Below are 109,404 nucleotides of genomic sequence, written 5' to 3' on the forward strand. Positions count from 1 at the left end.
CCGAGGCCGGCCGGGCACCGGGCTGGGTGCACCCCTGCCCTGGGACTGTGGGGTGGGGTACTCCCAGGCAGAGCCTTCGCTGGACCCCCGTGTATCCCCGTCCTATAAGGAGGAGCGGGTGTTTCTCGCTGTTGGAGAATGGCAGAGGGGTCGCCGAGGCTGAGATGCCCACCCAGTGGTGGGGGTGGAGAGACACGGGTTGCTGGGCACCAGCCTTGCTGTGGGCCTGCGTCCATGACTGGGCAGGCGCCTTCGGGGTGTGGAGCAGAGGTGGGTGCTGCTGCCCTCTGTGGGGCATAGGGGGTGGGCAGCTGCAGTTCCAGCCCCAGGCCTGGGGCCGGACTAGCCTGTTTCTCCCCTTCCCTGCAGCCAGCGCCTGGGGGGTGGAGGGACTGGGGAAGAGCCCGCGCTCCCCACTGACCTTTAGGGCGCAGCACTCCTTCGGGACAAACCTGGAGAACAGGCTCCTCCAGCTGGCAGTGGTGGCTGGCTGGGAGGTCTGGGAACACACCTCACCCCAGCAGGCAGCCGTGGAGCTGGCCCTGAGGTGCGTGGGGCGGGGGTGCAGTGGGCACAGGGTGGGCTCGGGCTGCCTGGGGTGGGAGGGGTCGTGGGCATAGGTGGGCGGCCCCCCAGAACTGAGCTGGGACTCCCACCAGCCCCTTGGGCAGAGGCCTCCCCCAGTGCAGGTGTGGGAAGGCCCTGCTGCGGGACCCAGAGCAGTGCCCTGCCAGGGGCTTGTTAGGTGGGGCAGGACAGGGGCTGCCTGGGGCTTGGGCTGGTCTTGGAAGTAATGTCAAGCAATTTCAGGACACAGGGGCTGGCCAGGGACTCTGCCGGTGGCCAGGGCCTGTTGTCCCTGTGCTGGCCTGGGACAGGCAGGCACGATTCCTGGCCCAGCGGTGTGCTGGGACTCCGGGGCGGTGGGCCACTGTCGGCGCTTCAAGGGGGCGGGACAGGAATCTGGAGCCTGAGGGGCCAAGGAGGGAAGGGCCACCATCCGTGTGGCAGAGCTAAGAGTCAGAGCTCGGAGAGGCCCTGCCTGGTCCACAGCAGGTGCAGGGTGAATCCTAGGTCTGTCTGGTCCCACGTCTGGATCCCAGCGTCTTTGCCTGATGCCAGGGTGGGTGGGGGTGGCGTGAGTGCAATCATCATCTGGGGCTGAGCTGGTTGGTAACTAAGGCCTGGACACTAAGGGCCCAAGGAAGAGGTGATCTGGGAGGACTTCCTGGAGGAGGAGGCTTTGCACTGACAGGAGAGGGAGGGCTCCGTCCAGACCAGAGGCCATCCTCCCCGCCTCCCCTGGGGCTGGAGGGAGGGGGGCGAAGCCAGGACCCTGTGGGGTGGGGCACCCAGAAGAGTGAGGATTTGTGGGCACCAGGCAAAGCCAGGGCGGCCTGAGAGAGGCCGCTGGCTGGGCAGGGGTGTTGAGAGTGGCTGGCGCAGGTCACCCACACGCTCGCCTCACTCCAGCCCAAGGAAGGGCATCCATTCGGGGCTCCGCATGTGGACGAGCACAGGGAGGTCAGGCCTGCTTGGGGGCTCTTCGTGGAGGGGGCTGTGCTGGACGCTCCCTGGAGACGCCCTCCCCCATGTCACTGTCCCCATGCCGGCATCCTCCTAATGGGGGTGGCCACGGGGGCTGCCACCTCTGTGCTGGTCCTCACCTGCCAAATGGAGGATAGAGAGTCTTACATCCTGGGCCGGGGAGCCCCCGGGACCCACGCGTGTGTGGCGTGGACGGCGTGGGCCAGCCCGAGGCTCGCTGTGGCTCGTCTCACGGGTGGGCCCCGGGGGCTGAGCTGCTCGGGGTTTGCTGGGAGGTGGCGTGGGGGCCATGGGTGGTAGGACCTCAGAGGTTTGCAAGCATCTCAGCAGCAGCAGTGCTTGGTCTGTGGACTTGGGTGACGGTGACGAGAGTCCCCGAGGGCGTCTCCTGTCTGGCTCCCTTGTCTGTTCCCAGCGGGCGCCTGGCGTGCGGCAGCGCTCAGGGTGTCTGTGTGGACCGAGCTCCGAGGCCAGAGCGAGTGGATAGGCCCCAGTGCTCGCCGGGAACCCGAGGCCACAGCCTGCCTTGCCAGCGCCCCGCTGGCCAGGGCTGGAAGGAACCACCGTGCGCTGGCTTCCACCTCTGCGTCCACGTGGTTCTGACTTTGGTTTTGGGGGGTTTGTCCTGATTTACAGCGACCGGTAGCTGCCAACGGCCAGTGGCTCTCACAGCCCCTCTGCCACCTCGGGGTGTTTACTTTCAAAGTAGAAGAGCCGATGCTATTGAAGGCCCACAGCCTCCTCACTTCAGACGTGAGAGTCGGGAAGCAACCAGGGCCTGGGGACTGCAAGCATGCGGCACGGGGGCTCCCCGAGGCAGAAGCGCAGGACCCTGGCTCGGTGTGGCCCAGCGTGGCTTGGCGTGGCCCAGCGTGTGGCGCGGCGTGGCCCGGCGTGGCCTGGGGCTTCTCCCGCGAGGCGCTGTGTGCAGACAGTGGCTCCCGGTCTGTTGGAGGCCAGGGGTCGGGGTCCCCAGCAGGAGGCTCCAGATCCCCCGCCCGCCCCCTGCCCCGTCCCCAGAGGCCAGAGCTGAGTGGGGGCCCCAGGGCGCATCTTTAGTTTTCTCCCCCTGCGTGTGGCAGCTCTGGCCGGTACCCTCACCGGGTGCCAAGTATGACCTCAGCATCCCCTGTGCTCCTCCTTCATCCAAACACCAGTCCCCCTCCCCGCCCCCCGCCACCGCTGCCCGTCCAGACACAAAACTTCTCAGAGGGGATGCTCCCTCCGGGTCCCCCTCCACTCTCCCCACCATGGGATCCGCTCCCGTTGGGGGTCCCAGCAGCCCCCGCGCCAGGCCCCCCAGGGTGGTCCTCGCCTTCCTCCGAGAAGGCATCTGCGGCGGCCACCCCAGCTCGGGGCTGTTCCGGGGGTCTGTCCTCTCTGCCCGGCCTTGAGTTTCCCGCTGAATTTCAAGAGACAACAGACATCCAGGGGAAAACGGAGGGGCGAGCAGGTACCGGCCTCTGGATGAGAGCGGTGGACACGGCTGGAGGCCGGCAGAGGGAGGGGCTGATGCCCACCCGGCAGTGGGGCGTGGGGGTCACAGCTGGCCTCCCCTGGGGGCGTGAGGACGGTGGGGGAGGAACGGGGTCGGGAGCCTGGCCGTGGAGATGGCAGAGCCGGGAGGAGCCCAGAAATGCTTCCCTCAGCTCCCTTGGGGGAGGGAGGGGGCTTCTGTCTGAGGAAGCTGGACTGGGACTGGGGACTCCAAGCCAGCCCTGGGCCCCAGGGGCCAGACGGGCCCTTCCAGCTGCAGGGCCTTTGCACTTGCTGCCCCTTCTGCCTGAGGCGCCCCTCCCGCAGATGGCTCCCTTCTGAGCCCCTTCGGACCCTCCCCGACACTGGACCTCTGTGGTGAGCGAGACGTTCCTCCCTGCCAGTCTGGGTACTACTGTGGGGTGAGGGTGGGTGCAGGGCCCCCCCAGCCGCCCCTGGGGCTCTGGTCAGGAGCTCTGTGTCCTTGGGTTAAGGACGCAGGGACGCAGGGACATGCCCTGTGCCTCCCTCCTCCTGGCCGCCTACCCCAAGCCTTGACTTACCTCTTGCACTCAACAGACACCACCCCGCCCAAAGACTCAGGATTCCATTCGGGGCCGCGGGGAGCTGGCTTCTGATGGAGGTGGTCCAGGCAGGACCTCTGCTGTCCCTTTTGGGGCCCTTCCTCTGGCCCCGGGGGGCAGTTTGACCCATTTAGCACCCTCCCACACTGTGACGTGGAGACTGACCTCGCCACACTTTGCAGATTCTCGCGGAGCACGGAGGTTGGCAGTGATGCTGTCATGGAGAGGGTGGGGCTGAGGCAGGACAGAGGGGCTGGAGCTGCCGGGAGGATCGGGGAGGGGCTCCCAGGGCCCATCTCTGTTCATGGGGTGGACCCCAGTGATTGCAGCCCGGCTCCTGTGGGGTGTGCTCCTGGCGCAGGGGTGGGGAAAGCACCCCCAAGGGCAGGGGTCCCAGAGCGTGAAGACACGGAAGGGTCTGTGCCCACCTGCCAGGCTGGCTCCTGCCGTCTCCTGTTGGGGAAGGGCTCTCTGCACCTGCTCTACGGGCCAGGAAACCAGAGCTCAGGGAGAATTTCTTGGCTACGAAGAGGCAGGCTTCAAACCGAGCTCTGACCTGGAGACGCCCACTTCCACAGCAATCTCTTCTGCAGGCCTCGGGCACAGAGGGCTCTGGGGACCCTCCTCTTCTCATCCCGGCCCTGCTCGTGACCGACTGTGCGTGGTTGACTGATCGTGTTCACCCCATCCCGCCCCTTCTTGGGATGCGCTCTGATGGGTGCTCAGTGCGCACCTTTTGTATTAGTTACTTTTCAGAATGCATACTGTGTTTTGTTGCACTTACCTTAAAAGTTTTTTTAATACAATTTTAAAGGTTGTACTCCATTTACAGTCATTACAAGATACTGACTCTACTCCCCGTGTTGTGCACTATATCCTTGTAGTCAATCTTACCCCCAATAGTTTGTACCTCCCAATCCCCCATCCCCACATTACCTCTCCCCCCACTGGTAACCGCCAGTTTGTTCTCTATATCCGTGTGTCTGCTTCTTTTTTCTTATATTCACCAGTTTGTTGTGTTTTGTTAGATTCCACATACAAGTGATATCATAGAGTATTTGTCTTTCTCTCTCTGACTTACTTCACTTAGTATGACAATCTCTAGGTCCGTCCATGTTGCTGCAAATGGCATTACTTCATTCTTTGTTATGGCTGGGTAATTTTTATCTGTTCATCTGTTATGGACATGATGGACACTCAGGTTGCTTCCACATTTTGTGTTGCAATTATTTTTGATCTATATCAATGTTAGCGGTGCAAAGGTTTTGGTCTCTGGACCCCTTTCCACTCTGAACAATTGTTGGGGACCCTGAAGAGCTTTGTGTCCAGTGGAGAGAGAGCTGGCGAGAGCTGGCTGTGAGATCTCCAGTAATTCTGGGAGCTGGTTGTTAAACATAGCCATTATTAAAATCAAATTTTATGTAAACCATATAAGTTATATAAAAGCACAGGCAATCAACACTCAGAACTTAGCACTTCCTAATTATTCACATCTTACTATATTATCCATGTTCTTGTCTAGATAGGGTTTGCGTCTGTTCCATCTGAGGACTGGAAATCCCAGGGGATGGAATGTCGCCCATTTCTTCCCAACTCCACGCTCAGTAATCTCACGGGCATAGCTTGCAGTTGGCTGCGGTGGGTGTGCTTCCACCACGGGCATCAGCAAACACCATCCTCAGGGCTTTCCTCCCCCGAGAGGTGGTTGGTCAGTCTCGCCCAGCACACCCCTGGTTATGATCACCTGACAGGTACCACAGTAGAACGTAAAAGTGATCATTAAAAAAAAGTTACGGATGAGGCCTTACTAAAAATAACAATCAACTAACAATCAACTAATTACACATTAAGAGAAATAACAGTTTATAACTGGTTTTTTCCAAACAAAAAATTCAGTGAGAAGAGAGACATTTTTTTACATTGTTGCAAATCTCTGTCGTGTTTGGGTAGAGAACACGGCATTCCATCTGTCCCAGCGCGTTGTGGTGAAGACTACGGGGAAATGTGCCGACTCAGGTAACGGTGCTCCGCCAAAGCTGAACCAACGAGGGCTTCTTGAAGGGAGCTGAGATGTGAGAGTTGCATCCCTAGCAACGCCATCAGGGGCTCTGTTACACTAACACCCACTGGTCTGGTTTTCGCTTGGACAGGATCTTCACCTGTGAGTGATTTTGGATTATCCTGTCTGGGTCATCTGGGAAATACTGGTGTGCTGAGTTCGGTGGATTTTCCAAATGTTGACACGTTTCCTTAGAGCACATGAACACCACCGCTCTCATGAGAAAAAGCCTTCACTGCTCGGAAGCTGTCAGACTCACAGTGGTGGATTCAAGTTCTTCCAAATGCCGACGTTCCCTTAAGCTGTGGCTTTGACCGTTGGAGACAGATCCGGTCATTTTATTTATTTTCTTTTGAAGTGGCGTGCTTACTTCACTTGTTTTTGAGGAAACTTCTGCCGGATGTCTGCACACCCATACGGCATAGCCAGTTTGCCAGCTGTTCTTTCGGGTAAAAAATGGTGTCTGTGGGCTGTGTCCGCGACCAGTTCGGGGGCGGCAGCTCTGTGTGTACTCGGGAGCCCTTCCCCGCGGTCTCGAACACGATACTAGAAAGATTCGAACCCAGAGGTGGGGTTTAATCAAATTTGTCACTCTTACTGCTCTGTCGAGGGCGGGCTCGGGGACACGGCGTTTTCTTTGTTCGATCTTGAGCACGCAGTGATGCAGGAGGTGATGCGGCTGTGATCCCTCCGCCTTGATCTGTGCAGAGTGTTACCCACTGTTGTGCAAACGTCAGCACGGGGAAGGAGAGTGGAATCATGAAAATAGTTCAGAACTCGTGGGCCCCCAAAGCTTTTGGGGACCCCTGGGGTTCCGTGGGCCACACCTCGGGAAGCAGTGCTCTGTGGTGTGGTCTTGGTCGTCTGCCCCCTTCTGATCTCTGCTTTCTTTGCTCGGCACTGTGCTCTCAAGACGCGTCTCTCTCCCGCGAGACACTCTTTCTTCCTCCTTCTAGTGCTGTGTTGTTCCAAGTGTGTGTCCCCAACCCTGGGGCCTCCAGCTCCCCGACCTGACAGGGCCGCCCTGGATATCCGCCCCCCCCAATCCCTTGGGGCCTGGAGCAGAGCGGCTGGGTCCCAGGCTGCACACATGTGCCCTGGCTGAGTGATCCCTGCTCTCACCCAGGACTTGCCCTCAACCAAAGCCCTTCCCTCCTGTCCCCGGGCAAGGGTCCTGCTCCACGAAGCCCCCGGACCCAGACGTGTGGCTGCGTCACCCAGTCACTCCCGCCCGGCCTCGCGGTCAGGGCTGCTGCCATGTGCGGCCTGGCGGGCCCTGGGTGACAGCCTCTGTGCTGAGCTCTGGCTGGCTTGACCCACTCGAGGGGGGAGGCCGGGCTTGTCGGGGTCCAGCCTCCATCCTCTGCGTCCTCATCTGCTAGGTCCAGGGTGTGGCACCTGGACCTCCTAGGGGAGGCTCTGGCAGCAGGTGGCTCCTGGTAGAGGGTCCAGCTCCAGACTCGCAGGCCACGGGGGAGCCCTGACCTGTTGCCCCGTCATCAGGGCTCCTCCACCTTGGACCCCACTCTCAGCCTGGAGGCTGTGCTGGGGTGGCAGGGATGCGGGAATAAGCAGGCTCTGTGTGGTAGGGGGCTTCGGGGGAGGCTTTGGGCAGTGAGGGTCCCACCTGGGGAGGAGACTCCGCAGGCAGCTTTGGGGGAGCGAGGAGGGGGATGGGCAAGGCTGGGGTGGGGGCCCTGGGCAGCAGACGGGCCAGCCTTTTGATTCCGTGCTGTGTCAGCCCTCGGGGGCCTCGGGCCAGGTGTCCAGCCCGGGGTGGACACCAGGGGGCACCTGGGCAGAGGGTCTAGAGAGGCTGGATGTTAGAGGCCAGGCCCGGTGCAGCCACACCCGCTGGGCTGGGGTTGGGGGGCTGGGATTCTTCTCATGCCAGCGCTGCCAGTGGAGGGTGTGGCAGCCCCACGTCCAGGGCGCTGACACAGAAGGCGGGAGGCAACAGGGAGAGGGTGGCCGGAGGGGGGCTCGCGGTGGCCCCGTGGCACTCTCACTGCGAGCCCGCTGCTCTGTGGAACATGGTGAGGGGGCACCGCAGGGTTGGGCTGGAAGCTGTAGCCAGTGTCCCGGCCGGGAGGCCGGGCCTGAGGGACACCTAGGCCCCCGCAGCGGGCGACGGCAGGGCGGGTGGGCGCTGTGGACTCACCAGGAACTGCTCGATGGCAGCCACTCCATCCCGGGGCCTCGAGGCTGGGCACTGGCCATTCTATGGAGGCGGGCCTGCCCGTCTGGCTGTGGGCGGCGCCCCCTGGGCGCTGGGCTCGGCTGGGCCACCCGCCGGCCTATCCGGGCCTGTGCCGAGGGCCCTGATTAAACGGTCGGCCTCTGAGGGGCAGGAGTCCCGTGAACCTTTCGGCCCTGTCCCCCGCCGACCCGGCCTGGCTCTGAGTGATGTCACCGTGACTGCTCACCCGTGGGCAGTAGCCAGTTCCCGGGCCTGACACTGGCATCTGGGCCAGGGTCTGAGCAGAGGCTGGAGGCCTGAGAGGGGCGGTGCCCCTCCTTAGCCCGGGGGTCAGCCTGTGAGAGGAGGAGGGGCCGAGCTGGGGACGGCCGGGCAGCCCCTCTGACCCTCAGGCCCTCCCCACGGGGGCCAGCGTGGCTGGAAGTGAGGAGTGCCGTCAGGGGCCCTGGCGTGGCTGGGGGTGGGGGGCGGGCGGCGCGGGGCTCACGGGCGCCGGTGCTGCTGGGGCCTCAGCTCGCCAACTGCTGCCCTCACGGCCCTCCGTGGCCTCGCCTCTGCTCCTGGTGGGCGCTGTGGCCTACTTAGGCCCGACTGTGCCAGCCCAGCCCGAGCCCCGCGCCCGGCCCCGCTCTGGCAGACATGTCCGGGCACAGCTCCTGGGCTCCCGCTGCCGCAGGAAGCGTGCGGCCTGCTTGGAAGCCTGGCAGTAGCTGGCTCAGCGGCCAGAGCTGGCGCCGGCCTCTTGGGCTGTGTAGCCAAGGGGCCGTGGAGGTCCAGCCACCTCGGGGGAGCCACCGCAGGTGAGCCCGGGAACCGGGCGGCGGCCAGGGGGCGCCCAGGAGGGGAGTGGGCCTGTGGAGGGCTATGCGGGCCCAGCCGGGCTTGGGTGGGCAAGCGGGGGATGCGTGGCATTGCCTCTGTGCCCGTGGGACGTGCAGGACCCCAGGGAACTCCTGGGGGAGCAGGGAGGGGGATGGGCAAGGCTGGGACGGGGCCCCGGCTGTCGGGCCCTGGTGGGTAGCCGGTTCCGGGTCTGCTGCTGGTCTTGGGGGGCTGGGCCAGGTGGAGGGCTTGGGGGCTGAAGCCTGCCAGGGTGGAGGAAGGGCAGACCGCCACGGCGCCCTCCTTCCCGGGTGGCTGGAGAAGGGCCACGAGGTAGGGCGGCTCTGAGGGGCCCTTGGGGAGGGGTGTTGCCCCCACCCCCGCGGTTTTTCCCACCTGGGCAGAGTGTGGCTCCGGGTGTCCCGACGTGCACCCGAGGGCTGGGCCGCAGAAGCTCCGTCCTGGGCACGTCAGACGTGCTCCAGAGCCCAGCGGCCAAGGCCCCCCATGCTGGGCCCAGGGAGGAGGCCCAGAGGAGGGAGTGGGCACAGAGGAAGTCTCTGGAAGGAGCTGGCCTGGGGGAGCGAGGAGGGCGTTGGTGGGGGAGGAGCTGGAAAGGTGCAGCAGGGGGTCCTGCGCAGAGGCCAGGGTGGGACTGAGCCTCTGTGGAGGCCACGTGGAGGCCGGATGGGGCCTGGGCCCACTGGGGGGTGGTGGGAGCCCAGCCAGGCAGCCCCGGGGCCGATGGCTGCCTGGGAGGCCAGCGTGGCCTCCACCCACTGCCCAGACCGAGTGGTGGCTGGAAGGGCCTGAGACTGCAGACCTGGGGGTGACAGTGCACTGGGACCTGAGGGCTGGAGAAAGGGCTGAGGGACCCACCTGAGCCTTGGGCTCCTCCTGTGGTCCGTGGGGCCCCAGGGTGGCCCAGGGCTGGCCAGTGCATCCAGCACCGTCACAGCAGAGGGGGGCTGCCGTTCTCTGCAAAGTGACTCCTGTGTTGCCTTTGAAATTTATCAAGCTATGGAACCAGTCCCGGCACAGAGAAACAGTCAACACTTCGGTGATGCAGCCATTGATAAGCTCCCCCGCCCTCTGGCTGCACCGGCTCCTCCCCCCAAGCCTCAGGGTCCCGGGTGGGGTCGCCCTCCTGCCAGACTCCCTGCCAGGCTGCCCGGCACCCCACCTTGAAGGGCTGCTTGTCGGGGGACGGGGTGGATAGTGGAGCTGGGCTGCAGTACAGCCTCCTCTTGCACTCCGGCCCAGCACTAACCTGGATGCTGGACAGGCCTCACTCACCAGCCTCGCTGCCCCTGCCTCTCTAGGAGTGATGAGCGGAGACCCAGCCTCCATCCCGGCAGGGGACGCTGGGGCCCTCGGGGCAGAGGGACCTCAGAGCAGCCTCTCCCTGCCTCCCTCGGATGGCCGGCCCCAGCTGGTAATGCAGGCCAGTCCCACCTCTCACCTGCCGCCCCAGTGCCGAGAGCCCTCGGTCCCTCCACGATGGTGCCCTCGCCCGAGGACCCAGGCCCCGATCTGGAGTGCAGACGGCCTTTCCTGAGAACGAATATTCTGCCTGTGGGTGAGTGAGGCCGCCGGGTAGGCGGCAATGCCCTTCTGGGCTCAGTTCCCCAGCGGGCGTGACGTCCTGGTCCCACCTGGGGTACAGGGGGCCCCGCCTGCTCCTCCAGGATGGGGGGCCGCCACGGCCTGCCAGGAGTGGGAGTCTCCCGGCACAAGGGGAGAGGCACAAGCAGACTTATTGGGAAGGCAGCTTGGAGGCTGCCAGCTCCCCCTGCGGCTCCGCCCGGCCTGGTCAGACCCGTGCGAGCCCTGTGCTGGCTCGGGGCCTCAGACGGTCTCCAGGCCTCGGTGTCCTGTGGCCTGTTGGCGGGGACACTTGTGGCCTCTGGAAACGGGCTGTGTGGGTTGGGGAGCCCGCTCTCTCTCTCTCTCTCTGTCAACTTTAAAAACCATGGGACTATAGTATCCAGACTGGAAGCGCACAGACCTCAGGGGTGCAGCTGGGTGAGGCCACGCGCTCCACTCTCCAGACTGGGGAGGGGGACGTCCCGCCTGCCCTGGGGCTGCGCCCCCGCCCCCAGCAACCCCTGGCTCACCGTGCTTCTCACGTCCAACACCCAACATTTGTTTGCTGCATCTCGACTCCCAACTTTTGGAATCACACAGGTGCACAGGTGGACCTGGCCAGGTGCGAGAGGCCCTGCCTGAGGGGAGGGTAGGTGCCTGGCGGTGCCCTGGTCCTCCCCGGGCAGCCCAGGCTCCACGTCCAGCCAGAGACACCATGCCCACACCGCGTGGCAGACTTCCATACCAGGCTGGGCCTGGGCCTGCGGGAGGTGGGGGGCTTATCCCCTCCCCGCCCAGGGCACCTGGCTACTCTCTGCCACGAGAGTCTAGCGTGTTGGGCTGAGTTGGAGTTGAGGCCGCCGCAGCGTGTGCCTACCCCGTACCAGCCCTGGGCCTGCCAGCCCTGACTCAGAAGCTGCAGGACGAGGGGGGAGCTCAGTGCACCTGGGAGAGGGGATGGGTTGAGCCGGGGGGCAGCCCAGCACATTGGTGGGCACAGACCTGTCTCTGGCATCTCGGCAGTGTTTCCTTCTCAGGTGTGTGGTTGGGCCGGGTGCCTGGGGATGGTCAGAAGGGGTCTGGGATCTCGCCCACCTGGAGTGGGAGACCCCGGGGGGTGCGAATTTCTGGCTGGTTTGCTGGGCCCTCTGCTGAGCGGCAGGTCCACCTCTGGCTGGGGGGCGGGGCAGGGCGGGCAGGGGGTTCCTTGTGGCACCTCCTTGGCGGACACAGCCGCTCGTGGGACCCTGACTCAGCTCTTCTGGGACGGTCCCGGGTGAGGGTCTGCATGGTGGCCAGCCAGCACCAGGCTCGTGGGCATGATGACAGGTCTGCACCTCGGTGGGGTGTGTGTGTGTGTGCGCGCGCGCACGTGCTCACGCACAGGAGGCCTGCTCTTCCTGGGCGGCCGAGTCCCCAGGAATGCGCGGTGATGGCGAGAGCGTGTGCGCCTGTGGGCGTTCGTGCTCCCGCCCCCCGAGCCGCAGGGACTTGCTCCGCCTACATTCCCCAAACGCACCGGGACAGGGCAGGTCTCTTCTGCCTGGGTGGGGGGGGCGGTGTCTGTTCAGAGGCGCTTAGTCCCCTGCCTGGGTTTGGGACCCTGCTTTTCAGCTCAGTCTGGAATGGACGCCAGAGGAAGGGGTAGTTGGAACAGGGGAGCGTTGGGGTGGGGAGGCTACTGGGCCGCTCCTCTGGGGAGCGGGACGGACGGAGCCTGTAGTTCTGGGCGTGCGGAGGGGCTATGATGTCGAGGAAAGGAGGCTCCACCCTCAAACTACCGACCCCTTCCCCTGCTGCCCCCCCTCCCCGAGCTCCCTGTCCCCCCCATGCCTGGCTTGCTGATGCTGACGTCAGGCTAGGTCCTCTGCTGGGTGCGGGGCTGAGGGCAGGGCTGGGGCTGCCTGATCTGGCTCTGGAGTCCTTCCAGAAGGCTCCTGAGGCAGCCCCTGTGAGCAAGGGCGGTGTCCCAGCCACGAGGGCAGGGGAGGCCCTTGGGCCGGTGTGTGCTGGAGGCCGCCTGGGGACAGTTGGTCTCCTTGTGGCCAGGAGGCTGCTCCTTGCGTTGGACTGAAGCATGTCCGGGCTCCTCTGCGCCGCAGTGCCTGCCCTCGCTGAAGCCAGCTCTGTCCCCAAGCGGCAGACCGGGCGGGGAGTGGGGGGGCCGCGGGTCAGAGCGGTGCCCAAGAGGCGTGGGCCCGGGGGCCGCTCTGGAGCCCTGGCTACAGGGGCTCTGGGGCCGGGTGCAGGTGGCACCAGTGACGTTACTTGGGGCCACTTGCGTCCACGGCGCCCACGATGGGGGCAAGCCCTGCTCCAGCCTAGGCAGTGAGTGTGGCTGGTGTTCCCGTGGCGCTGTGGCTCTCATCTCGGCCTTGGGCCCTTGGCCCAGAGCAGAGCGTGTGCACTCTGGAGAGAAGCCAGCTCCCGCTGGGCCTGGGTGGGTGGACAGTGTGGGGGCCGGGTGGACAGTGTGGGGTCCAGGTGCACGGCTGGGGCAGCAGGACGGCCACACCCCCACTGTGCCGTCTTCTCACCCCGTTCTCCTGCGTCCCTGGTAACCGGGTTCATTTAGAGCTACTTAATCCCATTCAACAGGCCGAAGGATGGGAGAATGCAAATAAGCTGCCCTGAGGCTATGGATTTGGGGGTGACGTGGGAGGTGCCCGGGGCCTGGGTCTGGCCCCTCACCACACTGGGTCTTACAGCGCTGGGGCGCTGGACCGTGTGTCTGAGTCTGACTGAGTCCTTATTGGCCTGGGGCTGGAGCGGCTGGGCGGCTGTAGCCTCTGGGCCGTGAGGCTAGGGGAGGGGACTCGTGTAAGTCCACACGGCAGGAGTGCCAGCTCTGGGGCCTTCACAGTGTGTTCAGATCCGCTGCTTTCCCTGGGACTTCAGTCGGCTCTATGTTGACCTGCCTGTATTTCTTTCTTCCTGGCTGTGGAAGCAGGACTTGCTCCGAGGAGATGTTTTGAAAGTACAGAACACAGCACCTTCCTCGAGCCCTTGTGTGCGTGGGTTTCTAACTGCTCCAGGTTACCAGCTGCGTCTCTCTGTCCCCGCCCCCACTCCCTCCACAAGCCCACAAGCCTGGCCCTGGGGGCTTAGACCTGCTCGGCCCCCCTCTAACCTTGGCGTCTTCTTCTGGAGCCTGTATTTTAATGGCCTCCTCACTGGTGGCCGCGGCCCTCGGGCACTGCCGAGCAGCCAGGAGCATCAGCAGCGCCGGCTGCCGTGAACCACGTGGCGGGGAAGACGTGTGCTCGCGCCATGCTCTGTGCCTCTGGCTGTGTCCTGGGAAGCGTGGCGGCCTTGGCATTTGATGTTCACCGAAGCTCTCTGAAGCTCCCGCCTTCATCTTCCTGGGCAGCCTTGGTGTCTGGGGCACTCGAGCCGGCCGCCCCCGCTGCTCTTCCAGAATCAGCCCCACCTGCTGAGAGGTCAGAGGCCTTTCCGGAGGAGGCAGGACACGTGGACTCAGCTTCAGGGCAATCTGCGCCTGGGAAAAAGCGATCACGGCTTCCTGGACGACAGCAGCTTTGGGCTCCTTCATTCTCTGGACGCCCCTGGGGGCCTCTGGGCAGGGACGCGCTCCCCTTGCGCAGAGGGTCCTAATCCTCACGAATACAGAATGCCGTCTGGTTTGGAAAAGCAAAACCAAACGCTGCCTCTGAGTAGATAAAGTACAAGTTACTAAGTCCAAGTACTGTGAGCTCATCTGCTTCCCTCGGGTGCTCTCTCATGGCCTATTAACTCTCAGTTTATGCACAGTTCTAACAGGCAGCCCAAAGGGTCAGCTGGCCAATTTGACTCTCCAGTCTTGGAGAGTGTGGTGAGGGTCTTTCTTCCAGGAAACACCCCATCCAAGCAAGCAGAGAAGCGCTTGACTGCGGGGTTTCCTAGCCAAGGGGATGGGGGACAGACCTTTCTGGTCCCGTCCCCTCTCTGGGATCCAGCGGGCCCCTCTCCCTGGCGCCACATGCACTGATGTTCCTTGTCATCATGAATCCTGGGCAGGTTGTGTGGATGAAGCCGCGAGTTGTTTTTGTCCTCGGGCACCTACCCTGGGCCTGGGCGCACAGGGATGCCCGAGCCTCCGCACACGGGGTGGCGTGCGGGGTTCCCGCGTGCCCAGGGCCTGCTGCACAGGGGAGATTTCTTCTGAGAAGTGCGGGGCTTGCAGCTCCTAGCTATCCGGCGTGCGTTAGAGCTGGGCCGGGCCCTGGGACAGAGACCTGGCTTCGATGGCAGACGGGCAGGAGGCCCCAGACCATCCTGCCCAGTCTGCAGGGGAGCAGGCAGCCCAGGGCAGCCTGGGGAGGGGTGACGGACCGCTGGGCTCCACACCAGGGTGCAGGGAAGGGGCTGCTGCAGCTAGAAGCAGGGGATGGAGCTGGGAGCTGGTCCTCAGGGTGGGTGGGGCCCGTGGACAGCGAAGCTGCAGCTGGGGGCCTGCGTGCTGCTTCCCGCAGGAGGAAACCTGGGCCTGGGCCAGGGGAGCAGGGGGCCCAATGCACTGGACCTGGGACTCCTCTGAGCTGACCAGTGCTGGGGGCTGGCCCTCCAACCGCCCTACCCAGCCAGCCTGGCCAGAGGAAGCCAGCTGGGCCAGCAGCGAGCTTAGCAGAAGCTGCTTTGGGTTTGTAAGGTGGGGGATGTTAGGGGTGGCGGGGCGGGGGGGCGCTCTGCAGGGGCTGGGGAAGGGGCCCAGGCCCCGACAGGGGTCCCTGGGTGTCAGAACCTCCTGGTGCATGGAGCCTGGGCAGGGCAGCGCTGGGAACAGCCGCTCACCGATGGGGCTTGTGTGGGAGGTGACCCTGCACTGGCGCTGCTGTGATTTGACAGGGGAGCCTGGGTTTCTGGAGTCTTTGGGGGTCAGGCCCGCTGCTACAGGAGGCCTAGCCCAGGCCTGGTGGGGCCCAACCTTGGGGGCTCCTGCCGTGCCCGGCGTGGGGCACTGGGAGTCTCCTTCTTTGGCCTGGAGAAAGCGAGGGCCCCTCTCTGCCATCTCGCCTGGGGGCAGCAGCTCCCTGAGCTGAGCCACCAGGTCGCCTGCAGGCCCTGTCGCTGGGGAGAGCTGGGGGTGGGGTGGCCGTGCAGGGCTGGCTGGCTATTCCCAGTGCCCTGCTGCTCCACCCCCTATGGACTGGGGCCCGGGGAACGCAGGGCTGCCCAGGGCACGGTCTCTCCTGAGTCTTGCTGGATGAGGAAGGCTTGGGGCCAGGAAGGACACCCCTTGGGTGGGGAGTGGGCGAGGGGGGCACGAAGTCCTGCTCGGCCCCTCCCAGGGCTCTGCGCCAGGACTCACGCCGGAGCCCAGAGCCTCTGCCCTCCCTCTGGGCTGGGCAGCCCCGTGGACTGGGGCCAGGCAGCCCTCAGCGTGTGCCGGCACAGGGTGCTGGACCGAGCAGGCCCTGCATGAGGGGCTTCGGGTTCTGCTTTCTTTCAAGCCAGACACGAGGGGTGCACTTGGGCAGCAGCCGGGCATCCCTTGGCCCAGCTCGGGCCCCCTCCTCTCTGAGCATGGTCGCCCGCCCCAGAGACTCGAGGTCCACCAGGGCCCACCCCGCTCGCGGTGCCCGGGCCCCGCTCCTGGCCGGGTGCACCTGGGACCTCCCGAGGCCAGCTGGACGGTTCTGCCTGAATCTCAAGCTCAGCAGCGTGAGGAGTGGCCGTCAGAGCTCCGCAGCTCTCCAGCCTGAGCGAGCACCTGCCCCCGGAGCCCAGGCCCGCTGCTCGGTGTCAGGTCCCCGCACTTCCCTCCACCTCCGCGGCCCTGCCCGTCTGAGCCACCGGGGTGTCCCGGCCCCGCTGAGGAAGGCCTGCAGCCAGACCGCCTGCTTCCCACAGCCGCCCATCTCCCCCTCTCCTCGCCCCGCCCCCCCAGCCATCTGTCCTAATGACCTTCTGGACCGACCCAAGAACCTCGTCACTTTCGTCTCTAAGACCCTCTGTGATCCGGCCCCTGAATCCCTTTCCTGCCTCGCCACCGCCCAGCCCTCTGCTCAGTCCCTCCCATCCGAGGACCCCTCCTGCTGTGCCAGGAAGCCGCCTAGTGTCAGCTGTGACAGTTTTCTTAAACTGGCGAGTTGGTCGAGGCCTCCAGGGTAGGGCTCTTGGGATGGGGGCCCACTGAATTCCTAGCCACCCGCCGGGCACCCTGGGGACTCACAGAGAGTGTTTGTCAGTGGTTGCAGGAATGAAAGAACAAAAAGGTGAATGAATGAATGAATGAATGAACGAACGAACGGAGCCGTCACCCAGCAGATGGGCTGGCTGCTGCGTGAGAGCCATCGTTGGTTTATAACAGTGGCGGGTGCAGTAGGCCAGGGGTTTGGGCGTGGGGTGAGAAGAGGGGGCAGAGCCCAGCATCCCCTGGGCCACCCCCTCCCTCTTGCTCCCTCCCACTCTCCAAGGCACGCTCCCCTCCCCCCGTGCACATCCCTCCCCATCACCCAGGTCCTTCCCTGCTCCCCCCAGGCCAGTGGCCCCCAGCTAGGGGAGAAGGTAGTGGTGGGCACTGAGTGTTGGGGTGGCCGCAGGGAGGATGGGCAGGCAGCTGTGCTTCTCCATCCTGTCCCGCCCCCGCCCAGGGCCAGGAGCCACCTCCAGCCACCCCCGGTCTGGGCAGGTCAAGGACTCTGCCCGCCTCCCCGCCCCCCCACCACAGCCCCAGGCGCCCCCTCCCTCGCCTGCTGGCCTCCACGTCCACGTTGGCCGTGAGCTGCCGACTCTCTTCTCCCCAGCTGGCCTTGGCTCTCGCGCTGGGAACAGCCCTCCACACTCCCACCTGCCTGCCCTCCAGCCTCCCACCCTCCCCGTCCACAGGCACCTCCCCTGCAGGTCCCAGGAGTGAGGGCCCCCGGGGGGTTGCTCACATGGTCTACCTCTTGCACTCAGATGTGGCTGCACTGCCTGACCCAGGGGTCCAGGCTGGCCTGGGAGAGCCGAGGATCTGGCCCTGTGGATGGCCGTGTTAGACATGGCCTTGACCAGGCCCCCTCAGTCCTGACCCAGCTCAGGGGCCCCATCCTTGTCCTGCCAGACCCAGATGGAAACGCCCACCCCTGCCAAAGAAAGAGGTCCTTTGGGGGCAGGATATCTGGTCTCAGGGGGCCTGGGGCAGGTACCTTCCTCTCTCTGCACCTCAGCTTCCCCCTCAGAGGAAAAGTGGGGTCAGGAATGAATGATTCCTAAGGGCTGGCAGTGCCCACAAAGACCTCTGGCCCATCATACATGCCCCCAGTCGGCACCACCTTGGTGCAGCAAAGTGCCCTGGGGGCTTGGGGCAGGTGGGCCAGCCCTCCTCCTGTGCCATGGAGATGCCTGGCGGCCACCAGGCTGACACTAGCCTGGCCAGGGCTGCCCCGGGCTCCGTGTGTAGAGGCAGCAGGAGGCGGGAGAGCTGGATCTGGTCCTGCAGGTTGTCCTGAGTTCTGGTTGAGGACTAGACGGCTTAAGGCCAGCTGCTGGTGAGAACTGAAACCCACTTCCTGAAGTCAGCGGGTGAGAATTGCACATTCACCCGAGTAAGCTTATGGACCTGGCGAGCGTGCCCTCGTTCTGCCCACGGCACTCGCTGTGCCTCTTGCTGCCTCTCTGTGTGTGTCTCTGGGCCCTGTGTGCTCGCTGGTGACCTCCAGCTGCAGAAAGGTTTCTGAGCCGGGCTCTCGCTGGGGCCACCTGTTACACCCAGAGCCGGGCAACGCTGCCCACGGGGATGGTCTCTGGGTACACAGGGCAGCAGGTCAATCTGGCAAGCAGACATGCCTGAGGCTAGCTGCCAGGTTAGCTGGTGTGTTTGGGGATCATCTTGCTGGAGACAGACTCGAAACAAGGGCAAGGCCCCTGTGACATCTCAAGGGAAGTTCTGTGATGCAATCTCAGAGGGGGCGTGGCGTGTGGAATGAGGGAACCAGGGAAGGCTTCCTGGAGAAGGGGGCCTCACTCCAGGCCTTGGGAGCCAAGTGGGAGGGGCGGAGGCCAGTGGGTGGGGCCCCCTGGGTACCAGGCCGAGGGATCTGTGTCGAGTGACAGGAGAGCAGAGTCCCTGAGGGTTTCGAACCGGAGTAGCACTCTCAGGCCTGTGTAGGAGCAGCACGGGTAGGGTGCCTCAGAGGGAGGTCCAGAGGCCAGAGGGGGTGAAGGGGAGGCCTGGATAGCAGCCCGTCTGGGAGACACAGGTAAGGAAGGGTGGCCGGGGTGGCTCTCAGCGGGGGCGATGCTGGGCGGGGCGGGGGGCAGGCTCTCTGTCCTGGCTGCTGAAGCTGCTGGGAGGACCTGGTGGGCGCGGTAGGCACGTCCACACACCACACGCCGCGCGCAGCCTCCTGTCTGGAGGCCCCGAGCCCCGCCTGCCCAGAGGTCCTGTGGCCTCCTTCCAAGCATTCTTGGAGTCTCTGGCGCAGAACGGAGATTTCTTTCGAGGTTTCTGATTTGCATTTCAGTTTTGGTTTCGTGCAGGAGCAAGCCCGGGGTCACTGTCTGGTCGATGCCCTTGGTTTCCGCGTCTCTGTCTCTGGGTGCGAGTGTCTGTGTGTCTCTCTGTCCCTGGCTCTCGGGCTCTCAGCCGTGTCCCCTGGGCACAGAGGGCACATCCCTGTGGGCTGCTGGAATCTCCCTGTGCCCAGGACCGGCAACTCTGTCCCCGTGAGATGAGCCGCCCCTCCCCACAACAGGGCCCCATGCTGCCTGAGAAAGGTGTGCAGGTGTGCAGGTAGGAGGTGCTGCCCACTCGGGTGCCCGGGAATTTTCCACACCTGCCCGCACCCAGCCCAGCTGTCACTCAGGAAAGCCTTGGAAGGCTGGGGATGGGCAGAGGGCAGAAGGAAGCCCCCAGCCCTGCTCGCCAGGCCCCTGCTGTGAGCACCCACTGGTGTGGATGTCGTGGGGCCTCCCGGCAGGAGTCCCGTCCTGGCCGGGCTTGGCTGCCGAGGACCTGCGGGGGCTCCTTCGCTCTTACCCTGCCTTCGCTCTTGCCCCACTGAGCCCCCTGCACGTTTCTGGGTGTCTCCATACTCCACCTTCTCAGCCATCTCGGGTCCTGGGCCCTGTCCAGGTGGAGCTGGGGAGGAGGGAGAGGAGTGGACGGCCCTGGCCCGGCCCGGGCATCAGGCCCTGCCCTGGGGGGTGGGCAGAGAAGCCGCTGGAGTTGGTATTCCAGGACAGGAAGCAGCCCGGAGCTGCTGTGTTGGTCCTGAAGGTGGAGGGATGCCCTAATTGCTGCCTCTGCAGCTCTGGGTGCATTGCTCTGACAGCCCCTCACGGAAATGTTGATGGGGTCTTTGCCTCCAGTTCACAGCCCGGTGGGAGCGCCTGATGCCTCCCTGAGCGGGGGCTGCCAGAGCCAGGTCAGCCTCAGCCCAGCGAAGCACCCCCAAACACACAGCTGGGCACAGTTTCCAGTGCAGGTGTGCAGGGCTGCGCCGGGAGCTGGAGCCCAGCCGTTGTCCAGCGTAGCTGGAAAGCAGGAAGCCTCGGGAGTTCAGCTGGTCCTGGCAGATGCCAAGATGCTGTCTCCCGTGCGTCAGCTTTGGCCCTGAGAGGGATCTCTGCCCACCCTGGGGTCTGTGGCACAGGCAAGGAATCTGCCGTGTGGCTTGGGGAAAGTCAGGAACCTCTCTGGGCTGCAGCAATCTGGAAAGAACCTTGGAAACCAGCAGGTCTTATACCTGGGGAAACTGAGGCCCAGAGAGGGGAGGGGTTTAGCTGAGGCTACTCATGGGTCCGCGGGGAGCTGGGACACGAGCTTGCATCTTGTCTCCTGTTGTCAGGCCCAGCGGGTGGGATCTCGGCCTCTCTGGACACGGGTGCTTGGCCGGACCTGTTCTCCTGACCTGCCCCTCCTGCCCCTCCCCCACTGAAGCAGAAGGGGAAGAAAGGCAGGCTGTACGGGGCTCCCAGAAGCCTGGTCTGGCCGGGAGGTCCCACGAACGAGGGTCCCCAGGGTCCAGACCTCGGCTCTGTCGCTGCTTGGAGGACCCTCCAGGACCTGGAGCAGTGAGAGGGCGAGTGTGCTGGGGCTGGCGCTGCCGTCGGGCAGGGGGCCCGTGTGGGGAGACAAGGGGGTGGGCAGCTCTCACTACTGCTTCTGGTCTCCACGCTCTCTCCAGACTCGGGGGTCACATGTTTCCGAGCCAGCAGCGCAAAGCGTCCCTCCCCCAACCCAGGGTCGTCTGCCCCCTGGTGTGAGCTGGGCGGTGCCTGGTTCCCGAAGAGGAGCCGCTCCGGGGCTGGGCTGCCACCCCTCCCCCACCAGCTCCAGACACTGGTGCAGGTTTCTGCACGTGCCACCTTACATTTTGGGGGAGGGGTGGCCCAGGCCCCTCGCTTCAAGCACCAGGGTGGCGGTGGGTTGGGAGCGTGGGGGGCAGTGCCTGGCAAACACTCGTCTCAAGGAGCTGAGCCGCCCGCTGTGCAAGTGCCCAGCCTCTGGAGGGCGAAGCGGTTCTCGGCCCCGCCCCCTTCCCAGTCCAGCGGCCTGGCCAACCGGAGAGGGGACTGGAGGGGGAGGTGGGGGATGCAGGAAGGCTACGGGCGCATCTCTGCGGGGCAAGTACTTTGGCCGCGGGCGCGGGAGGGGGGGGGCGGCTGGCACCAGTGTGCGCCCGGGCTCCCGCACTCTGCGCCTGGGCTCCGCGTCCCACGCCCGCGGCTCTGCGCCGGCCGCGAGCCCGCGCCCCCGTCCCCCTCCCCGCGCGGGGCGGGCAGGGGGTGTGGTGCGGGCGGCACGAGTGACAGCGCTCTCCGCGCGCGGCGCCTCCACGGGGCGCAGTGTCAGCGCGCCGAGCCCGCTGCGCGCACAGCCCGCCGCGGGCTTCCGATCCGGCGGGGCGATGCCGCCCGAGCCCGAGCCCCGGCCCCAGCCCGGGCCCTGGGCCGGCCGCTGACGGCGCCCCTACCCCGGCCGACCCCGCTCCCGCCCCCGCCGCCGCCGCCGCCGCCGCCGCCACCGCCGCGGAGACAATGGACGCGGGAGCCGCCCCGCGGAAGCACAGTAGGTGCCGCGCCGCTCCTGTTGCTGCGCCTGGGGCTCGGTGGACGCGCGGGGGCGCCGCTGCCCTGGGCGGCGGGCCCGGCCGGCGCGGGGAGGGGGCGCGCGCTGCTCCCCTCGTGCCGGCCGCCACGGCCGCCTGGTCGGCCGAGATGCTTCTGAGGTCCAGACCCCGGAGGGGGGGCCCCCCGATGTTGGAGGGGTCTGGCCGGGGTGTGGGTGTCGGATGGCGCGGGGCAGGTGAGGGGTCCGGGCTCTTTCGGAGGCCTCCCGGGCGGGCTGAGGGATCTGGGGGACGCCCCCTGCGAACTTTCCTGCCCTGGTTGAGGATGGATGTCTCACCGGGGCCCCTGAGGAGACTGAGCCCTGCTGAGCCCAGGCCAGGGCACCCCGCCCCCTCACTGGTTGTAGGTGGAGCACTGCCATTTGGGTCTGCGGCGAGGGGCTGGGGGGACACTGCGCAGAGAGAGGCCTGGCACATCTCCCTGGGCGGCAGGTGCCGCTCCTGGCCTTGGGCCAGCCTCTCCCAGCACTGGCAGGCAGGCGTGCGTGCGGGTGCGCGGGCACTGCCGGTTCAGGCGGGACCCAGCCAGGCTCCGGGGCAGCTCTGCCCAGGTTGTCAGCAGGTGCTGGTGGGGTGGGGGAAGCAGGCCCTCCTGGGGCTCTGTGCCTGCGAGCGGAGCTGTGGGGCAGGCGTCCTTTAGGGGACGTGGACACTTCCGGAACTGGCAGAGGGAAGATGCCAGGGAAGCAGGAGACCTCCCCAGCCCCCATCCTGCCCGGCCACCGTTGAGGTGGACAGAGTGAGCACGGATGCCCTGCTGAGGCTGGCCTTTCCCCCTGGCCTTCTCCACCCCTCACCCATGCAAATGTGCCAGGCTGTGTCTTCTCTGTCCCTCTGTGCCTGACCTCTGAGAGGGGACACTCGGCTCCCCGGCACCTGGTGCCCAAATGCTTCTGTCATGGGGACCCCGTCTGTGCTCTGCCAGGGTCCTCTGAGCCCACAGCTCAGTCAAAGAGCGGCAGCCCCAGAGGGCAGTGCTGGCAGGTCAGAGGTCGTCATCTCCTCTCCTGGGTGGTGGGGGCAGGAGCCAGCCTGCCTGTCTCCCCCAGGACCCTGGGATAATGGGAGAAATTGGCTCTAAAGACCCCCAGCAGCCCCCCGACCCTGTCATGTTTCCTCTGTACTTAACCCATAGCCACATCCTCTGTGTGACCCTGTGGGGAGGGTCTGGGGGTTCCAGAAAGGGTGGGGAGGCAGGAGGAGCACGTGCCGTTGGCCGTGTCTGAAGGGTCCCCACGGCCCCCTTTCCAGAGGCCCGACTGCTCGGTGGCCCCGCCTGGCCTGCACCTGACCAGAGGCTGCGCCCTGTGCCCGGGGTGTGAGAGGGCTGACCCTTTGTCAGGCCAGGCAGTGTGTGCCGCGCCTGGGGCTTCCCAGAATGGGCGGGGGGGGGGGGGGTTCCGGTGGCCTTGATGTCTTGGACGTGGTACACCCAGGGTGCGCAGTGAGCCCGAGGCTGGGCCGGGGTGTCCAGGGGTCACGCCTGACACCCAGCCATGAATGCTGCTTTTGAGGGGCATCTGGGGGCACTGGATGTCCAGCAGGCTGGCAGCGACCCCTCCTGTGGGTGACCAGCCAGGGACCCCCTCAGCCGGTGCTTGGACCAGGTCTGTGGGGTCCCATAGGTGCCAGAGGGAATTGTGGGTGGAGAGACCCCTGCAGACCCTCTTGGGGGTTCCCCGAGGCCCTCACCCTGTGTAGCTGAGAGCTCAGCTTACATAATCCCCCCGCCTGGCACACGGGCTGCCGTAAGCAGCGGCAGCCAGGTTTGACGATACGAGTCGTAATTGGATTTTAATGTTTAATGTCTGCAGTAGATGGAGAGATATGGGCCAATTTGTATAGACTCTGTTACCCTGCGCCTAATAGGCCTACTTCGTTAAGCTGCTAACTATCGTGCCCGCCCCGCTCCCCGCTCCCCGCTCCCCGGAAGGGAGTCTGCTTTGGAGACCCACGGGTTGCCTGCCACCTGCTCCACTGCTGTCACTGCTGGGCCAGCCATCCCCTCCCCTGTCCCGCACCCATGTCCACTGTAGCCCCCAGGCCCTGTGTGCTGGGGTCACTGGGAAGGGACAGCCGTCAGGGGCCACTGAAAATGCAGCTTCCTTGTGGACTAGCTGGGGGCTTTTGACCCCAAGGGCCACACGGCACAGATGGGTCTTCTGGGGTTCTGCCTGCCACTCCCAACAGCCAGGCCGGTCCCTGGGAGCCAGGGGTGGGGGCAGGAGTCAGGACTCTGCAGTCTGGTCTCCCGGGTGCTAGGGGTGGAAGTGCCCCGAGGTGCCCCCGGGACCTCCAGACAGAGCCAGGCCCCAGGCCCCAGGCAGAAGCAGGACCTACCTGCCCGGCCCCACGGCCCAGCATAGCCTGAGGGGTCCCAGGAGGCTGGACGGCCTTCTCCCCTGCACTGCCCGCCCCCCGGATTATTCTTAGGTCTGTTGTGTAACAGGCCCGCATCCACGGCTTGGGTAGGAAGGGCTCCTGGGAGACGTCTCCAGCGCAGCCGCCCGCCCGCCGAGCAGAGCTTTTGTCCCTTCTCCTGTGGGGCACAAAGGGACAGGAGGCTGCCTGGCCGCCCAGCCCAGCCCAGGTGTGGAGAGGGGCCCAGGGCTGGTGGGCGCTCGCTCCCTGGGGCTGATCTAGCTTGGGTCTCCTCCAGCCTCCGGCCCCTGCAGCCGTCTGTGTGTCTGTGTGTGTGTGTCCCTCTGGGGCAGAGTGGCCTGGGGGGGCCCCACCCTGCTCCTGTTCTGCCCCCCCACCCCGGCTCTTCTTCCTGCCTCCTTCCCCACTCTCTGCTCCCAGCAGCCTCTGGGGCGTTGATCTCAGGGTCTCCACCCCCATGGATTGGAGCAGACGCTTCCCACCTGTTTTCACAGCTGCTGCTCCACTCAGACGGGGTGGGCTGGGGGCTCCAGGAGGCTCAGGTTCAATGGCAAGCAAGCTGGGCCCGGGGAGGCCCAGGGTCGGGCCGTCCACTCACAGCCCAGAACGCGTGTGTGGGAAGGCTCCGAAATGTTCCCCTCGCCTGCATCCCGTGGGGTCAGCAGCCACGTCATCGCCTCCTTCCCCGTGGGGCCCTCGGAGACGCGCAGACCCCGCTCTCGTGCACACACACTCACTCCCAGGACCCCCGGGGACGAGGGTGAGTGGCCGGCGCGTTGGGGCTCCCACTTTCCACCTGTATGCAGAGGGGGCCCCGTCCCACTGGCTAATGGGACCCAGCAGCTGGGTTGGTGTGGGGAGCAGGGAGAGACATGGGCCGGCACTGCAGGTGTGATGCAGCGATCCGGGGGCGGGGGCTTTACCTGGGGCTTCACTTATGACTGAACCCCCGACCCCAGGAGCCGGGAGGGCAGGGAGGTGGGGGGCAGGGTGCAGTCTCTGAAATGTCCCTGCCCCGTCCCGCAGGGAGCCTTTGACCTGAGCGAGGAGCCCGGTTCCCCGCCTCGCCTCCCCTGGTCCCCTCACTGCTGCGGGACCCTGGGTCTGTCACCGAGGTGCCTGCCCTCCTCCAGGGTGTTATGAGCGAGTGCTTCTTTAATGGAGCTCCCTGCCAGCACGGGGCGGCTCCTGGGCCTGAGGCCTCTGTGGTCCTCGTCCCGGTGGCCTCCTGGGCAGCCAGACGCGAGCAGAGACGCCCACCTCAGCAGGAAGGCATCCTGCTTCCTGAGCCCACATGCCCTGCGGCCAACTCGAGAGGGCGGCATGAGTGTCCTGGGGCTTCCGGAACAAATGACCACAAACTAGAGGGCTTAACACTACAGACATTTATTCTCTCACGTCTGGAGGCTGGAAGTCTGAGCTCAGGGTGTCGGCAGGGCCGCACTCTCTCTGAAACCCGCAGGGGAGGGTCCTTCCTGCCTCGTCCAGCTCCTGGCGGCCCCAGGCTTCCTCGGCTGCAGCCTCTGTCTCCGTCTTCACATGGGCTGGTCCCCGTGTGTCCTGTCCCCCCTCTTCTTGTGAGGACACTCGTCCAGGATGGCCTCATCTCAAGGTCCTTAGCTTGATGACATCTACAAAGACCTTTTTCCACATAAGTTCTGGGATGTGGCCGCATCTTTGGGGGCCACCGTTCAGCCCACGACAATGGTTGTGTTGTCTGCCCGCCACGCCCACCGGTGGACGCCTGTGAGCCAGAGGCAGGGCCCGTATCTCACCCCTCCGGGCCCCATGGGCTGAGGATGGGCTGGCATGGAATCCCCTGACAGCGCGAGCAGAGCTGCCCAGGGTGGAGCCCTGCCCGCTGCTTCCTGGGTTCCCACCACCGCAGTCTCTCCTTGGGCTGGACACTGGCTCCAGAGGCTCCTGGGGGGAGGAGGGAAGGGGGCCCTGGAGGTCCTGGCCTCCTGGGGGACGTGGCGGCCAGGTGGGTCCCGGGCAGGGGCCTCACCCTCTCCCAGTGAATGGTTGCTCCCAGATCCCGCAGGCCCCGCCATCTCTGGGTGGGGGCTGGGAGGCGGCCCTGCCCCGGCTCCTAACTGCGGGTCTGGAGCCTAGAGCTGTGTGTGCTCGGAGGTGCTGCCTCACCCCACAGTTATTGGGGGAGCGTCGCCAAGGGTTGCAACCTGCAGCGACAGGCCGGGAGCTGCCACCCAGAGAGTGGCTGATGAAGATGGATTCAGGGGCGATGCCGGCGGCTGGGAAGCCCAGTGAACTCCTGCCTCCCCGGAGGCCCCTCCCCCTGCCCGGTAGCCTCTCTCCAGCCGCGGGAACTGGCTCCTCGGGCCACAGCTCACCCCCAGAGCTGCTACCCCTACACCCCCTCGTGAGAAGGGCCGTGGGCAGCCCTGCAGGTCTGTGGTATGGACGGCCACAGCCCCTCACCCCGTGCAGGGGCTGCCCAGAGAGGGTCCCCTGCACTTGGGAGCAGAGTGCCCCTGTGACCGTGGATCGGACCCCTCCCCAAGGGGCTGGGCCAGCATCGCGGGGCGCAGGCGGGTGGCCCCACGGGGTGGGCCTCTGCCTCCTGCATCCATGGGCTCTGGGCCCCAGCCCCGCCCCACCGCTGTGCACCAGGGCTGCTGGGAGGTGTCGATTCAGGCCTGAGCTGTGGGGAGGCTCTGGCATCCGGGGCACCATGCACAAGCCTCTGTTCAGACAGAACACGGGTTCGGAGCCCCGGGACCTTCGTCACCCTCCACGGATGCCAAACCCGTGCTGTGGGGCTTGTGTTCCCAGCGGCCTATGGAGGGTGGGCTGAGCAGAGCTCCCCCCCCCCCGCCCCCCAGCAGCACAGGTACAGCACAGCTCCCCTGCCGGGAGGGGGCGCCCCCAGGGACTGGTGGGGGCCTGTGTCACTGTCTCCTCACGGGCACCGTGTCCGCCCTGGTTTACAAAAGGAGAGGTGAGCCCAGGGGATGGCTGGGCCTGGGTGCTGGACCGGACCCTTCAGGGAGCAAACCGGGGCTTCCCGGAGCAGTGCCTGGGCCGGGATCCCCAGCTGCCCATGCGGCCCACCCTGCGCACGGGAGATCAGCCTGGGGGGAGGATTTCATCTCAGCTCAGAGGCAGCAGCGCCGACCTACAGTGAGCCCCGGGGACAGGGCTGGCCAAGGCGGGCCATGGTACTGCCCCCGCCCTCCCCTCCTGCCCCTGCCCTCCCCTCGCTGCCCAGGAGACAGCAGGTGGGGCTGGGGAGGTGCCTAGATAATTGCCAGTGGGGGAGGCTTGGCCCGGCCTCCCCAACCAGAAGCAGGAACAGGCCTCCCTTCCTGGGGGCCTCGCCCATCGGCCTGGGTCTTGGGAGACCCCCTCGTGCATCTTATTCCCAGGCCTAGAAGCCTTGGTCCTGCTGCCGCCCCGCTTACGTGGAGGCTGGGTGGGGTGACCTGCCGTGGGCCTGGGGCGGCAGGCGAGGGGTGGGCGAGACCCGCGGCGTCTGGTCAGCTAGGGCTGTGTGTGCATACAGCAGGCGCTCACTGGGTGCTGGTTCCGCCTCCCTTCATGGACGGGGTCGTGGGGCCCGGCATGCTGGCTGCGGTGCGGGGGTCAGGGCCACTCCTCCTGGCACGGACAGGACCCTCCACCCTCTGCACCACCCTTCCGTCCACTCCCCAAGCTCTGTCTTCCCCTCTGAGGAAAGCCGTGCCCAAGGGTCCAGGTCCCACTGCCCTTCTGGGGTCCTCGTGCCTGTGCACACTGCCCCCGGGATGCTATCGCCCCACTCTCGCCAACCCCAGCAGTGGGCACCCCCCCGGGTGTGGCCCCCCCGAGCTGGCGTGGGCTGCTGCAGCTCCCAGTGTCCCCAGGACTGTGGCCCACAATGAGGCAGGGGTTGCTGGGAAAGCCCTTCCTGCATTTCTCAAGTGGGGAGGGGTAGCGAGGGGAGCTCCCATCCCTGGGTGGGCAGGAGTTCTGGGGCTGCCCGGGCCTGCTCCCCCAGGGACGCAGGGAGGGGACCGTTGGGGAGCCCCTCCCCAGGTCCAGGCGGGTGGGCGCACCCTGGGGAAGGGGCTCCGGGCCCGGGCACCTCTGCTGCGTGCAGCTCCCTGCAGGCCACCTGCCGCAGAGGCAGATCCCGTGACCATGGAGCGTTTCCGAGCAACCGCTTTCCAGGCCAGGCCGTGGCCCACTTCTCAGGCTGCGGCGGGGTTGGCAAAGCGGAATTCCACAGCAGCAGGTGGCTGTCCGCTCCAGCCAGCGGGCGGCGAGGGCCAGGGCTCCAGCGGAGCTCCGTTTGTCTTGGTGACCTTGGGGGTGGAGGGGTGGGCAGGGGGTCTGCGTCCCCAGAACAAAGCCAGCCTGTGCCCCTCTGGGTGGAGCTGCGTCCCGAGGGACTGAGCAAATGGATGTCACTGTGGCCTGTCCTCGTTGCCCTCACCTGTCCAGCCTGGTGTGGCCTGTGTTGCTGTCCCCGGGGGTGGCTGCAATGAGGGGTTATTCTGCGCAGGCTGTGGGTGTCCAAGTCCTGGCCCCGTCATTCTGTAGGGGCTGGACCATCAGTGCCCTGTGTGGGCTGGACCCCTTTACTGGCAGGGCGCGGCCTGATGGCCGGCCCCAGCCTTCCTGGGGGATCCTGGGGTCGGGATCCTGGGGTGTGGGGCTCAGTAGGGCCCTTGGAGCTCCCCTCTCAGAAAAAGCCCCGAGGTGGGGAGGGTAGGATTTGGGCGCTGGTGGGCTTCTCCAGCCATTCATGGAGTCCGATTGGCCTCTGCAGCGTCTGGGCCCTGCAGGATTCTCAGTGGCTGAACAAGAGCCTCTGGACCTGATGTCTCAGGTACAGCCCCTGGTGCCGTGGGCTGCAGGGAGCCAGCCCGTCCCAGGACCCTCTGGCGAGGGAGCCAAGGCCAGTGGGCACCTGGAACTGGGTGCCAGCCGCTCTGGGTCTGGAACTGCCAGAGGCGCCTCCTGCACCTGCCCTGGACAGATGTGAACCTGGCCCGCAAGAGGCCCCCCACCCCCTCAGCGGAGCCGGAGGACGGCCGCCTGACAGGCCCACCTGTGCCTCCCTCGGGTGTGGCGGGCACTGGCTGCTCCTCGGGTTGGTGGGGGGAGCACAGGAGAGCAGAGAGGGGCGGAGGGCCCAAGAGGGGGCCGGGGCAGGTGGGGGTGGGTGGCCTGGGTAGCCCCACCTTCTGGAAGAGGAGAGCTCGTCCAGCACCACCCCCCATGCTGGGGGAGCATGTCGCAGGAGGTGTTGGGGGCAGGGTTGGGGAGGGCTGGGGGTGGGAGAGCACTTTCGGGGCGCCCCGTCTGCCCCTCCGCCTGCACCGCTGCCTGGGGCCTTCTGTCTGCCGCTGGGGTGGGGGGACAGGGTCCTCTCCCGCCTATGCCCTCACCTTCACCGCCTACCTGCAGTGGGCGGGACAGGCATCCGCGGAGCGGGTGTGTGCGTGTGTTTGCGAGTGCGTGTACATGTTTAGGGTATTTTTGAAGCAGCTCTGCAGCTGCGCTCAGCCCAGCCTCACTCTCCGGTGGGAGCTCGGCACGTGGCTCGTTGCGGGGTTATTTTGGGCTTGGCGTTATTGGGAGTTACATTCTGTGTCTGTAAGGAAGCGGCGTCGTTGCAGGCTGAGTCGGGGGGTACTTGCTGCACCTTGGGAAGCGGGGCCCAGAGTGAGGTGGGGCCCTTGGGGGTTGTCGGAGTGGCAAGGTGGCCATCTCCCAGGGGCTGCCCCCTTCCGCCCGCCCACGGGTTCTGGTGGCCTTGCCTGGGGAGTCCTTCCCCGGCCCCGCTCGCAGGGGCTGCTCTGCAGAGAGCTGCCACCTTGAGCTGGACGGCCGAGGGGCGGTGTCTGATCCCGGGGGGCCTTTCTCAGGACAGCAGACTGTCGGGCAGATGGACAGGGACAGACGAAGGCCCAGGGAGAGTCAGCACGGCCACGTGGGGACGTGGGGCACAGGGAGCCCACGCCCCTCGGGTCTGTAGTTGCAGTTGGGGTCACCAAGCCGCCAGGACCAGATGGCCCATCAGACCACAGCTCCAGACCCCTACTGGCCTTTGATCTCCTCCGCCAGCTGCCCGGGACAGGAGGACGGGAGTGGGATGGGGGCTGCCAGGCCATCCCTCCTAGGAAGACCTTCAAAGGGCCACAGCCCGTCTCTAGGACACGACACCCGCAGTCGTGCAGCGAGGCCCCCCGGCCCTGCCGGGCCAGCGAAAGCATCGCGCACCCTGCCTCCGGGACGCCTGCTCCTGTCCCGCGGAGGCCCCAGCTGTAGCTGCGGCCCCCGTGCCTGCAGGATCTGGGAGGCATCCCGTGGGGGGCACGTGGCTGTGTGCTCAGTCCTGACCTCGTGTTCTCTGCCATGTGCTCTCACGTCTCCTAAAAAAGACCTAAATTGCCCCCTGCACTCAGCTGTGCCTTAAAAAGCCCCGGCGGTGACTCAGGCGCCACCATCGGGCCCTGCTCCTGGGGACACGTGAGGCCGCCGGAGCCGCTCGGCCTCACCGAAACCCCCAGGCAGCTCCCCGGCAGCTGGCCTCCTGTGGAGCCCACACTGTTCGCGACCGTCCCCTGGCCCCAGAGGGCGGGAGGGAAAATGGCAGGACAGGACGCTGGCCCGCGTGGGGGACCCAGGCTGGACACTGCCACCACCTCAGGTGCCTCCCCTCCTGGGACTCGGGAGCTGGGCCTTCCTCTGACCTTGGCTTGTCCAGGGGTCTTGGTGGGAGGAGTGCCTCGGGCTTGTAGCCCACCCCGTCCTCAGAGGACCAGCCCTCAGCTGGGGTAGGACCCCTCCCACCCATTCCAGGGCCACGCAGGCTCCCAGAAGGGAAGGGACCTCGGGGTTTTCTCCCACTATTGGGACACCACGGGGGTGGTTGACACCTTCCCTGGGCCTCTGCTTCGGGTCCTCTGGCTAGCCTGGGTCCCGGGCCGCCGTCCTTTCCTAAGGAGTGGGGAGCCGTCCCCCAAACCCCCGGGCTGGCCTCTCCTGGCCTCAGGCACCCACGTGTGGCTGCAGGGGCTTTCGGTCCTGCCCTGACGGTCATTACACTGGCGAGTCCTTACCCAGGGTGGCCTGGGGTTGGGGCACTCATGGCTCTCTTGTGGTGGGCTGCATGGGGACGGCCACTCTTGGAGGAAAGCCTGGACTGACCGGCTGGTGGCTCCATCCATCGGGGACCGGAATGCGGTCTGGCCCTGGGGGCCTGTTCTGGGTCAGCCTGCCCCCGATTTGCTGGGACTCCTGCCTGCCTGCCCACTCCGGGGTTGGGGGCACGTCCGGCGGCGGGGTGGGGGCTGTGAGGGACCAAGGGTTTGGGAGGCCTGTGCACCTCTGCAGCCCCGTGGGCTGTGATACAGTGTCCCTGTCCCCTCTGCTTCCATTTCCAGCTGCCAACGGCTTCTCTCCAGGTCGCCCGAATGAATGAGGCTCCCAGGGGAACCGAGGTCTGCTGAGATGGGTGGGGGGTGAGCCTGCAGGATGGGCTTCTGCTCCTGAGAGGCACGGAGGAACTGCAGGTGGTCAGTGAGGACTCCCTGGAGGAGGCGGCTTTCCTTGAAGTGACTGCCCAGAGGCTGACCAGCGCTCACCCCATGTCAAGGCGGCACCGGCACCCGCAGGGGTGGGTGTGGTGGGGCAGTTTCCGTCCTGCCCACAGGGTGCTGGGCGCTGCTCCCCGCCCTTTGCTGGACACCCCAGTGACTCACCCGCCCCATAGGCCGACCCTCGTGCTTCTTTTCTTCCCTTGCCCGAAAGAGAAAATAAACATTGGCGTAGGTAGCGCTTGATGGCTCCTGGGTCCTCTCATCTGCGGGGGAGCTGGGGGTGCAGAGGGTACAGGGGAGGGCAGGTGGCCAAGGGCGTGGTGCCCGGGCTCCCAGTGCCGTGTCCTCCAGGGCTTGACTCCCCCCAGGCTGCGGGTGAAAGTGCGTGTCGAGGGGACCCGTGTGGCAGTCACCATGGGGCAGAGGATGTGACCGGTCACCACCCAAGGCCTGTCATCTTCGGGAGCCTGAGAGTGAAGGAAAGGCGACCGGCTGGGGTTGGGGCCTCGGGGAAGCTGGGCAGGAGGCTTATGGACACGGGTGCCCGGACCGGCCGCTTGTGGCTGGAGCCTCTGCCTGGGGCCGCCGGAGGGACCCCTCCACATCCCACCAGGCACTGAACCCACGGCTGTCTGGTGGGTGGGCCCCCTGGTCGAGTAGGATCTTGGGGTCTCTGTCTTGTCTTGAGGGAAAATGTTTTCCAGGTGCCCTGGCCCCGAGCTCTGTATTCACCCCCCCGACCCTGAGTTGTGTATTCACACCCTCCCCTCCCTGAGCTCTGTGTTCACACCCCCCAGCTGTGCGTTCACACCCCCCACCTCCCCCAGTTGTGTGTTCACACACCCCCCAGCTGTGCGTTCACACCCCCCCACCTCCCTGAGTTGTACATTCACACCCCCCACCTCCCGGAGCTCTGTGTTCACACCCCCCCCAACACACGGCGTCCCTGTTGCTAAGTGCTCAGGGCACTGCCCGAGTCTCCAAAGGAGCAAGGTCAGGATTAGAGCCCCAGTGACTCCAGTGCGGGGGGAGGGGTGGAGGGATAGTGGCTCTGAACTGGGCGCCGGCGAGGCCTCCTGGCAGACCTGCGCTCTCAGAAGCTGGTACGGGGTTACCCCCCGACCCCCCACAGACCGTCTCCACAGGACGGTCTCGAGGCCGAGCTTCACTCCCCTCGTCCACCTCTTGTGTCTCCAGTCTCACTGGCTTTGAACATCTGTGGGGATGCAACCATCCCACTGGTGTAAAGGAGATTAAAGCTGGGGTGTCGCGGTGTGGGCAGCCGGCTCCGTGCACTGGGGCTCCCTCTCCCAGTGACCGGGGCAGCCCGTGGCCACTGGTCAGGATGACATGACCCTCCAGAGAGTTCTCGCCCCTGTGCTGACCATGGCCTTGTAGGGACCCGGCCCCTCTGTAAAGAGCCAGCCCTGAAGCCCCTCCCGGTCCACGTCTGGGGCTGGAGCTCAGGATGCGCTGAGGGACCGGTTGGGAATCCGGCAGGTGCCGCGGGTTGGCAAGGCTCTCTCCACGCGCCAGGAGCCCCGGGGCTGAACCATGAGCCGTTCCCTCCGTGGCCTCGTCCCAGGCGGCCTCGCCTGCCCCGTGTAAGTCATCATGACAAATTCAACCCTCACCGTGAGCCCGCTCCAACTTGTTGATTGGGTTTTGTGGTTGGAGACGCGTGCGCCAACACCCGGGATGTTTGAATGTTTCCATTCTCCCAATGAACGCCAAGTAAGCCGTTGTCTGGATGTAGTGATGCAGTAAAGTTGGAAATAATTTGTACATGAAATTGCACTGCCGGGAAGACCCGGGGCAGGCAGGCTCTGGAGGATGCTTCAGGCAAGCACCCTGTCACAGGGCCGTACATCCTCGGCACGGTGAGGGGCTGGGAGCTGATGGCCGAGGAGGGGTCTAGTACCGCCCCCCCGACTCCCTCTGCTCGTCCCCTTTGTGCCCTGAGCTGGGTCCCGGGCCGAGAGCTCTCCTCGCTGTGGTGAGCCTGGCCCGGCCGACACCTCTGCCCCTGACCTGGCGCTCCCTGACGGTGGAGGCTGCTTCTGCTTTGCTCGTTACTCCCCGGCCCCAAGCGCAGTGCCTGGCACACAGCAGGTGCTTAATAAACGTTGGCTGTCGGCTGGGGGGTGGGCAGTGGAATAGGTGTAGGGGGAAGGGCAAGGGAAGATGGCCCAGGGGCACACAGGTGGCCGAACCTGGCCTGGGATGGTGGGTGCACGCCGCCTGCGCCCCCTCTGGCCTGGGAACACGTGCAAGGCCTGCGAGCCTGGTAGCCAGAAGCAGGGCTTTGCATGCACGTGCTTCTAATTTCAAGGATGTTTGTATTTTTAATCGATGCAAGTTGCCAAGTGGCTTCCCGTCCCCATGCCTGCGTGGCACACAGGCGCCAAGATGGTGCAGCACAGGCTGGCGAGGCTGAAGGGGACGCCCAGGTGCTGGGGGCCTGGCCTGGCCTGCCACGGGGCAAGTGGTGGGCAGCTCCGCACAGACCCTGCTGGGGGTGTTGGGGGTTGCCCTGGGTGGGCTGGGCCAGCGACTGTGTGGCCACATTTGGCCTGGCATCCGGCCCCTGTCTTGGTGCCAGGCTGGCCGTGGCTCTGCCCGGCATGCATGCGGGCGCGGAATCTAGGTCAAGCTGGTGCAGGGGGGCCGGGAGGCGAGGGCAGTGCCGGCTCCCACGGGCTCTGTCCAGTGACTGGGCTGCGGCAGCCTGGGGCCGGGCGCTGACCCAGTGACCTGGCCAGGCCCCCGGTTGATCAGGGCTTGAGGTTATCCTGAGGGGCCGCAGAGGGAGGCGCGTGGATGTGCTGTGGCTTCAGGTACCATTGTCCGAGTGCAGACCGGGCCCCTGGGCAGCTGGGGGCCTGGGCACGGGGGTGTGGCCTCGGCCATTCAGGCAGAGCCTTCTGGAAGCTCTCCTCCCTCCCTGCCAGCCCATCGTTGCCCTGGATCGCCCCATTCTTCTTGCGTCCTCCCACGGGTTCGTCTGCTGCCCCAGGGCTCTGGCCAGGTGAGGGCCTAGGCTCCCCTCCTGCCCCAGCAGCCCTTGAGGAGGCTGTGGGGGTGGGGACCTCCCTGGCCAGCAGAACTCCACCGCCCCGGTGCACCCTGAACCCAACCATTCCGGGCTGCCATTTCCACTTTGGCTCGTTCTCCTGCCTGGGAGTGTGGCGAAGACGGTCCTTTCGAAGTGTCTGCTGGCTCCAGCAGGCTTGGGGGACCAGGAGACAGGTTCATGCCCGTGTTGGAGGCTGGCACGGGGGTGCCGGGGGCAGTGGGGGTGCCAGGCCCAGAGCAGCACCCTTCCCACCCGGTGCCCCTGAGTCGGGGGTTTCCTGGGCTGTTCACCCTGCACCCCAGGTTTCTGGGCTCCTCGGGTCCCACTGTCTCAGGGCATCTTCTCAGATGCCGCTCCCCTGGTTTGCACAGGCTGCACACCTCACTGCTGCTTTACACTCCAGCCGGCCCCCCCATCTCCCCCAGTGGCCTGTGGTCGCTCGATCTGGGCAGCTGTGGGCAGGCTGGCTCCCCTGGGTCTGTGACCACAGCCTCAGGCCCGAGCACTGGACTCAGCTCATCACAGAGGTGACCCCATGGGCACACCCTAACCTTAACCCTAACCCTAACCCTAACCCCTAACCCTAACCCTAACCCTAACCCTAACCCCTAACCCTAACCCTAACCCTAACCCTAACCCTCTAACCCTCACCCTCACCCTAACCCTAACCCTAACCTTAACCCGTACCCTAATCCTAACCCTAACCCTAACCCTAACCCGTACCCTAACCCTAACCCGTACCCTAACCCTAACCCTAACCCTAACCCCTAACCCTAACCCTAACCCTAACCCTAACCCTAATTCTCTAACCCTAACCCTAACCCTAACCATAACCCTAACCCTAACCTTAACCCGTACCCTAATCCTAACCCGTACCCTAATCCGGGCCTGGGGGGGCAGGGACTCTTCATAGGGGGGACGTCGCGGGGCCCAGACAGAGGGGCCGTCCCCTGCCTGGTCCCCGTGTGCCACTTGCTCCTCCCTCCCCAGCTGCTTCCCGAGGCAGGTCGTTGCTCAGCCCGTACTGGTGTGTTGAGCGTGTGTCTCAGGTGGGGGGGTGGGTCCGGCCACCCACGAGGGCCTCCCGAGCGGCTCAGCCCCTTAACAGAAGCCTTACCGTTTACAGAGCTCTTAAATCAACCAAGAAAGTGACACTAAATTGGCTTCAGTGTTGAATAATTAATAAAACTTGCCCTGCGTGGCTGCCGGGCCCTGTGTCTCTCCCAACAACGGGGCCGTCAGTACTGTGTCGTCACCCAAGCGGCCGCCTTTCCATCTTTCAACAAGCGCTCGACCCTTTGGAGAGGTGGCTGAGATGTGCCGGGTGCTGGCTGGGGTGGGCCGCGGTGCCCACACCTGAGGTGGCAGGAGGGGCCGGTGTGACCTTTGGGATGACCCAACTGGAAGGGGAGCTGCCTGGGGTCAGGGCCTGGGTCCTGGTCTCGGCTCTGCCTCTGCCTGGCTGTGAACCCCGGGCAAGACCCCTCTGTTCAGTTTTCCTTTCGGAAGAGCAGAGAGGTTGGACCCGGTGGCCTCTGGGGCCCCTTCTAACTGGGACATTCTGAAGAGCAGCCTTGGAGAAGCAGAATCAGGGACCCGCCGGGGCCCCTCTGCTGTGCACGGGGTCCCTGCTGCTGGTGGGCCCTTGGCAGAGCCCTGCCTGCACCTAGGCTGCAGCCTCAAACCGGTTTCTCGAGCGGGTCGTGCGGAAGTGTTTCCTTGGAGGTTTATGTAGGACGGAAGTCGGAAGCCGACATCGAGGTGCCCCGTGGAGGTTTCTGAGGGTGTACGTCTGCTTTTTCTCCACCGGTGGGAAGGCGATCGCTCACAGCCTCTTGCTCCCGGGATCTGTCAGGCTCAGTGGCTGCTGCCGCCCAGGCACAGGTCAGGGCCGCGCTCTTCGCGTAGCGGCACCCCCCCCCCAAAGCGGGCATTGCCTTTGGACCTTCGGCGCAAGATGGCCTGGCCCCGCCGGTACCCCACCGGGTGCCCACTGCTCCGCACTGCCCTCCAGACCTTCTTCCGTGGCCTCGGGCGGGGCTCCAGGCTGGCCACCCCCTCAGAGCTGCCGGACCTTCCTCGGTGACAGACACGGACGCTGAGGGCAGAGGTCGGTGAATTCCACGTGTCACGTGGAGGCTGACCCAGGCTGTGCACGGAGGCGCCCCTGCGAGCCTCTGGGCACACACACGTGCACACACACAGGCCCTTGCGGCCCCCCCAGGACAGGAGAGGCCCTGGCCTGGTCATGGCCCACGTCTCCAGCCTCGCCCTGGGACAGGGGCTGCCTAATGGTTTTTTTGGGAGATCAGAGGTGTAGGAGTGTTTCCTGCAGGACCACAGAGAGGGGCTGCGTTATACCCTTCAAGTAAACGTGAAACTCTAAGTGGAAAGTGGGTTTCAGGCTGTGGCGGGGCACTGGTGGGCCATGGAAGTCGGGGACCCAGATTCTGCCCCCTGAGACCCTGGGCTGCCCCTGCCCTTCTTGGGCACGTGTGGGGAGCATCAGGGCCACGTCTGGGTGGGGCAGCCCAGGGCCGGGAGTGGGGGAGGGCTCGGCAGGGTCCCTATGCGGCCCTGGTTGTTGGGCGCAGACAGCGAGGGGCTGCCCCCCTTTGCAGGGCCTGGCCCCGGGAGCACGTGTGCAGTGGTCCCATCGTTCAGGCAGGGAAACCGAGGTGACACGTGAGGTTTGTCCACTTACAGGCCTGGCCGGGAAGCCAGGGCTCTGGGTCCAAGGTCCAGGCTGGCCTCCACGGCTTAGGGCACAGTCTCCTCCCGGCAATGCTTGGGTGGACCCAGCTGGAGCTCAGACTGGCCCCTGTCCGGACACAGCGCTTCAGACCTGGAACGCAGGAACCCCAGCCCAGAGAGGCAGTAGAGGGCCGACTGCTCTAGGCTCAATCCTCCTCCGCTGTTTCGACCTGGGAGGCCACACCCACTGCCCCTGCCCTGGGTGTCCGGGCCCGGGCTCTGTCCCCAGGGCTGGGGAAGGCCCTCTGCCCCCCGAGTCAGGCAGGTTTATGCAGCTGGGCCTGACCCCGAAGCAGGGGTGCTGCGCACAGGAGCAGGGTGGTGGGCGGGAGGCAGCTCAGGCCATAGAAGGACAGTGCACCCGGCCGGGGACAGAAGTGGGGCCCAAGGGCACAAGGTGCGCACCCCAGCGAGAGGGGCTCAGGCAGGGGCCCCGCGCCCACTTCCCATCACCTGGCTGTGTATTCCAGTCCCCTGCCTCAGACAAGAAGGAAATTAAACTCCTGGGGGCCGGCAGGCCCTTCCTCCCACCCACTGCTAGCCAGGCCAAAGGCTGTCAAAGGCGGAATTTTGCTTAAATGCCCAGAAAGGAGATTTAGGAGATCAGAACCTTAAGCAAATTAACACGTGCAGCAGGCGGCTTTTAATCACCGCCCTTGTGACTCGCAGGCCCAGGTAACGGAGCGCGGTGGGCAGGGCTGGCGACACCGATCGATTATTCATTAGAACCTGAACCTGAGTTTCATCCGACTTCTTCGCAGGGTGGGGCTCAGGGACCTTCGGTCCACTCCAGGGAGACGAGGCTGGGCCGGCCAGAGCCCCCTCCCCCGGGGACCCTGTGGTCCGCACGCCCTCCCCTCCCGCACGTTCTCACTCTCTCGGGTCTGGCTTTGGTTTTGCCTCTCATCTCCTCTCCCTTGGTTCCCTCTCTCCCTGCCTCGGTTTCTCCTCTTCTGAGAGTTTGGGGCTGCTGGGCCTTTCCCAGAGGCGACCGGACTTACCAAGCCCAGGTGTGGGCTGCTGGGCCGCCCCTCCCCGCTGCGCTCCCCGCCCCTGGTCGGCTCTTGCACGTTTGCACTCAGTGCCGCTGCTTGGACTGACTGGACCCCTGTCCTTGGCTTCAGCTCTAGGACCCCCTCCTGCTGCCACCAGCGGGAACTTCGGTCAGACTTGGTGCCGGAGGGAGGGTGCTGCCCCTCCCTTCCGTGGTCTCTGCCAGCCCTGCGGACCCTGGCTGTGCTGAGCAAACCCATGACCAGCGTGGACACGGGAGGGTCACGGTGTCAGGTCACGAGGGCAGGTCCCCAGAGCCCAGGCGCTGGCCAGTCTGGCCCAAGGGCCAGGTCTCCGGGAGGGGCAGCCAAGGGGGGACGGCTGCCCCTCTAAGGGAGCTGGGCAGTGGGCCTGGGCCTGCCCTGGGTGGGATCCAGGCGGTGGTGGTGACGGCTGATGTGCTGCCCTCCCATCGGCACCTGGGCGCCTTGCCTGGCAAGAGGCAGTCACCCCTTGGAAGGCGGCAGCTCAGCAAGCCCTGAGGAGCCCCAGGCCCTCCCGCTCAGGCCTGACGCCCGCCGGGCTCCGCGTTCCCGTAACCCTCCCCAGGCCGCCCCCTGGGCTGTGGGTCAGCCCTGACGGACGGGGCGTCGGGCAGAAGCGGCAGCTTTCCAAACAGCCCCCGAGGGACAGAAATCTCTTCTGTTGACGTGGGAAATGTAATTTCCCTCAGATGCGGGCTGCCGCAGGTCAAACCAGAGCACGGCAGGGGAGGCAGGCTTTGCTGGGGGTCGGGCCAGGTAGGGACTGCTTGGCGCTTGCCCTCCTGAGACTCTGCCCCCCGCTTCGCTCCCAGCAGGACCCCTCCAGGTGGCGTGCAGAGGCGGGCGTGGGGGGCTATTCTCCGGTACCCCCAGCAGCCCCGCCACCTCCCAGCCCCCACAGGCCTCTGCAGGACCCTCACTGGGGGATGCGTGCAAGGCAGGGAGGGAGCACAGGAGGGGTTTGGATGCAGGGGGGGCTGGGCTGTCACCAGGGGCTCTGGGACCCCCACTGTCGTCATCCTGCACACCCCCCACCAGGACAGCCAGTGAAATGTCACCCTAGCCACCTCTGAAGCGCCGAGCCTTCGTGGGGGCCCCTTGTGGGGTGGGGTGACTTGTCCTGGGAGGAGGCCCTGTGCAGTGACGTGGGGGGATGCCAGCTGGGGGACATTTGGCTCCTGGGGGGATGCAAGCGTCTACCCGCTCTGGTAGGGGGGCCAACCTGGAGGGTGGGAGGGAGGCCAGGAACAGCCAGGGGTGGTGGGCAGAGCCCCGGCTGGAGGAGCGCGCAGCACCACCCCCATCCCATGCTCCTGCCTCTGCCCGTGCCCCCTGCCCCCGACTCCCACCCCTACACGTGCCCCGCGTGCACCATTCCTCCCTCTGTGGTTCCCAGCCTGTCAGTGGCAGTGGCAGCGAAGGGTTAAGGCAGGCGGGGAGCCCGCGGGAGGGGCGGTCCCGGCAGCAGCGGCAGCCGGGCGCGGGCAGCGCGTTGATCGGGCATGGGCACGTGAGGGGTGCCCGGCTTGGACACGGGGACACACGGGGCCAGCTCGCTGCCTGGGGACCCCTCAGGCTGTGCCGGTGGCAGGCGGGGTGGAGCTTGCGGGCCATGGCAGTGCCCGGGGACCCTGGCGGGCTCAGCCGGGACCAAGGTAAGGGGGACAGGAGGGGCTCAAGGAAGAAGGCTGTGATCGGCCCTGTGGGGAGCCCAGGACCAGGTGCTGAGCTGCCCATCGGTGACCCACCGACCCCACGTGGGCAGTGCCTGACGCCCCCGACCAGGGGCCTCTCCGACGACCCCATTCGCACCAACACCCGCTCACGTCTCCCCACCCCCGGCCTCCGGCCCCCACATCATCCCTACCTGTGCCGGCGTCCACTCTGAAGGGTGGTGACAATCCCGGTGGGCAGCAGGAGGCGGTGCCCTGTCAGAGCCGACACAGTCCCCTGACCGCCACCCCGCCCCCAACGGACTTCAGCCTTGTTGGGGGTCAGATCTGGGTGTCCTGACCTGTGGGACCCAGGGGCCAAGCCTGTTCACACCTCCCCGTCCAGGGCCGTGCAGGCAGCCCCGAGCCTCTGTCAGCACCATGGACAGGGCAGCGGCAGCCTCCACCTGAGGGACCTGCCCTTGTTTGCTGAGCCCTGGCCCCTGTGCGGGCAAATTCTTGCTCAGATCTGTCGTGCTGTCTTGATCTGGGGGCCAGGGCGCTGCTCCAGGCAGACAGCACAGATCCGCTGGGCTGGCAGGAGCTCTCTGAGGCTGCCCGGAGCTGCCTGGCGCCGAGGAGCTTGGATGGAGAGGGGCCGGGTGCTTGGCGTCGGGGCCCGTCCTGCAGGGACAGGATGGGGCAGAGCTTCTCCAAAGAGGGTCTCTGTCTGTCCCCAGTGCAGCACTTGCTCCGGACCAGGGGTGGGAGTGGCAGGGAGGGAAGGGGGACCAGCGCCACGGCTGCAGCAGGAGTGACTTGGGCCAGACAGCAAAAGAACTTTCTGATTAAGGGCTGGGATTCCAAGGAGAGTAGGAGCTGCCTTCTGGCGACTCGTCTGGATCCTGGTTGTTCTGGGCCCGATTTGTTCTGCCCTCTGATTGGCATGGACACGGGGGAGGGCCTGGGGAACCTTGGAAAGCATGTGTAGCAGGCAGGGGCATTACCGCTAGGCGGACTGAGGATGGGTCCCCGCCGGCGCCTTTGATGAGCTGTGTGACCTCAAGCAAGGCACTGACCCTCTCTGAGCCTCTCATGGAGGAGAGGAACAGCGTGGGGCTGCCTTCATAGTGTGGCCTTAAGAAGTGTGCGCCTGGCCCGTGTGGGTGCTCCAGGAATGCCTGTCCCCTCCTGCCTCCCAAGATGAGTTGCCCTTTATGAAGGAGGACAGTGTGGTGTGTGTAGACGGGGCTGGTGGTGCAGACGTTCCCAGCTTGGCCGGGTGCTCAGGCCACCCCTGGTGCACCCACTCCCTGACCGCAGCCCCCAGCGCAGGGCAGGGTTCCCATGGTGGGTGGTCCCTGGGGAGGGCCTGGCCCAGCACATTCCTGCCAATCTGGCCTGCAGAGAGCTCTGTGGAATCAACAGTCCTGGGCCGGCCCGGCCTCGTTCAGAACCGCTGGGTGCAGGATGCCTGCTTGAAGACGGTGCAGGAACGGCTGCTGCCATGTGGCCCCAGGGCCCCAAGGTCCAGGTCGCCCCGACATAGCCAGTGTCTTCAGCCAGTGAGGGAGCAGCCTGGGCTTGGGAGCGGGGTGGCAGCCGCGCCGCTGTGAGCCCACCTCGTGCCCTGACCTCTGGGCTGAGGGCTCGGCCAGCCTCGAGGGTGGGGATGTGTGGCGTGGCCCTTATCTTCTGGGTCGATCGTGCTGGGCCCCCCTCCCAGGGAGGGAGCCGTCTCAAACGTGCAGCTGAGGATGGAGCAGATGGCTGGAGTCCTGGGTCCGACCTCCAGCTGCACAGCTGATGAGCTGACGGCCGAGGTTTAGGCTCTCCTCTCACCTGTCTCCTGAACAGCCAGTGGTCCGGCCCCCACCGGGAAGCAGGGGCAGGGTGCGGGTGAGGGGCACGCGGGGCCCCGTCCTGTGCCGGGCCGGGCCGGCTCCACGTTCTCTGAGAGCTGTCGGTGGGAGGGGGGTTGAGGTGGGGCATGAGTAATCGGAAATGTCTGTTTCTTCCTGGGACTTTGCTTCCAGCTCGTGGGCTCCCACGGACTGGACGGACGTCCCGTGTGGGAAAGGCCGGTGGGCGTGGGCCTCCAGGTGGGGCAGCGGATGCCCGCCCCAGGACAGGACGTTTCCGTGGCTCCTGCGAGCTGTGGGGAGAGGAAGTCCCCCACCCGGGCAGCCCTCGACCAGGGTTTCCACACCCGCCGGGGCAGCGTGTGTGGAAGGTCCCAGGCTGGGGCCTCGTGTGCCAGCCGGTCAGCTGAGGGGACCGAGCTGCTAGGAGTCTGCCTGCTCGAGCAGCGCCAGAGCCCGTGGACCCCCAAGCTCAGTGTCCCGAGGGTGGGGAATGCAGGCGTGGCGGCCCGGGAAGGCTCCGTCCGCAGGCGGGTCCTCGGGAGCCGTGATGAAGCCACTGCTCAGGGACAGAGGGCCACCCTGTCCTGGGGGTCCCCTCAGCCTGCCCAGGTCTGGGGACCTAAGACAAGCCTCCGGGTGGCTCAGGGCGGTCCCGATTTCACGCTGAACGGGACCTGGCCTGGCCCGTGCCCTGGGCCCTGCCTCAGCGGAGCTGCTGCTTCCTTTGGAAGCTCTCCCTGGCGGTCAGGCCCCCGCAGTGGAGCTGACCGTGGGCCGGGTGCAGGCGGCTCTTCCTGGGCATGCTTCCCGGTCAGCAGTGTGCGTCTGGGGGCTTCATGGAGCGGGGTCAGGGTGAGGCCCAGGCAGGTCCACCGGGCCCCTCGGGGCAGGAGCAGGGGCCGGCAGCTGGCCCAGCCCCCAAGTGGGGTGGGAGGGGCGTCCTGCACGAGATGTGGGACACTAGTCAGACTTGGAGGACCTGCCCGGTTCTGGAACGTCCCCTCTGTGCTGAGGCCCCAGGGCTCTCTCCGCAGCTGCCTTGGAGGTGGCCGGCCACCCTGGCTGGGAGGCGTGGCCGGGCTGGGGGAAGGGCTCAGCCTTCTTCTGTTTCTTGTCTCCCCCTGCGGCTCTGCCTGGCGGCCGTCCAGCTCCACCGGCTGCTGCCCCCGGACTCCCCGCACGGGCCTGGGCGGATGAGGGCTGGGGCGGGGCCGGCTGGCCAGTACCGCGAGGACACCTCCCCTGGAGCTGTCCCCCAGCCCTGCAGGAGTTTCCTCTCCTCCCCACAGGCGGACCAGGTTCCATCTGGTGACTTTTCAGGGAAGTACCCCCCCATCCCCGGTGCCGCTGTGAGCCTCTCTCTCCCTCTGCAGCCAGTCCCTGGGGCTCCCTGGGCCCCTCCCGATGTGGGCCGGCACCAGCCTCGGCCCCCCACCGCCTGCCCGCCCTCGCAGCCTCACCCAAGTGATGCCAGGGCAGGAGCCCCCAGAACACAGGCACCAGGGCAGCTTTGAGGGCAGGAGGCCGTGGACGGCTGCTAGCGGAGTCCTCTCCCGAAGGTCTGTCGGATGTGATTAATGCCGCCGCTGTAGCTCAGCGGGGGACCGCCAGGGCTGGGCCTGTCCCTGGCCAGTGCGAGGAGGCCCCGGCTCTGCTGGGTGGGCAGAGGAAGGCCAAACGTTGGGACCCCGCTGTGCTGGAGACCCCCCGGCCCCCCGTGGTGCTCAGACGGCGCCATGTCAGCGTGGGGGCCCACTGCGGGGGAAGGGGCTTGTCCAGGGGGCAGGTGTCCACCAGTGCCCACTGCCACAGGAGGCCGGAAGAGCTGAGGACAGCTGTGACCATCACGAACGCTTCTGCTCCGTCACTCTCTGTTGGGTGGTAGACAGAGGGCTCCCGCTGGCCACCCAGGGCTGATCCTGGAAGGAGCTCAGGCCGTGGCCGGAGGGGCAGGGGGCAGGCCGCTGCCATCCCCACCCAGAACAGGAGCAGCAGGGGCCTCTGTGGGCAGGTGGAGGGTGCAGGCCCAGCCCCGCTGGTCAGTCGGCCTGCTGGATGGAGCGTGGCTGGCCACCAGTCTGTCCCCACCCTCTGGGACACGCTCTGTGCCCGACTCCCTGAGGAGTACAGGCCCAGAGAGGGCAGCCCAAGGGGGCAGAGCAGAGCCTGGCCCGCTCGCACCCCGTCCCCCTCTGGCCCTCCTCACGGCCCAGCTGGACGATACAGGGGGACCAGGCCCCCGCCCACCGAACGCTCATCTCCCCCGCTGCCTGCCCCGTGGGGTGGGGGGGGGCCCTACAGGAGGAAAAGGGCACATCCTGGTGACAGGGTGTCTCCCTCCCTGGCTGCTGCCCTGCCCCCCGGACCCTCAGCTCTCCCCTAGGCTTGTCTGGGGCCAGGCCCAGGCCTTGCTGACCCGGCCAAAGGACCCTCCGGCTCCACTGCCGTGGTACGGACCCCTCAGGCCAGCCAGGGCTCCTGTGTCCCCCAGCCCGGAGCACAGCCACCTTGAGGTTTTGCCTGGGAGGGTGGGCTCGAAGGAGGCAGCTCACACTGCCTGATAAAATAAAAATAGTTGGGGGAGAGACACCCAGACGTGCGGGGGCGTGCCGCTTCTCAGACTAAACGTTTAAATCATCTCCAGCATACGTGAGTGGGCCCGTCTCTCCCTCCTGGAGGCCCCGGCCTCCTTCCCCTTCTCCACCTGAGCACTGTCTGAGCGCCTACTGCACGCTTAGCTGGGCCCCCCGTGCAGTGTGGGGGAGGCTGGTGGGGGGCTGAGGACCCTGTGTGTCCTGCTGTTACTGACCATTCTGAGTAAAGTGGACACGGGGAGAGTCCACTGGAAGGTCCTTCAAGAAGGCAAAGAAGCTTCGGAGGAGGAAAGGGCTGGAAGCAGACAAGCAGGGAGGGCAGATGCTGGTTTGCCCCACGAAGGGCAAGTGAACATGGTGTGTGTCCCTTCTGGGGCGGGCCTGCGGCTCCGCAGGAGTCCATGCGGGCACACGTGCGTGTGTGTGTGCGCGCGCGTGCGTGCGTGTGCGTGCGTGTGCGCTCGTGCTGGGAAGCCTGTGGGTGTAATTTGTGGGGTTTATTGGAAGATTAAATTGATTTCCCAGCCTTCCCTGGGGGAGAGGTGGAGATGCCGCTGTCACTGCTCCCTCGTTGCTGCCGCGTTAGGACAAGATCAATCTCGGCCATAAAAACAAAATGAAGCCAGAGCTGCCCGGCTTCTGACCGTAAGGGCGCTCCTTCCTTGGAGCCATGGCCGCCAGTGTCCCGCGGCCGGCCGCCATCCTCCGTGGGGCTTGGGGCAGGAAGGAGTCAGGGGCTGGGGGCCGCCTTCCGACAGCTGGGGGCCCTGAGGCAGGGGGCCGGGCGAGGCCCATCTGAGGCCTCCGTTTCCTGGCGCTGCTGGGCCAGGCGTCCTGGGCGGCGGTTCCGCCGCGGCCGAGGCGAGGACGGCCCCGGGCGCCTCTCCCCTGGGGGTCGTGTGGGGTCGAGGGTGCTGTGCACTGTCCTCGCCTCAGGAGCTGGCCCTGCCCGTCCCGTCTGCTGGGCGCGTCTGCACGCCAGGCTCTGCGGCTGGAGGTGTCAGTGCTGCCTGGTGAGGCTGAGCCCTGGAAGGCTGGACGGCCAGGCCAGACGCCGGCTCCGTGTCGCCTCCTGGAGCCGGCTTGGTGGCCCGGGCCCTGTGCCCACCCCCACTCGAGCGCCTGGTCCCAGCTGGTGCAGGGGCAGAGCTGGACAGGCCTGGACGTCCCCTCCCTGGAGCACACGGTGTGCAGGCAAATACGCGTGGTCCTGTCAGCAGCCACGAGGCAGCGTGAGGAGCCTTGAAGGAATCCCCCAGGGTCACGGGACAGGACCTGGAGAGGGAGCACAGGGGAGGGCCCCTCTGGGTGCAGGGTGGGCGTGAGGATGGAGGGGCCTGGGGACCCCCTCCACGACGGAGCCCTCCTGCCCCTTCCTGACCTGGGTAGCTGGCCCCCAGCTGTCCTGGCCTGGGGGTGCAGGGGGTCCCAGTGCAGGGCAGGCCTCCCGGGTGGGCCTGTCATTCAGGGTGGGACAGGTATGAGGGCCTGGAGGCCAGGTGTGCTGCTTCCTCCCACCTGAGCCCCACAGGGCTGGGCCAGGGCGGCGGACTGGGCACCTGCAGCAGGTGTCCAGGCTCGAGCAGGGAGGCCCCTGACCGAGGGCATCGACCACAGTTGGGGTCTGGGGCCTTGTGAGGAATGGCAGCCCCCACCCCGGGGAGGGGTGTGTGGGTCCCAGGCAATGGGGGGAGCACACCAGGTTACCTGCCTTTGTGGGGGTGGGGTGAACCTGGCCCAGGTGTGAAGGGCGCTCCAGGGCCCCATCTGTGCCCCCCGTTAGGGGGCCAGGTGGGGCGCTAGGCCCTGCTCCCTCCAGGGGTCACCCAAGTCTGCTCTCAGGCAGCCCCCTGGGGGGCTGTTTCTCAGGCCTTGGGACCTGGGCCCCGAGTGTGACTCTGCGGGAGTGGGGGTCCCAGCTGGTGTTGCTGGCCTGGCACCTTTGGGGGGCTGCTGGGGGTGCGAGGCAGGGGTCCCACACCTCCTGGTTTGGGGGCTGAGCCATGTGGGCTTGGGGCCCGTAGGGGGGTCGCCTCCGGCTTGGCAGTTATCGGGGGCGTGACTTCGCACCCAGTGTGCTCGGCGGCACCGTGCGGGTGACACAGCCCCCCCTGGGAGGGGTGCTCCCCGCCGGCGGCCTGCAGCCCTGGGGCATCCCCGTCTCGCACAGCAGCTGTGGTTCTGCGCCCCCCTGACTCCTGGAGCATCAGAGGAGGAGTGGGGGTCCCCTGGGCAGCGGCCTCGCCAGCAGAGCCCTGCTGAGGCAGATTAGCCGGACCTCATCTGCCCGGTCAGTGGAGGATTATGGCCTGGGGCAGCCGTGGAGACTCAGGGAGCCTGGGATGCAGGGGCCGGGCCCCCTCCCAGAGCCCCTGCCCAGGAAGATGGGGGCACCGAAGCCCCCTGGGGTGGTGGCAGGAGACCCTTGATCAACCAGTGGCTGAGAGCCCAAGGGCGTGGCCTGGGGGGAGAGCTTGGGATGGGGGAGCTTTGCGGGGGGGAGGCGAGGGCACCTCCAGACTGGAGCCAGCTCTGGGGAGGGGAGAGGAGGAGGGACAGGTGTGAGCTGGGTTCGAGGAGACGCAGGCTCTGGGGCGGGAGTGTGTGGTCCAGGGCCACGGAGGGGATGAGGGCGGTGACCACAAGCAGGGTCAGCAGGAAGGAGGGGTGGGTATCACACGGGGCCCAGGGCACCGAGAGTGTGGGCCACTGGGCCTCTGCCGGGGCTACCCCGGCCTTGCTCTGGCCTGATGCTCCCGGGGCTTTCTGGTTCCCCTTCCCCCTACCCCGCCCATCACAGGGGCTCCAGCAGCCTGTGTCTTCCTGAGGACGCCCAGGACGAGTCCCCTTTCCAGTTCCGCGCAGAGCCACCTCCTGCAGGGACGGAGCCGGTGCCTCCTGGGCAAAGTTCCTAACTGGGTTTGGGTACTTGATTCTGAGTCGATGACGGGACCCTGGTTCTTGTGCTCAACCCAGGTGACCTGTCCTGTCTCCTCAGAGCCTGCGCCACCTACCCTCCCTGACCCTGGACCCAAGGGAGTGTCCCGGGCTGCCCGGTCTCTGGTGCCCTCTGGCCCTGGCTCTGTGGCCTGGCCCGGGCTCCGCCCCTCTGGCTGGGGAGGGGAGGCGGACGGGCCCCGGCACAGCCCAGGAGCAGTGGGGTTTAGGGCAGTGAGGACTGAGGGGTGCAGGCCTAGCACTGCCACAGGCGGCCTGGGACACGGGTTCATGCTGTCCCTGCGGTGCCTGGGCAGGGGGCACAGGGTGGGCTGGGGGCTCGCGGGCCCAGCGGCAGGAGGAACACGAGGTCTTCGGGGCAAGACCCCAGTCCTCCCTGCTGCCGTGACTGGGGTGGGGTTCTGCCCCCTGGCCTGTGTCCCCTTGTCTACCAGGCTGGCCTGCCCTGGGAGCCTCCGACGCCCGGCAGCCCCTGGCCCAGAAGAGGAGGGAGTGCCGCCCACTCTGCCTCTGCTGGTTGCCCCTCGTCTGGGCCTTAGCTGGGTGGCCTTGACTGGGCCTTGTGTCCGGTCAGCAGGCAGCAGGCGGGCCTTCCCTAGGCCCGGCCCTCCTCCCCCAGGACAGGTCGGTCATGAGCAGGGCAGCTGGCCCAGGCCAGCCCAGCCTCTGGGGGCAGAATGCTGTGAGGAATGTGCCCCCTCCGCTGGGAAAGGTCAGTCTTGAGGGCTGGTCCTCGGGGACTGCAGCTGCACGCCAGGGGCCTGGAGCTGGGTGACGGAGGCAAGGAGGGCTAGACCCAGGCTTGGGGACCTGCATCCTTCAGCCAGTGCTGGGAGTCGCAGCACAAAGGGGCCCAGTAGGCCCCGGGTCGCCCGTGGGCCAAACAGGCCCGGCCAGGCAGTCCCGCCCGGCTTGGCTGTAGGGCGCCAGCCCACAGGGAGCTGGGTGCTGGGGGGCAGGGTACTACTGCTTCCATCCCACCTCCAGGCCCACTGGGACCTCAGGAATCCACTCGGAGTTCCCCTGGAGTACGAGAGCTGTGGGGTGAGATCAGGGCCTTCTCCTGGGGCACAGGCTGGGATGGAGCAGAGCATCCAGCCTGCGGAGGGGTGTAGGGAGACCTCCTGGTGGGGCCTGAGAGCGCGCCCCGGTGGGGGTCCCAGGAGGACCACCCCAGGCCTTACAGCTGTGGTCTTCAGGTCCCCAGGGAGACCACCTGTCTCTCCTGCCTGTCGTTACTCAGCTGGGGCGTGGGGGGTGGCCTGGGGCCTTGGCCGACACTGCCACCTGCCTGGTCCCCTCCTGGTCCCTGGCCGGGAGTTCCCTTGGCCTAAATCCTCTGCCAGCTGGGCTGGATCCAGGCTTGGATTAGCGCAGGGATTGGGCAGAGGGTGGGTGGGGCGGGCAGAGGCCCTGCAGCTTCCCCACCTCAGGCCCTGGGGCGTTGCTTCTCCTGGGACCCCTTTGTGGCCCTGGTGGCGGGTGGGCTGGCTCGGGGGCCATCGGGGACAGCAGGTGAGAGGCCAATGCCAGAGGCGCCTGGGAGCAGCCCTGCGGGGGGCCTCAGTGGGCAGTGAGGGGGAGGAAGAAGCCGAGGAGAGAAGGGGGCCCCGTGGAACCCCCGGGCTGCCTGCACCGCCTGACCTGCCGCTGAGGTGGGGCTGGGGGCTGGCCCTCTCTGGCCTCCGTGAGCCCACCCCTGGCCATCATCGGGGCATGTCTGTCCCCTGGCCATTTAACCCCAGCCGGACCGAGGGAATGGTGGCCTGCCGGGCGGAGGCTCTCCTCTGGGTGGGCGGCAGCGTGGCTGTGTCCTCGCAGTGGCAGCTTGGCCCACTAGGTAAGGGAGCAGCCCTGTCTGGTCATCGGGGGCGGGGCCGGCCTGCTCCTCCCTGGCTAGAGCCCCGCCCAGCCCCCCGGGTCACTGGGCTCAGGAGACTGGGGGGGGCTGCTCCTGGGGTTGTGAAAGGCCTGGTGGCTCCCACCCCACCTCCATGCAAACCTGTAGCCTCCTGACCCCTTGGGTCTCCCTCTGGGGGTCATGGGGCTCCGGCAGCGTCCCCCGGTGCGCCTCTCTGACCCCCCGCTCAGGGCCTGGAGGCTGAACCCCAGGCGGGCAGTGGGGAAGGAAGGGGTGGGGGAGTCAGGGGTAAAGGAGGGGCCGGGGCCACGGTCCTGGTGGACGTGCGGCTGGACACTTCCTGAGGGGGTCCCTGTTACTTTGGGGGCAGTGGCACCTTCCGCCCAGGTGTGGTGAGGCCAGCATGCTGGTGCCAGACGTGTCGGCCCTTAGAGGCCGGCAGAGTGCCCGACACTGCGGTGAGACTCTGGAGGGTACAGTGTCTGTCTTGGCGGGGCCCCTCCGGCTCTCTGTTCCAACTGGCAGATGGGGCCTGGCCCAGGTACCGCCTTCCAGAACCTGGTCTAGGCCTCGGGGGCCCGCTCCTGTCCCCATCCCCAGCCTCCCCCCTCCCACCTGCTACCTGCGTCCTGGCAGCCATACCGCATCTTTACCTCCCGATGTCTCCCCTGGAGCCCAGCCTCCCTGTGCACGGCTCCCCTCTGTGCCCCCCACCCAATGCCTGCAGTTCAAGGTCAGAGGTTGGCTTCCTCTGAGAAGTCCTCACTGCCTGTTCCCTCGGGCTGACACTGCCCACGGGCCTCCACGCCACCACCTGAGGCTCCTCATCGGGGGGACCTCGTGGGCTAATTACTTGGTGCTTTACCAGGGGGAGGAGAGGGGGAGGAAGAGGAGGAGGGAGGAGAAGGGGAGGGGGGAGGGGAAGGGGAGGAGGAGAGGGGAGGGGAGGGGGAGGAGGAGGGAGGGGGAGGAGGAGGGAGGGGAAGGGGAGGGAGGAGAGGGGAGGGGAGGGGAGGGGGAGGAGGGGGAGGGGAGGGGGAGGAGGGGGAGGGGAGGGGGAGGAGGGGAGGGGAGGGAGGAGAGGGGAGGGGGAGGAGAGGAGGGGATGGGGAGGAGGAGGGAGGGGAAGGGGGAGAGGGGAGGGGAGGAGAGGGGAGGGGAGGGGAGGGGGAGGAGGGGAGGGGAGGGGGAGGAGGGGGGAAGGGAGGGGGAGGAGGGGAGGGGAGGGAGGAGAGGGGAGGGGGAGGAGAGGAGGGGATGGGGAGGAGGAGGGAGGGGAAGGGGGAGAGGGGAGGGGAGGAGAGGGGGGGAGGGGAGGGGAGGAGGGGAGGAGGGGAGGGGATGGGAGGAGGAGGGAGGGGAAGGGGGAGAGGGGAGGTTAGGGGAGGGGGAGGAGGGGAGGGGAGGGGAGGGGAGGGGGGAGGGGAGGGGAGGGGAGGAGGGGGAGGGGAGGAAGGGGAGGGGGAGGGGAGGGGAGGGGAGGGGAGGGGAGAGGCAGTGGGGCCCCCTGGGGGAAGGTGTCGGCTCTGCACCTTCCCAGACCTGTGTGGGGCCTTGGCCTCGGGGAGCCTCCTCTGTGGCCTCGGGGTGGATGTGTGTGCGTGTGAGGAGGGCAGCTTTCCTGAAGATGCCACGGGAAGGGGATGCAGGCTCTCAGGAGCGCCTGCGGCCGGGCCAGTGAGCCAGGCTGGGCATCGTGGGGGGCTGCCTGCATGCCGCCCACCTGGGTCCACCCTGTGCCTGGCCCGGGACCTCGTTGCCTAGCAGCTCCTGAGAGCGGGCTCGGCCACCCATCCCTGTGTCCTCTCGTGTGTCATAGCCTTTGGGGCAGGTCATGGTGGTGGAAGGGGGTGGGTGGGAGGCCGCTGAAGCAGGGCAGAGCTGGGGGGTGGGAAGGGTCCCGTCTGGGACCTCGCCTGGCCCTTGGGCCGCAGGACCATTGGGGAGGCCAACAGGAGCCCGGCTGGGCAGAATCGGTCCAATTCTCTGTGTGGACTCTGGCCTCTCATCAGGGTCCCAGATTGGATCTGTGACCTGGGCCAGCACCTGGGGCCTCAGGCAGGCCTGGGGTCTGAGTTCGGTGCCCTGGTGGGTGGGTGGTCTCTGCACCCCCTTGAGCACGTGGGGCGTGGGGCTGAGGCTGCAGTGAGCACAGAGGGGCCGCTGCAGCGCTCACCGGCACCCGTCTGTGTCCGTCTGTGTCTGTGTCTGTCTGCGTCGGTCCGTCTGTGTGCCGGGTCGGTGGCCGCCAGTGGAGCGATGCATGCGTGCCATGCAGGCGGGGACGCAGATGGTGAAGCTCCGTGGCGGCTCCAAGGGCCTGGCCCGCTTCTACTTCCTGGACGAACATCGCTCCTGCATCCGCTGGCGGCCCTCACGCAAGAACGAGAAGGCCAAGAGTGAGTGGGGTGGCCCTGCGTGGGGGAGCGGTGGGCAGGGCAGAGCCCCCAGACCAGCACCCAGGGGGCCAGAGGACCCTCCCAGAGCAGCCACTGGGCAGCTGAAGGGGCAGCAAGACCTGAGCCCTGGAAGTCCCCAGGCCCGGCCCATGGGCTCAGCTGGCCTTGGAGATCCTCGGTGACATCTGGACGCGGTGGGGTGAGGGCCCTGGCCCTGCTGCCCACCTAGCAGAGCCCTTGGGACTCAGTGGAGACTGAGTAGCCCCAGCGCCCAGCCCTGCACCGGATGCTGAGATGCGCTGAGAGGCAAAAGTCCTTCAGTCTAGCCGGGGAGATAAGACGCTCGTGAGCAGAGAGAGACCCTGCTGGGCACCCTGAGGGTGCGACCCCGGTGCCTGCCGAATGCTGGCCCAGGCAGCCTGGGGTGTGAGCAGCTGACAGGCGTGTGGAGGCTGCAGAGCCGTCTGGATGGGTGGTGGCGGGTAATGAGCTGTGAGGATTTGGGCAGGGACCAGGCTGGGGGTCCTGGGGGTCAGGAAGAGACACGTGAGTCCTTACAGGCGAGAGAGGGGACTTTATGGCCCCTCCTCTGGCTTTGGCGACTGGAGAGACGCAGGTGTGCCGGGGCAGGGCCTCAGCCCCATGGTTGCTAAGGGCACTGCTGCCACCATGGGGCCCAGGAGAGAGCCACGCTGTGGAGCCCCCTGGGAGGGTGTCTTGGAGGAGGGGGCTGGGACTGCCCTGTGGGCCCCGGGGAGGTGGAACCGCCACTGGCTGCTCAGGCAGGAGCCCCTGTGCTCCATTCGGAGCGCCTGCTCTGTGCCATGCACAGTTCCCGGCACTGGGCATCCTTTGGGAACTGAGCCGCCATGAAGCTGGTCTTTTGAGTGCGAGGTGGGTGACACCACCTAACGGTAGGATAACTTCACATCATGCTGAGTGATGAGAACACAGGATGGCAAATAGAGGGGAGCAGGTGGGTGGGGGTCGTGGAGGCCCCTCTGGGGAAGGGGTGACAGGGCAGAGACCAGCAGGCTAGGACGGGGGGAGACCAGCTGACTCTGGCCATGGAGGGGTCCCCAGGAGGGAGGAACAGTGTGGGGGCAGCTGTCTCCTGACTGCCAGTGCCCCCTAATCTGGGGGCCCAGAACCCCCACCCCCACCATGAACATGCGTGTGCACAGGGAGCTGGGGAGGCGGGAGCTCCCGGGGAGGGGGTAGTGGGGGCAGAAGACAGAAGGACTCGCGCACCCTTCACTGTGCGAGTGGGGAAGACCCATCGTTACTGCACGGGACACGATGACGTCCAGGGTGGTGCCGAGCCTGCCGCCGGGGGCAGGGGCCGGGCAGGGGGTGCAGTGCTGGAGTCCCTGGCTGTGCCGAGCCCAGGGTGCTTGCTCCCAGCGGGGATGCTGCCCACCTGTGCCCCGACTGCCTGGGAAGGGGCCCTGCCTCAGGCACGGGAACAGGCCCTACAAACGCCTGTCTCAGCTCATCTCCTCGCGGTGACTCAGCTTCTGAACGGAGGCCCCGCGGAGCTGCAGGCGCTGCAGCCAGTGCTGAAATTCCCGATGACGCCTGAGCTGGTGCGCCAAGCCGGGCCCCGCTGCCCCCCGGCCCCACCTGGTGCCAGCCTTTATTACCGAGGCGGCCCCAGGCTCAGACGGGGCGGGAGACCCCAACGGGCCCCAGCTGTTGCTGAGAGCGCCTTGGGGCCTGCGGGTGGAGGACGCCCGGCCCCGGGGAGGGCCGTGACCGTGCCCCCCGCCCCCTGCAGTCTCCATCGACTCCATCCAGGAGGTGAGCGAGGGGCGGCAGTCAGAGGTCTTCCAGCGCTTCCCCGACAGCAGCTTCGACCCCAGCTGCTGCTTCAGCATCTACCACGGCAGCCACCGAGAGTCGCTGGACCTGGTCTCGCCCAGCGGCGACGAGGCGCGCACCTGGGTCACCGGCCTGCGCTACCTCATGGCTGGCATCCGTGACGAGGACAGCCTGGCCCGCCGCCAGCGCACCCGGGACCAATATCCTCACGGACGGCGGGAGGGCCCCGGGGACCACCCCTCGCTGTCCACCGTGGGGGGCAGGTGAGCCCCAGCTGGCTCACATATTTCGGGAAGGGGAACTTGGGCGGGGTCCTCCACGCCTTCCTGCCCCGGGAGGGGAGGGGAGGGGAGGGGAGGGAGGCGCAGCTGGCCTTGCTGCACCTCCGTTGGCCCCTAACTTGGCCCCAAAGTGGCTGAAGCAGACGTTTGACGAGGCCGACAAGAACGGCGACGGCAGCCTGAGCATCGGGGAGGTCCTGCAGCTGCTGCACAAGCTGAACGTGAACCTGCCGCGGCAGAGGGTGAAGCAGATGTTCAAGGTGAGGCCGCGGGGCCGCCAGGGTCCTGGGGACAGGCGTGTGTCCGGCAGCAGGCCGGCCCTGTCCAAGCTGCAGGAGGTCCCGGCAAGTGCCATCCAGGCTGCAGGAAATGGCAGGGAAGCAGCCGTCCTGCACCTGTGCGGGGCGGTCAGTCAGACGCCCCAAGCTGCCCCCTGTTCGCAGCTGTGCCGGCACCACTGCAGCAGCTCCCGGGGCCTCCCCAGGCCGGCGGACCGGACATGTGGGCAGGCGCCGGGTCAGCGAGGGGAAGCACCCGCAGGACCTGCACCCCACGTCCCACACTGCCCCGCGATTCCCCAGACTTAGTGGGGTGCACGGGCCCTGCCTTTTGGGCAGCAGCTCTGGTTACCCACCGCGCAGCCTGTGGTCCCCAGCCACCCCGGTGTTAGCAGTTATGAAAATGCATCCTCAGCTGAGCGGCGGCCTTTATTGTCTGTAATTAGTTTCTCTCTTTGTGGAACCGCTGCTGGGCCGGGGGAGGAAGGCGGTGTCAGCAGGTCCTGGATCCGGGTGGGGACGGGCGAGCAAACTCCACCTCACTCAGGCCTCACTGTCTTGCTGCCACCTGGGAAGAGGGTTCCATGAGCTTGAACCAGGCCCTGTGCCCCAACAAACACACACACACACACACACACACACACACACACAGACACACACACACACACACACACACACACACACACACACACAGACACAGACACAGACACACACAGACATACACACACACACACACACACAGAGCCAACTGCTCCAGAGGCTCGGCGCCCGGCTGCCCCCTTCTGGGCTCTCGTGAGGGACGGGAGGTTGTGCTTGGCTGGAGCTAGGGGAGCTGGCCGGCCCGGAGCGCGTGGATCCGTGTGTGAATGGCGGGGGCAGGGTGGTGTGAGCAGAGTGCTCTCGGACTGCTGGGTGAGTACTGGGGGGCTCACAGGGCCCCTCCTGAAGGCCCCAGCGGGGACAGAGCCGGCCTGGGCAGTGAGGGGCTGGCAGATAGCTCAGGCCCGCAGAGCAGCCCCACCGTTCCCTGCCTGCCCTGCTTCCAGGGGCAGCTCGGGGGTCAGCGGTGCCTTCCAGAACGGTGAGGCTGTCAGGGGCTCAGATTGGCCTCGGAGGCAGGACGAGAGACGAGTGCCCCCCACGGAATGGGTGCGAGTGGGTACAGGCTTCTGGGGCCTGAAGGTCCGCCACCAAGACCTTCCTTGAAAATGCCCCCCGCTGGAGCTCCGGAGAGCCCACGCCCCCTGCCCCTCCTGTAAGGAGGCTGGGCCTCTCCCGCACCCCCTGGGCACAAAAGGGGCTCCCCACAAAGCCCTCTGACCAGCCCCAGGACTAGTGGTGTCCTGGGCGCTGTCCAGGCCGCTTCAAGGAGGACCTGCCAGGGGGGCCCTGGAGAAAGGCCAGCGGGGGGCTGTGGGCCAGACCTGCTGACCCCAGACCCTGGGCAGCTCAGTCCCAAGTGGGCGCTGTCCACGGTGGTCCCTGAGCACCTGGGCCTCCCTGCCCATCTGCACGGGGCCCTCTGTGGGCACTCGGGAGCCCAGGGAAGGAGGGCTGACCTCCAGCCGGGCAGAGCGGCTCTGATAATTAGTAACAATTTTATGATCGAGAAATCTCAATATTGTTTCCACTGCCTGGAACTGCCCTAATCAAAGGAGAGATCTGTATGGTGGGTAACGAGTGGCTTGAGCGTAATTTCATTAAGCCTAAAATAACCGTGGAACACAGGCCAGGCCGCACCCTGGGCGGCTCTGAGGCCTGGCCCAGCAGCACAGCTCCGGCCGGCGTGTGCTTTTAGCCACCGCGGTTTCCCTTTGTGGAGAGGAGAGCGGCTGCGTGACCACATAGAGAGGCGTTTCTGGGGCCGAGGGCTCAGAGCCGCCTTTTGGGCCCCTGAGGGCCTCGTCGTCACAGAGCATTTTCAGCCACCACCTCGGCATGCGGCCCAGCCCGGAGCCCGCGGAGAGGCCAGATCACCCTGCATCTCTGCCCAGCTGCAGCCACGGCCCCTGGGAGGGCTACCAGCCCGACTCCGTCCCAGAGGGGCCCTTTGACCTGCAGCGAGTGCCCTGCCCGGGTCCGTCCCACCAGCTCTAGACACAGGGCTGCCCCCAAACCTGGCACAGACACAGGGTGGCATCTGCTGGCCCCGTGCAAGTGGCCCTGGGATGGGCCCCTCATACCAAGCTGGCCCTGTCCTGGCCTTGGTGTGAGCACCCGGCATGGGCACCCGGGTCCTGGAGGGAGATGCTCGGGCTGTGCTGGGCGCCCACCTAGGGGCCAAGCCGGGGCAGGCAGGGCAGCCTTCCCAGGAGCCCTACTCTCTCCGGGGCCGGGGACATGGGGGTGGCTGTAGCCTGCACCTGGCTCGCTAGTGATGCTTCTGGTTCAGAGGGGGGCCTCATTCCCATCTCCAGCCACCCCAGATTGTGTGGCCATAGGAGAAAAGAATGCAGACGCCCCGAGAGGCTGGCGTGCACTGCTCTCCATGGTGCTGAACCTGGGGTCTCTTTTTGCCAGGCAGTCGCACCCACCCCCACCCCCCACCCTGCTCACCAGGCTAAGGACCTAACCTCGGCACTCAGGGTCTTGAGTACCTTCCACATGGTCCTTCTGGCCCAGCTCCAGGGACCCCCATGACTTCCTAAGGGCAGCCTGGCCTCCAGCACTGGGTGCCCTTGACCTCTGGGTCTGTCCCTGGCTTGGGCTCTTGGTGTCCCCAGGGTCTGACACCTCAGCAGGTGCTCCCTGAGTGAGTGGATTCATGAAGGAGTCTGTGGTCTCATTAGCAGCCTGGTGGGTTTGCCTGGGGGGTTCCTGTGGGTATTGTGTGAGCTGCTCTCTGGTCTCAGCCACGGTCCTCGCATCTCTGCTGTGGCAGCTGGAGTCTGGGATTCCTGCATGCCCGGGGGCCCTGTGCTTCTCCGGTCAATGGACGGCCAACCCTAGTTACAGATCACAGCCCAGCGTAGGCATTAGCTCCTGGGTGGGGTGTCGTTGGCTGCAGGGTGGGGTGTTTCTCCAGGGTGGGGTGACTTTGCTGGGTTCAGTTGCAGGTTGACCTGGGAAGGCTCGGAAAGGGGGAGGTGGGATGAAAGCTGTGTTAATGGGTCACTCGGTGGCTTCTTGGCGGGAGAGGCGAGGGGGAGCCCAGTGAGGACGCCACTGCCGGGTTTGGGGAGCAGTCGTGAGCCCGTGGCGTGGCCAGTGGTGCAGGAAGCGGGAGGGGTGATTCGACTCAGGCTTGACTGAGGGATGGGGAGCTTGGAGGTACCCTCGCGGCTGAGGCCCGGGGTGGGATGTGAGGGGACCTGGAGGCCTTGCGTTACAGGAAGCAGACACAGACGACCACCAGGGGACACTGGGCTTCGAGGAGTTCTGTGCCTTCTACAAGATGATGTCCACCCGCCGGGACCTCTACCTGCTCATGCTGGCCTACAGCGAGCACAAAGACCACCTGGACGCCGCCGACCTGCAGCGCTTCCTGGAGGTGGAGCAGAAGGTGAGCGTCCCCGGCAGGAGCCGGGCTCCTGGCAGCTGCGGCCTCACCGCGGCCTCCCGGGGCATTTGAGCCCGTCCACAGTGTGGCTGAGAGCTTGGGGAAGTGTGGGCACCAGTCTGGCATTTGAGGCCCCCTTACTGCACCTGCCTCGGTTCCTGGCTCGGGCCACAGCCTCCAAGCCAGTGGGGAAGGAGAGGGGCTCAGCCCTGACCGTGGCCCCCCCGGAGCTCCCAGAGGGGAGCCCGTGCTTGACCCCGGCCCCGGCACTGGCGTCGAGCATCTTCTGGCCTAGGTCCCTTGGCCCAGCCTTCGGGCCTGGTCCAGCCACGTGGGTCTGGCCGGCTCCCACCCCCAGGGCTCTGGGCCCACTGCCAACTCACTCCAACATTTGTCCAGCAGACGTGCGGGTGCTTCTGGGTGCCAGCAGGGTGCGCCTGCCTCTACTGTCCCCGGCCCCAGGCGCCCTATCCGTCCTGAGAGGCCGAGTGCTCCCCGCCTGGCTCAGGGGTCTGGACCCCTCCTCCCAGGCCCGGGTTGGGGGGGGGAAGGCCACCCCCTGAGGGGACAGCGCTGCCTCAGGGGGGCTCGGACCGCAGACGGCGTGGGTGCGGCTACCGTGGGCAGCGCCCGAGTGAGGCTGAGGGGCCGCTGTTCCGACAGGGGTGGAGGGAGGGAACGCGACCCGGGCTGGGATGGGTAGAACTGACCCGTTGCTCCCTGACCTTTGCCCTAAGCTCTCCAGAGCTCTTCTTACCGTCTGCGGCCCGAACTATCCACCGGCTGGGTGGTTTGAGCCCTGGCCCCTGACTCTGGGCCTCCTGGGTCCACAGCTGCTCCAAGCTCTGACCCCATTTGCCCCCTCCCCCCACTACATACCCATCCCCACATTCCTGGGGACGTCCAGGTAGCCCTGCTGGTGGACCTGCCTCTGGGAGTGGGAGGCTCCCGGGGGCTGCACTGTGGGGCCCTGGGAAATCACTCAGCCTCTGACACACGGGTCCACCAATGGGCAAGGCCACCTTGGGCTCGGCTGCCACGCACAGCTTTCTTGCGAGGGACTTGGGGAGGCGACAGGAGGGGCAGGTGAGCCCCCTGGGCTCCTCCAAGGTGGGACGTGGTCCTTCTCACAGCAGGCCTCGTTCCCTGCCAGCCCGCCCTGGTCCACAGCCCTCGAGGCCCCTAACACAGCAGCGGTGGCGGGTGGCCCGGCTGATGATGCCAAGGGTCCTCGGTCAGCACCAGCTCCTCCAAACCCAGGGGACCCTCTGGAGTCTGCTGGGCCCTGAGTCCCAAGTCTCATGCCACTGGGGGTGGCCAGTGAGCCCCCAATCGGGGGAGCAGCCGCAGGGACAAGGGCCTCAGCCTCGCGTGGTCAGCGCCCGTGCGGGAGGCGGCCCGCGGTGGGGCCGGAGATGGGCCAGCCTGGCCTCAAGCCCCTGCTCTGGCCTAGATGACGGGCGTGACCCTCGAGAGCTGCCGTGACATCATCGAGCAGTTTGAGCCCTGCCCGGAGAACAAGAGTAAGGGGACCATGGGCATTGACGGTGAGTGGGCGCCACGCTGGCCCAGCTGCGCTGCCGGATCAGCGGGGTGCGGAGGGGTCCACGCGGCACGGGGGCGGGCGGTCCCGAGATGAGCCCACGGCGGGGCTGGGACACGGGGCTGAGCCCCTTGCCCCCACCACGCCCCCCCAGCAGGTTTCACCAACTACACTCGGAGCCCCGCTGGCGACATCTTCAACCCGGAGCACCACCGCGTACACCAGGACATGACGTGGCCGCTGAGCCACTATTTCATCACCTCGTCTCACAACACCTACCTCGTGGGCGACCAGCTCATGTCCCAGTCGAGGGTGGACATGTACGCCTGGGTCCTGCAGTCCGGCTGCCGCTGCGTGGAGGGTGAGTGCTGGGGCTCTGGGACCCAGCACGCCCCTCGGCCCCAGGGGCCGGGCCTAGGCCGTGGGCTGATGTCTCCTGTGGGAGGGCGGGGTGGCCCCGAGGAGCCCTCTGGAGTCTCTGGGCACGGTTTGTGCCCTCTGCCTGGCCGGGGCCGGGATACGTCTCTCCTGGTGTTAACTGCGGCGCAAGAGGACCGCCTCCGGTTAGCGTCCACGGGCCGTGGGTCTCTGGGCAGTGGTGGTCCGGGCCCTGGCACCCACTGAGGCCTGTGTGCCCGCAGTGGACTGCTGGGATGGGCCTGACGGGGAGCCCATTGTGCACCATGGCTACACTCTGACCTCCAAGATCCTCTTCAAAGACGTCATTGAAACCATCAACAAATACGCCTTTGTCAAGAGCGAGTGAGTGGCTGGGACTGGGGGGCTGGCCCGGGTGGGGGGAGGGGCTCAAGGGCCTCATCCTGCCCCTCCGGTACATCCTTTCTGCGGAGCAGTGCAGCCTTTTGGCGGCTGGTTTCTTGTTGAGGGTGGGGGCAGGGCAGGGGCAGAGGAGAGGGAAGGCGGTGGACGCAGGAGCAGCAGCTGGGCCAGGCAGGACGTGTGTGTCAGCGGCTCCGGGCCACAGACACCTGGTGTCAGAGGCCTTCCACAGTGGCGGCACTAATTGCTCTTAAGAAGTTACTCTGTGTCCAGACTCAACTTGCGTCACTCAGAACGGCTAGAGACACTGCTGAACAAAGTCCAGTTTAGTTTCTGGGAATAGAAGACGGCCTCCCCACACTGCTACCCTCGAGTCTCAGCTCAGTGAGGCTCGCGGGTGAGGGTGAAGGAGGGGGGAGGGGAAGCGAGACTGATTTAAGAAGTAGAAACAGGGGTGCCCCTCCGGGAAGACCTGGCACAGGCTGTGTCTTGGAAGGGAGTGGGAGGGAGGGATCTCTGCAGGGCCTTCTGGCCTCTGGAATTGCAGGTGAGGGGGCGTCTCAGGGCAGGGGGGCTGGGACACACAGGTCTCCTGCTGGGGTCTCAGGACAGGGCTTGCACCTCCCATGCCAGCATAATCTCTGTGGGCACAAGGTCCTCCCCCAGGCCTCAGCGCCCTGACTGGGAGATGGGGCGGGGCGGACCTTTGCCCCAGGCCGTGCCTCTCACGTCGCAGGACTCGCCCCCCTCCTGCTCTAGTTTCTGACCTCTAGGTCGGGGTCATTTACATTTTCCAAAGGGATTCTGTTGCCTTTTGGCAAAAATCCAAGTAAATGTGCCCATGACTAAGGAAATTAACAACTGAAGAACTTACCATGAAAGTCCGCGCGCTGCACTCCCCACTCTGCACTCCCCACTCTGCACCACGTAGGTAATAATGACGTTCCCCCGATGGTGTGTACCAGGCTATGTCTCCCTCCTTATTGGGCCCCAGGGCCACGCACAGGACAGCGTCTGCAGTATCTCGGTGAATGGGATTATCTCTCTCACAGTCTATCCATTGCACCTCGGTGTAGTCCACGCCATTCTTTTTTGGCCGTGCTCTGTGGCTTGTGGGATCTTAGTTCCCCCACCAGAGGGGGACTAACCCTAACCCTGGGCTCCCTGCAGTGCAAGGGCAGAGCCCTAACCCTGGACCACCAGGGAGGTCCCCCACGTCATTTTCAAACCATGACTTGCTTGAACGTTTCCTTTTGTTTTTCCTGGAGTTTCTGTTCGCCTTTGTTATTTTCTTATTGGGAGAAGTACACGCCTCCGTTACCCATCCCTAAGGTCTCCCAGCTCCTTTCCCCCACACTCTCTTGCTTTTGAAAGCCATTGGTGGGCCCCTTCCCAGAGTGGCTGGCAGCCCCGTCTATCCTGGGCTCCTGTGGAGATTCCTCCTCATCCAGTGGTGCAGGTGACCTGCAGTCCTACATAGGTGAGACCTAGCCTTCCCCTGGCCTTATTCTGCTCCTTCCCTCTCGGGGCCACAGGTATCCAGTGATTCTGTCCATCGAGAACCACTGCAGTGTCGTCCAGCAGAAGAAGATGGCCCAGTATCTGACCGACATCCTTGGGGACAAGCTGGACTTGTCATCAGTTAGCAGCGAGGATGCCACCACGCTACCCTCTCCACAGATGCTCAAGGGCAAGATCCTGGTGAAGGTGAGCCCTGCCTACCCCCCTGGGGCCAGCGTCCTGCTGAGCCTCCGACCTCCGACCTCTAACCTGCAGTCAGGTCAAGGGCAAGGCCCTGCTGGGGTTCCGCGCCATCTGCGATAGATTTGAGGGGCCACAGGGCAAGCCTGCCCCTGACCTGGCCTCCTTCTCCCCGTGGCTGTCAATCAACTTGGGGCCTTTGGCATCACACCCGGGCATGTCCCTCCCACGCCGCTGCCGCAAGGATGGGTGGGCTGGCCCTGCCCCCGGCCTGAGAGCCACAAGCAAGCTTGGGAAAGGCTCCTACGCTTTGCTGCTGCTCCTGTGGGTGCCGGCCCCCCAGCACTTCCCACAGGGCCCCTGCCGAGGTCCACCTCCTCCCCCAGGGCAAGAAGCTCCCAGCCAACATCAGCGAGGACGCTGAGGAGGGCGAGGTGTCTGATGAGGACAGTGCAGACGAGATCGATGAGGACTGCAAGCTCCTCAACGGGGATGTGAGTGGGGGTGGCGGGCTTTGGGGGCCGGTGGAGCTGCAGACCTGAACAGCCAGCTCAAGCCTCGTAGAAGGGAGGTGGCAGGGACAGAGGGGCAGGGGGCAGATTCTGAGGGTGATTTGCAAAGCTGCCAGGCTGCTGGGCACACCCCTGCCCAGCCCTCCACACAGGGCACGAACCCCGAGTTCCCAGCTAGCGGCTGTCACCTCTTCTCAGAGAGTCGCTGGGACCAGGGGCAATGCTGGGAGGCTGAGGCTGAGGAGTCCACAAGGGCTTTGAGCAGCCGAGCGGCAGGCGGGGGTGGGGGTGGGGACGCTCTAATTAGCCTCTTCCCTCTTCTGGGTACCGCCAAGGTATTATTTCTCCCTGAGGGGCCATCGGATGGGAGAATAATTGTGCGGCTGGCTAATTGTTTTAGAAAGCCCTGAGACAGTGGATTCCTGCCGCTCTGGGTGGGTTTGCAGGTTTCCCTGGAGCAGGTTTCCCTGCCTGGCCAGGGGTGATAGTAAGCCCTCGGTCTGTGGTGGCCACCTTGCACCCACTCCAGCCTGGCTGGGCATGCGGGTGCCCAGATGCCCAAGGCCCAGGCCCTGCCTGGAGGGTTCCAGTTGGTCAGGGCCACGCTGGGGTCTGTCCCCACCCCATCCATCTCCTTGAGGTGCACGGTGGCTGGTGGTGGGTTCCCAGATCCTGAGCTGCTGAGCGGCTCTCAGAGCCCAGAGCGGCCGCCGGGTGCCCGGTGAGCGGTCCACTTGGTCCGGCGGGCAGCATCGTGCACCTGAAGGAGACAGGTGTTAGAATCAGATGGGCCTGGGCTCAGGGCCTGCTCGGCACTGTCTGAGGCCCCGGGACAAATCACATGCCGGGGCGCACAGCAAGGTGATGTGGGAGCGAGCCTGGAGCCAGCTCCAGGCGTGAGCTGGAGCTCACGTGGGGTGAGCGTGAAGTGGTGCTGGCCCTGCCCGAGACCGGACGCTGTCCCCGCTGCTGCCCGCAAGCTGGGGACCGAGGCCAAGGGGCTGGCCGTCCGCCTCTTGCAGGCCTCCACCAATCTGAAGCGTGTGGAAAACATTGCCAAGAGGAAACTGGATTCCCTAATGAAGGAGGCAAAGATTCGGGACTGCGAAGACCCCAGTGACTTCACCGCGTCCACACTGCCCCCGCCTGGCAAACTCGGGCACACGGCAGAGGCCAAAAAGGTGGGAGCCCCGAGGCAGGCGGGGTCGGCCTGCAGCTGGGAGAGGGGCCGGAGCGTGAGGTTTCTGCGTAGCTGTGCACACACACATACCTGCACACGCACACACCTGCCCCCCCCACCTGGCCACACACACATACCTGCACACACCTGCACACACACACCTGCACACACCTGCACACACACACACACACACCTGCACGCATACACACACACTGCCCCTGGTGCACATCTCCACCCCGGGTCCTCCAGGAGCTCACACTTGGCTGTTCCAGTTCTCACCACGAGGGACCCCCAGCTGTCACCCTGTCACAGGCAGATGGCCAGGGAGGGGCTGCCCTGTGTGTGGCTGACAGCCTGTCCCCTGGAGGCCTGCGGACAGCTCCTCTAGCCCACACCCTCCCTGCCTGTGGGCAGGAGTGGGCTGGCAGCCCCCGGGCACCTGCAGCTCCTTGCCGAAGAGGACCTGGGTGTGGCCTGGGGGGTCTGGTGGTGACAGGGAGGGGCTCCAGGCTCTCAGAGCCGAGTGATCCTGGGCAGCTGTGCAGCCCCCCACCCGGAGGCCCTCCAGCCGCACAGGGAAGGGCCGCGGAGCTCTGGGAGGTTCCTCTGTGGGAGAACAGTGTGGGGGCCGTCAGGGCGGACGTGAAGCATATGGGGGCCGGGCCAGTGCGGCTGAGCAGTTGTGGGGCGTCGGGAGGGGCCGGCAAACGCTGAATATGTGGCGCCATGAGCTGAGTGGCCCGAAAGCCGGCGCCCTGAGCGGGCTGTGATGGGCGGGGCAGCTGGCCTCGGGGCCAGGAGGGTGCCCGTGGGCCCCGCAGACCCCATTTTGCGAGCACGAGGCCCGTCAGGCGCTGTGTCCTGGTGGGAGGGGCTTCCCACACCCCCCGAGGACGGCACGCGGGTGCCGCCTCCCCTGCTGAGCTTGGGGTGCGCGCGGTGGGAGTGGGTGACAGCAGATCCTGGCTGTGGCCGCAGCACTTCTCCAGGATCTGGGCCAGCAGGCGCCTCTCCGCGCTTGTGGCCAGGTTCAGGGGTGCTCGTGTGCTGGGTGACCACGGGGTGTAAAGAGCCAAGGGGTGGGTCAACCCCGCCGGCTCCTGACACACCGTGAACGCCGCTTCCCGACCTCTGCCAGCTCGCGGGTTTTCTGAGCGCCTCCGTTGCTGCGCCTTGGGCTCTGGACCAGCGCCCCTCCGGGCAGCCAGCCGGCGGGTGGGAGACAGCACTCCCCAGGGGGCGGAGGAGGGGGTGGGGGGTGGCCCCGTGGCTGTCCCTACCCCTCTGCCCTCCTTGGCCGGGCCTGGGGGGGCCTCGCAGCTCGCCCTTGAGCTCCAGGCTCCCTGCTCGGTGGTTCTGCTCATTTCCTGGGTGAGGCCAGCGAGCCAGGCAGGGGCACGGCCGAGGGAGGCGTGTGTGCGCAGGGGCGCCCACAGGGGGTGCGCACAAGCTCGCGTGGGTGCACGCCGGGTGCGTGTGCAGATACGTGCAGATGTGTGTGCCCCTGGCTGAAGCCCCTCCTTGACAGGGAACCTCGGCTGCGAAGCCGGCTCCCGCCCTGGTGGGCACGTCCTGAGCAAAGTTGGGAGAGTTCGGGGGCGGGGGCGGGGCATCTGTGGAAGGGGCTGGGGGGCGGCTGGTGACGGCTGTGACGAGGGACCTCGGGGACACTGGCACAGACTCCCAGCCGCTCCAGAGGTGTGACTGAGCTTCAGGATGGATGACAGCTTTGTGCCTCGGCCCCAGAGGGGGGAGGGACAGGCGCGGGGGCCCCTCGGGTGGGGGCAGGAGGGGAGCCGCCAACGCGCATGTTCTGTAAACAGCAGCGAAGAAGCTGGTCCTGCAGCCTCAGGAGGCTCACCGTAGCCCCGAGTGCAAACGGTAACGGTAATGGCCACAGCCCAGGGGATTGTCTAAGTAGGTAGTAGCTTTGCCGCTGCAAGAAGCAGGCGGGGACTCCTGAGCTGTGGGACCCCCGTATGAGGATTACCTAAGCGGGCACGCCGAGGAATGTTCCGGACACACAAGCGGCATTTATTAGGCCGTCACCATCCATGGGAAGAAATCAAGACTAGGCACTGGAGGAGTGTCGAACGGCACATCGTGGGGAGCTGATACGGGCGCGCGAGCAAGCGCTGTTCTCAGGCCTCTGCTCCCCGCACACTTCCTCCACGCCCCTCCCATCTCCCTCCCTTCCAGGAAGGCGGCCTGGGGCCTCTGGGGGGAGCTGCCCATCCCAACCCAGCCCCCCTGCCTGTCTCTCCTCCCAGGCCGAGGAGGCCGGAACCAGCAGACAGAACAGCCGGCTCCTCGCGCGCAGCTTCTCGAAGCGCAAGGTCTGCCGGGCTCCCCACGTGCGCCAGCCAGAGCTGGGGGGTCTCCTCCAGGACCGAGGGCCTCTGGGATTCCTGAGGCCCTGGTCGGGGCTGGATGGAGCAGGTGCCTCGATGGCCCTCCCCCGGTCCATGGTCGACGCCCGGAGTGCAGGTCACCCAGGGCCCGGGCCAAGCAGGGCACTGCAGAGGGGGCAGGCCCGGCTGCAGGGTGGGCGCCGGGACCCCAGGGCTGCAGGCCCTTCCCTCGCAGTGTCCTGGTCTCTGCAGACAGCCCGGCTGGGCCTGGCGCTCCAGCAGTCCTGACTCTGCCCTGGTTCTGCACAGAAAAAGAGCAGCAAGCTGAAGAAGGCGGCCAGCGTGGAGGAGGGGGACGAGGGTCCGGACGCCCAGGGCAGCCAGAGCCGAGGGTCAGTGCCTGCCTCCATGCCGGGCCCCCGAAGAGGCAGCGGCGGCACGCGCTGGGACCCTTGTCCTGGCGACGGTCAGCGTCACATGCGCAGGCTCAGGGACCCGCACGGTGGGGAGCGGCCGTGGGGGCCCAGGGCAGGGACCCCGGGGTGCAGGACCAGACTGGCCAGCGCGGGTCCCCGTGCTCGTTTCTGTAGCAGCTGTCGCGGTCGGCCACCTGCCCCCTCCCCCAGTGTCACCCCTCAGCACGTCCGCCGCATGTCCTGACGCCTGGAACACGGGGGCATAGTGGACACCTGAGGGACGCTCCCCGGAGCCTGAACAGGGAGGCGTGCGACCCAGGTCCTGACCCCACCCCTCCCGCAGGGCCACCCGGCAGAAGAAGACCGTGAAGCTGTCCCGGGCCCTCTCAGACCTGGTCAAATACACCAAGTCCGTGGGCATCCACGACGTGGAGATGGAGGGTGAGGGGCCCCTGGGGGGCGGGGGAATCGGGGCCCTGGGGGGGTGGCTGACCCGGTGCCCTGACGCCGCCCGTCTCACCCGGCAGTGGCGTCCAGCTGGCAGGTGTCTTCCTTCAGCGAGACCAAGGCCCAGCAGATCCTGCAGCAGAAGCCGGCTCAGTACCTGCGCTTCAACCAGCACCAGCTCTCTCGCATCTACCCCTCCTCCTACCGAGTGGATTCCAGCAACTACAACCCGCAGCCCTTCTGGAACACCGGCTGCCAGATGGGTGGGCGCTGGGGCCTGGGGCGGCCGGGCTGGCGAGGGGGTGCAGCTGGGTTCTCCGCGGCCTCTCCGCTTGCCCTTGGCTCTGGAGAACCTTCGCGGCATCCAGCCAACTTCACCAGGATGGCGCCGGGGTGGGGGCTGCTGGGGCGGGGGCCTTAGGACCCCCGGGCAAGGCGGGAAAGACACAGGTGCGCGTCCAGGCTCCCCAGGTGCGCGGGGCCGCTGTGCCGGCTCTGCGGGAAGTCCTGCCGGAACGCACGGCCGTGGTCGTGCCCGACGTGAGCCCCAGGGCCCCTGCTCACGTAGTGGACGCGGGCTCACAGCAAGCGGCGGGGCGGGACACACGGGCTGGGCGCTGAGCCAGCCACCTCACATCCTTCCCCGCAGTCGCCCTGAACTACCAGTCGGAGGGGCGGATGCTCCAGCTGAACCGGGCCAAGTTCAGCGCCAACGGCAGCTGTGGCTACGTGCTCAAGCCCCAGTGCATGTGCCAGGGTGAGGCTGTGGCCCCAGGACGGGGACACGGGGGTGGCAGGGGCGGCCACGGCGAGGCCAGCTGGCGGGTCAGGCTGGGGCACAGGGAAGCGCCGCCACCCTGTCGGGCATCTGCGGCCCTCCCCGTGCTGCCCCGCGAGGCCCCGGGCGAGGCGCCCTGGGTGAGGTCCACCCGGCGCTTCCCCCCTTCTCGGTCGCCTCAGTTTTCTCCCCGATGTGCCGAAAACGACCTGTGGGTTTCTTCCCGTCGTAACCCCGACCCGTCCTCCCACGGGCCTCTCGGCTTGCGCTGTGCAGCGTTTATCTGCAGTGGCCTCTTCGAGTTATCGACATGCGCAGCCCCAGGGCCCCCCACCCTGGACCCTGTCCCCGGGCACCCGGCCCCCCCACCCAGAGGCGGTGTGGCCTCGCACTGAGCCCCCGTGGTCCACCTGTGGGAGGAGCGAGCTGGGCCCACATCATGGGGAGGCCGCAGAGGCGACCGGCCTACGGCCCCCCGTGCCCACCCTTGCCCTGGAAGGCTGCCTCCCCTCCCCCTCCCGCACCCGGGGCTCCCATCCAGTGGATGGGGTGGAGGAGGGAGTGGACACACTGGGGCTGCCCCGGGAGCCGGTGGTGGGTTTGCCCTGCCTGCTCAGCCTCACCCTGGCCCCCCTCAGGCGTCTTCAACCCCAACTCCGAGGACCCTTTGCCCGGTCAGCTCAAGAAGCAGCTGGTGCTTCGGATCATCAGTGGACAGCAGCTCCCCAAGCCGCGGGACTCCATGCTGGGGGACCGAGGGGAGGTAGGAGGGAGGGCCTGGGGGGCCGGGGAGGGCCGGGCCGTTGGCCTGGGCCCCGGTGCCACCCTGCACTCTGCGCCAGATCATCGACCCCTTCGTGGAGGTGGAGGTCATTGGGCTCCCCGTGGATTGCAGCAAGGAGCAGACGCGCGTGGTGGACGACAACGGTGAGGACGCGGGAGGGCCGGGGGCGCCCGGAGGCCCCGTCACAGCTCCTGTGCTGCTGACACCTGACACCAGTCTGACCGGGAAGGGAAGGGTGAGGGCCACCGCCTGTGACCCACGTAACTGTCCAGGATGCCCCCTCGGCTGGACGCCCAGTGACAGCCGCCTGGCCTTCCGGTGTTGCTTCTTTCAGCCGGTGGCCAGCCTAGGAGGAGGTGCTGGGAAAGGGCGTGTGGCCTCCAGGCTGGAGCTGTGGTGCGGATGGGACTGGCCTGTCTGAGAGGTGGGGGTGGGGCAAAGGTGACAGACACCTCCTCCTGGTGGCCTCCAGGATTCAACCCCATGTGGGAGGAGACCCTGGTGTTCACGGTGCACATGCCTGAGATAGCGCTGGTGCGCTTCCTCGTCTGGGACCATGACCCCATTGGGCGTGACTTCATAGGCCAAAGGACGCTGGCCTTCAGCAGCATGATGCCAGGTGGGCAGGGGGCCAGTGGGGGTGGGGGAGGGCAGAGCCCTGGGCCAGTGCCCCCCGTAGCGCGTCCCCCACAGGCCAGCAGAGGACGCCAGGACAGGGTGGGGCTCAGCTTCCTCCTGCGAGTTGCCTTCTGCCACGGGTGGGCCTGGGGATACCGAGGGAGCTGAGGAGGAGGGTTCAAGGCCACAGCACTTTGTGGTCAGGGTTGGGGATGGTAGCACCAGCTGCGGAGCCCCTTAGCCCCCAGAAGGTGGTTGCTCTGCAGGCGAGAGCAATCCTGGTAGGCTTTCTGGAGGAGGTAGCGGCCCCAGGACCAGGCTCACAGGTTGTATTCAGGGCCTTGGGACCTTTAAGTAGAGTGTGGGGGACGTGGGTGGGTAGGAGCCATGGTGAGCATGACCCCGGCTGTTTCAGGCTATCGGCATGTGTACCTGGAGGGGATGGAAGAGGCCTCCATCTTTGTCCACGTGGCCGTCAGTGACATCAGTGGTAAGGTGAGTGTCACCTGCAAGGTCACTTGCTGTTGGGAAGGGGTGCCCCAGCCCCAGCCCCAGCCCCAGCCCATCCGTGTCCCTGGGGCCATGAGGCCTAGTGCTTACCTTGACGGGCCCGTGTCTCCATCCACGAAATGAGTGGCGGGGCCCCCGGGCGCGCCTCTGTGTCCCGGGGCCAGTGTGGCCACCAGCACATGGAAGCCCTGGCCCTTCCTGGGCAGCCCCGGCCCCTCGCGTCTCTCCTGAGCCTCCCCTTCTACTGCTCGGGGTGCCCTGGTTCTCTGTCCCTCCTCAAAGGCGTCTGCCTGGCTTTGCCCCGTCCCCCACCTGCTCCCAGTACATTTGCCCCAGGACGGGGTCTCCCTCCGACTTCCGCAGTCTGCAGAGCCCAGGGGTCCCTGGTTCTAAGCTTGGGGCCTAGCAAGGCTGCACGTGGTGGTCGTCCACGTGGCTTCCGGCACTAACCGTCTCTCTCCTGCCGTGCTCCTGGGCCCTGGGTGCTGCCGACGGAGGCCCCGCAGGCCTCCCAGCTCCGTCATGCGTCCGTGGTCACCCTGTCGGTCCTGTGTCTCCGTCTCCGTGCTCCACGCCCGCTGTTCGTGTCTCACGGCCTCACTCTGTCTCTTTGGTCTTGCAGTGGGCTTCTGTATGTCCAAAGTCTACTTTTAGAAGCACGGCCCTGTTAGGAGCTCGAAGGTACCCCAGCGCGGGGGCGGCGTGGCCTGCCCGCCCCCCACCTGCATGCTCAGGCCACCCCGTTAGCATCCGTGAATTCCTGGTAGCATTTTGGAGACTGTCAGCTCATGGGACATGGGTCGGGACGTGGTTCCGGGTCCCCTGGGCCATCCTCAGGCACAGAGCAGCATTTACGAGGCAGGTCCAGGACCTCAGCCAGGCCTCCTGTGTGTCCGCCCCGAGGTCTGGCCCATCTCCTCCTACCCTTGGCCTTTCCGACTCCTGCACCTCCCCCACCCCCCGCCCTGCCCTGCGCCTCCCTGTGTCCAGTCCTCTAGCTGCCGGCCCTCCCAGTACCCGTGCCCTCTCCCTCTCCCCCACCTCCCTCTGCGCTCTGCCTGCCTGTGTGCCCCTCTGATCTGTCCGTGCTTCCACGCCCAGTGCTGGAGGGGGAGGGCGGGTGGGTGGGAGCGGGGTAGACCCCAGGGACCAGGAGCTCCGAGCTTGAATTCTGGACCTTCTTCTAAATGACCTTCTAGCCAACTTTGACCAAATTGCTCTGGATTTGGGATCTTGAATCAGAGAACTGATTCAAGTGCTCGCCGCTAACCCTCTGCCCAGATGTGCCCCGTGTCGCGGGGACCGTGGCTGTCTCCAGGGTCTCTGCATGTGAGGACCCTGCCGGCCTCTCCGGTGTTGACCCAGGCACGTGCCAGCCGGTCCTGGGGACCCTGGCTGCCGTCCTCAGGCCGGGAGGCTGGGGGGAGAGGCCTTGTAGGGGCCTCCCGGGCCCGGCCGTCTGGGAAGGACTGCCTGGCAGGCAACTGGAAAGGCTTCCCGGAAGAGGCAGCACTCCAGGGGAGAGGGCCGGGCAGGAGCACGGGTGAGCCGACCGTGGGGCTGCACCTGGCTGTGCCTGCTTCCTTGGCCGCGGTGCCTGGGGGCGGGCGGGACCGGTGCTCTGTCTGGTTCACACCCCGTCTTGCTCTCCACACCAGGCCCACCCTGGGGGCCCCGTGCCAGCCTGCCCTGCCAGCCTGCCCTGCTGGAGCTGGGGCCCCAGGGGCTGGAGGGGTGAAGAGTGCGGTGGGCACAGGGCTGGGGGCCAGGTCTCTGCTCGGGAGACCCTGGGGGGGCCTCCCCGCTCCAGCACTCCCTGGCCACCTGCCCTGAGAGCCACAGACCCTCCGCCAGCGCCCACTCCCTCCACCCTGGTGCAGGCAGGCGCTGTCCACGCTGTGCTGAGGCCACAGCCTTCGCCGCCCCTGGTAGAGCCTCCCTGGAGACCGTCCTCCTTACACACAGCCCTGAGTGGTGCCCCAAGCGCGCAGGCCCGTGGGACCGCAGCAGGCGCTCCCGGGCCACGGCCTCCGGAGCACAGCTGGACGGGGCTGGGCAGCCTCCGGCCCCTGGTGCCCAGCTGCCGGCTATGTGTCTCCTTCTCTTGCAGGTCAAGCAGGCTCTGGGCCTAAAAGGCCTGTTCCTCCGAGGCCCAAAGCCCGGCTCCCTGGACAGTCATGCTGCTGGGCGGCCCCCGCCCCGGCCCTCTGTTAGCCAGCGGCTCCTGCGGCGCACGGCCAGTGCCCCAACCAAGAGTCAGAAGCCAGGCCGCAAGGCCTTCCCAGAGCTGGTCCTGGGCCCGCAGGACCTGGGCTCTGAGGGGGAGGCCAGCGACGCGGCACCTTCCAGCCCCGGCCCCGCTCCCGAGGCCCCAGCCCTGGAGGAGCTGGGCAGCCGCAGCCCTCGAGGTAAGGCACCGGTGGAGAGGAGCCCGGTGCAGGTGCGGCCCCCGCGGGCCCCCGAGGGCCCTGGGCCTGCCAGGATGGCCACCACCTGCATGAAGTGTGTGGTGGGCTCCTGCACCGGTGAGGACGCCGAGGGCCTGCGGAGGGGGCAGCTGCCCAGCCCGGGGCCCGAGAGCAGGCACGCGGCCATCAGCCAGCAGCCCCGCGCCTGGGCGGGCTCGCGGGGGGCGCCCCACACTGCCTCCGGGAGAAGCAGAGGGGCCCCCAAGGGCCCTGGGTCCCAGCAGCCGGGGCCGGGCGGCCGCGGCTTCGTGTCCTTGGACTCCAGCAGCCCGGGCAGCCCCGAGGGGACCCCCCGCTGTCCCGAGGGCACCCACAGGCAGGCGGGGGCCCTGCAGAGGGAGATGAACGCCCTGTTCATTCAAAAGCTGGAGGCGATTAGGAGTAAGTCCCCCGTGCTCTCCACCGGTAAGCCCAGACGCTCCTCTGCAGTGTCCCCATGGTGGCTCCCACGCTGCCCCCGCATGGCCTGGCTGGCGTCCCGCTGTGCTTCCGTGTCCAGAACTGTGGCCTCTGTGTGTTCACTGGCCTTCGTTTCCTTGTTCCACCGGCTGGTCCCATGGGCCCCTCAGCCCCCAGACCCCCGTCTGACCATGATTTGCCCCGCAGGCCCCCAATGCTCCCCAGGGGCTGGGAAAGTGATTGCAGCTCTGGCCGCAGCCGTCCTCACCCCGGGCTGGGGACTGGGGAGTCTGAGCCGGGTCCACTTGCCGAGGCCTGCAGCCCAAAGGGTGGCCTCTGGAGCCCAGCCTGACTGCCAGGGCCCGGGGGCAGCTTCCAGGCCCTCCTCCTGCCTCCCCCTGGCCGGCACCGCAGTCCTCTGGGGAGTCTGGCCTGGGCTCCTGGCTGGGGCTCAGAGTCTCGACGTCGAGGCCTCTGTCTGCAGCGTGAGGGGAGCAGCTTGGCCGTGGCCCTCGGCCCTGGGGACGCGTGTGTGAGCAGCTCTGCTCCGGAGCCCCCACCCGGCCCCAGGGCTGGTCGTGGCAGATCTGCCTGTGGCCCCTGGTCACAATCCGAGCCCGGGGAGGGCGTGCTGGAAGCTGGGCCACCCTCCCGCTCCCCCTCCGTACCCGCCCAGCCTTGCGTCGACTGTCCACGGCCAGCCCCACCCCGGCGCTGACCACCCTCTTCTCCTTTCTGTCCCCACGCTGCCTTCCTAGTCAGGGATTGAGAGCGGCTGAGTGCCAGGTAACGGGGCCCGGCCGCGCATGGGCCCTGAGCTGCGCTGGCCCCAGGAGGGCCCTGCCTGTGCGCCCAGGCCCATCTCTTCCCCCAGCAGCAGCGGAGCGGGGGGGGCAGGGTGGGGGCAGCTGTGAGCACGTGGAGGGGCCTGGAGCCCCGCGGGCACCCCTGACATCTGCCTCTCCCTCTCCCCGCAGACGCCCACCCCTTCTCCTCCCTGTGCAGCCTGGAAACCATTGCCGAGGAGCCAGCCTGGGGTCCCGGCCCCCCACCGCCGGGGGCCGTCTCCCCCAGCCACGCCCCTGGAGGGCCCCAGTGCTCTGCGGGGCCCGGCACCAGCTCGGCGAGCCCCCCAAGGGTGGCTCTGGGAGCTTCCGGGCCCCTGCAGCTCGGGACCGGGAGCCAAGGGAACGCTGAGCCAGCCCCTGAAAGCAGGCAGTCGGCGTGCCACGGCGGGGGCCCTGCTGGGGCCTGCAAGGGCGCCCCCGGTAGCCAGACGGACGGCAGGGGCCACCCCCGGGCTCTGGGCCACGTGCTCAGAAGGGCCAGGAGCGAGGGGCAGGTCCCCTCAGAGTCCCTGGGTGGACGGTGGCCCCTGGCCAGGCCCCGCCCCGTCGTGTCCTTGGATGCCACTGGCGGTGACCAGCTATGGCAGGCGCTGGAGCCAGGCAGCCACTGTGGCAGCGTGTCCCCATCCTCCAGCCTGTCGTCTGGTGACACGGCCATCGACCTCTCCCTGCAGGGCCTGGGCTTGGGACTTGACAGCCTCCCGGGGGCCCCGGCGGGACGCCTGCCCCTGTGGCCCTGCTTGGCCTCGGCCGCCTGCCTGGACCTGCCCGCTGTGACCAAGAGCAAATCCAACCCCAACCTGCAGGCTGCTGGCCAGCTGCCTGTGGGGCCTGACGAGCTGCAGCCCCGCCCCCTGGCCCCATGGCCACCCTGGGCCCACCACCCCCTGGTGGGCCTCCCGGACTGCACTGTGGCTGCCAAGTCCAATAACCTTGGGGACCTGACCGTGGACGACGTTGCCGCCCCGCGTGGAGAGCCCGGGCCGTGGCCTGGGCCTGGCCGGGGAGAGGCCGGCAGGGCGGGGGGCGCGGCTGGACGCCCTGACGGAGCAGCTGCGCAGGCTCACGGGGTTCCAGCAGGCTGGGGGCATCACGTTGCCCACCAGCGGGGGCCCGGCTGGGGAGGGGGCAGCGGGGTCCCGGCTGGGGAGGGCGCAGCGGGGGTCCCGGCTGGGGAGGGGGCAGCGGGGCCCAGGCTAAGGAGGGGGCAGCGGGGGTCCCGGCTGGGGAGAGGGCAGCGGGGGTCCCGGCTGGGGAGGGGGCAGCGGGGTCCCGGCTGGGGAGGGGGCAGCGGGGGTCCCGGCTGGGGAGGGCGCAGCGGGGATCCCGGCTGGGGAGGGCGCAGCGGGGTCCCGGCTGGGGAGGGGGCAGCGGGGGTCCCGGCTGGGGAGGGCGCAGCGGGGGTCCCGGCTGGGGAGGGCGCAGCGGGGGTCCCGGCTGGGGAGGGGGCAGCGGGGGCCCCGGGCTTCCTGCGGCGTTCCTCCTCCCGCAGCCAGAGCTGTGTGCGCGCCATCACCAGCCGGGCCCACCGGGCCCGGGAGCGGCAGCAGCGGCTGCAGGGCCCGAGGGGCTCCCCAGAGAAGGAGCGGGGCACCCCTGAGGGCGCCTGCTGCGTGGGCCAAGAGGGCTGTGGGGATGTGCCGGCCCCCGCCAAGGGCGCCACCAACCAGCTGTCAGGTGCTGCCGCCGCTGGCCTCCTGCTGCAGCCCAGGGCTGGGCGGGGCCCGCGTTTGCTCAGGGTGCGGAGCTGCTGCCCCCGAGGCTGCCGCCTGTCCGGTGTGGCTGTGCCCCTCGGCCCTGCCCCTCCTCCTGGGAGGAAGGAGCCCACCCTGGGGCAGGGCAGAGTTTTCACGATCTTTTGAGATCCACGTACACATAGAAAGATACTTAAATTTTTAGAGGCAAAGCTTCTACAATAAGAAAATGGTGCCGTGTCCTTTTCCACTTTCCCCGGTTTCAGCTGCGGGGCGTGTGCGGGCGCGCGTCTGCCGGGCCCTGCCACGCGAGGCGCCCAGTGACCTGGAGCGTGGCCTCCCCGGCCCGGCTGCTGGCTTGTTCTGCGCACACTGCTCTGTACGGGACACTGTAGACTCTTGTAAACTCCTGAACACAGCTCCAATAAACACGCTTGCGCTTGCTCCGAGTGGGCTCCCTCTGTGGCCGCGTACCCGGTGTCGCGGGGCCGGAACCCAGAAGATGCCCCCCACCCTCTGCCCGCGGATGGCTTGGCTGGACCGCGCCCAGGGTCAGGGCCACAAGCCCCGAACACACCCCTGTTCTTTCCCTCCCCCTCTCCCGCCCCACTTATCGGGGGCAGACATTGGCCCTGGCAGGGCCCCAGGCCAGAGGGTCCCCAGCTGTGGGGCTGCTGCTCCTGGAGTCTCTGCGCACAGAGGACCGTCAGGGCCGCCCCCTCCCTCGAGAAGCTGGGGGGCTGACTGCCCTGCCCACCCGGGCACCTGGCCTGCACAGAAGCCAGCTGAGGTGTCAGAGGCCCCCCCCAAGGGTGGACTCACTTGGTACAACAAGCAGGGGCTGGGGGCAGCCCACCCATGGCTCAGCTCGGGGAGGCCTCGGGCCCCACACCAGGATCAGCCCTACTGTCCAGGGTCGGAGGCCCTGGGGACGGTGGGCGCCGGGCAAGGCGTCTGAAAGGCTGGGTGTTGGTGGGCGCCAGGCGCTCTGTGGCGGTCTGTCTCTTGCTGTGTCCCTCGTAGGCCCCAGGGACCCACGCCAGCCGCTTGCCCACACTCAGCAAAGGCCTGGGGGATGGGCAGTTGTGCAGTGCCACTTTCCTCCCAGGACCAGTCAGGCCCCTCGGAACCGGGAAGGCCCTCCTCCTTCCTCTGGTTGGGGGAGCTCAGCCTGGGGGAGCTGTGGCCCAACCCCGGAAGGGAGGGGCCCCCAAGGCACTGTGTCTGGGCTACTAGAATCTTGGGAGAAGTGAAGGGGAGGCGGGGGGCAGGGAGGGACACAGCCTGGGGCAATCTGCCAGGGCTCACAAGATATGGCGGGGGGGTGCCAGCCCTTCTCCAGCCCCGGGTGGGCGCTGCCTCTTGTTCCATTACCTCCCAGGGGCTGCCCTCAGCTGCTGGGAGGCCCAGACCCTTCCTGTCCCAGCTGAGAGAGGGACAGGGCATCGCAAGAGGGGTACCTGAGGGCAGGGCAGGTGCTCAGAGCCCTGGTGCCCTACTCACCGTGGGGCCACCGCAGGCTCCCCCCGCCTGTCCAGCGACCCTCAGGGGAGCGCCAGGGCCTGACAGGAGGGAGGCCCAGCGAGGCATCATGACACAGGCCGAGCTGGGCTCTGATTGGACCTCTGGAGTCCCCCTGGGTGTCTGGGCAGGGCACGCCCTGCACAGGGAGCCCCAGACCAGCTGGGATGATGCTGCTGCGACACCAGGGACGGGAGGACAGAGGGTGGCCTGGGCAGAAGAGGGCGCAGGCCAGGCCTCACAGAGGCGACCACAGGAAGCTGAGCCGTGCGTAGGTGCAGGCCGGGGGGCGGCGAGGGGCTGTGTTGGGGTCAAGGTGGGTGAGCCTTTGCGGAAAGGGGATCCATGGACCACCCACTGGACAGGCCTAGCCTGTGCCCTCTGGATGGCCGTGCCCCCTGCTCCCCCTGGCGGCTGCTCACAGGAAGGCCAGGGCCCTCTCCATCCAGGAGTGGGGTGCAGCACATGGGTCACCCAGGGGGGCTGCTGTGGTGCAGGACAGGTCGAGCACCCCCTGAGGTTCAGTGCAGGTCCCAGACCGCTGAGCTCAGGCTCCCGAAGAGGGTGCAGGGCCCCGGTTTCCCTGGCCCAGCAGGGCAAGTGCGAGGGGATCTTGGGCAAAGAGGGTGGGGCTCAGGTCCCTGCAGGGGCAGCCCCAACGGCCTTCCTCATCCCGCCCGTCCTCACGTTGCTGGGTGCTCCAGCAGTGAGGGACCTGGGTGCTGGGCAGTGGGGCTTCCTCAGTGCACAGGGCCCGGGGCCACGGCAGCAGGGCCCCCGCGCAGCTCTTTGTTCCTGAGACCAATGGCACGCACAGGCGGCCTCGCAGCTCCGTGGCCAGTTCTCCTGCCGCGATGTGGCGTCTGAGGCTCAGGTCTGCACCCCGAGGGACGGGTCCAGTGGGGGAGGAGCCCCTGCCATCTCACAGCACCTCCATCACGGGGCCCAGTGAACCCCCCACCCGCCTGCCGTCAGGCAGGGCTCTGGGCATGGGCGCAAGGCCATGGCGACAGAACCCACGTGGTCTGAGGGCTCCGAGCAGGAGGACTGGACCAGCCACCAAGTCCCTGAAAGTCCTCGAGGGCCCTCGAAGCCCGTGGCCTCCTCTCAGCAGCCTGTCTGTCCTTCCCGTGCGTAGCGGGGCCAGGCGGGGCAGGGGCGCGGGGGAGGCCTTCTCCAGATAGACACGCCGGGGAGCGATGCTGGAGGCCACGTGACAGGGCAGCGGCCATGGCCCACGGGCCAAGGTGGGCCTGAGAGTTCTAGAGATCACCTAGGGAGAGACCCCACTGCTGGGCTCCCTGGGGGAGGCGTGGGCAGGGCCCCCGGGGGGGGCTGCCCACCCTCACACCAACGAGCCAAGGCAGAAACGCTCTGTTCTCACTCTGGAAGCTATTTGCCGCGCCCTGACCTCAGCGTCCTGTCAGAGGCGTATACGTATATATTTATATTTTTATATATATATATATATATATATATGTATATATGTATATATATATAAAAGATTATTTAACAGTTAAATATATTCCAATAAGAACGTCTCACGGGACAAAAGTCGTGTCTCCCCACCACGAACACGTCAGCACTGAAGAAACACCGAGCCCGAGGCCGCGAGCGCTGAGCCCACACCTGGGTGCAGCCGGTCTCTCACAGAAGCACAATATAAATACTCTGATTTGAACGCGGGTCCCTGTTGCCGTCGAGATACGTTCCAGAGGCGACGGGCGGAGCAGCCCGGCGGCGGCGGCGCCTCACTCGGCCGGGACCTCGTACTTGAAGATGACGCTGAAGAGCCGGCCCCCCAGCCGCTCGGCCAGCCACGAGTTCTTGATGACGGCCAGCTTGAGGCTCTCGCAGCGCAGGGCCGCGTGGTAGTTGGTGTGGACGGCGCGGCCCATGCCCTCGATGACCACCAGGTCGGCGCCGCGCTCCCGCACCAGCACGGCCAGCCCCTTGTCCAGGCGGCTTCGGGGAGGAAGGGGGCAGTGAGGAGGGTGCAGGCGGGGGGCCTGGCACCCTGCACTGAGCTGCACCCGGGGCAGACGCCACACCCTGCCTCCAGCCAAGGGCAGCGACTGGCGGGAACGCCGGAGACCCCCGACCCTCGGCCCCCCCAACTACCTGGGCCTTGGGTCCAGCCTGATCCCCGGACAGCCAGCCCGGCAGCTGCCCTCCCGGGGCCCGGGGCCCAGGGTCTTGGGGACCCCTGGCAGCTGCGCTCCCGTTGCTACAAGGAAGCCGGTTCTGAAAACTGGGCCTTAACAATACTTTTGTATTTTGAGCTTTAAAGAATCTGAGTCCTTTCTACAGCTTTTTATTGTCCCTCCTTGTTGGTTAATAGTGGACCTGGAAGGGGATTAAGTCAATACTGGAGAATCAGCACTGGAACAGACCGAGAGGCTAACAGTCCAGAGCCCAGATGTGCCCTCCTTTACACGGGCCGCTCCAGGTTCCAGAAGCCCCGGGGTGGAAAGCACTGTGGTGACGAACTGATTATCCAAGAACAATTATCCAAGGTGGGGACACGCCCCCCTTGCTTCTTCCTCCCAGGGTCCCAAGGGAAGAGGTGCTGGACCCTGCCCGGGGCTGTGGCTGGCACAGCTGGCTTCCGCAGGGGACCGGGGGACCCGGGGGCAGAGGGGCCACGTTACCTGAGGTCGAGACACGGGGAGCTGGAGCCAGTCTGCATGAGCAGCAGCCTCCCTTCTCCGAGCGCCGAGCTGTCGAGCACAGCACCCGTGAGGTCACCCGTGAGGCGGCGCCCCCGGAAGCTGCCCCGCCGCGCCCCAGCCCCCCGCCCAGCTTACCGGACGACGGGGTCCATGGCCGCGATGCGCTCAGCCACGATGAGGGACTCGCTGTAGGTCACGTCGTTCAAGGCGGGTCCCGAGTTGCACGCCAAGATGACCTGCGGCAGGATGCCCGGGCTCCTTAGGGACCTTGGCCACCGGCAGTACTGAGCCAGCCTGGGCTCGCCCGCCTGCCCGCCCGCCACCCACCCACCCACCTGGGGCGGCCAGCGGAGGAGCACGGCCTCTGGCGACCTCTCACGGCTGGGCCGGCTCTTGGGGCAGGATGGAGATGGCCCCAGGGCCCCGCGGTCAGGCTGACCTAAGCCCCAGGACGTGACCGGCCAGGTCTCCTCTGCTCCTGCCGTGCCACTGCCTACCCGGCACCTACCTGCACACGGAGGGGCCCAGGGCGATGCCAACCCCACCGAGCACAGGAGCTGGGCAAGGGACCCGCCATGCGGCCCTCCACACTCACCTCCGTCCCTCTAGAGAGAAGCTCCCTGACAAAGGGGAAGACTCCCAAAATGACGTCTACTCCACTGTTATCTGCGAAAATTAAGGCACATTTGTGAGGGGGCCCCTGTAAGACAAAACCAGGACGTTCAGTTGGGAACAGGCGCGTCCAAGCGTTCCAGACACATCCACACTCCACTCCCCACGGCCGGGCGAGGGCTGCTGGGTCCTGCAGGCACTGGGGGCACAGGGGCAGCCCCGGCCTCTTCCAGAACTGCTAGCCCGAAGGACCTCTGACCTGAGGCCAGTGACCTCATCGCTGTCCCGCCGAAGTCAGGCTTGGAGCAGGGACGCCAGCTCATGCTTGTAGCTCGGGGCGGGGGGCTGAGGGGGACACTCCGGGGGGCCCTCGGTGCACCGCGCGGGCCCGCGCCACCTCCCCACCCGTGAACCCTGCCCGGGCCCCTAGGGCACAGGACAGAGGCGGGGACAGCTCCATGTACCTTCAGTCTCTGAAGCCACTTGCTGTAGGAGTCCACGAGCCAGGGCCGCTCTGCGGGACACAGGGACGCGGTCACCCGCCCGCCGGCCTCTCCGGGGAGCCGGTCCTCGCCTCCCCCCGGCTCAGCGGGCACGCGCGGCCGCCTCGCTGCTTCCCCCCACCGGCCCGAGTCCTGGCACTGGAGGAGAGCCCTGGGCGCCCCTACCTTGCAGCTTCCTCTTTGCCTCCTCAAACCCAAACTGGGGGTCAGATTCAAGGACGCTGCACAGGGGAGGAGAAGACAAAGTCACCAAAGCCCCGGACCTTGGCCTCCGTCGCTCCCATGGGCCACGAAGCCCCTCCCGAGCTGGACGAGCGTGCTGTCCCCCGTCACTGCTGCCGCGTCGGCTCGAGGATGGGGGAGGTGGCACGGGGAAGCCTCCGTGCTTGCAGCCACAGGCCAGGCCCCTGGGGAGCACCGGCCACCAGCCTCGCCCCAACGTGCCGCCCAAGGGGCAGCCAGTGCTGAGGGCAGGGAGGGGGCGATGGCTGTCCCGGGTGCCCGGGTCCGAAAGCGCACGTTGGGTGACCCAGCAAGTCCCCTGCACGGGAGCCCCGGGGAAGGCACCAGACAGCAGGCCCCGGGACAGGACCCTTGGGGGCACGGGGAGACGCGTGCCCACCACTGAACTTCACGAGGCACCTATTCACTCCAAACACCCAACAGCGTCTAAGCCCACCCCACACGGTCACTGTGACGCGGAGTTTCACACTGACAACACCCACACCCGCAGCCCTCTACGCGCCTGCTCTTGTGTGCGGGCAGGGAGGCTGGGTCCCAGCACCTGTCCCATCCGTTCCCGAGGCCACACGTGCCCAGCAAGCCCCCAGCAGTACCCCATCCCCCGAGAACCCCCGGTGCCCCCTCTGCCACCTCCTCGAGGGCCAAGCTGGGCCGGCCGAGGCTGGGACTGCCGGAGCCACGTGTGGCCCAGGCGTCATTTCGGGCCCAGGGGCTGTGGCTCTAAGGCCGAGCCGGAAGGAGGAGGGGAGGGGATGGGCCTGCAGGGGCTGTGAGGACAGCGGGCACCTACTCAGAGACGGCTTTCGCTCCCCAGTCGAAGACGTTGCCAGCCAGGAGCCCTTTCACCAGGGCCAGCTGCCTCTCCTCCCAGCCCAGAGCATCCAGAGAGTGGATCACCCTCTGGAAACACTTTAATGCCACGCCGTTGTCCTTCTGCTTCACCTGCGGGGAAATGCGAATGAAGACGTGGTCTGGCCTCCCCCAGGCCCCCGGCAGAGCAGGGAGAGGAGAGCACCGCGCCGGGAGAGCACCAACAGCGAGCCCGTTCTAGGGGACAGAAGACTCCCATGTGACGTCACTGCGGGAGGCTAGACAAACCCAGATCGCGTCAGGTTAAAAGCAGCGCTGACTCGGAGCAGCGCGGGCTGAGGGCAAGCATGGGGGGCACGCTGGTATCGGTGCAGGTTTGAAGCGTGCACTGAGGACAGAGGCTCAGGTGTGACGGTGCCGTGGCCGAGCACGGAGGACTCACACCCCGTGGGTGCCCGCTGCCCTGACCGTGAGACCCTCGGCACCCTGACCCACTGTCCCCAGACACCCCGTGCGAGGGCAGGGAGGAGGCGGCAGGGAGCTGAGGTCGGTGGGTTCCGGACCCCGTCCGTGGCTCCAGGGCACGCGGCTTCCTGGTCAAAGAGCCCAGGGAGGCACCTCCAGGCCACCAGCCAGGCCCTGGAAGGCTCGTGGCCAGGACGGACATCCTCAGGCACCAACCCTTGAGTTTCCAGGCTGAGTTCAGGAGGCCAGGAAGAGGTGAGGGGGCCTCAGTGCCACATGCCCGCCACCCTCACCGGCTGCGGGTTAGAACCCCCAGGACACGCTGCTGACGAGGTCACAGTGGCGCCGGCATCGGTCCACAGCCGGTGCTGCCGACCAAGGGGCTGCGGCCCAGAGCTCCTGGGAGATGGACCCTCACCAGGGCGGCTCCAGGATGCAGCCTGTCGCCAGTGCCGGGGGTCAGGGCTGCCAGCACACCCGCTCGCTGGACAGGACGGGACTGACGCCCCGTTCCCCACGGCCCCCTGCAAGCATGTGCCCACCCACGAGAAGGGGGCGCTCACCTTGGAGTAGGGGTCCGGGAAGTTGAACTCGTTCAAACAGTGCTCCCTCGTGTCCAGGAGGCTGCGCACGGTCAGGGTCCCATAAGCGCTGAAGACAGAGCCGGGCGGAGGGCGGCTGAGTGGGCTGGACGGCCGACTGCACTGCCCATCGCACTCTCCCCACCCAGGGGCGTCCTCGTGGCGTCCAGGCGCCAAAAGGAGAAGCCCAGGAGGCCAGCGGGGTGCTGAGCGTCCCCGAGTGTGTGCCAGGGGAGGGGCACAGAGCTTCCTGGAGAACTTCGAGGGACTCGGCCCTCGGGTGCGAGCGCGCGTCCCCGTAGAGGCCGCCTCTCGGGGCCCTGGCCAGGGCGAGCAGGTGGGCCACTCACAAGGGCTGCTGCCTCAGCGTCTGCAGCTTGTTCCAGTACTTCTGGCGGAACTTCTCGGCCCTCTCGGCTGCATCCACGGAGCCTGGCTGGCTCGCCACGGCGCGCTTCACGACCTACCAAGGACGGGGCGGCCAGCAGTGCTCAGGGCAGCCCCCAGCCCGTGGACGGCAGGCGTTGGCGGCAGCCACTGGGGGCTTCCCTTGCCAGGTGGGAACGGGGTTGCGCCAGCCCTGACCCAAAGCTCATGTCCGTGTCCTCTGATACCAGCCCCAGGGCCCACTGGACACCAGCTCCTGCTCTGCTGGGGGAACTGGTGGTTCTGGAGCATCTCCAAGTCTGTGGGACCCCTCGCTCTGAAGACAGACCCCATGGGCCTCTCTGAGGGGCGTCGTGGAGGAATGGGCGTTCCCAGGAGGCTCCCATGGCCTTGACCCCCGAGCCTGGAGCCGGAGGCCAGCCACCGCTGCCCCGAGCCTGGAGCCGGAGGCCAGCCACCGCTGCCCCTGAGCCTGGAGCCGGAGGCCAGCCACCGCTGCCCCGAGCCTGGAGCCGGAGGCCAGCCACCGCTGCCCCGAGCCTGGAGCCGGAGGCCAGCCACTGCTGCCCCCAAGCCTGGAGCCGGAGGCCAGCCGCCGCTGCCCCTGAGCCCTGGGCAAACTGCTTGCTTTTTAAAGAGACACGGCAGCTGGGAAAGCCACTTGCGAGCTGATGAGGACGCACCTCACTGACACCACGTCCCAACAAACTACTCAGTCAGGCTCCCACCTGGGAACTATGAATTACACCTCAAATAAAAGGCTCCTGGAAACCCCTGTTCTCCCCCATCCCGCCTCTCACTGCCCCTTGGGAACCTGAAACAGTCAGAGGTAGCCAGGACCTCAAAGGCCCACAGCCCAATTCCTGGACGGACGGGTGTCTTCTTCCTGGGGGTGTCCAGCCCCGCCCCCAGCCCTCATCCCAACCTCACCCCCGCCCCAGGCCCTCACCCCGTCCAGGGCCTCCTCAAAGCAGGTGAGCCAGTACTTTCGGGCCAGCGCGTCGTCCGTGAGGTCGACCGTGTCAGGCACGTAGGAGGACGGGTCCAGAAGGAGAGGCAGGTTGACGAGCGGCCTCTCCAGACGGTCCATTTCCAGCAAGTCGAACTGGGAGGACGAGAAGCAGGCGGGCACGTCAGCCGTGTCCTTTCTGAAAGACCAAAAGCCCCTTCTACAGGTCTTGGAACCGGCTTCCCCGCACGAAGGGAGGCTGCCGTGCGCGGCTAATGGAGAGCCCGGCTCCTCCCCGGCCCTGGGCCCTGCCTGCCTCTCACGGCCTCTCTCAGCCCGGGCGAGCCCTCCACTTGTCCGGGGCCCTGAGCCCGACGCCCCGACCCTGGGTCTGCTCACGCACCCGTCTTCCTGCCGCGCCCCATGCTCTCTGCTCCGCGCTCTGAAGCACGCACACCGACCGCCCTTCTGGTCCAACCGCCCTGCCCACCGGGCTCTGTCCTGCGGCTCCTGCCCGGGGTCAGTTCCCAGGGGGGGACACACCGCCCCGTCCCCCCATGCCCCGCATCCAGACCCACTGCCCCTGCCATGCTCAGCAAGGCCGGGACGCTCGATGCCCACGCCAGGGTCTTTCAAACGAAGGGTCCTGTGCGCCTGGCCCCGTTCTCGGATGAGAACTGTGTCAGGCAGCTGCTCCAGGGACGTGACAAGCGAGTGAGCTCAGGGCTCGTCCTCCAGGCACCGCTCCTGCCCCCCACCCTCCAGGGAGCTGCCCACCTGGGACTTGGCCCTGTGTTGCTGACTGGCCCACTAGCAGGGTGAGGCGGCAGGTGTGCTCGGACCAGGGATGGTCTGGATGAGAAGATCCACCCCACGAGGGAGAGATGGGCTTTGGGGACGCGCCACGTGAGCGCACGTTTAGCAGGGAAGGAGCCGGTGTGTCTCCACGGGGGTCAAAGGCAGCAATGGCTGCCTGCTGCCCGGCTGGCCGGCAGGGGCCGCCCTGTCCTCCGATGAGTGGGAGCTCACATCTGAGCTCGGCCTGGCCCCCTGCCCCTGGGGATCCCCACGCCCACTCGCAGGGACACCCCAGCACGACAGGCGCGTGGGGTGCCCAAGCTGTCACGGAGAGGGGCCGCGTTGCACATCAGCGTTGGCTGAAAGGTTTCTGGCCCGCCCACCCATTTCATTTTGCCGTCCGTGTGGCCGGCATCCACGTCGTCCTTCGACAAGTCAGAGACGTTAACGCCTTTCTCTGTACACCCGTCACGGCGGGCCTGGGCCTTGCCAACCCTGCCCCTGGTGCCTGCTTTTGGGAAGGGCCCAGCTACCCCCGCACAGCCGGCTGCAAAGGATGCGGTGTGGAGCTGTGGGAACTGGGGGTGCCACACGTGGGGGGGACTCTCCCCAGGAAGTGAGAGGCGGATGAGGCACATTCTTGCCATGTTTACACTGATTTACAAGAGAATCTGCATCTACAACTGAAAACCAACTTTCCCTCCAAACTGGCTAGCAACCTGTCCTGAAGGTAGCATCCCGGCCTGTGTGCCCAGGCCAGGCCAGGCCAGGCCAGGCAGCTGCAGGCCTCGGCCTGTCCTCCAGCCCCACATGCGATTCTGATAAACCACTTCCTGGGTTATCAGGGACGTGATGTCAATAAGACGGTAACGGGCTTCCCTGGTGGCGCAGTGGTTAAGAGTCCGCCTGCCGATGCAGGGGACACGGGTTTGTGTCCTGGTCCGGGAAGATCCCACATGCCGTGGGGCGGCTGGGCCTGTGAGCCATGGCCGCTGGGCCTGCGCGTCCGGAGCCTGTGCTCCGCCACGGGAGAGGCCACAACAGTGAGAGGCCCGCGTACCGCAAAAAAAAAAAAAAAAAAAAAAAAAAAGATGGCAACAGCTCCTCCAACGATGATCTGGGCCAGGACGGGGCCACGGCAGTACCATCCCGTCCCAGCTGGGAGACCCCCTCCACACCGGCTCGGCTGGCGGGGGGAGCTCCCATCCAGACATGGTGGGCCTCACCCCAAGGGGCGACTGAGGAAAAGGTGGAATCGCCTGAGGAAATTCGCGGACTCTGCAGGCTCGGTACCGCCTTGAAACCATCACGCAGAGAACGTGTTCTAAGAGAAGGGGCCCAAGCTGGTGCCCGCGACCCACAGTTTTACCCCGATTCTGCTGTAAACGGTCCCAGAGCCCTAGGAAAGACCCCCTGTGGTCCCGAAACTTTATATTCTCCCTGCAAGCCCGGCAGGGACCGCGTGGCCCTGAGGGCTCCGGCTGAACACCCGAAGAATGTGAGACACTACGGGAGGAATGAGAACAGCCAGCTGCAGGCTGCAAACGTCTCTCTTCGGCCCCAGAGTCTGTGGTTCACGACCAGCCTGCACCAGGAGGAGGCGCCTTCGAGCCCGGCCACGGCGGCTCTCCTCGGGGACCACCAGGAGGCCACAGAGGAGGCGGCGCACGTGGGACCCAGGGCCACCCACGCCCGTACTCACGGTGCCGCTCCTCGGCCGCTGTGTTGGGCAGAGCTCGGGCGAGGAGCTCATGAGCCCGGAGCTGCCGGCGTAGTTCTCTTCCCAACTGTACTGGTTTGGGTCTGTGGGACAAGAGACCCGGCGTCAACCGAGGGGCGAGCGGCTCGGCAAACCTTGGGCGGCTGGACTGCCTCTGGGAGGACCGGCTGCCGAAGGCCTCCCTGGCGCCGGGCGGGCCGGGGGCGTTGTCCTGTTGTGTTATTCCTTACTGGCACAGAAACCTCTCAAGCTGAGCGGCAGCTTCCGAAAGGTACCCGTGGTTTATCTCAAGTGAGAAGCTGGACTTAGGGACGCAGTGAAGGTCTGCCTGGGCTGCTCTGACTGGCGCTGACCCCCACGCAGTCTGCCCTGTGCTTCCTCGCGCAGAATCACGCCTGCGATTCCTTCACGTGTCCTTCAAAGAGGACAGACTGGATGCGCATCTGAAGCGACAACTGGGCAGACGGCCGGGAGGAGCCGGCGGGCCGAGGCCTTCGGAGGCGAGGCCGTGCGCGCAGCCCCTGCACGGAGCCCCGTCACTTAAGGACCCATGGGTTGACTACGTGGCACCCACGCAAGTCGGTTTCCACCGGCCCCTCAGGAGAATCACAGCAAAGGCTCCTGCCACTGCTGGGGAGAGCCCACGAAGACACCATGTCCACCCACAGCCCTTGATCGTCGCTTAACACGAGCAGCCATTCCAGTCACTCCCCAAGGCCTCCCCGCCTCCCGATGCCGCTGCCCAACATAGGCCGCGCTGTACTCACTGTCCTGCTCGGCTCCTTTAAGAAACGCTCCTATGGCGCCCAGGTAGCCTTCGTGCCTCAAGAACAGCGCCTGGACCTCCCCCTGCCACGGAGACGCCCCTGAAGCGCCACTCAGCCCAAGGCTGCAAGTCCACCCGACACAGGTGGCCTCCCTCCCGACTCGGCGCCTGTCCACGGGGCTGTGCGCACACGCGGAGTTCAAGGGCCCACCGTTCAGAGCAGCGGGCCCGGCCTTTTTGGCACCAGAGACCGGTTTCGTGGAAGACCGCTTTTCCATGGACGGGGGTGGCGTCGGGGGAGGGCGGGGGGCATGATGGTTCGGGTGGTAACGCGCGCGATGGGGCGCAGCCCGGGGCGTGGGGAGCCCCGGTTCAGAGGGTAACTTCTTCCACAAAACGGATACCCACCCAGTTCCCCATGCTTGCTGGGGGCCACACCCCCCCACGCCGTGACCGACACCTAGAAGCTCACCTGGAGCTCGCGGACAGTGGGAGGCGGTCTCTAGACCCCACCCCCGGCAACGCGCCAAACGCAGGGATGGCCACGGCGCCCCAAGCGCAGGATGCCCGGAGCTAGTGGGTGGGAAGGGGCTGCGGGCAGGGGCTTGGGGGTGCTCAGCTGGGTCCCGCCTTGCTCCCGTCCCCTCTCAGGCCTGAGAGTTTGGAGACACGGGGGCCCGGGCCAGGGGCGGGCAGAGCAGAGGAAGGACGCGGCGGCCCGTTACCTTGGAGAAGAAGTTGATGCTGTAGGTGATGGTGCGCATGGTGACGGGGTGGCCGCGGATGAAGAAGCCCCCGAAGTACACCCGGTCCAAGCAGTGGAGCCTGGCGTACAGGCAGGCGAGCTGCCCGATGTCGTTGCTGATCATGTGCAGCAGGCTCTTGGCCATGTCCTCCTTGGAGAACTCTGGGGGCGGAAGCGGCACGCTGGGCAAGCGGCCAGGCGGGCGCCACGCGCCTCCGACAGCCAGAGCGGGCGAGAGGCCGTACCTGTGTCCGCGGTGGCCGACTTCCCGAAGCTGCTCGCGATGAGGTTGCCGCTCAGCCCCAGGGTCTGGTGGGCCCCTCCGTAGATGTCCTGCACCAGCATGTCCACGTTCGTGTGCTGGCCTCTGGAAGCCAGATGCAGCAGCTCGTCAAACTTCTGTGGGGACAGAGCAGACGGGAGCACCTGAGGAGCCGCAAGCTGGGAGAACCCCACGGCCCTGGACGAGCCCACGGAAGGAGGCCAGCCGCCGCGCTGGGTAGGGAAGGCCCTCTCCTGTTATGGCCCAGAGGTGGGGGGAGACGGGCAGCCTCTGTGCACCACCCAGCTGGGCGACACTCTGGCCACCTGGACGCCCATCCTTCAGAGACTCGGGACGCAGGACAAGGTACAGGGAAGAACCACTTTCACAACAACCCCAGCCAAGCACAAGCCTCCGACCCCACAGCCGCCAACCCTCTCCTGAGGGGACCAGGAAACAGGCTGCTCCGTGGAGCCAGGAGCATCCTCCCAGAGCTGCCCAAATACCTTCGTTTTGGTGAGCAGAGCCCCAAGCCCCCAGAAGGTGCCACCCCCGATGGAGCTGCCGCCGATCCACTCGAACCTGTCCTCTGTCTCCACCTGGAGCGAAATGAGGGCAGGTGCGTTAGCAAGGGGGCCCCCAGCCACTGCCCAGCAAGTCCCGGGGACGCGGCGGCTCAGGGGTATCCCCCGCCCTGCGTGGCGGCGCCCTTGAAGGCCGAGTCCGGGTGGGCTCGGCAGGTGCTCGTGCTGGAAGCAGGGGGCCCACCTCCCCGCAGACCGCCCGCGCCAGGCACTCCGCGTGCGGCCTCGCGCCGTGAGCGCCAGAGGCAGGCCTGGGTCTGTGTCCGCCTCCCTGTGCCCGCGTGCCTGTGCCTGGCATGGCTCCGACATGCAGCCAGTGCTCAACAAAGCGCTGCAGAGGCCCGTCATCTCCCACGAGCCAGGCCCCACCTTCACGATAGAGACCCCAGAGCCGATGCTGACTAGGAGGTACGGGAAAACGCTGGGGTGGTTGGTCTGAAACCGGAACTCGGGGTTGGAGCCCTTCTGGTACATGAAGGCCTCGTGCGGGATGTTCTTCAGCACGAAGTTGCAGCCCTTGATCAGGCAGGTCATCACGTCCTCCTTGTCAACCCTGCCAGGGAGCAGCCCAGCCACTGGCACCGGCACGGGCCACGGCACGAATGGCCCCTGCCTCCCCGCGCCCCTGGCAGGGCCGTGGCCCCGGGACCCTCCGTCCAGCGGGAGCGGGCCCGACTCGGTCTCGGGGCTCCGTTCCTTTCCTTTCAGCCCTTGCCTCTCCCCACCCACCATCTTCAGTCCCCCGAGCCTTCCTGAGTTTCGGCCACCTGAATCCCACTGCAGCCGGCCCAGAGCTTGGCCTCAGGCCCGCAGCCACCCACCAGCCACCCGGAGCCTCACTGGGTCCTGAGGTCTTAGGAACCCCAAGAGCCGGGCGAACGGGCTGGTGCAGGAGAGGGGCCACTGTGGCCGCCAAGTCAGGGCCCGACCCCATGAGCGGAGGCCAACCGGCCCCTACGCTCCCCTCCCCGCCCCGAGGTCCCCACTCACTTCAGCTGCAGCTTCTCTTCGATGAGGTCTTTGAACTTGTACGCCCCGCCCCCGGTCGCCTGGATGACCTTGGTCTCGGTGTTGACCAGGTGGTCTTTGATGAAGTCCAGGCAGGCCTCTATGTAGGTGTTCTCGAACTTGACGAAGTGCAGCCTGGCGGTAACCTCCTCCTGGACGGAGATCTCATAGGGCGGCTCGTGGTCCTGCTCTGTGTCCTGGGGGTGAGGGTGGGGAACCCGCGTGTGTGCACTGCCTCGGGGAGGGGACGACACTGACACACAGCCCCTGGGCACCCTCAGCAGCGGCGACGATTTCTGCCTACCCTGAAGTCCGTGGGAGTCCTGATGGCGACGCAGGTGGGAGATTCGGGGGGGAGGCACGAGCAGGCGGGAGGCGGGGGTGCTCTTGCCAGGGCTGGGATGGAAGGGGAACTAAGCTGGGAGCGTGAGGGAGGGGCATCGGCACTAGAAGCTTCCAGGGCCTGCCCGGGGTCCTCCAGGAGGCTCACCTTGTCTGAGTGGTCGAAGGACCGCACTCTGGCAACTTTGTGCTGCACGGTGGAGTAGTAGGCCAGCTTGGTCAGCGAGCCGCCTACAGGGGAGACAGATGCCGCGGATTCAGAGGTGGCTGGAAGGGACCCGAGGCTGCCCTTCCACAGGCCCTCCTCTGCCAGCCCTGGGTCCTGCCCACAAGGAGTCTGGTGCTACCTGAACGTGAAAACCCTGCAGGGCACCCAACAGAGGAAGGGAATGAACTGGGAGACCTAAACACACTCTGCCTTCCTTGAAAAGCTCTGTTCCTCCTCAGGGCCCAGACTGAAACGGAGACTGTCCGTTTCTCCACCAGCACTGAGTCCTTGACGAGCAAGGGACCCGCTGTTTCTGGGTGACTCGGCGACCCTCAGTGGTTTAGGAAAATTCTGTTTCAGACTCTGATCTTGAGGATGAACCAAAGGAAAACGCTGACAAATGCACTGTTTTCACTGAAAAGCATACAACTGACGGTCCGCGGAAGGAGGTGGAGAAGGCAATGCAGGCGGGGGAGGGGCTGTTTTCACCAGGAATGTGCAAGGAAGGGGCCGGAGAGCAGCGGCTGAGGCCCGGACTCACCAAGGAGGCCCTGCAGAGGGCAGCGGGGACTTGTTAATGCCCCTGGGAAGCCTGGATGCCCCTGGCCTGTGACCAGGGGCAGAATATCAGGAAGCAGATAAGGCCTTTGGGCAAGTTAAAAAGATCCCCAGAGCAGTCCTCCTGGAGGAGGAGTTCTGGCGAGCCCCACTCCTGAGTCAGAGAGGAGGCGTCGGAGGCTATAGGTGATTCACGGCTGTGAAGCCACGAACGGCGGAGCAGAGAGAGGCAGAAGGCTCAGCTCTGCAAAGTGACCTTGGAACCAACTGTGCTTCCTAGGAGGCCCGACAAAAATAAGGGGGAAACCCCTTGTCTGGAGAAGGCGGCTAAAACTATTAACAACTGTTGTTTTGTGACAAAACACTAAGGGAATGTTCCACAAACACTCAAGTCAGAAACACAGATTTGGAAACACAGTATCCGAAGGCCAAAGCTCTGCCAGGTAAGAAAAATCAGAGCCCAGCTTCCGAGACCAGTCACACCTGTCCCATCGGAGCCACCTGTCTGGCAGTGTGGACAGGGCCTCCCGGGACGTCCTGCGACCTGGCCTCGTTGGGCCACGTTTGGTCACTGAACCCCGTCGTCCTGGGCTTGCTCTCATCCCCAGACCGTCAGCTTACGACACAGAACCTGGCCTTAAGCCTCCTTATCCCTCCTCCCTGCCCCCAATCCCGGCCTGGCACGGAGCATCTTCCACTGAAATGCTTGTTGCCCGATTCACCTCTGTGAATAAATCGTTTCCTAAAAAGACAGGCAACGCAAAGGGATGAAGACATCTTTTGAGAAGCTCATCGTAAGTTACCCAGGTCACAGAAATCCAATTCCAGACAGTGTGCTCTTCAAGTCAGCTATAAATCACAACCAAAACACACAGTGTTGGGGTTTGTGGGGGGCCGTGGGGAGTGAGCTGGGTTCTGTGCACCGCACACCATGTACCCCGAGTGGGGCGAAGCCCGGCACTGCCCAGACTTGTCTCCCACCCGAGCCAGGAGACAGCGGATGGGGCACGGGGCTGCGAGCAGAGCAGTGCGGTCAGTCTGAGCCAGGGTGAGTTCACAGAGCAGCACAGGGGGCGCCTGTGGGAGCCCACCTGCTCTCAGGGTCCCTTGCGATTAGAGTGAATGCCAACTCGGGCCGGGGCCGCACACGTCACACCTGACGAGGGCAGTGACCAGGCGGCCAGCACAGTCCCGCGCTCTCTGGTGGACGCCATGGGCTCTCCGGGCCACCCCACCCCATGCTCCACCCTGGGGCCCACAGCACCCCCGACTGATGGGAGGGACCTGAGCCAAGACCCGCCAGTTCATCCAGAACCCCGGGGCATGGTGCGGGGCTGTCCTTCCACTCCAGGCACCTCCGTGCACATCCCTGCCCTGTGGCCCCTTCTGCTTCACCCAAGGGACCCTCCCTCTGCCCAGAAGAAACCTGGAGTCAAGTCAGCTTCAAGTATGTGTTGACTCAAAGCATCCCTGAGGCTTTTGAAGCAGGGACTCCACCCGCGGAGAGGGGCGCCCCGTCAGAGCTGGACTGAGGGCTTGGGGACGGGAGAGGAAACCGGAAACCTGCTTGTGAACCACTGACAGCACTCTGGCTTTGTGGATTCCTGGGTGGAGGACCCCTGCCCTGAGCCCCGTGACCTCCCATCAGCTACACTAACAAAGTCTGTCCTTGTGAATTCCCTGGCGGTCCAGTGGTTAGGACTCTGCGCTCTCACTGCTGAGGGCCCAGGTTCAATCCCTGGTCGGAGAACGAAGACCCCACAAACCTCGCAGGGTGGCCAAACCCCGCCTCCCCCCCAAAATAAACGCACAAATGTTTGTCCTTAGTAGCAATGAACGTGTCTTTTAAAGAACCAGACAGAGGACCCAGAGCCGGGGGGAAATTTCAGAGAGGAAATAAACATGGACGCTGAAAATATGCCTTTGAGTGTCCTTCTGCTAAGGAACCCTGACCGGGCTCGGCCCTGGAGGACAGGCAGGCACTCCCGCTTCCGCGCCACAAGGTAGGGCCACGCAGAACGACCCAGGTAAGCCCTGTGGCCAGCCAATTTTCGGGGGTGCTTCAGAAACGTTAGGTGCCGACCCGTTGGAGCAGAGCCCCCAGGGTCAGGGCAGCAGCATCAAGTGCGGAAGCTCCGAGCACACGGCCGCTGGACTGCCATCACATCCGGAGTGCACAGGGGTCCGAGGACAGCGGCAGGGCCCCGAGGGGCTGACTTGAGCCCCCAGGCGGTTCCTCGCGCTCACCGTCTCTGGCCCAACGTCCAGCCGGGCACCGTTCTGGCGGGTCCCCTTCGGGGGGCCGACCTCAGGCTCACAGCTGCCCTCGCCCGCCCTCTGCCTGGCTCCGCCCGGCCTCTGGCTTTGCAGGTGGGGGCTCAGGACGCTCCCCACTTCCCTGGACACCGCCCCCCCCAAGGACAGGGGAGGGGGGCGGCCCAACCCCTCCGGGGAGAAGCGCACGGTCTGTCCCTGCATTCACTGAGCGGCCACGGCGGGCCAGGCGCACGGGGGTCCCGGGCCGGAGGTCATGGACCGGCCCCGAACCGCCCGGGTATCCGCGCCTCAGCGTCCACATCTGAGAAAGCGGTCGGCGGGAGGCGTCAACGCGTCGGAGAGGGAAGGAGGGCCCTGCGGGGGGCGGGGCTCGGGGGTGCTTCCGACCTGAGGTCTGCGCCCAGGTCCTCCAAAGCCCCGGCCCCAGACACCCGACCCCCGATCTCCGGCAGGCGGGGAGCTGCGCCGCCCGGCGGCCGACCCCCACCCCCGCTCCCGAGGCGGGATGCCAGAGGGGCAGCCAGGCCGCCTCTCCCGCGGGACTACGAGCCCCTGCATGCCCCGCTCCGGCCGCGCGGCGCCTGCCGGGAGCCGTAGTCCGGCTGCCGCAGAGAGCGGGCGCCGCCGGCTGCCCGCGGACTACAAGGCCCGACAGGCCGTGCGCGCCGACGGCCCGCGCCCCGCCCTTCGTCCTTGCCACCGCCCCGGCCCGCCGGCCTCGCTGCCCGCGCCCGCGCCCGCCCCCGCTGCCCCGCTCCCCGCGCCCGCCCGCGGCGACCTATGTCTATGGCGAAGCGCTTGGCGTTCTCCAGGTTGCGGAAGATCTCGTCGGGGGGCAGTGTGATGCTCTTGTCCAGGCTGTCCCCGCTGCTCCCGCTGCCGCTCGCTCCACACTCCGCCATTTTGAATGTGCTCGGCCAGCCTCATCAGCCATGGAGATATATGCGCATATATTTGACTGCTAAACGCCTCCCGCGCATAGATTATGCTAATGAGCGTTCGGGCCGGCCCTCGCCCCTCCCGCCGCCGCGGCGGTGGCGGCTGGAGGGCCGACTCAGGCAGGCGGGCGCGGGTCCCCCAGACCGGACCGCGAGGCAGCTCGACACAAAACCTCTGGGCTGTCGTCGTCTTTGTTGTTCCTTCACTGAGTTGGCCGGATGCTGACCTCCAATGATATGAGCTAGTGCAGAGGGGGCACCTGGGGTTTGGAGACCACCAGGGTAATCGGTTTCTTTAGTGACTGCTGTTGTGAGCCTGGCACCTGCACGTGAAGACGCGTGGGACCCACCAGCTTGGTTCCCTAGGAGTGCAGGACCGTGGGTGTTAAAAACCCTATGCAAACAGGGGGAGTTGGGGACCCCGCCCTCTAGAAGCCTTTCTCACCCCGCCCGGAGTAGGAGCTACCCTTGCAGCTGGGCGAGATGTGTGAATGATGGTGAGACCCTCAGAAAGTGCAGGGGAAAGCCGAGCAGCCTTCCTGGAGGAGGCCGTTTTCTGGCAAAAGAGGGAGTCTGTGGGAGTTTGCAGGGAACAAGCTGAGAAAGCTTCCATGTGGTGTTGGGGACAGGCTTCCAGGGCGTCTCTGGGAAGGCGTGGGGGCTCTTCTTAAGGGGCGTGTACCCCTCAAAGGCAGTGGGCACTTTGCAAAAGAGCCCAGTGTTGGAAGCATGCCGAGGGCCCGGGTGGCTTTGGCACCTGCCTCCTGGGTGACCCTGGGCCAGTCACTTGGAGTCTCTGGACCTCAGCCTCGGTCTGAGCATGCCACCAGCTGCCTGACCAGGTCAGCCTGACCAGGAGGTGCACCCACGAGAACAGCGATTGCCCCCGCTAAGTTCAATGGTGTGCCTGCCGCACCAGCAATAAACGTGAGGGGTGTGAGAGGGGCTTCCCATCCCTTGCTCACCACTCCCAGGGCTCAGCAGGGACCCCAGAGGCCACTAGCAGTACTGGCCTGGAAGGGGTGCTACGGACCTCCGCTGCAGAGTGGACAGAAAGGGATGGAAGGCAGAGCAAGGAGAGGTGCCAAGCAGAAACGAGGGAGGGCAAGTCTGGGTACCTCTGGGTCCCTGCAGACTCAACCCACACCCCGGGCCTGCCTAAAAATAGGTGCCCTTTCTGAGACCAGGGCCTGCCCTTGGCAGGCTCATTGCCAGCACTGCCTGTTTCAGCCTTGGTGAGCGGTCCACCTGCAGGAAGGCAGGGCAGCTGGCCATCTGTGGGCCAGCCGAGGAAGTTACCCCAGGAGCTTGTCCCAGGACAGGGCCGCCGGGCAGGGAGGACCGTGGCGGGGCAAACACCTTCTGTGTGTTTGGCCCAGCTGCCCCCTTTTTGCTGCAGCAAGAGGTCTGCTGCAGGCTGTGGCTTTTGGGCTGCTCTCAGCTGGACGGAGCTGGACATTCCTGTCACTTTGCCACCACCCCCACCTGCAGGGAGCTATAGTGAGAGGTCTAGGGCGGGAACCCAGGTTCCCCGCCATGTCCCCTCCTACTGCACACGGGGGACCTGATGTGTTCCGTGAGGCCCTCTCCCTTCTGGCCTGCCTCTCCCCTGCTTCCCTGCCTCTCACTCACTTTCTCCCCGAAAGCCTGTTTCTCCCCGGCCTCCTGACCTGACCCCTCACCCGTCATTTCCACCTTCTGCTCCGCCCCCTCCCTCCCTCCCTGCCTGTCACCTCTGCTTCCTCCCTCCGGGCTTCTCCTCTGCCTGCCCTCCTCCCTCCCCCCTCCCTTCAGCAGGAGCCCAGCCCTTCTTCTTGTGTCCAGGGGGTCGCTGGCAAGGACACTGCCCACCCGTGGCTGCAGACCATGATAGTCCCCACTCCCCGTCATCCCTGCAGACCCGCCTGCCCGGTGGCCACCGAGGACACGTGTGAGGCACAAGAGACAGACAGTGGAGGGGGCTGAACTCGTCGGATTTTATTAGAAGTCTTTAGAGCAGTCCCGTGGCTCCCACGTGACTGAGAGTTCAAATTCTGAGTACAGAGTTGTGCCCACGCGCACCCACCCACACGGGAATCCTTTAAGGATCGTGGTGGAGACCCCCAGCCGCCCCACACAGCCCCGGTGTGAGCCCCGACCAGACAGCAAAGCATCCCCAGGGGCTTTGCGCCCACGGCTCTGCCCTGTCCTTCCACGCCCATCCAGGCTGACACTGTCGTTCCTACGAGGATACACCTTGAGTTCCGCCTTCACAAAAGGCAAATGTGCCCACGGCACGGCCTGCGCCAGGCCCACTGGCCTGGCAGCACCGGATCTGAAGAAAGCCCTCTACGCATGGGGCGCCGGCTGGCCGAGCCCCGCCGCCTACAAATATCATAGAACCCCGGCAGTGGGGACTTCCCAGAAGTCACTTGCTGAAATGCAAACACAGAGCAACCCCATGGGGTCAGACATTTGGCAGAAGATGGGCCCTAAATGACAAGGACACTGCACGCACATTCTCTGAGAATGACCCTCCTGCTGGCCCGCCAGCCTGGAGAGAGAGCCTTCCGGAGAAGGGGCCAGTCCAAGCCAGGGGCGGCACGGACGATGGGGAGGCCCTTCCCTCTGCCAGAGGAACGCGCTGGCCCTCTGGTCCTCCGGGCAGGGCTGCCGCCCGCGGGTCACCACGGCCGCCAGAGGCCGCAGGCGGGCTGGCGCGCAGAAGCGGCGGCGGCGGCGGCCTTGGCCGGGGCGGGCGCGGGCGCGGAGCCAGGCGCCTTGGGCTCCTTGGCGGGCGCGGCCGGCGCGGCCGGCGGGCGCTGGAAGTGGTAGAGCAGCTTCATCTGCGTGTCGCTGGCCGCGTGCAGCGTCAGGAACTGCACGGCCTCCTGCAGGCACCACGAGTAGCCCTCGCTGTAGTCCTGGTGCAGGCTCTTGGGGCCGGCGGCGGCGGCGGCGAAGGCTGCGGGGAGTCGGGGCGGCGGTGAGCGGGGCCGGGGAGCCCGGGGCGCGGGGCGGCGGGGAGCGGGGCGGGGCGGGGGTCGCGCGGGCCGGGGCTCCAGGGCGCCGGGCGGCTCACCTTTGCTGTGTTTCAGGTAGCTGACGGCCATCTCCAGGATGTCGGCCTTCTCCAGCTTGGAGTTGGGCTGGTGGCGCGCGAACTCCTGCTCTAGCAGCAGCTTCAGCTGCTCGATGCTGCTGTTGATGCGGTCGCGGCGCATCTTCTCCACCACCGGCTTCCGCAGCTGCGGGCGGGAGGAGGGGGCGTCAGCGGGGCCGCGCCAGCGCGGGGGCCGCAGGGGCCGCGGCCGCGCACTTACTCGGTTTTTCTCTTTGGGGCTGAGCAGCTCCACGGCCACGGTGCTGGGGGCCATGCCTGGCGCGGGGAGAGGCGAGGAGGCGAGGAAGCAGGGAGCGGAGCGGGCGCGTCCCGTGCTGGCGCGGGCCCCGGCCCCTATATAGGCGCGGGCGGCGGGCTGGCGCCTGGGGCCCGGGCGCCGCGGCCGTTCCCACACTCCGCGGCCAATGGCGGCGCGGGCCGCACAAAGGCGCCGGCCCATTAGCGCACGCTAAATTGCCTGTGAATTGGCGCGGGCACAATGGGCGCTCCCCGAGGAGCAGGTGGGCCGCGCGGCACAATGTCCGGGCTGTGGGAACGCGCTCGCCCTCATTAGCATCCCGGGGCCTGATGCTGGGAGCCCCGCGCCTCAATATGCTGCCTTTTCCCAGGCCGCGGGGACAAGGGTGGGGGCAGGAAGGAGCTGCGCCCCTCCCCTCCCCTTCCCTCCCTCCCCCTCTTCTCTCCCGTCCCCCCCCCCCCTCCCCAGCGACTCCCCGCTGCTGGCTGGTAGAGGCCGGGAGCCCAGATAAGGGGAAGCTTTAGAATGCACAAGTGCGGGCGGCTTCCAGGAGGGTGGGCACCGTCCCTGACAGGCGAGGGGGACGGAGGAAGCCGCCCTTTTCCTGAACAGACACAGTCACCTCCCTCTGCACAGGTGGAAGAGGGGCCCAGGCTCTCAGGATCAGACCTACTGGCACATGTGGCAAGTCTCCCCAGGCTGTCACCTGGGACACGTGACTTCAGAGCTAGAAAATGGGCTGCCACGCCTCCCTGGCTGGGCTCTGGGTAGCTTCAGGGAGCCAGAGTACCCGAAACACCCAGCATGGAGCCCGGCACCTAGGCGGTCCCCCCAGGAGCTGCACTCCCTCCTCCCTGGAGCAGTTCAGCAGACTGTGGCAACTGGGGTGCTCTGAATCAGCAGGTGGCCTCCAGGGTCCCACCCCACCCCCATCTGGATGGGAGTCTGACCGTGGCTGTCCACGGAGCACGGGAGGGCGCGTGGCTGCGGGCGTGCTCTGTACAGGTGTGTGGTCACTGCTCCTGCGTGACTCGGGGGAAGCCTTGGCGGCATGCTACGCTCTGCACTGCCTTAGGGGCACTTGGAGGGCTTGCTGTCCCTAGGCATTTTGCCAGTGCTGAGGAAGGGGGTGCCAGGTGGCAGACATGAGGCTCCTGCCTGGAGCCCACACGAACGCTGTACCTACTCAGACGCCCTGGAGGAACCACTGATCCCGGTACTTGGTCAGCCCAGCTGAGGGCCAGCCGCTGCTTGGGGGACCACCAACCCCACCCTGGGTCCCTAGGGGAGGGCTTGTTGGGACCACCCCTCCACCCAAAACAATCACTTTACTTGGATTCTCTGCAACCAGGAATCCAGTTCTGCGGGGACTGCGGGAGGGGGTGGGGCTGGGAGTACCTTCTAGGGGCAAGGCGGGACCCAGCAAGGTCCAAAGAGGAGGCAGGGCTTCAGCCCGGGGAGCCAGCGGCTGGCATCAGGGTGCGTGAGCTGGAGTCGAAACCCAGGAGCACAGTTCCCTGGACGGCAGCCACGTCCGAGCGCAGCTGGGAATTGCAGGGCCTTGACGAGGGTCTTGGCAGTGACTCACAGCCATGAGTGGCCTGCTTGGTGGACCTGCTCAAGAGGTCCGCAGCACAAGGAGCCTTTGGGGACCCGGAGATGGGCCCATCCGGGAAGCAGGAGGATGGTGTCAGGACGGCCAGGGCAGCCCCAAGAGACTGCTGGTCACCCACTGGGATGGATTAGGCTGGGGGGCTCCTGGGGGGGAACCTATAGGTGACTTTGGAAGGGAGTGGAGGGCAGCCCCATTCACCCCTTGGCACCTGCTCTACCCCCAGAGCACCTCTCTTGAAGGGGAAACAGGCCCCAGGCTGGCTTTGGGAGGTTGGTGACCCTGAGCCCTGGGCTCCTCTCGAGCAGGTGGACCCCCTACCACAGATATCCGACCCGATCAGGTTTGATGCAAAAGGGCAGAGGGCACCCAGGCAAACTGGGATGGGCGTGCTGGAGACATGTGCTCTGTCCTCTGCTCCACAGCCCTGGCTGGCACTGTCAGCGTGGGCTGGCATATCCCACAGGCTGCAAGGGGCACCCGGTGACGCTCAGTGGAGCCATTTTTGCACAAAAAGTGGGGCTTGCGCCCAGCACGTTTTGGTGGGTCCCTCGCCTGCCTATGGACTCCCTGGGGGTGGACTGTCGGGGGGAGGGCAGGATGGCTTAGTTGCCTGTGTCCCCGTCGCCCACACCCTGCCAGCCCGGCACCTGGCGCCAAGGAGGAGCTTGGCCAAGGAAGAGGGAATGCAGGGACGAGGGGCGTGTGCTCGACTGCCTCGCTGCGGGCAGCGGGGGCCCCAGGGCTCTGCCCGGAACTGAGGGCAACACGCGGGCCGGGCCCGTCCCCCTGTCCCCCACCCCGCCAGCTTCAGAGGGGCAGTTGGCCACCTCCCCCAAGCCAGCTCTCGGCCCAAGGGAGACACGTGCCAGAGACATGGTCCAGGCCCTACCCCACCCCACCCCAGCTGCACGCCCACCCGCAGTGGGCCAGGGTGGAGGTGAGGGTGGCGGGTGGGCCGTGGGAGGCTGACTCCTCCCGCCTTCCTCCCCTCCCCCCTCCCCCTGGACAGTAGCAGCTTTGATCCAATTTTGAGTTGTGGGAAATATGAAATGAATGGTGTTAAATCTCAGCCCGGCTGGATGAAAGGCTTGATCCCTCCCCGAGTGCGGGCCAGATGGCAGCGCGGCCTCCGAGGCACACGCCTGGCCTTTGTGGGCCGTTTAACACTGTGAATGGGGCCAAAGTGTGGGAAAGTCGCTGGGCTCCTGGCTCACACGTCCGTCCGAGGTGAGTGGCCCAGCAGCCTGGGGGGGCTGCGGAGGAGGGAGGAGGCGGGACGAGCCCAGGGCCTCTCCTGGCTGGCAGACTTAGCGCGGAAGCATCCCAGAGCGTGGAGTGGGCTCGGACCCTCCGTTTTGGCTGCCCCCAGCAGCTGGGGGGAGGGCGGGGAGAGTTCGTCCTGCCCCCACCCTGGAGAGCTCGGTAAGTCTAGGGTGGGGTGAGGTGTCTAGAAACAGCCGCTGAGGCAAGGTGCCTGCTGTGGATGTGGGGGCTCCAGGCCAAACCCACGAGCTGGGTATGATTATGCTAGAATTCAGGGATCTAGGACCACAACCTGTTTCCTTTTTCTTTTAAAAATTATTTATTTATTTATCTTTGGCTGTGTTGGGTCTTCGTTGCTGCACGCAGGCTTTCGCTAGTTGCGGCAAGCGGGGGCTACTCTTCGTTGCGGTACGCGGGCTTCTCATTGCGATGGTTTCTCTTGTTGCGGAACACGGGCTCTAGGCGCACGGGCTCAGTAGTTGTGGCTCGCGGGCTTCAGTCGTTGTGGCTCACGGGCTCTAGAGCGCAGGCTCAGTAGTTGTGGCGCAGGGGCTTTGTTGCTTCGCGGCATATGGGATCTTCCTGGACCAGGGCTCGAACCCGTGTCCCCTGCACTGGCAGGCGGATTCCTAACCCCTGCGCCACCAGGGAAGCCCCATAACCTATTTCTAAATAACCCACACCCCAATTCCACCCCTCCCAGGCTGACTGCAAAGCAAAGGGCACCATGATGGGGCGGTGCTCCAGGGGCATTTGCTCCCCATGACAAGGGAGGTCTTCTCATAGGGATGGTGCAGCTGCTGTGGTAAACAGTGTGGTCGTTCCTCCAAAATTTAACGTAGAATTACCATGTGACATGGCAATTCCACCTGTGCTCTGTACCCAAGAGAATTGAAAGCGGGGTCTCAAAGAGACCCTCGCATATCCATGTTCACAGAAGCATTATTCACAATCACCAAGAGGTAAAAACAACATGTGTCCATCAACAGGTGAATGGATAAGTGAAACGTGGTCCATCCCTATGACAGAATGTTATTCAGCGTTAGAAAGGAAGGTGATTCTGACACCTGCTCCAACGTGGATGGACCCTGAGGACACTGTGCTGAGCGAGATGAGCCAGCCAGAAAGGACACATCCTACATGATCCTGCTTCTGTGACGTCCCTGGAGGAGTCACACTCACAGAGACAGAAAGGAGGAGGGTGGGGCCCGGGGCTGGGGGAGGGGTGGGCAGTGAGTGTCTCATGGGGGCAGAGTGTCGGCTTGGGAAGATGAGAAAGTCCTGGAGATGATGGTGGTGATGTTTGCACAACAGCGTGCCTGTGCTTAACGCCACTGAGCTGTGCACTTATAAATAATTAAGGTTGTTTTATGTTATGTGTATTTTACCACAATTAAAAAAAAATTAAAAAAGGAGGACTCCTTGGAGAAGAGCCACACGCTCCCTCCCACCCACCCCCCATCCAGCCCCAAGTGACCCTGCCCTGGACCTCCCAGGGCCCTGCAGGCTGCACTGGTGTGGAAGGGACACTGCTGTACCCACTGGCCTCTGCCGCCTCCGCTTCAGCCTGGGGCCAGATTCCCTGGAGCAGGTCGTGCCATCCACAGGGTTCTGTGAAGTCCCAGGCTGTCCACAACCTGGGTGTTTCTGGTCCCGGGAGGGTTTCCTTCTTGGGGTGTGGGGGGTGGGCAGGCTGGCCTTCTGGGAGAAAAGAGACAGTGACAACCCACTGTGACACCACCATGTGCCACCACAAGGACCCCAGGCTGCGCACAGACCAGAGACTGGTGCCCCCGGGGTGGTTCTGTGCCATGGCTCTCGCCCTGGGCCCATCCAAACTCAGCGCTGTGCCCCTCTCCTGCCCTCCAGTGGCTCCCAGCGGGGTCCCCGGCCAGCCCTCCATCACCAGCCGGTCCACCTGCAGTGGCCACTGAAAGAGCACCCAGGACAGCAGGAAGGCGCCCGGCTCGGGTCCCCAGGCGTGAAGGGGCAAGGCTGGACTGGGTGCCACTCACAGTTGCCCCCAGCCAGGCAGGCTCCTGGGAGCACTGGAGAGGCGGTGGCTATAGGTTGCTGAGCTTGTCCGGGGGTGGGGAGGGGGTTTGGGGTCTCTCCCTGGGGATCCGGGCGGGAGCTGGATTGGGGTAAGAGTCCCAGTTTCTGAGAATCTACTAGGCACCAGGCAGGGAACAGGAATCTGCCTTCTTAGAGCTGCCCTGTGAGGGGAGTGTCCCTGCCCCACTTCACAGATAGGAACCAGAGGGTTTTTGAGCATTTATTATTATTATTACGTACCAGGCAGGGCTAACAGCTCTGGTATATTTCCCAGGCTAGGCCTGCCTGGGGACCAGGCAGTATTATGACTTCCTTTTTCCGAGAGCCCCCAGGCACCGAGAGGTTGCTGAGGCCACTTGGAGGGCGAGGGTGGGAGCTGGGACTTGGACCCGCGGAGACGGGATGGGGGAGGGGAAGGGGCGCAGCGCCTGGGCTGTGGGCCTGGGGCGCTGGCGTGAGTGGCGCCTGCCGCGGAGAGTGAAGCGGGGAGGGGTGGCATGCGTCTCCCCCGTGGCACGCAGGAGCAGCCTCATTGATCCCTCCATCCCCAGTCGGACTCTTGCTCCAGATGGCGGGTGGCCAGGACCGTGGACAAAGGGCGGCCGCTCCCAGGCGGCCTGCGAGCCCCGCAGGCGGAGGGTCCAGAGTGTGGGAACCTCCGGCTGCGTGGCCGCTCTGGGGGGAGGGGTGCTCTGGGGGGTGGGAGGAAACCCCGCCCTCCACTCCCCAGCCCCCTTCTGCCCTAGCTCCCCGCGCCCCCCAGAACCAGACCAAAGAAGTGGATGCGAGAGGGGGCTCTTTCCTCCCTCCCAGCTGCGGGACTCTTCCCTTCCCTTCCCTTCCCTGGGGCAGCGGACACCTGGGCACACCTGGGCTGAGAAGGGACTGAGGCCTGGACCCTGCCCTGGGGGTGGACGGGGGCTGAACTTGGGGCTGGGGAGACCCTGCACGTAGGAGGTCACTTTGGGGGTGTAGTTAGCCCACCATGGAGTTACATCGAAGACCGAGTGTCCACCTGACATTGGCAGAGAGATGGAGGGAACCTCCCGAATGCTGACATTTTGGGGACCAGAAACTTGGTTAGTTTTTCTTATGTCTGCTTTCTCCAGATTTTCTTGAAGCAGTGTCTACTGTTTGTATAATTTCTAAAAAGGCACGTTTAGGCTCCCACAGGGGCCCCAGGGAACAAGGGGGCGTCTTGGGGGAAGGCTTGAGACACTGACGTTTTTCAGAAAAGCCCTGGATGTAGGGCGATGAAGGGAAAGGCAGGGTTGCCAAGGGAGGGCTTCCTGGAGGAGGTGATGCCCGAGGAGGTCCTTGAAGGGAGCCTGGGTGTGTCCCAGGTGAGGAATTCTGGGAAGCTTTATCCAGGAAAAGAGAATGGTGGGACACGGACCTGGGGGTGAGCAGAAGCAGGCACCAGAAGTGTCCAAGAATGGCTGGAAGGGGCTCCCCTGCGTGCGTGCCTGTGAATACACACCCGTGCCTGGGCTCTGGAGGTAAAGGGCCTGGCACTGCCCCCTGGCCCCTCAGCTTGGCCGGCTTTCCTTGGCGGGTCAACGCGTGGACACACCTCACTGCCCAGCATTAGAGGCCCCGACGGGAGGGGGGCCTGAGTTGGGCGGAGCGCTGCTCTGGGCACCCCTCCTGGAGTAGGTGGACCCTGGGCCCCGGCTGGGTGTGAGGAAGACCCTGTCTGTCAGCAGCCCCTCTCCTGCACTGTCTAGGGGTCAATGCCCTGCCCAGTGCGGCACCATGGCTCATCCAGGCCTCCAGCAACGTTCAGAGGCAGGAAGGATTACCCCTGTTTCATGGGGGAAACCGAGGAAGCTGAGGTGTTGAGGGTGCAATAGTCTGCCCAAAGGCCTGTGGCCGCGGACTGCCACCACCCTACCTGGGAGTGGGCTGTGGTCCCGGGCCACATGGTGGGTCAGTCGGCCCCAGAGCCCAGAAGCGGGCTGGGGGTTCAGGGTGGCTGGGGAGGGGCCTTCCCTCCAGCACGGCCCTCCGTGCTCAGGACCAGCCCCTCCTCCCCAGGGTTATGCTGGACCCAGGAGGGGGACTTGGAGTCCAGTGATGGTGGGTAGGGGGAGGCTTACACACAGCGGGCACCTGAGGCCCCGAGGAAGGGGGGCAGGGGCCAGATGCCTTCTCCTGCCCCTCGGCCTGGAGCCCCCATAAGGGAGCCGGGCTGCAGAGGGGTGGCCCCCAGACCTCTCCCCAGGGCAGCTGGGGCTGCAGACAGCTTCGCAGCTGAGTCTGGGTGCTGCCGGGTGGGGGGTTCCTGGTGGCAGAGCCCATTCAGCCCCAGGACAGAGAGCAGGCTGCAGGGGGTGATTGGGGGAGGGGGGTGTTTGCCATCCTGTCTCCACATCTCCTCTGTCAGGGGTTGGGCATCTTATCATCCTATTGGTGGATACCAGTCAGCCCTCGAGGGGGGCTGCCCCCAGCTCACAGGGCACTAACGTAAAGCTGACATTTACTGAGCGCCTGCTGCACGCCGAGCCCCGGAGGAGGGGCTTTGTATCTGGACAGCAGCTCTGCGACTGAACGATGATCTTTATCCTGTGCGTCGCACAGATGAGGAAACTGAAGCCTCGCAAGCGGAGGGGACTGGCCCAAGGCCAAAGAGTGAGCCGGGCACCTGGGGCCCTGCAGCTCTTCTAGCCCACGGGTCAGAGGAGGGGCTGCTCCAGGGGCAGAGGCAGGGGCGGGCAGCTTTGTCTTCTGCGCTCACCTCCTCTCTACCCACCCCTTAGCTCCTGCCTGGAGTTTTCCTCTCGCGCCCTAAGGCCCCAGAGCCCCTGCCTGGGCCCGCCCCTGGGGGTCAGACCCTCAGCTCTGTCTCGCAGCAGCTGCCCAAGCTCCCAGTTTTCCAGGCTGGGCCCCATCCAAAGCGGGGTGGTTTCCAGGTCACCAGTGGGAGCCAACCAGTGCCCGTGGTGGCGCCTCACCCCGGGTGCTGAGTGGGACCAAGGAGCCCTTCCCGTGGTTGGTCGACTCCGCAGCTGGCTCCCAGTTTCTGGGGTCTGTGCTGCCCCCCCCCGTGTAGACACAGATCATCCTCGCTGAAGAAAGTCTCCCTCCCTCTGACATTTCAGTGCTGCGCTGCCTGGAGCTGGGTCTCAGGGGAGGAGGGACTGGGCGGGATGGGCACAGGGGGTGTCCAGGTTGAGGCTGGGCTCTGCCCTTGGCTTTCTGTGGCCTCAGTTTACCTGTGTAGCATGGGCTTTCCCTGCTAAGGCCACCTGAGGGAGGGACTGGCTCCAGGTTGCTGGAGATGACCGAGGATGGCCAAAGCGGGGCTGGGGCGTTGCTGGGCGCCCCGGCCCAAAAGGAGCCCCCGCTGCTGGGGCTGATCACGTGGGCTGCCTGCGGCTCTTGCCTGAAGTATGGCCAGTGCACCGAGTCAGGGGCGCGGAGTCATGGGACAGGGCCCTCCGTGCCCCAGGCCCATGCAGCAACCTCTCCCTCTGCAGCGGGAGCCGCTGGGGGCTCCGAGCCGGAGGGCTGCTCAGGAAGGCTTGTGCGCAGGTGCCCAGGAGGTAGGGCTGGGCTGGGGCTGCGGGTGTCCGTTTCTGCGGCTTGCCTGGCCCGGGTCTGGCCAGCTGGGGGGTCACGTCACAAACCTGATGACTCGATCAGGTTCTGTGATTCAGGGGGCTTGGACCCTTCCCCCGAAGCTGCCCTTGGGTGGCTGCCCAGCTCCCCCCACCCCCTTCTCTCATCTCACCGAGGTCAGGCTCTACCCTGGGACCTGACTGTGGGGTTGGGGCAGGGTGTCTGTAGATCTGAGGGACCCCTGCCCTCCAAGGCGGGGTGGGGGGTGGGGACGGTGGTTAGCCAGTTTCTGCAGTCCTGTCAAGTCTCCAGGCCAGACTTGGGGACCCCCGCTTTTGGGGACCAAACCAGGCCCCAGGTTCCCAAAAGGGCTGCACTCCAGACTTGGCAGACATGGGCATAGACCCCAGGCTCGTTCAAACCCCCGCTTCCCGGGCCTCGGTCTCCCAGGTGTAAAGCAGGGGCCAGGGCGGTGGGCACAGGGACGCGTAGAGGTGGGCGGTGGGAAAGCGCGGGAGCCGCGCGTCTCACGGGCGCCTTCGGATTAGGGGCCGCGCGGGCCCACGTGGCCGCGCCCCGCCCCCTCCCCGCGAGGCCGGGGCAGGGCCGGGTCGCTGTCCCCAGCTGGTTAAAAACCCCGCGGTGTCAGAGAGCAGCTCGTTCCCAACCTCTGAAAGGCAGACAAGCCCTTTATTGCTCTATTATAACGCGGAGCCAGATGGTCTTTTGGGAGTTGCCCCCCCTCGCCCCCCGCGGCCGCCCCCATTCATTCAGAGGCAGACCCCGGCACTAATGCCGCGGGGGGCAGGCACGCTTCCGCGCCCGCCGCGCAGTGTGGGAACCGCCTGGCAGCGCGGACCCACAGCCCGCCGGCCGCGGGAGGGGCGCGGATGGGCGCGCGCGTCGCAGCTCCCGGCGGGGCTGCCCAGCGCCCAAAGGAAGGCTCGCGGGTCGGGGCCTGGGGCGGGAGGACTCCCGGAGGCCCCTCCCGGGGTGTCTCGGCACCGGATGACTCGGGTAGGCCATGTACCCTACCGGTGCCTCGGTTTTCTTACCTGTAAAACGAGGACGATGCCTGCGCACACCTGCTGGGTTTTGGAGGATCAAACCATTTTAGGGCCGGGAAGCATCAGGCCCGTCACCATTTTTGTGCCTTCCAAGAAGGACTCTGTTACATTTTTAAATCCTTGAAAAAACATCCAAAGGAGAAAAATATTTTGAGGCAAGTGAAAATGAGATGGAATTCAAATTTCAGCACACAGAAATAACATTTTACTGGAACACAGCCAGGCCATTCCTTTACTATGAGGAGTGTTGCTTTCCTGATGCGAGGCAGAGTCCAGTGCGTGAAACACAGTCACCTAAACCCTAACGTATTTACTGTGGGGCAGGCTTGCCCCACCTGCAGGGTGGAATGGCGCCCACCACGCTGTCGCTGCGGTAACTGCTGTCCTTACCACCCACGGGGGGCGGGGGGCGGGAGGGGGGTTGCCCCGCCCATCCCTCTTGCCGCTGGGGCTGGTGTGGGAGCCCCACTCGGGGGTGGCTGCCTTACTGAGGCTGAGGGTCTTCCTGCACATTGTACAGGTGGTGGCTGAGGCCAGACTGGACCCCGGGTTAGGGCAGATGGGGCAGCTCCCCCTCCCCGGAGAAAGCACCAAGGTGTTCACGCAGCCCCCAGGCCCCTCCTTGTGCTTCCTCCACGGCCTGGGGGGAATCTTCCCCTGCACACCCACTGGGTGGGTCCGTGCCTCCCCACTTCCCCGAGCACGTGTGCTCTTGCACACCTGGGGAAGATCCGTTTTGTCCTAAAATTATCAAGCTCCCTGTCCCTGGCTAAGGTCACCTTCACCAGCTGCCCCCGCTTTCTCATCGGGGGCCCTAGACTGACTCGTCCACTCCTTTCCTCCACCAGCAGTCCCGCTGTGGGCCTGCAGGAGACCAGGCAGCCTGCCGGAGACCAGGCAGCCTGCCATGGTCCTCATTTTCCCCACTGATGGTTGCGTTGGCCTGGCTGAACTTTAGGGAGCTCCCCTGCCTCCTGGTCAGGTCACTGGGGGCTTGCAAAACAAGCACGGGGGTGGGAGTACCCTGCTTTCTTGAGGGGCAGGAAGTAAGGAGGGCGGCGGATCAGAGGACGAGGGCTTTAGGGGTTGGCAGGAGAGGACAAAGGGCCCCATGGGGGTTGGGGGCTGCCTGTTGCTGGTGGATCCGTTATGGGGGCTGGGGTGGGAAGGGGACCTGCAGCTCTGGGGCGCTGGGCTTGGAAGTCCTTTCTCTTTGCCTCACTGGGCTGACCCAGGCCCGCCTCCCCCCATCCTATGACGGCTGAAAGGAGAGAAGAACCCCAGCCCTGCAGGTACCATCCCAGCTGGGACCCTCGGCTCCCAGGTATTATGGGGACCTGAGGGATCACAGTTGTGGGACTCAGGCTCCATGCCCTTCACGGTCATTGCTCCCTGATCCCTGGATGCCCCAGCTCCTCCCCAACCCCCCACAGGACTGCTGCCCTGACACCAAACAACAACTTCATCAGCATTCCCTGTGGGTACCTGCTGGGGCTCCCACCTCCTGCAGACCCCGCATTAGACTGGCAGTCAGAGCCAGCTGTCAGGAGCTCTGGGCTTCCAGCCCATTGTGGGGACCCCTCGGTGAGGCTCAGCAGTGGCCCAGGGCACATCTGATGCTCCTACAGCCACTGGGCTGGGGGTCTCCTTGGACCCACTCAGTGGGGCAGGGGACATGGTCCACAGATGAAGGCAAGTGTGGCCAGACCAGCCCTGGGCTCGCAGCTGGCTGAAAGTTGAGGGGAGGAGGCCGGAGCAAGGTTGCCCACCCCCAGCTGGGCAGTGATGACCCACTTGAAGTAGCTGCTCTGTGCCAGGCAGAGTGTCCAGAGCCTGGCGCTGGGTAGGGCTTGGGGGTACTGGGTAGAGGTGAGGGCTCCGGAGTCTGGCCCTCCCTTCTCTGCTTGTCCCTGAGGGGTAGGGCCCGGGGGTACTGGGTAGAGGTGAGGGCTCCGGAGTCTGGCCCTCCCTTCTCTGCTTGTCCCTGAGTTGGCAGTGGCCTCATCCTGTCTCCTGCCCCTGCCCTCCAGGACTCAGATGGCGCCTGGTCTCAACCAGAGGCGTCCAGGTCACCACCTGGGCTCGCCCAGTAGGCTCTGGGCCCCATGGGGCAGCCGCCTCCTACCCTGGAGCCCACTCCCATGGGAGAGTGAGGACTGCCACTGTCAGTCCCCCAAGGGCCTCTGGTCCTCTGTTTGCGCAGAGAACTCCAGTGGTCTCGCGGGCCTCATGGAGCCCTGTTTGTCTGATGCCACTTGAGAAGGCCCAGGAGTATGGGGCACGGGGGGGGGGTGCCCGCCGCTGTGCCACCGGGTCTTGGCTCTGGGGCTCCCCCTCCACCCGCAGCCGCCCCAGAGCCCTGCCCGCCCCCAGTCTTGTGAGAGAATTCGGGCGGGAGGCCGCTCCGGGTGGCTTCCCACACCCCGCCCCCCTGCTGAGGACATTCATCCGGCACAAAAGGCGCGTGCCCGGCGACAAACTCATTTACATGGGCCGCCTGGCTTTGTGTGCAGAGCTGTGGGCCCAGAGGCCATCTGGGGAGCAGTCGTCCCAGCGGGGCGGGGCCCCGGGTTGCCTTTGAAGGTTGGGGAAGCGGCAGTGGCTGGAAGGCCACACATCTGGCCCAGCGTCGCCTTCCTGCCCCACAGCCCCCGGGTGTCCTGTGCACGCCCGGCCTGGCATCGCTAGGCATGACAGCATGACGGCAGGAGGCAGGACGAGGGGACCAGGGGGCCACCTGCCTCCTGCCCCCAGCCCTTCGGATCGCCTCCCCTTGGATGCGCCCGCCAGAGAGCCTCTGGAACCAGCACGGATTTGGGACAGCGCTGTGGGCTCAGGATTCAAATCCAGGTGCTGCCACTTAGTACCTGGGTTCTCTGGACCTCAGTATCTTTATCTGTAAAATGGGCCTAATAACAGCCCACCGTGGGTATGTGCTGAGGATGGGGGGAGGGGTCAAAAGCAGAGTATTCAGGTGGCCTCGCAGCCGCTTCTGGTATTAACACCAGGGTCACCCTGAGCCTTTGCCTCCGCCCACCCCACTTCGTTCCGTTTCTTGGGTGGGTGATCCCCGCCTACGTCTGCGCCACCTGGAAGCCAGCTGATGGAACAGGAAAAGGCCAGGCACGGTGCCAAGGTGCACCCAGGACAGGGTGACCTCAGCAGGGAGCTGGGCCTGCTC

General features: G+C 66.1%; 4 protein-coding genes and 1 long non-coding RNA gene across 8 annotated transcripts; 2 read left to right on the forward strand and 3 right to left on the reverse strand.

The window, feature by feature from the left end:
• Window positions 1-21,112: 21,112 nt before the first annotated feature.
• On the forward strand, window positions 21,113-72,943 carry PLCH2 (phospholipase C eta 2). The gene is made up of 21 exons (XM_060013185.1): window positions 21,113-21,272; window positions 51,318-51,464; window positions 53,242-53,484; window positions 53,696-53,826; window positions 57,176-57,346; window positions 58,797-58,890; window positions 59,044-59,247; window positions 59,528-59,648; window positions 61,202-61,373; window positions 61,754-61,861; window positions 62,902-63,060; window positions 65,720-65,802; window positions 66,170-66,267; window positions 66,354-66,536; window positions 66,923-67,030; window positions 67,690-67,814; window positions 67,894-67,978; window positions 68,308-68,454; window positions 68,869-68,948; window positions 71,074-72,616; window positions 72,808-72,943. Exons 1-20 carry the CDS (start codon window positions 21,242-21,244, stop codon window positions 72,364-72,366), a joined length of 3,783 nt encoding a protein of 1,260 aa, XP_059869168.1. The 5' UTR covers window positions 21,113-21,241; the 3' UTR covers window positions 72,367-72,616; window positions 72,808-72,943.
• On the reverse strand, window positions 65,585-69,893 carry LOC132426306 (uncharacterized). The gene is made up of 4 exons (XR_011246489.1): window positions 69,414-69,893; window positions 68,886-68,959; window positions 66,347-66,406; window positions 65,585-65,711 (listed from the first exon to the last, which is right to left on the reverse strand). It is a non-coding gene; the product is annotated as an uncharacterized lncRNA (long non-coding RNA).
• LOC132425785 (1-phosphatidylinositol 4,5-bisphosphate phosphodiesterase eta-2-like) lies at window positions 72,637-74,767 on the forward strand. The gene is given in 5 exon segments (XM_069540666.1): window positions 72,637-72,676; window positions 72,808-73,642; window positions 73,644-73,814; window positions 74,171-74,417; window positions 74,639-74,767. Coding segments are annotated over 5 exon segments (1,422 nt in total).
• Window positions 74,768-77,187: 2,420 nt separating this feature from the next.
• PANK4 (pantothenate kinase 4 (inactive)) lies at window positions 77,188-93,297 on the reverse strand. Of its 2 annotated transcripts, XM_060013193.1 has the most exons (19): window positions 93,162-93,297; window positions 89,489-89,571; window positions 88,981-89,195; window positions 88,360-88,543; window positions 87,913-88,005; window positions 87,390-87,543; window positions 87,125-87,306; window positions 86,401-86,482; window positions 85,616-85,716; window positions 83,116-83,271; window positions 82,130-82,242; window positions 81,762-81,849; window positions 80,714-80,865; window positions 79,846-79,901; window positions 79,642-79,691; window positions 79,161-79,265; window positions 78,701-78,801; window positions 78,545-78,613; window positions 77,188-77,858 (listed from the first exon to the last, which is right to left on the reverse strand). In XM_060013193.1, the coding sequence occupies exons 1-19, from the start codon at window positions 93,283-93,285 to the stop codon at window positions 77,645-77,647; spliced, it is 2,322 nt and encodes a 773-aa protein (XP_059869176.1). In that variant the 5' UTR covers window positions 93,286-93,297; the 3' UTR covers window positions 77,188-77,644. The 2 variants fall into 2 exon arrangements, 1 of the variants encoding a protein (XP_059869176.1); XR_009519650.1 differs by lacking the exons at window positions 77,188-77,858; window positions 78,545-78,613 and having other exon boundaries at window positions 79,161-79,231; window positions 93,162-93,291.
• Window positions 93,298-95,287: 1,990 nt separating this feature from the next.
• HES5 (hes family bHLH transcription factor 5) lies at window positions 95,288-96,845 on the reverse strand. 3 transcript variants are annotated; one of them, XM_060026315.1, is made up of 3 exons: window positions 96,624-96,845; window positions 96,383-96,548; window positions 95,288-96,265 (listed from the first exon to the last, which is right to left on the reverse strand). In XM_060026315.1, the coding sequence occupies exons 1-3, from the start codon at window positions 96,675-96,677 to the stop codon at window positions 95,985-95,987; spliced, it is 501 nt and encodes a 166-aa protein (XP_059882298.1). In that variant the 5' UTR covers window positions 96,678-96,845; the 3' UTR covers window positions 95,288-95,984. The 3 variants fall into 3 exon arrangements, with proteins under 3 accessions (XP_059882298.1, XP_059882203.1, XP_059882273.1); XM_060026220.1 differs by having other exon boundaries at window positions 95,288-96,548; XM_060026290.1 differs by having other exon boundaries at window positions 96,383-96,706.
• Between the last annotated feature and the right edge of the window lie 12,559 nt (window positions 96,846-109,404).

This window comes from Delphinus delphis, chromosome 1, assembly GCF_949987515.2.
Source record: "Delphinus delphis chromosome 1, mDelDel1.2, whole genome shotgun sequence".
NCBI lineage: Eukaryota > Metazoa > Chordata > Mammalia > Artiodactyla > Delphinidae > Delphinus > Delphinus delphis.

What these genes read in the sequence shown, in the direction of transcription:
- PLCH2 (XM_060013185.1), top strand. Translation starts at nt 21,242, where the DNA reads ATGGACGCGGGAGCCGCCCCGCGGAAGCACA. An exon ending in CCGCCAGCGCACCCGGGACC is followed by an intron (nt 53,485 to 53,695) that starts AATATCCTCACG and finishes ACTTGGCCCCAA; the next exon opens with AGTGGCTGAAGCAGACGTTT. An exon ending in GGGGACCATGGGCATTGACG is followed by an intron (nt 58,891 to 59,043) that starts GTGAGTGGGCGC and finishes CCCCCCCAGCAG; the next exon opens with GTTTCACCAACTACACTCGG.
- HES5 (XM_060026220.1), bottom strand. Translation starts at nt 96,677, where the DNA reads ATGGCCCCCAGCACCGTGGCCGTGGAGCTGCTCAGCCCCAAAGAGAAA. An exon ending in GCCCCAAAGAGAAAAACCGA is followed by an intron (nt 96,549 to 96,623) that starts GTAAGTGCGCGG and finishes TCCCGCCCGCAG; the next exon opens with CTGCGGAAGCCGGTGGTGGA.
- PANK4 (XM_060013193.1), bottom strand. Translation starts at nt 93,285, where the DNA reads ATGGCGGAGTGTGGAGCGAGCGGCAGCGGGAGCAGCGGGGACAGCCTG. An exon ending in TAAAGGAGCCGAGCAGGACA is followed by an intron (nt 85,717 to 86,400) that starts GTGAGTACAGCG and finishes CTTGTCCCACAG; the next exon opens with ACCCAAACCAGTACAGTTGG. An exon ending in ACGCTGAGGCAGCAGCCCTT is followed by an intron (nt 81,850 to 82,129) that starts GTGAGTGGCCCA and finishes CTCTGTCTTCAG; the next exon opens with CGCTTATGGGACCCTGACCG.